We start from the raw sequence: 140369 nt of genomic DNA on the forward strand, positions 1-140369 counted from the left end.
GTCCACAATCCCTCACTATCTAGATGCCAGCAGATATTTGCTTCCCTGCCTACTACTATGTCGCCCTGTGGGCGTTCAGCGGCACATGTGGTCTTCGTGACCCGCACCCACGTGCTGCCGCCATCCTCACACAATAAAGTTTGTGTTCTGCGCTTTCTGGAGGCCTTTGTGGCGTATTATCGGTCAGGTCAGGGCAGCGTCTTCCCCCCACAGACGGGGAATATAGGGATGACCTACCGTACATCACAATGGCCTGATATGTAAAAGGTTAAGCGTGGCAGCCATCTTTACTATGCCCCTTGCGTGCGGGTTCAGGGACCAGGCTCGACGACGGCAGTCAGACCAGCTGATCAGTTTGGGGCCCAGGTGTCGGCCCGCTCACATCGACTATCTTTATAGGTCATCTGGGGCCTAAAAAACCCTACACGTCGAGATAACCGTTTCCCATTTGGATGCTTTGCAGTTCAGGGTTAAGGGTTGGGTACGCTTAACCCATTGTATTCTGTGGTGTAAAGTGATTGCTGGGAACGTCACCTCCGTTATTGGATATTTAGGACGCGTCTGGTGTTATAGGGATAACCCAGTAGCTTTCAGATATGACTACTAGGACCCTGAGGATGGGGGGTCCTGTTCCTGTGTGCGAATGGAGCAGCCGGGGATGGGGTGGGGGCTGACAAGCAGATAGGGGAGGGGGGAGGTGAGCGCTCTGAGATTACTGTGCTGTCTATCTTCAGCTTTTCTCACTTATCAGCCGGTTTAATTGAATTTGGCTGATAAGGGCTGAGATAAGGAGGCCGTTACCTCTGTATGTAATGCAAGCTGACTCAAATCCAGACATGCTATATCAATTTCTACATCAGCTTTATACTGTGGTAATGCATTTACAACCAATCCCTCATTACTGACTACAAACATAGCAGATAGCAAGTGAAACCCTGCCCACCAATGTGCCGAGAAATCCAGGAAGTGCAGAGAGCACAGAACCTGCAGGCGGCAGAACAAGAGTTATGGGTATACCCCTTTAACCAATTGCTTCTCTGTCCTAATACTTGGTGTCTCCTTTTCCCCTCCAGATCGATGAAGTCCCAGAACCCGCAGCAAAGTCCTCTGCTAATAAGTACCAAGTCTTCTTCTTCGGGACACACGAGACGTGAGTATTGTGGGGTGATGACGACATAAAGCGAGGCGGGCCGTGACCCCATCCTAATAATCATTGTCCTACAGGGCATACCTGGGTCCTAAAGACATCTTCCCCTATGAGGAGACCAAGGAGAAGTTTGGCAAAGCGAACAAGAGGAAAGGTTTCAGCGAGGGACTCTGGGAAATTGAGAATAATCCCACAGTAAAAGCTTCAGGATATCAGGTATTGTGCGGGAACCCTTGTACGTCTTCTGTGGTGTTTATCTAATGTCAGTAATAACCTACATACACGTCTTATCCTCCTCAGCCTTCTCGGAAGAGAGGTTCAAAAGGTGCAGGACGCGGAGGCAGTAAAGATGGAGACAAGGTACAGACATGTGCTAGATATACAAGAAATAATTCTCCACTAGGGGGCAGCACTCGTTCTTACAGTCTCCTGCCTTCTCGTTATTAGGCGACACCAAAGAAAAGCTCAGAAGGGGATGCCGCTGCCGAAGAGGAGGAGGAGGAAGATGATGAGGAAGAGGAAGAAAAGCCTGAAGGAGACGGCGAGAAGAAAGGGAACGATGGCAGCAGCGATGAGGAGGGGAAGCTGGTGATCGATGAGCAGTCTAAGGAGAAGGGAGACAAGGCAGCGTCCAAGCGGAAAGCAGAGGATGCCGCAGAGGTGCGTTCTATATAGCTAGCCGTATAGGATCTGTGCTGTGTACAACATATTCAGGACTTTAAAGGGATCCTATCATTAATATCACATTTTTTTTTCTCGATCACACGTAGGAATAGCCTTAAGAAAGGCTATTCTTCTCCTACCTTTAGATGTCTTCTCCGCGTCGCCATTCGGTAGAAATCCCGGTTTTTGTTGGTATGCAAATGAGTACTCTCACAGCACTGGGGGCGTCCCCAATGCTACGAGAGAACTCTCCAACGACACCTCCCTTATCTTCTGGAACGCCCCTCTCCCTGTGTTGTCTTCTGTCCTGGGTTTCAATCTTCTAGGCCTCGGGCAGAGCAGACTGTGCATGCCTGGCCACAAGAAAATGGCTGCTTACACGGTAAGCTGGTGTAAGCGGCCATTTTCTTGTGGCCTGTGGGCATCCGCTGTCAGCTCTGCCTGAGGCTTGTAAGTTTGACCGCCTGCACAGGGAGAGGCCGTTCCTGAAGAAGATGGAGGCGGCGCTGGAGAGTTCTCTCGCAGCATTGTGGACGCCCCCAGTGCTGCGAGAGAACTCATTTGCATACCGGCGAAAACTGGGATTTCTACAGAACGGCAGCGCGGAGAAGACATCTAAAGGTAGGAGAAGAATAGCCTTTCTTAAGATTATTCCTACCTGTGATCGAGAAAAAAATGTGATTTAATGGTAGGATCCCTTTAAAAGGTTGTCTAAGACTAGACCTATCCAGTATGCTTGTCTAGGTTGGCATCCATAGTGTGAGGTGAATGGGACTGAAATGCAAAACCAGTCTCAGCCTATGTACAGCTGTGGATGTTTTCACACATACTCCTATTTATAACCTTGAACATCCCCCTTTTAAAAGGAGTTTTTCAGAACTTCTATATTGACATCCCATCCTAAGGGTAAGTCGTCAGTGTCTGGTCATTGCAATACCAAGTACAGCCACTGTAATATGTGTGGCGACGCGCGTGGTATTCAGTGAAGAAGCCACCGCACACAAAGGCTGCAAACTCTTCAGCTGATCTTACTGCGAATATATTGATAACTCCTGAAAAACCCCTTTAAACATTCGTGGCCTATGTTGGGGTTTGTATAGGACAGGGCTATAGCCATCCATAAAGAGGGGCTCAGCGCTCTCTATAGACTGCACCACTGTAGATCCATGATGGAAGTTCCCTTCTCTCCGCAGAGCTCTCCTAAAAGAGTCAAGGCAGACGAAGAGCAGGAAGATGACAAATCTGAGAACAAGGAGCCTGCGAAAGAGGAGGCCAAGCAGACGCCGGAGGCGAAAAAAGACGACAACAGCGAGCCTGCCGCAACGGAGGATCTAAAAGCAGAGGAGAAAGCGGAGGAGAAATCAGTCATAGAAGAAACCAGTAACAAAGAGACAAGGTAGGAAATAAGTCACGGGATACGGATATAAAGGGAAGATCAGCTCAGAGGTGTAATATCAGGGGTGGCCACTGCTAGAAGGGTGGAGCTGTCTATCTGAAATGGGTCACTATACTCCATTTATATATACTATATACCCTAGGTATACGACTGCTCCTATTCAAGTGACTGTAGTTCCATGTGTCGCTGCTACAATGTACAGGGCTCTATATACAGTGTAGTAGTGACACCTAGAACTGCAGCCCCCTCCCATACAGGGCTGTTTCTGGCCGTATACCAAGTATATGGCTTTTGGTATTGTACCCTGGCCAACCCCTTAAAGGGATTCTACCACTAAAACACTTTTTTTTTTTCTAGTTACCACGTCGGAATAGCCTTTAAAAAGGCTATTCGTCTCTTACCTGTGGAAGTGCTCTCCGCCGCGCCGTTCGTTCAAAATACCGGTTTGTACCGGTATGCTAATTAGTTCTCTCGCAGCGATGGGGGCGTCCCCATTGCAGCTCGAAAACCGACTGCAGCGCCGCCTCTCTGGTCTTCGGTGTCCTCCCCTTGCCTCTTCGGCGTCTGTCGGACGCCTGCGCAGTATGCTCTCTGTTCGGCGAAGATTGCCGAACGTACTGCGCATGCGCAAAATTGCGGTCCCAGCCATAGTGCGGGCACCGCACTTTCGCGCATGCGCAGTACGTTCGGCAATCTTCGCCGAACAGAGAGCATACTGCGCAGGCGTCCGACAGACGCCGAAGAGGCAAGGGGAGGACACCGAAGACCAGAGAGGCGGCGCTGCGGTCTGTTTTCGAGCTGCAATGGGGACGCCCCCATCGCTGCGAGAGAACTAATTAGCATACCGGTACAAACCGGTATTTTGAACGAACGGCGCGGCGGAGAGCACTTCCACAGGTAAGAGACGAATAGCCTTTTTAAAGGCTATTCCGACGTGGTAACTAGAAAAAAAAGTGTTTTAGTGGTAGAATCCCTTTAAGATACTGATGCCCTTAGGACAGGTCATCCATATCTGATCGGTGGCGGTTCCACATCCTGGACCCCCCACTTATCAGTAAAGAATCCGCCACGGCCCCCTCCCATCTGATACGTCTGACCTCTCCTATAGTGCAATCCCGGATCTATACGTTCTATGTAGCTCTTATCCTATATCTTTCTCTTTTGCAGCTAAAATGAGTTTCCCCCTCCCCTCCTGACTGGGCAGAATCCCGACGACCTTTTTCCTATACGGGGTGACGTGGGTGCTTCAAAGAAAAAGAAAAAAAATACTTTGAAAAGAGAGAAAAAAAAAATAAAATATGGGGAACGAACCTTTCACCTTCATCTTCATCATCCGTTTGGTTCCATCTGCAACCCAAGCAAGAAAATGTCATGTGTCCGAGAAGAGATCGGGGGGCTTTGTACGCGGAGGAAAGGGAGATAAACTCTATGGCCGTCTGCTAGCGCTGGATGTGTCCCTGCCCCGAGCCGCCATGACACCCGCCGAGCCCTCCTGGTCTAAGGTTTTATTCTCATTAGGGTTTTTAATGGTATTATTGTGCTGATTTTAACCCTTGCAACCTTCTGGAAGATTCCTCCATAGATAGATAGATGTATATTTTTCCCATTACTCTTCACAAGATCAGATCTAGTGTAATCGTCTTAAAGGGATTTTCTAGGATTTGGTTATTGGTGATCCACCAATGTGTGAGCGTCTGACACCCGGGATACCCATCTGGTGGCTCGGGTCAGCACTGAATATGGTATTGCAGCTCAGTCCCATTGGCTCGAATGGGACTGAGCTGTTGCTATACTATAGAACGACATAGTACTCAAGAGCGCTGCAGTCTATTTAGCCGACGGACCCCCCCCCCCCCCCCCCCCCCCCCCCCCACCTCCTATTGGCCTGTCCTGTCAGTATGTAAGTCCCAAAAATATTCTTTACCTGCCTAGGACCACCATTGGTGGTGTCTTCCACCAGAACAGTCACAGCTCCTTACACCGTGTAGCGGTCACGTGCGGTACTGCAGTAAAGTGAATGATAATGTTGCAGTACCGGTCATTGCCACTATACGATATATGGAGCTGTGGCGGCCCATAGCAGGTATCATTGGATAGGGATAGGTCATGGGTATGACGGCCAATGATCACAGGCGGCCGCTGCTATGTGACTCTTAAAGTCCTGGGAAATCCCTTTAAGTGTTACCCTGCTCCGTTTTCTGTCCCCACATGTCAGCCATCTTTTTGTTTTTGCCCTCCCTCCACTGGCTGCACCAAAGATGTCCCCCCTCCCCCTTCAGTGGTAGCTTGCTTCTGACAATTCATCTAGAGTTATAAATATTATATATACAGGGTGGACCATACCACTATTTTACCCCCCCCTTCCCCCTATTAGAGCCTTTAGATGAGCGGCCCCCAACCTGAAGCTTGGCAGCTGTTGTCTAACTACATATCACAGTATGTCCTCTGTCGGGGCATGCTGGGAGTTGTAGTCCTGCAACAACTATGCCCCCTCCCCCCCCCTACTTTAGCCATCCCGCAGTGTATAAAGGAGACGCTTTTAACCTGTTATGTATTATTTTTTTTTATTTTTTTATCATGTGACCTTTAAAACTGGATATGTGTCTGTTGTGTATCAGTTTTTTTTAATGTCTTCATTTCGGCGCCTCCTCCATCTTCTCGCTTTGCTTCCTGCTGCAAAGTGTCGCAGCTTCGGGAAAGCCTAGGAGACCACATAAAAAACGAAAGTAAAACCTGGACTTGTTTAGTACCCTTTGTATACTCTGTGTGTATATATTTACTTCTCTGTGGGATATATAAAGGAATAGTCTGCTGTAACAGAATGAACACTACGTGTACCGCGCCCCGTACGTTGGAGTAGCTGGTGGCCCCGTGTTCCTATATCGGTCCCTCCAGGACCTCCGATAACTTCTAGGCCTAGTCCGCTTAGGTTCTGGGTCAGCCATGAAGATATTTATGGTGTACCTAGGTCAAAAAAAAGGGGGTCCCCGACCCTTATCCTACCTGAATAGAGAGGGGGGGGGATACGCTGTGCACGGCGCCCTCTATGGTAGGTAACGGAGAGAGTGCCGAACATGCACAGCTACCACATAGGTACGGAGCGTCAGCCATGTTTCACTATTACGGCTGCAACCCCTGTATAGAAGTGCGTTGCGTTGCATCCTCACGTTCCTCACTTCATTTAGACAGCGAGTTAAAAAGCTCCGTTGCAGCGAGTGGCGTCACGTTCCCAATCACTAGCGTTGCCTCTTTGGAGTTCTGGACCATCAGAGGTGACCTACAGAGGCTGAGTTGCAGTTTTCAGGCGGACGTTGCGATGGAGACTCTGGTGCAGGTGGGAACGTGGCTGGAGCGGGACTGAGCCGCAATACCAAGCGAAGCCACTATACAGTGTACGGCGCTGTGCTCGGTAGGACGTGAAGAGGCCACAGTGCTCTTCTGAATGCTGTGATCTCAATGGGTATCTGACCCCGGCCGATCGGATATAGGTGACTCGCGAAGGATCGGTCATCCTGGGAAGAAACCGATAACGTTGCCATTACTGTCTCTGGATAGAACCGGCGTATGGAGATCACTGCTTAGTCTGAGGGTGGGGCTCAACATGTTATATTGTAGCCGAGGCAAAGGGGGAGAAGCTCCTGCTGCAGCCAGGTGACAAGTAAGAGAAGGGAAGACATGGCTCCTCTCCTGAGACCGCCAAGTAGGAGGGAGTGAGGCTTCTATCTTATTAGTGTTCCTTTAACCTTTGTAAGTCAAGACCTGAAACAGCGCCACTTGTGGCCAGATCCAGTATCGCAGCTCAGCCCTAGTCAAGTCCATGTGGCAATGGTGACCCTATTTGTGCAAGAAAGCCGCCACCTCCAATGGAGTAGGAGATATCCAAATTATATGCAGCCCGCTGTTATATTTTACCGGTTCCCCTCTCCCGCTGTCGCAGTGGAAGCGTCTTAACAAAACCACCCAGCCTAAAAACCTATCTGCAGCTCATTCTGCAATGCATTATGGGTCTTGGGTCCTAAAGGGGCTGACGTCAGGTTTTTCAATATTTAGTCACAAGACTGCCTCCCCCCCTCCCCCCACATTCACAGCATCTGTCATCCCATCCTCACTTATAAAGGGTTGCAGCCCAAAACCGGACAGGACCCCTCACATCACGCGGCTACTCGCATTATGGAATGGAAAAGAGAGTAATTTTGTAGCTAATGTTTTTAATAAAAATTTAAAAAAAAATCTCCAAAAAAATACAATTTACCCAGAAGATTCCTTTCTAGTTCATTTTCTAGCTAGTTTTATATTTTGTCCCCTCCCCCTCGCCCACGTCAGTCTCCTCCTCCCCCCTACCCAATCTTGCTATGTGATGTAATCATTAAATTTGTAACATATGCAGAGAATTACTTTCCCTCCATTTTTTTTTTTCTTCCTCCTCCTCCTGGTTTTGCGGTTGTGATGAAAGCGATTGTTAAAATTTTAGCTTTTGGTATAGTTCTGAAAACTGTAGACTGCAGATCTTTTGGACAAACAGATTATTATTAAAAAATAATAAAAAGAAATCTGTCTCGTGGACGTTTTTACTGCGTGACTTTCTTGTGTGGGGGGGTCAACCTCAATTAGAGATGAGGCCGTTTCAAATAGCACGCACCCATAGGAATGAATGGACGTGGCCGGCATGCAGGGGGTTAAGCGGCCAGCCGCCGGCAAAGTCTGCCTGCCGGCCGCTTCCATTCATTCCTATGGGTGCGTGCTATTTGAAACAGCCGTTTTGAATAGTACTCGATCATCTCTAGTCTCAATGGATTATCAATAGCCACATCCACCTTTGTGCAACTTTGTGACCAAACTTTTTTTTTTTTTTTTTTCTTGAAAACATTTGCACCTAAAACTCCTATTCAATCTTACATTCGCACACACAACACCTATAATAAAATAGATTAAAGTGTACACAATTTATATACACCGCAAACCTCAACTACAAGAGCTTGGACTCTCAAAAACACTGATACAGAAGACAAGCAGGATTTTTCTGTTATTCACTAATCTGTTAATCTATATCGCATCTAGCAAACTGTGACACCAAAGTCTAACTTTTTTTGGGATTGAACAGCATACCATATATAAAAACACAACTTAATATTTCATACATACAACCATCTTCATGCAACTTTGCTGCAGAGATTACAAGCATAAATTGTAATTTTCCACTACTTTGAGACCAAGCAATCGCTTTCTGTAAACAAAATGTGCTCTCTAAAAGAAAAAAAAAACAAAACTGCTAGATGTGAGGAATTCATACGCACGCATGTGTATATATATATATATATATATATATATATATATATATATATCCGATAAAGTTGGGGCCGAAATGACTTGGAGGATCGCTTAGTCCAAACCTGAGACGAAACAAATCTTCAGAGGTTCCTCTATCTCCAGTGATTATTTATGTTCTCAATAACCTGAGACCATAAGGCCACGTGCACAGAGGCAGATCTATGATGGAGGAGTCCCCGTCTCCTTGTGGCATCAGACCACAATGGTACAAGCGCCAGGAAATATGGCTGAAATCCAACCTGTATTCACCCATGTGCAGGAGGTCATTATAACTGTGTGACAGGAGCCTGTCTAGCCATCAGCAGTAATTGTGATAGGAGCTTGTGCCCAAGTTCTGATAACTGAGGCTGTGTCTTCTGGAGAGAACAGAGACTTGTCATTCCCAGCCCATCGCAACGAGGTGACCCGACCCCAGTGGAAGAGAAGGCTACATGGTCTCGGCAGTCACCCAGATGGCCAGAAGAGGACACCAGTGGAGCCCAGTAGAGGTCAGGGAAGGTCAGTATAAGTGTTTGGTTCCACGTCTACACTTCTTATACTCTTGGGTCTTGAGAGAGCTGATTTCAGGAGGCCATCTTGGATCAGCTATATAGGAGCACCCTTTGCACTTGCGAGGCCAGAAAAGGATAAAATAGCTGCTTATTCCGTAGTGTTTGGGCATTTTTGATATATGGCCACCCCCTTTAAGTAACCCCATCCCTCACGATGCCCCTTTCTATATGGATCAGGAGCCGCCATGTTTGTCTTGTATCATAGGTCATGGTTTATTACGATACTTGTGGCAGACTTGGTTGTACATGTGGTGGCTCCTACGTAGATGGTATTTCTTCTGGCATCTCTGCGGCTGGTGAAGCGAGGGCACAGCGTGACCCAAGGAGGACGAAGGGGCTTCCTATTGATGTCTGTGGCAGTGGTAATAACAGAGGCGGCCACCTGAAACGGAAAAGATTGATATGTCATCATGGATGTGACCACCAGATTGGCTTGGGCCTTCATGGGTTTCCATAAAGGAAGGTCTTTTAACTATGAGGACCACCACTTGCATTTTTTTGCCACAACATTTTTGGTACTGCCCAAAGTTGACTTATTGGAAATATCAGGTAGAATGTTCTATGGAATGGTTATAGTTGTGCAGATGGGGGGGGGGGGGGGGGGGCTTTATAGGTTGGGCACAAAGTGGAGGTGAGGCCTACTAACATTACAGGGGTGCACTCTTTGGAGAGTCTATGCTCGAAGCCTGTGCAGATCAGATGCAAATCCTTGGAAACCTGGTTGGAGATGTTCCATTTCTCTGCAGCGCCACCACAGGTAAAATGAAGCATTACACCACGTCCTTTAATATCAATGGGTTGTCTATTTAATGGAGGACAGGACTGGACCTCCAGAGAGAAACTTCATTTTGACCAGGAGATGTAGATCCTGAGCAGAATTCTCACCAGCCCCTCCTTAGAATATCCTAATAGGGTGTATAAAAATAATTTTGGAGACTGGACAACCATTAAGCTGGCCTAGAGTGACAGGTTGGGTTTGGTTGACCATCAGGTGGTGGTGACCGGTTCACTATGACATTGTTCTTAAATAGGTGGAGGGGCAGGTCTTATCTTATGAAGCCCATGATGGGACAGTCCTACCTTTCTGCCCGACTTGATGTCCCCGGTGAGCGTGCACCCTCCGCCTGTGATGAAGTTGCCCCCTGGGAGTTTCAGAGCTTTTTGGGGCCACTTGCTTGATGTCCTTGCTATCTTCTGTTTGGGTTGGTGACCTCTCCATGTTGTGGTCACTTTCTCTCTCGTAGGTGCCATGTAGTTCTTCTGTTTTTATCTCCATCTCTCTGAGCATTGTCCTCTGTCTGGCGTTTGTGATGTCTTGGACTTCCTTGTGTAGCGCTAAGTACCATTGTGACATCACAGGATATCATGTGACATCATCACTGAAGACGCAGAATGCACACTTGGACACATTGGCCTGCAGCGGTCATGTTCACGGTCAGAGGAGCGGTCACACTGTAGTTGACATTTTTGGAGGACCCTCTTATGGTTTCATCTTTAATTCTATGACGGGAATCGGTTACTTTTTCTGATCGCAAGGGGCCCTAGGATATCCTACGCAGCATGTTGTCTCTCATGGCAGGGCGGATATGATATTTTTCAGCAGGATAATGCTCGCCCCCACACACAAGGAATCTCTCCGCCATATTACAACACTTTGAAACCTTGTCCTGCCCGGTCACCAGATCAGCTGGGACGCAACTTCGCCAACCTACAAGTGTGCAGGATCTATACAGGCCCGGCTGTAACATCTGTGGTAAATGTACTGCTATATACCATACACAGCCTGTATATACCTCCATGTCCTGCCGTATCTTAATTTTTATCCAGGCTAGAGGTGCCAACAGGGTCTTAGAGCCTGCGCCCAATTGTCCAGGTTTCTCTTTTGGCTGTTATATTATATTCCATCCTCTTTCATAGCAATATACCAACATGGTCTGGCCAGAGGAAGCCCAAAGGACACTTACCCACCTGAATAATGTAACCCTATGGATTTCTGGGCATGTGCAATAGAACCTAAAATACGGCTAGCCCAGGATGTGTCCACAGCGGTGTCAGTAGCCACTGCCACTGAGTTCTATTCTGTATCTTATACAGGAATGGACATTTGTGGGTGGGTGGTGTTTCTGATCACACGATGCAGGGTCAAAACAAGGAACCCTAAAGTACAACAACTAAGACCCTGGAAGAAGCAGGTGTACACTGACTCCCTGGAGGACCCCTTTAAAGGGAGTCTACCATTGAAATGAATTTTATTGGGGATAAGACGTCGGAATAGTCTTTAGAAAGGCTATTCGTCTCTTACCTTTAGATGTGATCTCCGCTGCGCCGTTCCTTAGAAATACCGGTTTTTACCGGTATGCAAATTAGTTCTCTTGCAGCAATGGGGGCGGGCCCCAGTGCTGAAAATGCTATAAGGGCATCCCCACCGCTGCCTGAGAACAGGATCCTGCGCCGCCTCTATCTTCAGCTGGATCCTCTCCTTCTTTCGTCATCTTCCTTCTACGTCACCTCGGACACCTGCGCAGTTGGCTCTGCCAGTGAGACACTAGTAGAGCCGACTGTGCATGCTGACCGGCGGCCATTTTTGGGAGGCCGCTCTTGCTCTTTTAGTTCAATACAGGAGCAGCCTCCCAAAAATGGCCGCCAGCTGGCATGCGCACTCCACTCTGCTGATGTCTCACTGGCAGAGCCAACTGCGCAGGCGTCGGAGGTGACGCAGAAGGAAGACGACGAAAGAAGGGGAGGATCCAACTGAAGATAGAGGCGTTGCAGGATCGTGTTCTCGAGCAGCAGTGGGAACGCCCCCATTGCATTTTCAGCGCTGGGGCCCGCCCCCATTGCTGCCAGAGAACTAATTTGCAAACCAGTATTTCTAAGGAACGGCGCGGCGGAGATCACATCTAAAGGTAAGAGACGAATAGCTTTTCTAAAGGCTATTCCGTCGTGTGATCGCCAAAAAAAATTCATTTCAATGGTAGAATCCCTTTAAGCTGGCCATACATACAAGATAGCCGTTGGCCGAATTCTTGTGTATCCAATAACTATACATTATAGTGACCACCAGATGGCGTCCTGACACAGAACCCTGGCTCCCTTCTAGTAGTATAGAGTCCTTACCTAATGTTTTTTTGCCCTCTAGTTGCCACGTGTTGATTTTGATCCTTTAACCACTTCCTGCGCTCACCATTGTTTGCTTTTGTATTTCATTTTTTTACCCCTTATCTTCCAAAAGCGATATATTTTTATTTTTCCTTTCCCAAACCATATGAGGGCCGACACTGCCAGGCCTGGGCACCATCAGAAGACTCCCCGCTACCATAGAAATTGAATTACTCCTGCCGTCTTGATGTTAAGGATGCTGCCCTCTATAGGGTGGCGTACAGAGTGCACTCTGTTCTCCTAATTCCATCCAAGAGAATGGATTTGCATATTTTTTTACCCAGAATCCCTAGCGGAGCAGGAATGACTTGTAAGTCTCTGTACTGCCTATGTAGGCACACACTCTCCCTGATATGTACGATTATCCCCTGTCCCTGGTCTATAGTCTCTCACTCTGCCAAATCAGTATCCCTACGCTATGCTGAAGAGGCCCAATAGACCGAGACAGTGCTGTCCATAGCTGGGAATCTGTTCCTTTTGGGACAGAAATACTGATTTAGCAATTAAATCCACATTATGATTAAAAGACTTTATAACTGAGTCGTTCATGATGTTAAGGATGCTGCCCTCTATAGGGTGGTGTACAGAGTGCACTCGGTTCTCCTAATTCCATCCAGGAGAATAGATTTGCATATTTTTTTACCTGCCGTCTTATCGCTCAAAATCACCGCTCTGATGCCGTGGTCACATTTGGCAATGGCATCTAAGAGGTTAAATGTCCGTGAGTGTCGTTGTCTCTGATCATAGCGGACCCCCACATGTTACGGCAATGGATCAGCTCCTGGGCTGGTGCCATGTTTAACCCTACAGGGCCAGAGTGCCCCCTATAGGTAGTATGGCCAGCATTCCTTATGTGTCTGTATACATAATGCCAGATAAGTGCCCCCTGTAGATAGTGCCCCCCGGGGGCAATGCCAGCTTAGCATCCCATGTACATTATAGTGCAAGCAGGGGGTGCCTGAGGGGTGCAACGTGAAGCTCCTGGGCCCCTACCTACCTAATGGTATAGTTTTGTAACAGAAGGATCTTCGGACCCTCTGACTATAGCTACAGCCCTGTTATCCCCATAAAGAATGCTGTCATCCTATCCAGGACACCGGGTAGAGCGACCACTACAACGACAGTCACATTCGCAGCCCTACAGACCCCATTAACCATAATGGGATCCATCGAGTGTCTGATCTGTTATACTGACCCCATCCGATGAGAAAGTTGGATTTGCAGGACTTGGTGATTTGGAGCGCATACTACGATGGAGACTCCAGTGCCAATATGTAGCCTTAGTGTCCCCTGTATGCATACCTCCCAACCGTCCCGATTTCCACGGGACATTCATGATTCCGGTGACGTGTCCCGCGGTCCCGGATGGAGGGAGGTATGTCCCGATTTCAACTCAGATCTGCGTCCAGAGGACGCAGATCTGAGTTGAACACATACGCGGCTGAAGCAAGGAGCTGACACAGGTCAGCTCCTTCCTTCGCCGCTGCCGGCTACTGGCTTGTAGACGTGATGTGATGACGTCACATCGCATCTACAACTGTGTCAGCGAGAGAGAGAGAGGCGCGCAGAGAGCGGTGAGGGAGCGAAGGAGAAGGTAAGTGTAATGTGGAGGTGGAACGTGAAACTGGGGGCAGATGAAGGAGAGGACGGCATGACACTGGGGGCAGAGATGTGGAAACATGAATCTGGGGGCAGAGATGTGGAAACATGAATCTGGGGGCAGAGATGTGGAAACATGAATCTGGGGGCAGAGATGTGGGGACATGAATCTGGGGGCAGAGATGTGGAAACATGAATCTGGGGGCAGAGATGTGGAAACATGAATCTGGGGGCAGAGATGTGGAAACATGAATCTGGGGGCAGAGATGTGGGGACATGAATCTGGGGGCAGAGATGGGGACATGAATCTGGGGGCAGAGATGGGGGGACATGAATCTGGGGACAGAGATGGGGACATGAATCTGGGGGCAGAGATGGAGGGGACATGAATCTGGGGGCAGAGATGGAGGGGACATGAATCTGGGGGCAGAGACGGAGAGGACATGAATCTGGGGGCAGAGATGTGGGGACATGAATCTGGGGGCAGAGATGGGGACATGAATCTGGGGCAGAGATGGGGGACATGAATCTGGGGGCAGAGATGGGGGACATGAATCTGGGGACAGAGATGGAGGGGACATGAATCTGGGGGCAGAGACGGAGAGGTCATGAATCTGGGGGCAGAGATGTGGGGACATGAATCTGGGGGCAGAGATGGGGGGACATGAATCTGGGGGCAGAGATGGGGGGACATGAATCTGGGGGCAGAGATGGAGGGACATGAAACTGGGGGAAGAGATGGAGGGGACATGAATCTGGGGGCAGAGATGGAGGGGACATGAATCTGGGGGCAGAGATGGAGAGGACATGGATCTGGGGGCAGAGATGGAGGGGACATGAATCTGGGGGGTAGAGATGGAGGGACATGAAACTGGGGATAGATATAGAGGGAAGGACATGAAACTGGGGGCAGAGATGGAGGGGACATGAATCTGGGGGCAGAGATGGAGGGGACATGAATCTGGGGGCAGAGATGGGGGACATGAATCTGGGGACAGAGATGGAGGGGACATGAATCTGGGGGCAGAGACGGAGAGGTCATGAATCTGGGGGCAGAGATGTGGGGACATGAATCTGGGGGCAGAGATGGGGGGACATGAATCTGGGGGCAGAGATGGGGGGACATGAATCTGGGGGCAGAGATGGAGGGACATGAAACTGGGGGCAGAGATGGAGGGGACATGAATCTGGGGGCAGAGATGGAGGGGACATGAATCTGGGGGCAGAGATGGAGAGGACATGGATCTGGGGGCAGAGATGGAGGGGACATGAATCTGGGGGGTAGAGATGGAGGGACATGAAACTGGGGACAGATATAGAGGGAAGGACATGAAACTGGGGGCAGAGATGGAGGGGACATGAATCTGGGGGCAGAGATGGAGGGGACATGAATCTGGGGGCAGAGATGGAGGGGACATGAATCTGGGGGGTAGAGATGGAGGGACATGAAACTGGGGACAGATATAGAGGGAAGGACATGAAACTGGGGGCAGAGATGGAGGGACATGAAACTGGGGACAGATGAAGGGTGTATATGAAACTGGGGGGAGAGATGGAGGGGGGACATATAATTTACGGGTGACTGTGTGGGGGCACATGAAAAATAAATGAGAATGGGCGGAGTCAACATAAAAGTGGGAGGAGCTAAACTTGCTACCGCGCTGCACGTGCCGCACATTATGTCCCTCTTTCTGCTCTTCAAAAGTTGGGAGGTATGCCTTAAGTACTATCATGGTGTCTATCATAATGATATGTGTATGATAGCGGTGTATGATAGACACCATGATAGGACTTAAGGGTTAAGGACCCGGCATCTGTGCTACATGCATAGCAGATGTAAGGAAAGGGTTAAAGCTAAATGCTTCTTTATTTATCAGGCTTGTTCCCCCCTTATCTGCTCTTGCCCCCCTGTAATGGTGCAGGGTATCATTTTGTAGCTCCTGAATTGAATTTGGTTTCTTAGTTTGCCCTCTAGTGGCGACATGAGTTATTGCACTTATTACAACACTCTCTTTTCTCTTTTTTTAAAAAATTTTCACTGAATTTCTTGATTTCTTGATTTCACTCCTTGGTGGGGGATTCCACGTCGGGTTACAAGATGGCCTCACATGTCCACTTCCGCGTCGGCTTGGAGGTCGGGCGAAGCATTGGACTGTGAAGATGGGCAAGGATGGCATTTGCTGGATTCCGTTGTGTGATCAATAAATGGTTGAAAATATTAAAGCTGTGGCCGATCCCCACATCAACCACACAATTTTGAAGCGTGTTACATTTTAGGTTTAAGAAGTTCGAGAGGTTCCCACGATTTTGGTAAGTGGAATGGTAATATCCATGTAGTAAGTATCCGCTTTAGTGGCCACCCTACAGTAACTGTCCCCTTTACAGACCTCCATATAGTAAGTGCCCACTAGAGTGACATTAGACCACTACGTGCAGGATTACTCTAAGCAGGTAAGGCAACTATTACCATTCCCCCCCTACCTGGCCATGGTCGCCTCCGTTTCTCCTTCAACTTCTAGAGGCCCCCAAGGGCCGGTGCACAGGATCTATGTCCCATACTGGCCCCTGCACACAGTATTATGCCCCATAGTGGCCCCTGCACACAGTATTATGTCCCATACTGGCCCCTGTACACAGTATTATCCCCCATAGCGGCCCCTGCACACAGTATTATGTCCCATAGTGGCTCCTGCACACAGTATTATCCCCCATAGTGGCCTCTGTACTCAGTATTATCCCCCATAGTGGCCCCTGCACACAGTATTATCCCCCATAGTGGCCCCTGTACACAGTATTATCCCCGATAGTGGCCCCTGTACACAGTATTATCCCCCATAGCGGCCCCTGCACACAGTATTATGTCCCCATAGTGGCCCCTGCACACAGTATTATCCCCCATAGTGTCCCCTGCACACAGTATTATGCCCCATAGTGGCCCCTGCACACAGTATTATCCTCCATAGTGGCCCCTGCACACAGTATTATACCCCATAGTGGCCCCTGCACACAGTATTATCCCCCATAGTGGCCTCTGTACTCAGTATTATACCCCATAGTGGCCCCTGCACACAGTATTATGTCCCATAGTGGCCTCTGTACTCAGTATTATCCCCCATAGTGGCCCCTGCACACAGTATTATCCCCCATAGTGGCCCCTGCACACAGTATTATGTCCCATAGTGGCCCCTGCACACAGTATTATGTCCCATAGTGGCCTCTGTACTCAGTATTATGCCCCATAGTGGCCCCTGCACACAGTATAATGCCCCATAGTGGTCCCTGCACACAGTATTATCCCCCATAGTGGTCCCTGCACACAGTATTATGCCCCATAGTGGCCCCTGCACACAGTATTATCCCCCATAGTGGCCCCTGCACACAGTATTATCCCCCATAGTGGCCCCTGCACACAGTATTATCCCCCATAGTGGCCCCTGCACACAGTATTATACCCCATAGTGGCCCCTGCACACAGTATTATACCCCATAGTGGTCCCTGCACACAGTATTATGCCCCATAGTGGCCCCTGTACACAGTATTATCCCCCATAGTGGCCCCTGCACACAGTATTATGCCCCATAGTGGCCCCTGCACACAGTATTATACCCCATAGTGGTCCCTGCACACAGTATTATGTCCCATAGTGGCCCCTGTACACAGTATTATGCCCCATAGTGGCCCCTGCACACAGTATTATGTCCCATAGTGGCCCCTGTACACAGTATTATGTCCCATAGTGGCCCCTGCACACAGTATTATAGCCCATAGTGGCCCCTGCACACAGTATTATGTCCCATAGTGGCCCCTGCACACAGTATTATGCCCCATAGTGGCCCCTGCACACAGTATTATGCCCCATAGTGGCCCCTGCACACAGTATTATGCCCTATAGTTTCCCTTGCACACAGTATTATGCCCCATAGTGGCCCCTGTACACAGTATAATGTCCCATAGTGGACCCTGCACCCAGTATTATCCCCCATAGTGGCCCCTGCACACAGTATTATGCCCCATAGTGGCCCCTGCACACAGTATTATGCCCCATAGTGGCCCCTGCACACAGTATTATGCCCTATAGTTTCCCTTGCACACAGTATTATGCCCCATAGTGGCCCCTGCACACAGTATTATGCCCCATAGTGGCCCCTGCACACAGTATTATATCCCATAGTGGCCCCTGCACACAGTATTATGTCCCATAGTGGCCCCTGCACACAGTATTATGCCCCATAGTGGCCCCTGCACACAGTATTATACCCCATAGTGGTCCCTGCACACAGTATTATGTCCCATAGTGGCCCCTGTACACAGTATTATGCCCCATAGTGGCCCCTGCACACAGTATTATAGCCCATAGTGGCCCCTGCACACAGTATTATGTCCCATAGTGGCCCCTGCACACAGTATTATGCCCCATAGTGGCCCCTGCACACAGTATTATGCCCCATAGTGGCCCCTGCACACAGTATTATCCCCCATAGTGGCCCCTGCACACAGTATTATGCCCCATAGTGGCCCCTGCACACAGTATTATACCCCATAGTGGTCCCTGCACACAGTATTATGTCCCATAGTGGCCCCTGTACACAGTATTATGCCCCATAGTGGCCCCTGCACACAGTATTATAGCCCATAGTGGCCCCTGCACACAGTATTATGTCCCATAGTGGCCCCTGCACACAGTATTATGCCCCATAGTGGCCCCTGCACACAGTATTATGCCCCATAGTGGCCCCTGCACACAGTATTATCCCCCATAGTGGCCCCTGCACACAGTATTATGCCCCATAGTGGCCCCTGCACACAGTATTATGTCCCATAGTGGCCCCTGCACACAGTATTATGCCCCATAGTGGCCCCTGCACACAGTATTATGTCCCATAGTGGCCCCTGCACACAGTATTATGCCCTATAGTTTCCCTTGCACACAGTATTATCCCCCATAGTGGCCCCTGCACACACTATTATGCCCCATAGTGGCCCCTGCACACAGTATTATATCCCACAGTGGCCCCTGCACACAGTATTATGCTCCATTGTGGACACCCATGAAAAATTATTATACTCTGGGGTCTTTTCAGATCCCTGAGTATAATAATCAGAGACCCAAGGGGGGAGATAAAAACATAAAAAACAGTTACTTACCTATCCTTGCACTCTCCACCGCTGTTGGCCATCTACAATGACATCCGGGACGTCATGTTACCAGGGGGCCTGCGTTGCGACGCATATGGACGCAGAGGTCCCGGTCATGTGACATGAGGGATGTCACACAAGTAGTTTTTTTTTATATTCGCTTACCTCTCCTGGGCCTCCAATCATTATACTCGATGGTCTGAAAAGACCCCCGAGTATAATACTGCCAGGATTGTTAAGAAATTAGGGCCCGTTACCTTGTGGAGTAACTCCAGACGGTAACGGCCCATTAGATAATAAAAAAAAAAAACGCAGCGGTAGCGGGTGTTGCTGGGCCCCTAATGTCCCGGTTCCTGTGGCGGCTCCTACCCCGGTAGTTACGCCCCTGGTTTGGGAGAAGGGGAGTGTAAAACGAAAATTGAAAAATTCCTCCGTTGGGGTAATACACAATTCGGGGTGCCCCGTGAGTTGGGCTAGGTGCTGCTGAGCGACTCTCCAGCCACAACGCCCTTGGTACACAATTTGGGATACCCCCATATAGTTGGGGTAGGGCCCGGTCCCAGAGATAGGCCCCACGTCTATTGCATAGCCTGTACATTTTACCATTCTTCCTCTACTAAGCCCCAATAACCGGCCCAGATATAGAAATAGACTGATAAATATAATAAATAACACTGTGAACTTTATTATAAAACATGACTCTTGTTGTTCAGGTGTAATGGGCAGTTATTTGGGTCTTTGTCACCACCTTGTACAGTATAATACGTCTATTACAACCCAATGTCCGTTTAGCGCTTTTGTAAATAAAGTTTGTTCAGAACAGAAGCGCCGGCGCCTCGTAAAACTACAACTCCCATGACGCTTTGCGGCATTGACGACCTTGAAGAAACAGTTGCCGGTATCAAACCCGTAGTATTTGTTGTGTTTCGGTATTGGTTTGGAAGGGGGTGACAGACCAGTGGGGGAGATATACGTTTTTATGGTGGGTACGGGAGTCGGTGTCGGGGGTCAGAGGTCGCAGGGACACGTGCTTCGGTACCGGGGACGCTTCCTGCAGCCGGGGCTGGAGCTGTGCACTGGGGTCTATGAGGAGGAGGAGGTGAGAGCTGGGTGTGGGTCATGTCTGGGGATGGGAACCCCCCTGTGGTCAAGGTCATAGTGCAATGGCGCCCCCTGTATAGGATGTGTATACATACAGAGCACCTATATGATGTATAGTGGTAGTATACAGAATGGCGCCCCCTGTATAGGATGTGTATACATACAGAGCACGTATATAATGTATAGGGGTCGTATACAGAATGGCGCCCCCTGTATAGGATGTGTATACATACAGAGCACGTATATAATGTATAGGGGTCGTATACAGAATGGCGCCCCCTGTATAGGATGTGTATACATACAGAGCACCTATATGATGTATAGGGGTAGTATACAGAATGGCGCCCCCTGTATAGGATGTGTATACATACAGAGCACGTATATAATGTATAGGGGTCGTATACAGAATGGCGCCCCCTGTATAGGATGTGTATACATACAGAGCACGTATATAATGTATAGGGGTCGTATACAGAATGGCGCCCCCTGTATAGGATGTGTATACATACAGAGCACGTATATAATGTATAGGGGTCGTATACAGAATTGCTCCTCCTGTCATACAGTATCATGGGCTGTTCTATGTCTTATAACTCAGAAATTTCTAAATTGGGGTTGGGGTTCGGTTTCTGTCCAAGGTCATATGTTGTGTTCCCTGCACAGTGGCGCCTCCACCTGTCTACTGTGCAGGAAATTGCATTGCAGCTTCAGTCGTTTGGATGCTGGGTGTTGTAGTTCCCCGCACAGAGACGCAAGGGCTCAGTCAGGGGGCGCTACTGTCCTATCTCCACCAATCTGCGTGTCCTAGAGAAATCCTACCTATTATAATAGTCGGAGTACCCCTTTAGTGAGAATTTGTAATATTTCTGCTTGCTGTCAGTGAATATTTACATGCAATGGCCTTAAAATCTGCCCTGGATGTGACTGAATGACATAGCGGAGTGGTTCGTTACAATGTGTCAGTCAGTACAAGTAGCAGCCCCTGAATTCTTGGGGTCCCCTGACCTCTCCACGAAATATTGTCCATAGATTAGCCATATTTTCGGGGTACTCGCAGTCACTGGCTTACCGTAGGACGATTATCCCATTGTGCTGACAGGACAGGACAGTAGTAGTCCCACATACTATGATACGATATGAGTCTGGGTCTCTGGACACAGTGCAGTCCGATCTATGGACTATATTTTCTGGGCGGCGTGAAGGGACCCCAAGTATTAGGGGCTGACCCCTTATCATTTTGGTTTCTTCCAGAAATGCGTCTCACAGCGCTCCTCGCCTTGCCCTCCAAGGTGATCAAGTTACCCAAGGATTACCGCTTTGGTACCAGCCGGCCGTCTACTGTGGCCGCTCAGAGGAAGAACCCTCCCGGAAAGAGGAGATCCAAAATATTTGTGGAGCCCGTTAATAAAGGTGAATGGGCGTACTTCCGAGGAGACACCGTAAGTAACGAGATGTTTGGTTTCCTGTGGTACAGAGATTTGTAAAAATGGGGTGCTGCTGAGATTTTTTATAGCAACGGAGGCGAGGTCTGGCCCCAAATCAAATTTTGACGATAGATAGGTCATCAGTATGCGATCTGTGGGGGGTCTGACACCCGGACCCTTCACGTGTTCCATGGTGACACAAGTACCCAATACAAATCAATGGGTCCATTTTTAATTTCCCACCGCTGGCATTTTTTGATTTTCGTTTTTCGTTTTTGACTCCCCTCCTTCTAAACCCCATAATTTTTTTATTTCTCCGCTCCCAGAGCCATATGAGGTCTTAATCTTTGCGGGACAAATTTTTTTTTCATGATGCCAACATTAATTATTCTGTATAATGTACTGAGAAGCTGGAAAAAAATTCAGAATGGGGTGAATTTGAAGAAAAAAATGCATTTCTGCGACTTTCTTACGGGCTTCGGTTTTACGGCGTTCACTGTGCAACCAAAATGACCTGTCCCCTGTATTCTGTGTTTCGGTACGATTCCGGGGATACCAAATTTATATGGTTTTATTTACATTTTAACCCCTTAAAAAAAATCCAAAACTGTGTTAATTTTTTTTTTTTTCTAAAACTCGCCATATTCCGACAGCCGTAACTTTTTTTATACGTGCGTGTACGGGGATGTACAGGGCGTCTTTTTTTGCAGGGCCTGGTGTACTTTTTAGTTCTATCATTTTTGGGAAATGTTATTGCTTTCATCATTTTTTATTCAAATTTTTATCAGAATCAAAACACTGAAAAAACGGCGGTTTGGCACTTTTTACTATTTTTCCCGCTACGGCGTTTACCGTACAGGAAAAATATTTTTATAGATTTGTAGAGCGGGTGATTTCGGACACGGGGATACCTAACATGTATGTGTTTCACAGTATTTAACTACTTTTATATGTGTTCTAGGGAAAGGGGGTGATTAGAATTTTTAGTACTTTTTAAAAAATTTAATATATTTTTTTTACTTTTAAATTTTTTTTTTTTTTTTTGCATTTATTAGACCCCCTAGGAGTCTTGAATCCCAGGGGGTCTGATCACTAATGCAATGCATTATAATACTAATGCATTGCAAAAAATCATCATTTCTTTTGCAGGCTGCATAGACCAGCCTGCAAAAGCAAATCACTGCAGACAAGCTGGGGAGCCTTTACAAGGCTCCCAGCTGTCATACCAACGTGACGTCGGCCCTGGAGCTTGCTCAAGGTGCCAGCGATCACCGGCAAAATGGCGGCGCCACGATCAAAGGCGCCTTTGGAGTTAATGTCTCCAATTGGTCTGGGGACCGATTGGAGACATAAGCGCCGGTTGTCTACTGCGTAAAGCAGTAGACACCCGGCGGCTGCCCGGCTCCGCCAGTTACACACCCGGCATGCACTGTAATAGTACGGTGGATGTCGGGAAGGGGTTAATGGGACATCAACACAAATTGACGTCTACGTTAATTTTATTAAAGGGGATCTCTTACACTCTTGGACTGGCGGTATTTATAGAAAGCTGACAATGCAATAAATTCAGACCACTGTCGGCCCGGGTGCCGGCGATATCTATGTTGTTAGTTTTGTCACCGATATCCTTTCACTGTCAGAACAGTGGGCCTTACTGCTCGGCGTCATCACTGACTGTGAGGAACGTTCCCCTGACGGTACAAGGCTATGGAAGGATACTGAGCGGTAATGCCCGCCCTTCCCCCAGTGGAGAAATATGGGTGCCGAAATTAACGCCACCGATATCTCTGGAACATACGGACAGTCCTCTTAATTCAAGGTTTTCTATTGGTATATAGAATGACAGGTGCCATCATCATATAATATCACCATTGGATTAGATATCCCTGGTTATGTATCTATTACTACTAGTCCCATTCATTACCATAGAGCGCAGACATAACCCATAGAAAGCCGCCATGTTTTTCGAACCCTGGACAACCCCTTTAAGTGTCGGCGGTGTTTGTTACACTGTGTCTGTGTCGGACTTTATATTGTATCCGCTTTGTTTTCCAGGTTGAAGTCCTGTACGGTAAAGACACCGGCAAACAGGGGAAGGTGTCGCAGGTGATCAGAGCCCGCAACTGGGTGCTGGTGGAGAACCTGAACACGGTGAGACGCCGGACCGAGGGCTCATCAATGAACAAGGCCCAAAAAATCCCTTTAAACAATTATCTACCAAATCAATCTCTTCCTGTTGCAACTTTTTTTTTTTTACCTTTTTAAGTTTTTGTTTCTATTTCTCGCTCCATAATTTTAAGTTTTCTGTTTTTTTTTCTTTTGTTAAGCCCCGCCTATTAGGGGGCCGTTCACGTGTAGGAATTTGACGCTGATTTCGGGGTGGATTCTGTGGGATTCGACATCCCGTTGTGGAATTTTTCTTCATTTCCCACCATGTAAACAGCCACCCCACTTATGTCTAAGTGTTTTCTGCGTCAAAATCAGCATGTGAACATACCCTAAAGCACCCGTAGGCCCCGACGAGACACATGATGGAGTCTTGTCCTGGACGACTTGTTCACAGAAAATCCTATAAATGGGTAAACTCTACATTTGACCTATTTTTGTTCCTCCATGTTTAGCATTACCGCTATATTGGGAAGTCTGGAGATTACCGGGGGACGTACGTGTCCAGTGAAGCTCCTCTCCTGATTAACCAGGTGGCCCTGGTGGACCCCACAGACAGGTGAGCCCCTCTTATTACGGCCCAGCAGTGTTCAGGACATCTAACCTGACAACCTGCGTGATACTGGTCTCATGTGCAGGACTCGCCAAGGCGCTCTGTGTCTGAAATGGTAGCCTCATCACAAACGGACTGGCCCACCAGACTACCAGGGGGTCCTCCGGGTGGCCCAGGCCTTAACACAGTAATGGTCCAGCAGAAGACACCCAAATTTGAAGGCTATTATTTAGGGCCATTTTACAACTTAAATCAAAATTGTGATTAATTAGTCATTTCACCTTGATTACAATTAACGCCAATTATTTAGGTCAAGCCCCTTTCACAGTGTTGGTCGAACTTCGAGTGATTAGTCTCACAAGGTTCGCCCGGCTGGTACAAACCAAAACTTCTATTATTATACTGGAGTATAATGAGCGGAGGCCCGGGGGAGGTGAGCAAAAAAAATGTTACTCACCTCTCCCGGTCTCCGGCATGACTCCCTGCTGTCTGTGGCACTTCTGGCTGACGTCAGGGACCGTTGAGACCTGTGATTGGGTCTCATCGTGATGCATAGACGTAAGCATCGTTACACCATGTGATTGCTGAGGTCTGTGATTAGGCCTCAGCGATCCCTGACTGCAGCCAGAAGTAGGGAGCAGGGAGTCACGCCGGAGCCCAGGTGCCAGCCGTGGATTGAGTAGAATGGAGAACTATAAGAGATTCCTTTGTACTTCCTGAGCAAAATTCACCCCCACTGATAACTGTTTGAAGACACCGTGTGCATAGTGCCATACACCGCGTAGTGACCGCGCTTGGTGGTGCAGATTAGCCCCATTCACTTAAATAGGACAGAGCTTCACTTAGACCATTCGATGATGATCGTGACATCACGAGCAGCTGAACTATTGGGGTCCTGAGTGTTAAGCCCCCCCCACTCTTCAAATATTGATGACTTAGAAGGACTCTGTCACTTGCTACGTATTATATTTCACCCCTTGATAGGCGCCATTGTTCTGGCCTGGCTCCTCGTGTCCTCTCTCCACATTGTGCCTGGGTAGCGGTATGAGAGTTGTCGTACCGTATCCTTCATCCCAGTCTACGTCCTCCTCTGTATTTTACATTGTTTGCTCTCCAGGAAACCGACAGAGGTGGAATGGCGATACACAGAAGAGGGCGAGCGCGTGCGAGTGTCTCTACGAACCGGACGCATCATTCCTAAACCTCTCTTCCAGAGACGAGATGGAATCGTCCCCGAGCAGTGGAAAGGTGAGGACCCCTTACGTCCAGTGGATGTGGTGGGGAGAGTCGGAGCCTTTAGCTGTGTCCGTTGGGTCAGCTCGGTCTTGTGTCCTATTTCTGACATGTCTTCCATGCATTAGATGGTCCTAAGGACACCTCCGCAGAAGATGCTGTGGAGAGGACCTACGTCCCGTCACTGAAAACCTTTCAGGAGGAAATCATGGAGGCGATGGGCATCGTAGAAGACAGACGACACCGGAAATCCTTCTGGTATTAGTGGGCGACAACCCTGGTTCTTCAGGGGTTAGTATGGACTCCTGGACGTTACATTATACAGATTCTGACTTTTTTTGGTATATAATTAGGTTGCTGTATTATATTTCTACATCGCAATAAAATCCATTTATTGTCATTTGTTTCTTGTTTATGATCTGCTTCGAAACTTCTTGGGATGGTGAAACAGATTCCTTGGATCTACCATGTTCTCAGCCTTTCATGCCCTCTGACATGGCACTGAATTTGGTGCAATGACAGCTTTGCCAGTATGTGCCCCTTTGCCAGAGATGTCGGTGCGGTTAGTTTCAGCACCGATATCCCTCCACTGTCAGAAGGGCGGGCCTTACATCTCAGTGCCATCACTTGGCTCTGTGTAAACTTCTTCCCCGCCGACAGTACAAGACTATGGAAGAGTACAGTCATGGGAAGGGGGCGGGGGGAGTCATTCCTCACAGACCAGCGATGACGCTAGACTGTAAGCCCCGCCCTTCTGACAGTGGAGGGATATTGGTGCTGAAACTATCAGGCAAATCAAACCGCTGAATTCGGGTATTTAATACCATCAACTGGTTGAGGGCCCACGTTGCGTAAACGCAGCTTTTATGTTGCAAATTTTGCAGTGTTTTTTTGAGCCAAAGCCAGGTGTGGATTGAGCAAAAGGTAGTTTGCAACAAAAAAAAAGCTGCATTTCTGCAACGTGGTAGTCAATTGGGCATCGGTGGGTCTTGCATGCTGGAGCTTCATTGAGATGGATTAGCCATGGTGAACTTTCTGGCCCCTGTTCTGATGGTTGGGGTCCAGCAGTGATCCGACACTTGTCCCTATCCATAAAACCATAAAACACAAAGACAGAATTTTATATTTTTCTCACTTCACATCACAAATAATTTAGTTTTGGAAAAAAGGCTCCTAATTTAAGGGTGAGGCAACAAGAACAATAAATGTCTGGTTACTTCTATAGGGGTGAACGTCTTTGGCCCATGGTCACTTGTCCTCCATAGGACCTGCGGTGGAGCTCTGCAGTTTGGCAATTTGTCTTCTTGCCTTCATCTCACATGAGAGGATCCTGGACACACCTGATGGGATTCACACACTGGATCCTTGATTTAATGTTCCTGGACCATATAGATGGGAAGACTCGAAAGGTGGAAGTCAAGGAGGCTCTGCCGAGATTCCTCCACCCAAGCACTAACCTAATACATTTTCCGAGAGAATACATCGCCTAAAGAAGTATACAGCCACATCATACATTTGGAAACCCTTGGGTTGGCAAGTTGTGGCTACCCATACAAAAGATGGGTTTCTTATCGGAAACTTGTACCAAAGAATCCTTACTATCATGGACTTAACCCCTCACGACCAGGACTAAAATCCAGGGGTGGAAGGCCATCACTTACTATGTTCTATCCATAATACTGGCATCTTCTTATCTTATAGAAAGGACTTTGGGCCCCCATGAAGTTCCAGGGCCTTGGCTACCTTGGCACCACCAATAGCTACGTCTCTGCATGAATGTGTTCTGACCAAATTAACCTGATGTGAACAAAGTCTACGTGTAGAAGACTCCACACTGGCATGGAGCCTCCTCTGACTCTGACAGACTCTATGACCAAATTGTACATGGGTCTAACTAGCCAGACCCCTACCAAGTCTGTACTTGGCTTCATGAGACCTGTCCCTCAGCCCATAGTACCTTCTTGTTCCAGTGTTAAATATTATATATTTACAATATTCTCTAGCAGACATGGGGTTAACACTCTACTGACATCATAGTCTTATATTTTGGGTGCATGGGTGCGGTTAGAGTAGACCATTTTAGAAATCTCCTTACATAGCTACAAGATGGAAGGTAACACCCACTCTCATGAATATAAATGAGTAAGAAATACACATGTCTGGGTCTGTCTTTGGGAAGACCAGGGGAAGACCAGGAGGTCTGTCTTTGGGAACACCAGGGTGGGTGGTCCAGGCAGATGGACATCCATGGACGTCGTAACCAGCCCAAGTCCACCAACCAGATGACAAGCATGAACCAAGCTGTAACTACAAGATATCCAGATGATTTAACTTCTCTGAAGATGTAAGCTATTGACAATTGACTGATATTTGTGTTATTTTGGACATTTTCCCTGTTCCTGTGTTTTCCTTCAAGATATTAATAAACCTATATTGATATTGCTGTTAGTCTGAAGTTACATTATATTAATTGTTTGACAGATACGATGCTCTTTAAAGGGATTCTACCATTAAAACACATTTTTTTTTTTTCGTTGACACATAGGAATAGCCTTAACAAAGTCTATTCTTCTACCTTTAGATGTCTTCTCCGCGCCGCCATTCTGTAGAAATCCCGGTTTTTGTCAGTATGCAAATGAGTTCTCTCACAGCACTGGGGGCGGGCCCAGCGCCCAAACAGCACTGGGGGCGTCCTCAATGCTGCCAGAGAACTCTCCAGCACCACCTCCATCTTCTTAAAGAACGGGGTCTTCACCGCGTCTTCTTCTCGTGCAGGTGGTCAAACTTATAAGCCTTGGGCAGAGCCAACTGCACATGCCCACAGCCACAAGAAAAATGGCTGCTTACCCAGTAAGTAAGCGACCATTTTCATGTGGCCTGTGGGCATGCATAGTCGACTCTGCCCGAGGCCTACAAGTTTGAAGCCAGCGCCGAAAGAAGACACAGGAAGAGGACGTTCCAGAAGAAGATGGAAGCGGCGCTGGAGAGTTCTCTGGCAGCATTGGTTACGCCCCCAGTGCTGTTTGAGCATATTGTGTTGCTGTTAGAACTAAGGGAAAACAGTACATGCTGGGGTTACTATTCCTAATAATGTCAGGTATTTGGGGTTATTAATATAGTTTGAGTAACCCGTGTGCCTCACGTTAAGAGCAATTAACCCCTTCATATCCCTCACATTAACCCGTCAATTCATTTTTAATGCATAGGTGAGTGAAAACCACATCGGTGCCATTTGTGTTGCTGCTCCTTTAAGGTTGCGGAACACAGCGTTTTTGTTGCAGATTTTTGCTGCGTTTTTTTGAGCCAAAGCCAAAAATGACTACTTTATGTCTCCCTTCTGCTCAATCCATTCTTGGCTTTGGCTCAGAAAAACGCAGCAAAATCTGCAACAACAAAAGTTGCGTTTCTGCAACTTGGGGTCTCAGCATGAGGGTGTTTCTGAGGATTGGCTGATCATGCCAAACACTGACATGGCTGATCTTCATCTAGCTGTAGCGGTATTAAGAGATTACATTAGATTTTGTCTCATTCCTAGCTTTAAGATGACCTTCCACCATTGCTAGTTCTTGACATCTGTTATTATCTCACTGATTCCAGCACAGTTGGATTTTTCTCTCTAGCCCCCACCATTCCCAAGTAACAAGTGCAGGTAGTTTTGGTGCCTGATGTCTTATTTAAGCTCTGTAATGTCAGGTGGGTGGTGTCAGACAGGGGGGCCGGGATTGAGAGCTCCAATCAGATGCCGCCATTGTCAGACCTCAGAATCACACCAGCCTGACACTGCCTACCTAACAGTACACAGACTAAATTGCATATCAGGGACAAAAACTAACAATATTGATTACTCAGGAATGGCGAGGAATAGAGAAAAGAATCCAAAAAAGTAATGATGTAAAGAGCTGGACCTGTTGGAGATGGTGAAAGGTTCTCTCTAAATGAATGGTGCGGAAACTTAGGGTGGCCCCATTTATCCCTATGACACAGTTCCTACATGGAGGAACCTTTCTCTTAACTGTCTTCAGCAAATGTTTCCTAGCTCATCTTGCCTTTGTTGGAGGAGGTGTGGGTTTAGGGTCAGTTCTTAGGTTAGATTGCTGTAGTCAATGCTTAAATTAGGGCGGAACATGCCGGAACTCAATTCAGGTAAAATTAATAAATGTCTTTCAGTGTTTCGGTATAAACTAAGAAATGTGTCTTATGCAGAACATAAAAAATGCTGTTACTTACCTCTCCTGGCTCCGGAAAGCTTCAGGCCTACTTGGTGATGTCCCAGACATCACATGGGCTGGGGCTTGTGTCCTTATGCGTTGCAATGCAAGCCCCTGCTGATGTGACATCCCATACATCATTGGAGATGTCCGACATCTGAAGAGAGTGCGCCGGAGCCAAAGGGATGTAAGTCACAGTGCTTTTATGTTTGTATTCTCCGCTGGGACTCCAATTATTATAGTCTGGGGTCTGAAAAGGGGCCACTATGGAGCATAATACTGTGTGCAGGGGCCACTATGAGGGACAATTCAGTGTGCAGGGGCCACTATGGGGGATAATACTGTGTACAGGGGCCACTATAGGGCATAATACTGTGTGCAGGGGCCACTATGGGGCATAATACTGTGTACAGGGGCCACTATGGGACATAATACTGTGTGCAGGGGCCACTAAGGGACATAATACTGTGTGCAGGGGCCACTAAGGGACATAATACTATGTGCAGGGGCCACTAAGGGACATAATACTATGTGCAGGGGCCACTATGGGGCATAATACTGTGTGCAGGGGCCACTAAGGGACATAATACTATGTGCAGGGGCCACTAAGGGACATAATACTATGTGCAGGGGCCACTATGGGGTATAATACTGTGTGCAGGGGCCACTATGGGGGATAATACTGTGTGCGGGGGCCACTATGGGACATAATACTGTGTACAGGGGCCACTATAGGGCATAATACTGTGTGCAGGGGACACTATGGGACATAATACTGTGTGCAGGGGCCACTATGAAGCATAATACTGTGTGCAGGGGCCACTATGGGACATTATACTAAGTGCAGGGGCCACTATGGGACATAATACTGTGTGCAGGGGCCACTATGAGGGACAATTCAGTGCGAAGGGCCACTATGGGGGATAATACTGTGTTCAGGGGCCACTAAGGGACATAATACTATGTGCAGGGGCCGCTATGGGGGATAATACTGTGTGTAGGGGACACCATGGGGGATAATACTGTGTGCAGGGGCCACTATGGGGGATAATACTGTGTGCAGGGGACACTATGGGGGATATTACTGTGTACTGGGGCCCCTATGGGACATAATACTGTGTATTGGGGACACCATTGGGGATAATACTGTGTGCAGGGGCCACTATGGGGGATAATACTGTGTGCAAGGGCCACTATGGGGGATAATACTGTGTGCAGGGGACACTATGGGGGATAATACTGTGTACTGGGGCCCCTATGGGACATAATACTGTGTGGAGGGGCCACTATGGGGGATAATACTGTGTGCAGGGGCCACTATGGGGGATAATACTGTGTGCAGGGGCCACTATGGGGGATAATACTGTGTGCAAGGGCCACTATGGGGGATAATACTGTGTGCAGGGGACACTATGGGGGATAATACTGTGTATTGGGGCCACTATGGGGGATAATACTGTGTGCAGGGGCCACTATGGGGTATAATACTGTGTGCAGGGGCCACTATGGAGCATAATACTGTGTGCAGGGGCCACTATGGGACATAATACTGTGTGCAGGGGCCACTATGGGGTATAATACTGTGTGCAGGGGCCACTATGGGACATAATACTGTGTGCAGGGGCCACTATGGGGTATAATACTGTGTGCAGGGGCCACTATGGGGGTTAATACTGTGTGTAGAGGACACCATGGGGGATAATACTGTGTGCAGGGGCCACTATGGGGGATAATACTGTGTGCAGGGGCCACTATGGGGGATAATACTGTGTGCAGGGGCCACTATGGGGGATAATACTGTGTGTATCAAAAGATGAATTCCAAGAGTTTGGGCTTTTGGAGAATTGGGCTCAGTTTGTTCTGCAGCAGTTTGTTCCTCTCTACTCCTCAGACTCTATTACTCCTCCTCCTCAGCTGATCAGTGACAAAAAAAAAAAAAAAAAAAGGAATAATTTTGATGGGGCGAGGTCTAACTTCACAACAAGGTCCAAGGTTCTACTTCACCACATCTGCCTTCCAAGTAGAAACAGAAGCTCTGGAAGATTACAAAGAATGGAGACCTCATTCCCTGTTTTTAAGAAGCCAAAGGTAGGAAGCAACGAATATTCCTTGGCAGTATCTCCTGTGGGTGGGGTGAATCTGGCAGAAAGGCCGGTAGCATACAGGAGACTTGCAGAGTAACCTGTTCTACTTTATATCGGAATTATAGATCTATTGTGGCTGCCTGAAAAACGAATTCGTAATATTTAGGTGGAATGTCTATATCTATAAAACAGCGTATTACACTGTCAGGACTATATGCAAGTATCTATACAACATAGTGTATGTCACTGTCAGGGCTCCTATATCTATAATACATAGTGTATGACACTATCAGGGCTCCTATATCTATAATACATAGTGTATGACACTGTCAGGGCTCCTATATCTATAATACATAGTGTATGACGCTGTCGGGGCTCCTATATCTATAATACATAGTGAATGACACTGTCAGGGCTCCTATATCTATAACACATAGTGTATGACACTGTCAGGGCTCCTATATCTATAATACATAGTGTATGTCACTGTCAGGGCTCCTATATCTGTAATACATAGTGTATGTCACTGTCAGGGCTCCTATATCTATACTACATAGTGTATGACACTGTCAGGGCTCCTATATCTATAATACATAGTGTATGTCACTGTCAGGGCTCCTATATCTGTAATACATAGTGTATGTCACTGTCAGGGCTCCTATATCTATAACACATAGTGTATGACACTGTCAGGGCTCCTATATCTATAACACATAGTGTATGTCACTGTCAGGGCTCCTATATCTGTAATACATAGTGTATGTCACTGTCAGGGCTCCTATATCTATAATACATAGTGTATGACACTGTCAGGGCTCCTATATCTATAATACATAGTGTATGACACTATCAGGGCTCCTATATCTATAATACATAGTGTATGACACTATCAGGGCTCCTATATCTATAATACATAGTGTATGACACTATCAGGGCTCCTATATCTATAATACATAGTGTATGACACTGTCAGGGCTCCTATATCTATAATACATAGTGTATGACACTATCAGGGCTCCTATATCTATAATACATAGTGTATGACACTGTCAGGGCTCCTATATCTATAATACATAGTGTATGACACTATCAGGGCTCCTATATCTATAATACATAGTGTATGACACTATCAGGGCTCCTATATCTATAATACATAGTGTATGACACTGTTGGGGCTCCTATATCTATAATACATAGTGTATGTCACTGTCAGGGCTCCTATATCTGTAATACATAGTGTATGTCACTGTCAGGGCTCCTATATCTATAATACATAGTGTATGACACTATCAGGGCTCCTATATCTATAATACATAGTGTATGACACTGTTGGGGCTCCTATATCTATAATACATAGTGTATGTCACTGTCAGGGCTCCTATATCTGTAATACATAGTGTATGTCACTGTCAGGGCTCCTATATCTATAATACATAGTGTATGACACTGTCAGGGCTCCTATATCTATAATACATAGTGTATGACACTGTCGGGGCTCCTAGGAACCTTTCCATCCAATTTCTAGCTTTCTAGGCAAGCATAGTTGGTGTCATAGTGACAGTGACATGTATGTCTATTGGAAAACAGATGGTAAGAAGAGTATACAAAGTAAGAGTTTAACCACAAACTGCACTGACACTATATCTATAATACATAGTGAATGACACTGTCAGGGCTCCTATATCTATAATACATAGTGTATGACACTGTCAGGGCTCCTATATCTATAATACATAGTGTATGACACTGTCAGGGCTCCTATATCTATAATACATAGTGTATGACACTGTCAGGGCTCCTATATCTATAATACATAGTGTATGACACTGTCAGGGCTCCTATATCTATAATACATAGTGTATGACACTGTCGGGGCTCCTATATCTATAATACATAGTGTATGACACTGTCAGGGCTCCTATATCTATAATACATAGTGTATGACACTGTCAGGGCTCCTATATCTATAATACATAGTGTATGACACTGTCAGGGCTCCTATATCTATAATACATAGTGTATGACACTGTCGGGGCTCCTAGGAACCTTTCCATCCAATTTCTAGCTTTCTAGGCAAGCATAGTTGAAGTGGTCTCATAGTGACAGGACAGATGGTAAGCAGAGTATACAAAGTAAGAGTTTGACCACAAACTGCACTGACACTCGTTTTTACATATTAGCATTTAAAACCCTATAAAAATTAACAGATTTTTTGGGATAATGTGCTTGCCCGTTTTTTTTTTTTTTAATTTTTTTATTTTTAACACACATGGCGGTTATATTGCAAAAAAAGAATGCTATTGTCACATATAACAGGGGGTCCTCCACTATGACATCCATAGAGCTTACAGTCATTCATTTCTGCAGGTGGAGCTTCACATCCATCTGGACGCCACGATACGACCCGAAACGGTTTTGCATTTTGCCAAGTAAGTTTTGTGCTTTCCTTCCTTCATTGAATCTTTGGGGTTTCTGTCTCAGCCGATGGCTGTCTTGTCTTTGGGGTTCTGGGCTCTCATTTAGCCATAGAGATACCTGTCACGGCCTTCCTGCCATATTGCACAGATACCTGCTCTGTACGTGCGCCTGGTGCGTGTCAGATGGGGTGGGAAGGGAGCAGGTGATGACCATGTAGGTGGTGCTATGTAAAGCGAAGGACACAGGCCAGCCATTATTGGGGAGATGATTTCATGGTCTGTGGTTTTATTTTTAATCAAGAAAGAAAAACTTGCAGTCGTCGTGGTTTGAAGATCGAGAAGCTTTTCTGAAGTCTGTGGTTTGCAGCAAGCCGGGAAGTCTCACCGAGTTCCTCTCCAAGTTCCATTACTACATGCCGGCGGTGGTGTAAGTTCTGAGATGTGCCCGGGAGAAGTCTTGTATACGAGCGTGGGAGGTTCTGATAATAGAGGATGTAAGTGTTAGGTCATTGAGTGAGCGGAGAACACGGGTTGGGCGGTAGACAGAGATGAGGGAGGAAATGTGTGGAGGTGCGGCATTATGGAGAGCCTTGTGGAGGAGGGGGATAACTTTATATTGTATTCTATAATGAATAGGCAGCCAATGTAGTGACTGGCACAGACCGGAGGCATCGCTGTAGCGTCTAGCCTGATAGATGAGCCTGGCCGCTGCATTCAGACCAAAATATGCCTGCCACGACTGTCGCGGCTTCTGACAGTCGCGGCTTCCCCCTACGGAGTGGGCTCAAATGAATGGGCCTAATCCAGAGGGTGCTGTCGCGAGGCGGAGGCCGAGCTGAATCAGCCGCGGAGGCCGGGCTGAAGAAAGGGCAGCTCACTTCTTTTTCTGTGAGCCGAAACATACCGCTTATGGAAAAAAGGAATCTAGCGGTCTACATAGACCTCCATTGTGAAGGGGCGGGTTATGAGGTGGATTCGGCATCAGAATCCGCCCCTTCTTGCCCCATGTGAAGGAGCCCTAAAATATACACAAAGTGAAATTTGAGGTAACAACCCATGTTCCGTATAGATCTCTAGCCAGTGATTTTAGTCCCTGGTGCAATGATATATTATATGTCTATGTCCAGGCGGTGGCATCTTCTAGCCGTCACTTGGTGGTAATAGTCTGTCCTCCGCTTGTCCTTCCCTCCCCAGCGGTGATCGTGATGCGGTGAAAAGAATTGCTTATGAATTTGTAGAGACGAAAGCTGCGGAAGGAGTGATCTACGTGGAAGTCAGATACAATCCTCATCTCTTCGCCAACTGCAAGGTGGATCCCCTCCAGTTTGGACAGAATGAGTAAGTCATATCTCTGCGTCCCGCCATGTCATCAAAGGGGGGAGAAAATCTTACACCAGGCAAGTACATTAATACATTAATGCCCCTAATGATTGAGCTTGATCAGTGCGGAGTCTCAAGCCGCAGCAGAATCTGCAGCAACAACCAGCACACTTGTTTTCTCCAGGGTTCTGCTCCAATTGTTTTTAATGGGAGGGAGAATGAAGGAGGAATGTGATGCAGATCTGGGGGTGAAATCCGTGCCAAATCCACTATGTGTACAGAGCCTGATACAGTACAATGAATGCTTTCATGTGTGTTAATATAGGTGTTCAATGCAGAAACTGAGTACGCATAGATATGTCCCATAGTATCTAGGGTTGAGCTGACCTTGAGATTTCAGGATCGATTTCAAAATCCGATTTCCAATCTTTTTCCAGCCGCTCCTGATTCCGATAGTGACATTTGCTTGATCGCCGATTGGGATCCGATCTTTACCAATCCCGATTGCTCAACCCTAATAGTAGCCCATCCACACAGTATAATGTCCCCCATAGTGGCCCCTGAACACAGTATAATGTCCTACAATGGCCCCTGCACACAGTATAATGTCCTACAATGGCCCCTGCACACAGTATAATGTCCCATAGGGGCCCCTGCACACAGTATTATGTCCCATAGTGGCCCCTGCACACAGTATTATGTCCCATAGTGGCCCCTGCACACAGTATTATGTCCCATAGTGGCCCCTGCACACAGTATTATACCCCATAGTGGTCCCTGCACACAGTATTATCCCCCATAGTGGCCCCTGCACACAGTATTATCCCCATAGTGGCCCCTGCACACAGTATAATGTCCCATAGTGGCCCCTGCACACAGTATAATGCCCCATAGTGGCCCCTGCACACAGTATAATGTCCCATAGTGGCCCCTGCACACAGTATTGTACCCCATAGTGGCCCCTGCACACAGTATTATGTCCCATACTGGCCCCTGTACACAGTATTATGTCCCATAGTGGCCCCTGCACACAGTATAATGTACCATAGTGGTCCCTGCACACAGTATTATGCCCCATAGTGGCCCCTGCACACAGTATTATGTCCTATAGTGGCCCCTGCACACAGTATAATGTCCCATAGTCGCCCCTGCACACAGTATTGTACCCCATAGTGGCCCCTGCACACAGTATTATGTCCCATACTGGCCCCTGCACACAGTATTATGTCCCTTAGTGGCCCCTGCACACAGTATTATGTCCCATAGTGGCCCCTGCACACAGTATTATGCCCCATAGTGGCCCCTGCACACAGTATAATGTACCATAGTGGTCCCTGCACACAGTATTATCTCCCATAGTGGCCCCTGCACACAGTATTATGTCCCATAGTGGCCCCTCCCCACAGTATTATGTCCCATAGTGGCCCCTCCCCACAGTATAATGTCCCATAGTGGCCCCTGTACACAGTATTATGTCCCATAGTGGCCCCTCCCCACAGTATAATGTCCCATAGTGGCCCCTGTACACAGTATTATGTCCCATAGTGGCCCCTGCACACAGTATTATCCCCCATAGTGGCCCCTGCACACAGTATTATGCCCCATAGTGGCCCCTGCACACAGTATTATGTCCCATAGTGGCCCCTGCACACAGTATTATCCCCCATAGTGTCCCCTGTACACAGTATTATGTCCCATAGTGGCCCCTGCACACAGTATTATCCCCCATAGTGGCCCCTCCCCACAGTATAATGTCCCATAGTGGCCCCTGTACACAGTATTATGTCCCATAGTGGCCCCTGCACACAGTATTATGTCCCATAGTGGCCCCTGCACACAGTATTATCCCCCATAGTGGCCCCTGCACACAGTATTATCCCCCATAGTGGCCCCTGCACACAGTATTATGTCCCATAGTGGCCCCTGCACACAGTATTATCCCCCATAGTGGCCCCCCACACAGTATTATGTCCCATAGAGACCCCTGCACACAGTATAATGTACCATAGCAGTCCCTCCATGATATAATGTCTCATAGTTGCTCTTTGCACACAGTATAATGTCCCATAATGGCCCCTCCATACAGTACAATGACCCATCCTGGCCGTTCACACAGTATTATGTTCCATTATGGCCCCTTTCGTGTTTCTTTCAAATATTGCAAAAATTGAGGTTTGGCAGAACCTGAAATTTTTGGGTTTCACAACCCCTGAGTTAAATGATTGAATATGCAACAGAGTTGAAAAACACAAAAAAAAGTATTACTCACCTCTCCTGGGCTCCGGTGTGACTCCCTGCTCAATCTTTGGCCCTCTTCAATGATGTCACAGATGTGGGTTACGCTGGCATCATTATGCGTTGTGATGCTGGCCTGAGCTGTGTTACATCTGTGACGTCACTGAAGAGGTCCAAAGACAGCAGGGAGTCCTGCCAGAGTCCAAGAGGGGTGAGTAATACTGGTTTTTATGTTTACTTACCTCCATGGGGCCTTTGATCATTATACTTGGGGTTCTGAAGAGACCCCAGAGTATAATAATAGCAGTATCGGTTCAGATGTATTTGGACATATGGTTTGGATGTATTCAGTCCCTGTATTTAATCCCTGCATCGGAACTAACCAGAGTTTCTCTATCTCAACCCATTTTGTATAGGCCTGTGGGGCTGTCCAAAATGGTAGGCAGCGCAAGTGAGCCGCCCAATAATAATGCAATATGTGTGATACCTCCAATCCCCCCTCCTCCCTACCAGACAGCATCACCGAACGGGGTATGCGGTGACGCCTGCCGTTCCAAACAAACTTGAAGACGGATTTTTGAAGGGAGCGCAATTCCAAGTGAGGGACTGCGACCGGAAGAGTTTCAAAAAAGTAGAGGAGCTTCGGGAGGAGGGACATTTTGACCGCATTAATACGGCCTATAAGCGAAATATGGAGAGGACGCCATTTATCCAAGAGGGCTCTCAGTTCATTAAACAGGCTAGGGTAATTAACTGAATAGAAGGTGGAGTAGGAAGGGGAAAGCTGGATCCCAAGATATCGGAGAGAGCGTTCCCGCCACTGAAAATCAAAGTTAGTACAAAACAGTTGTAAGTCAGCAGTAGGGATATTAAGAGGAGGGATTCAGTCTAGGTAGGATTAACTTTATAACCGGACCTTTCATACAAATTTGAATGGAAAGCAACCAAAACATTAGACTTTCCCCAAAATGGTAGACCCCATCCTCATATACGGATTCCCTTTAATCCTCCAAGGCTTCCCCATGAGAGTATTTCTTCGTTCCACTGGGTTTCCGTTTTCAGCTCTGGCGAAAATGGACAGGGGACGGAAACATGACGGTCAGCTTTAAAGGGATTCAGCAATTAAAATTCATTTTTTTCTCCCTAACACGTAGGAATAGCCTTAAGAAAGGCTATGTTTCCCCTAACTATAGATGCCTTCTCCGCGCCGCCGTTCGGTTGAAATCCCGGTTTTCGTCTGTATGCAAATGAGTTCTCTCACAGCACGGTCCCTGATTATGTGTACTGTGTACTTGCCCCTGACTTGGGCTCCTGTACATGTAGTATCGTTGCCCTGGGGCACAACTTTTCCAGTAGATTTCAATCATAGCAATCCAGTAAGGTCACTTAGAAGGTTCTCACCTCCTTAGTACAACACTCAAGAGCACATGAACTATTTGGACCCCACTAACTCAGTAGATACGTACATATGCCGATAATCAACTTCTTATGGCAGGATCGGGACTTGTATGCTGGATTTGGTCTTACAAGTTATACCCGGCTTCATATAGAAACTTTAACAGAAAGTTTTTGTTTTTTTTTCTGAATGAAATGAATAGTGTATTTGATGTTTCTTCTGCAGAGGAGATCTCACACCCGAGGAAGTGGTACAACTTGTTAACCAGGGGCTGAAAGAAGGGGAGAAGGATTTCAATATTAAGGCCAGGTCCATTCTCTGCTGCCTGCGGCACATGCCAGGTAATAGACATTGCCTTCTTTTGTTTTTATCATATATATATATATATATATATATATATATATATTTCTCCTGAATAGAATATAATAGATGTTCAGCCGTACACAAATCACAACAACAGACTCTAGATCTAACCTTAATTCAAATGACCACCTAACCCAAATCCCAAGAACAGGCTCTAGATCTAACCCTAACCTAAATCACAAGAACAGACTCTAGATCTAACCCTATCCTAAATCACAAGAACAGGCTCTAGATCTAACCCTATTCTAAATCATAAGAACAGACTCTAGATCTAACCCTATCCTAAATCACAAGAACAGGCTCTAGATCTAACCCTATCCTAAATCACAAGAACAGACTCTAGATCTAACCCTATCCTAAATCACAAGAACAGGCTCTAGATCTAACCCTATTCTAAATCACAAGAACAGACTCTAGATCTAACCCTAACCTAAATCCCAAGAACAGGCTCTAGATCTAACCCTAACCTAAATCCCAAGAACAGACTCTAGATCTAACCTTAAACTAAATCCCAAGAAAAGACTCTAGATCTAACCCTAACCTAAATCGCAAGAATAGACTCTAGATCTAACTCTAACCTAAATCAAAACAGACTCTAGATCTAACCCTAACCTAAATCCCAAGAAAAGACTCTATATCTAACCCTATCCTAAATCACAACAGACTCTAGATCTAACCCTAACCTAAATCCCAAGAAAAGACTCTAGATCTAACCCTATCCTAAATCAAAACAGACTCTAGCTCTAACCCTAACCTAAATCCCAAGAAAAGACTCTATATCTAACCCTATCCTAAATCACAACAGACTCTAGATCTAACCCTAACCTAAATCCCAAGAAAAGACTCTAGATCTAACCCTATCCTAAATCACAACAGGCTCTAGATCTAACCCTAACCTAAATCACAACAGACTCTATATCTAACCTTAACCCAAATTAACTTCATAGACTCTAGATTTAATCCTAACCTAATACACAGCATGTGTTTGAGTTCATACTTTTTCTTACTAGTCTTAGCCTTCTTTTTAAGTACATTTTCCTGCTACCTATCATGGCCTCTTGGTCTTCTACTATAGACTCCTATGTTTTAGTACACACCCTGCTGCATGTCCTGGCCGCCCACCTTGTGTATAGTGTATACCTCTGTATTCATACTATTCATTTCCTCAGCACGTGCTGATAAGGTTGAGTGACTATATACAGGTATAGTGCTGTGCTATAACTAGTAACATGAATCTCTCCATCCAGGGGCGTAACTACCGCCATAGCAGCGGAGGCAGCTGCAACAGGGCCCGGGACATTAGGGGGCCCGGTGACAGCCGCTACCGCTGTGTTTTTTAATTTTTTTTTTAAAAGGCCGTTACCGTAATTGGCCCTATTTACTTACCGATCCTGGCTGGGCCGGGATCGGAAAGTGACACCGCAGGCCCCACAAACACTATCATTATACTCGGGGGTCTTTTCAGACCCCCAAGTATAATGATCGGAGGCCCAGGAGAGGTAAGAAACATAAAAAACACTGTTACTTACCTCTCCACGATCCGGGCAGGCCTCAGGCCTAGTTGTCTGACGTCTCTGACGTCACATGAACCCGGCCTGCGTCCTGGGTCATGTGATGTTCGACGTCATTGAAGAAGGCCGATAGCGGAGGCCGACAGCGTAGGAGTCAGGGGACAGGTAAGCAACAGTGTTTTTTTTTATGTTTTTATTCCCCCGGGTCTCCGATTATTATACACTATGGGGCATAATACTGTGTGCAGGGGCCACTATGGAGGATAATACTATGTACAGGGGCCACTATGGGGGATAATACCGTGTGCCGGGGCCACTATGGAGGATAATACTATGTACAGGGGCCACTATGGGGGATAATACTGTGTACAGGGGCTACTATGGGGCATAATACTGTGTGCAGGGGCCACTATGGGACATTATACTGTATGCAGGGGCCACTATGGGGCATAATACTGTGTGCAGGGGCCACTATGGGACATAATACTGTGTGCAGGGGCCACTATGGGGCATAATACTGTGTGCAGGGGCCACTATGGGACATAATACTGTGTGCAGGGGCCACTATGGGGGATAATACTGTGTGCAGGGGCCACTATGGGGCATAATACTGTATGCAGGGCCACTATGGGGGATAATACTGTGTGCAGGGGCCACTATGGGGCATAATACTGTGTGCAGGGCCACTATGGGGCATAATACTGTGTGCAGGGGCCACTATGGGGGATAATACTGTGTGCAGGGGCCACTATGGGGCATAATACTGTGTGCAGGGCCACTATGGGACATAATACTGTGTGCAGGGGCCACTGAGGGACATAATACTGTGTGCAGGGGGCACTATGGGATATAATACTGTGTGCAGGGGCCACTATGGGGGATAATACTGTGTGCAGGGGCCACTATGGGGAATAATACTGTGTGCAGGGGCCACTATGGGACATAATACTGTGTGCAGGGGCCACTATGGGGGATAATACTGTGTGCAGGGGCCACTATGGGACATAATACTGTGTACAGGGGCCACTATGGGACATAATACTGTGTGCAGGGGCCACTGAGGGACATAATACTGTGTGCAGGGGCCACTATGGGATATAGTACTGTGTGCAGGGGCCACTATGGGGGATAATAGAGCGCGCAGGATTGCGGAGGAGGGGGTCGGTTGAGGTCTTTGGCGTAAGTATCGGTTGGGGGCCCATGTCAAAAGTTCGCCACGGGGCCCCGACATTCCTATTTTCGCCACTGTCACCATCTATAGCCCTAGAAGACCCTCTAACTCTATAGGTACAATTCTGTGCTATAACTGGTATCATGAGTCTCACCATCTGTAGTCCTGGAAGTCTCTCTCTCTAACACTAGTTGGTTGCTGGGTGACATTTCTAATAATATTGGATGAGTAGCAGTGAACCCACATTTGGAGAGAATTTTCCTGTGATCAGTCAGGATAGGGTTAAACCTGTAAACACTAGTTGATTGAATGTGAATAATTACATGATAAAATTATATTAAGGGCTAGTTCACACGTGAACTGCCCGCGCGGGTTTTGACACAGAGAGAGACGCGGCAAGCCGCGTCTCTCTCTTGTCAAAACCCGCCCGCCGCGACCATCGCTGTCGCGGCTTAACCCTCTGCTGTCGGCTCAAATGAATGAGCCGACATAGGAGGGTGCTGCCGGGGGCGGAAGCCGCGCGGCTGAGCCTGTGCGGCTTCCGCATGAAGAAAGGACATGTCCTTTCTTTTCTCCGCTAGCAGCAGCCCGCCGCTAGCGGAGAAAAGAAGCCCGGCGGTCTCCATAGACCACCATTATAAGGGGAGGTTTTGGACGCGAAATCCGCTGTCAAAAACCTCCCCTTATACTCACGTGTGAACTAGCCCTTAGTTGTTCCCACATTTACTTCTCTCATGTATTTCTATCCATAAGAATGGTCTCCAGAAATTGTTGAGCTCTGTAAGAAGTATCAGAATGACACTGTTGTGGCCATTGACCTGTCTGGAGATGAAGGGTTAAACGGTGGAATCTCTCCTGGACATCTACAGGCTTATGAGGTTTGTACAATGGATAGACATGTTTGCAGAGATAGATAGATAGGAGATAGATAGATAGATAGATAGATAGATAGATAGATAGATAGATACATAGATAGATAGATAGATAGATAGATAGATAGATAGGAAACAGATAGATAGATAGATAGATAGATAGATAGATAGATAGATAGATAGGAGATAGATAGATAGATAGATAGATAGATAGATAGGAGATAGATAGATAGATAGGAGATAGATAGATAGATAGATAGATAGATAGGAGATAGATAGATAGATAGATAGATAGGAGATAGATAGATAGATAGATAGATAGATAGGAGATAGATAGATGATAGATAGGAGATAGATAGATAGATAGATAGATAGATAGATAGATAGATAGATAGATAGATAGATAGGAGATAGATAGATAGATAGGAGATAGAGAGATAGATAGATAGATAGATAGATAGGAAACAGATAGATAGATAGATAGATAGATAGATAGATAGATAGATAGATAGGAAACAGATAGATAGATAGATAGATAGATAGATAGATAGATAGGAGATAGATAGATAGATAGATAGATAGATAGATAGATAGATAGGAGATAGATAGATAGATAGATAGATAGGAGATAGATAGATAGATAGATAGATAGATAGATAGATAGGAGATAGATGGATGGATAGGAGATAGATAGATAGATAGATAGATAGATAGATAGATAGGAGATAGATAGATAGATAGATAGATAGATAGATAGATAGGAGATAGATAGATAGATAGATAGATAGATAGATAGATAGATAGATAGATAGATAGGAGATAGATAGATGATAGATAGGAGATAGATAGATAGATAGATAGATAGATAGATAGATAGATAGGAGATAGATAGATAGATAGGAGATAGATAGATAGATAGGAGATAGATAGATAGATAGATAGATAGATAGATAGATAGATAGATAGATAGATAGATAGGAAACAGATAGATAGATAGATAGATAGGAAACAGATAGATAGATAGATAGATAGATAGGAGATAGATAGATAGATAGATAGATAGATAGATAGGAGATAGATAGATAGATAGATAGATAGGAGATAGATAGATAGATAGATAGATAGATAGATAGATAGGAGATAGATAGATAGATAGATAGATAGATAGGAGATAGATAGATAGATAGATAGATAGGAGATAGATGGATGGATGGATAGATAGATAGATAGATAGATAGATAGATAGATAGGAGATAGATAGATAGATAGATAGATAGATAGGAGATAGATAGATAGATAGATAGATACACTCACCGGCCACTTTATTAGGTACACCTGTCCAACTGCTCGTTAACACTTAATTTCTAATCAGCCAATCACATGGCGGCAACTCAGTGCATTTAGGCATGTAGACATGGTCAAGACAATCTCCTGCAGTTCAAACCGAGCATCAGTATGGGGAAGAAAGGTGATTTGAGTGCCTTTGAACGTGGCATGGTTGTTGGTGCCAGAAGGGCTGGTCTGAGTATTTCAGAAACTGCTGATCTACTGGGATTTTCACGCACAACCATCTCTAGGGTTTACAGAGAATGGTCCGAAAAAGAAAAAACATCCAGTGAGCGGCAGTTCTGTGGGCGGAAATGCGTTGTTGATGCCAGAGGTCAGAGGAGAATGGCCAGACTGGTTCGAGCTGATAGAAAGGCAACAGTGACTCAAATAGCCACCCATTACAACCAAGGTAGCCAGAAGAGCATCTCTGAACGCCGCACAGTACGTCGAACTTTGAGGCAGATGGGCTACAGCAGCAGAAGACCACACCGGGTGCCACTCCTTTCAGCTAAGAACAGGAAACTGAGGCTACAATTTGCACAAGCTCATCGAAATTGGACAATTGAAGATTGGAAAAACGTTGCCTGGTCTGATGAGTCTCGATTTCTGCTGCGACATTCGGATGGTAGGGTCAGAATTTGGCGTCAACAACATGAAAGCATGGATCCATCCTGCCTTGTATCGGTAACGGTTCAGGCTGGTGGTGGTGGTGTCATGGTGTGGGGAATATTTTCTTGGCACTCTTTGGGCCCGTTGGTACCAATTGAGCATCGTTGCAACGCCAAAGCCTACCTGAGTATTGTTGCTGACCATGTCCATCCCTTTATGACCACAATGTACCCAACATCTGATGGCTACTTTCAGCAGGATAATGCAATGCCATGTCATAAAGCTGGAATCATCTCAGACTGGTTTCTTGAACATGACAATGAGTTCACTGTACTCCAATGGCCTCCACAGTCACCAGATCTCAATCCAATAGAGGAGCATCTTTGGGATGTGGTGGAACGGGAGATTCGCATCATGGATGTGCAGCCGACAAATCTGCGACTGCTGTGTGATGCCATCATGTCAATATGGACCAAAATCTCTGAGGAATGCTTCCAGCACCTTGTTGTATCTATGCCACGAAGAATTGAGGCAGTTCTGAAGGCAAAAGGGGGTCCAACCCGTTACTAGCATGGTGTACCTAATAAAGTGGCCGGTGAGTGTAGATAGATAGATAGGAGATAGATAGATAGATAGATAGATAGATAGAAAGAAAGATAGATAGATAGATAGATAGATAGATAGATAGGAGATAGATAGATAGATAGATAGATAGATAGATAGATAGGAGATAGATAGATAGATAGATGGATAGATAGATAGGAGATAGATAGATAGATAGATAGATAGATAGATAGATAGGAGATAGATAGATAGATAGATGGATAGATAGATAGGAGATAGATAGATAGATAGATAGATAGATAGGAGATAGATAGATAGATAGATAGATAGATAGATGATAGATAGATAGATAGATAGATAGATAGGAGATAGATAGATAGATAGATAGGAGATAGATAGATAGATAGATAGATAGATAGATAGATAGAAGATAGATAGATAGATAGATAGATAGATAGATAGGAGATAGATAGATAGATAGATAGATAGGAGATAGATAGATAGATAGATAGATAGATAGATAGATAGATAGATAGACAACATACGACAGATATATAGAATTATCTGATGCTGAATCTTTCTTTGCGCTCACTTCCCTTATAGGAGGCTGTGAGGAGCTGTATACACAGAACGGTACATGCCGGGGAGGCGGGGCCAGCAGCTGTGGTAAAAGAGGTAAGACCAGACCTTAAAGGGGATTTTCAGGAACAAATACATTTTTTCTAAATCTTTTTAAAAGTCTCCTACATTCACTGGCACACGCAGGGTTGGTTTACACGGGGCACCTCTGGACAGGGTAGACTTTGGAACCCAGGAGCTACGTATCCTCTCAGTCTTTGTACCTACCTGCTTACCCTCACAAGAGATGTGTTATGTCCTGGACAACCCCTGGGCTGTGGAAGGAACATGGGGCTATTTATTTATTTTTACTGTAATTATTATTAAAGTGTTCAATATAAAACACAAAGTAAGTCAGTGCAATGGAGCAATCAGACAAAAAGGAGCTTTGGCCCCTGCACACAGTATTATCCCCCATAGTGGCCCCTCTACACAGTATTATCCCCCATAGTGACCCTGCACACAGTATTATGTCCCATAGTGACTCCTGCACACAGTATTATCCCCCATAGTGGCCCCTGCACACAGTATTATCCCCCATAGTGACTCCTGCACACAGTATTATCCCCCATAGTGACTCCTGCACACAGTATTATGTCCCATAGTGGCCCCTGCACACAGTATTATCCCCCATAGTGACCCTGCACACAGTATTATGTCCCATAGTGACTCCTGCACACAGTATTATCCCCCATAGTGGCCCCTGCACACAGTATTATGCCCCATAGTGGCCCCTGCACACAGTATTATGACCCATAGTGGCCCCTGCACACAATATTATGCCCCATAGTGGCCCCTGCACACAGTATTATGTCCCATAGTGGCCCCTGCACACAGTATTATGTCCCATAGTGGCCCCTGCACACAGTATTATGTCCCATAGTGGCCCCTGCACACAGTATTATGCCCCATAGTGGCCCCTGCACACAGTAGTATGCCACATAGTGGCCCCTGCACACAGTATTATCCCCATAGTGGCCCCTGCACACAGTATTATGCCCCATAGTGGCCCCTGCACACAGTATTATGCCCCATAGTGGCCCCTGCACACAGTATTATGCTCCATAGTGGCCCCTGCACAAAGTATTATCCCCCATAGTGGCCCCTGTACACAGTATTATGTCCCATAGTGGCCCCTGTACACAGTATTATGTCCCATAGTGCCCCTGCACACAGTATTATATCCCATAGTGCCCCCTGCACACAGTATTATGTCCCTCAGTGGCCCCTGCACACAGTATTATGTCCCTCAGTGGCCCCTGCACACAGTATTATGCCCCATAGTGGCCCCTACACACAGTATTATGTCCCATAGTGACTCCTGCACACAGTATTATCCCCCATAGTGACCCTGCACACAGTATTATGTCCCATAGTGACTCCTGCACACAGTATTATCCCCCATAGTGGCCCCTGCACACAGTATTATGCCCCATAGTGGCCCCTGCACACAGTATTATGACCCATAGTGGCCCCTGCACACAATATTATGCCCCATAGTGGCCCCTGCACACAGTATTATGTCCCATAGTGGCCCCTGCACACAGTATTATGTCCCATAGTGGCCCCTGCACACAGTATTATGTCCCATAGTGGCCCCTGCACACAGTATTATGCCCCATAGTGGCCCCTGCACACAGTAGTATGCCACATAGTGGCCCCTGCACACAGTATTATGTCCCATAGTGGCCCCTGCACACAGTATTATCCCCATAGTGGCCCCTGCACACAGTATTATGCCCCATAGTGGCCCCTGCACACAGTATTATGCTCCATAGTGGCCCCTGCACAAAGTATTATCCCCCATAGTGGCCCCTGTACACAGTATTATGTCCCATAGTGGCCCCTGTACACAGTATTATGTCCCATAGTGCCCCTGCACACAGTATTATATCCCATAGTGCCCCCTGCACACAGTATTATGTCCCTCAGTGGCCCCTGCACACAGTATTATGTCCCTCAGTGGCCCCTGCACACAGTATTATGCCCCATAGTGGCCCCTACACACAGTATTATGCCCCATAGTGGCCCCTGCACACAGTATCATGTCCCATAGTGGCCCCTGCACACAGTATTATGTCCCATAGTGGCCCCTGCACATAGTATTATGCCGGGGTGGGTGCTGATACCAGTGCGATAAAGGGAGTCTATCATTGGGAAAATAAACTTTAAATTAAGCATAGCTTCAGACAGCCTATATTGGGCATTATCTAAATTTTTCACGTACGGTGTACTTGGGTTAAGGCACATGCTCCGTGCGCCATCTTTATTCTCTCCATGCTCAGTAGTTTAGTAGTCCATACAACTACACATTCACGCTGAGAATAAAGATGGCGCACGGAGCATTTGGATCCTGTACACATCAGAAGCTGATACTGTCACAGCTTAGAAGAGGAGGAGGCCTGATATTACAAGAAGGGGGCATTGATTTATCCAGGCAGAAGTGGCGAAATTTAGATGGCGGCTCACTTACATATCAATAAAACTTGATTAATGAAACGAAATTAGCGCAGGGACGCTAATGGTACTAGGGACAGGACAACAAAGGGCTTGGATTACAGAGCAGAAATAACACATTCCTGATGCTAAAATGGTTTTGTTAACAGCCATAAACGCCACACTGTGTATGAATTGTCTGAACAGATGATAACTCACCAAGGCAAAATATAATGCTGCGGGTCTTTTATGATCATAGATGGTGATACATGAGGGGTGGAAAAGTTTTGAGAAGACTTGTTGTAGTTGCTTCTCTTTTCAGGCTGTAGAACTCCTGAAAGCTGAAAGAATCGGACATGGCTATCATACTGTGGAAGATCCTGCATTGTACAAGAGACTTCTCCAAATGGACATGCACTTTGAGGCAAGTCATCAAAATTGTGATCGCTAGATGGATAGGCACTTTGTCATATCCCTAATAGAGATGAGCGAATAGTATTCCATCAAATACTACTATTCAATCAAATAGTAGTATTCGATCAAAAACCTCCATTTCCATAGTTATTGGTGTACTCAGTCGAATACCACGCGGAAAGGCGGGAATTATTTGTTTCCCCTCCAACCTCCCCTGGCGCCTTTTTTTTTAACACCAATGTCTATGGAGGGGAGGTATTCGATCGCATATACTCGCTCATCTCTAATCCCTAACCCTATCTCTACAACACATTAGCCCTATCCCTAACACTGTCTCTACAACACATTAGCCCTATCCCCATCTGTACAACACAATAGCTCTATCCCTAACCCTATCTCCACAACACATTAGCTCTAACCCTATCTCTACAACACATTAGCCCTATCCCTAACACTGTCTCTCCAACACATTAGCCCTATCCCTATCACTGTCTCTACAACACATTAGCTCTAACCCCATCTCTACAACACATTAGCCCTATCCCCATCTGTACAACACAATAGCTCTATCCCTAACCCTATCTCCACAACACATTAGCTCTAACCCTATCTCTACAACACATTAGCCCTATCCCCATCTGTACAACACATTAGCTCTATCCCTAACTCTATCTCTACAACACATTAGCCCTATCACCATCTGTACAACACATTAGCCCTATCCTTATCACTGTCTCTACAACACATTAGCCCTATCACCATCTGTACAACACATTAGCTCTATCCCTAACCCTATCTCTACAACACATTAGCCCTATCCCTATCTGTACAACACAATAGCTCTATCCCTAACCCTATCTCCACAATACATTAGCTCTAACCCTATCTCTACAACACATTAGCTCTAACCCTATCTGTACAACACAATAGCTCTATCCCTAACCCTATCTCTACAACACATTAGCTCTATCCATAACCCTATCTCTACAACACATTAGCTCTAACCCTATCTGTACAACACAATAGCTCTATCCCTAACCCTATCTCTACAACACATTAGCTCTATCCCTAACCCTATCTCCACAACACATGTAACACGTGTCAGAGTGAGGGCTTCAAAACACAATCCCATTGACTTCAATGGGTTCCATTTAACGCGCGTAACACATTGAAATCAATGGGTTAAAAAGCCATTGATTTCAATGTGTAGTGCGTGTAAGACGGAACCCATTGAAGTCAATGGGATTCTGTTTTGATGCGCTGACTCTGACACGTGTTTATGTGTCAGAATGAACGCCGCGTTACATCGTGGGAACGGGCCCTATCTCTACATCACATTTGTCCTTACCGTGTCTCTACAACACATTAGTCCTAACAATATCTCCACAACTCATTAGCTCTGACCCTGTCTCTACAATACATTATCTCTATTCCTATCCCTATAACACATTAGGCCTAACCCTATTGCTCTCCCAGCACTTCATTCATCAGATCCGGCAATCTACACTGCCCAGAGGAGAAGATCCTTACATGCAATTCAGGTGGGCAAACCTACCCTATACCCCATAATGGCACCACAGCATAGCATGCATCCCTTCACCCGCCTATGTAGGTGAATACAGCACGCAGGGTTCTCTCCTTCCAATTATCATCGGACCCTCTGGCGTGGTGGGTTTCTGTATGTTCCGGAATTAGAGCTGAGCTATTATTTTGTCTTATTTTGTAGATGTGCCCGTGGTCGAGTTACATCACTGGCGCGTGCGATCCCGACTTCACCAAGCATCCTCTCATCCAGTAAGTGGCCTCTGGTGGAAATGACTGATCCCAACCAGGTTTGACAATCTGCTCAGCGTAGAAGACAGGGGCCAAATGAGGATGGATGATATCATAGTACACACAGGGGCAGTCTTTACCAGGATCATTGGCCCTATAAGTGGAATATCTTGGGGCCCCACACAACGATGTTGCAGTAACAAGGGCAACAGTAACAGGTAACGTCAGCCGGCCGGCAGTTGAGAGCCATAGCATACAGTCCAATGGAAGTCAACCTGTGGGGGGCAGTATTCACTCTTCTCTCCTGGGTCTCCAGGTGGGAGGTCCCTTTTATAGGCAAGGATCATCTGTATTTACAGAACTTGGTCTGTCATCAGGTAGTCTCTTACACAGTGGCATAACTAAAGTCTTGTGGGCCCCCAATGCAAATTTTGTCTCCCTCTCCTCACCCCTTGAGACCGCAATACGAATTATGAGCATGCACAGTACGCTACTGTAGTTCAATGGGCATGCTCACGTAAGCAGCCACAAAAGCATGGCCACCGGCATGTACATTCGGCTCTGCCTGTAGCCCGATGGCAGAGTCAACTGCGCAGGTGTACGTGTGACTCCAGCACCGGAAGAAGACGTATGAAGAGGACATTCCAGAAGAAGATGGAGGCAGCACTGGAGAGTTCTCTCACAGCATTGGAGATGCCCCCAGTGCTGTTTGAGCGCTGAGGCCTGCCCCCAGTGCTGCGAGACAACTCATTTGCATACCGATGAAAAATTGAATTGTAACCGAACGGCGGCACGGAGAAGACATCTAAAAGTAGGAGAAGAATAGCCTTTCTTAAGGCTATTCCGACGTGTCAACTAGGAAAAAAAAGTTTTTAATGGTAGAATCCCTTTAAGGAACTGTAAATCCTTCTTCACCCTGCTGCTCACATGGATGTTGTTTTTTATTTCTAGGCTTAAGAAAGATGGCGCCAATTACTCTCTGAATAACGATGGCCCCCTTCCCATGGGCGTGTCTCTAGAAACTGATTATAATATTGCAAAGACTTACATGGGATTTACCGAGGAGGATTTCATGCGAGCGGTAAGAACAGATCCACAATATTATCGGCCACCTTCAAAGGAAGGAGTCACAGAATAGTAAGACTATATAGAGACTGGAGTGTGCGGTCGTAGTCAGGACTGTGCTGTAATAAGATGTAACGTTCTTCTCCCCGCCCCAGAGACGGCCATGTTCCTTCTGCTATGTATGACCTGGCTCCTTTCTTATTCTCCCAGAATCTCAATGCTGCCCGCTCCTGCTTTCTACCCGAAGAAGAGAAGAAGCAGCTCCTTGGTGTATTGTACGAGGCGTACGGCAGGAACGACCTCTAATCCTCTACCCACAACCCTCATCCGTTCCATCCCACTGTAGATCTAGGGCTGGGGTCTGTGGGTTTTCACTGGTAACCCCAATGCAGGTGTGAACGTAGTGCCATCCTAACAAATTGGAAACCCTTCTTAAAGGGGACCTTTCACCGTAGACAAGTCCCGCTCCTTACCTTAGGTAATAGCTCCTGCTCTTCTTGTTCTGGCGCAGTTGGATTTCTTTCTCTAGCCCCTTGTAAGTTTTGGATCCTGATGTGCTATTTAGTTTCTGTACTGTCAGGAGGGCGGGGTCAGACGTGTGATTCTGAGCTCTGACACTGGCTACCTCTGATTGGAGCTCTGAGTCCCGCCTCCCTGTCTGACCCCACTGACCTGACACTACAGAACCTAATTAGCAGACTAGGTACCAAAACTACCTGCACCTTGTTACTCAGGAGTGCTGGGAGCAACAGAGAAAAATCCAACTGTGCTGAAATAGTGGAGCCGGGGCTATTAACAGATGATAAGAAGTTGAAGTGATGGATATTGAGGCAAAATTTGGACATATTTTCATCAGTGGATGTAGTAATAAAGATATTGTCTTCTGACTGGAAAGTCTTATGGTTTGTAATCCTCTAAAGTAGTACACCGGCTTAGTGGTTACAGTCACCAAAAGCTGTATACAGGCTTAGTGGTTACAGTAACAGGAATATGTACACAAGCTTGGTGGTTACAGTCACATGACGGTGTACATAGATTTAGTGGTTTCAATCACAGGAATACATATACTGGTGTAAGTGGTTACAGTCACATGAATTTGTACACAGGGTTAGTCATTACAGTCACTTAAAGTAATACACTGGCAAAGCGGTTATAGTCTCCTGATATTGTACACAGGCTTAGTGGTTACAGTCACATGAAGTTGTACACTGGTTTAGGGATTACAGTCACAGGACTATATACACAGGTTTAGTGGTTACAGTCACCTAAAAGAGTACGGTGGCGTAGTGGTCAGATGACATTGTACACAGGCTTAGTGGTTACAGTCACATGAAGTTGTACACTGGTTTAGGGATTACAGTCACAGGACTATATACACAGGTTTAGTGGTTACAGTCACCTAAAAGAGTACGGTGGCGTAGTGGTCAGATGACATTGTACACAGGCTTAGTGGTTACAGTCACATGAAGTTGTACATAGATTTAGTGGTTTCAATCACAGGAATACATATACTAGTCTAAGTGGTTACAGTCACATGAATTTGTACACAGGGTTAGTCATTACAGTCACCTAAACTAATACACTGGCAAAGCGGTTATAGTCTCCTGATATTGTACACAGGCTTAGTGGTTACAGTCACGTGAAATTGTACACAGGATGAGCGGTTAAAGCAATTTAAAGTTGTACAGGCATAAAGCAATAGAGCAGCTTAGTGGTTGCAGATGCTTGAAGTGGTGCAGACTTAGCATTTACAGTCAGTGGGACCATACCTTATAAAGAGAGCTAAGCATTCTGGAGAGCTCCATGGTACCATTACTGATGAAGAGACCTAAATAGGGTGGAGAGCTCCATGGTACCATTACTGATGAAGAGACCTAAATAGGGTGGAGAGCTCCATGTTACCACGTCTGATGAAGAGACCTAAATAGGGTGGAGAGCTCCATGGTACCATGACTCATGAAGAGACCTAAATAGGGTGGAGAGCTCCATGGTACCATGACTCATGAAGAGACCTATTTAGTCTGGAGGGCTCCACTGTAGCATGCCTGATGAAAAGACATAAGTAGTCTAGAGGGCTTCATGGTACCACGCCTGATGAAGAGGCCTAAGTAGTCTGGAAAGCTCCATGGTATGCCATCTGATGAATACACCTAAGTAGTCTGGAAAGCTCCATGGTATCATGACACATGAAGAGACCAAAGTATTCTGGAGAGCTGCATGGTACCATTACTGATAAGGAGACATAAGTAGGGTGGAGAGCTCCATGGTACCATGACTCATGAAGATACCTACCCTGTTTCCCCGAAAATAAGGCATGTTCTTATAATTAATTATCTAACGAAATATATGACCTTTCTTATTTTTGGGGGATGTTTTATGCAGCGGCTGGAGCGGGGAACAATCGGCAAACAAAGCGGGGAACAATTAGCGGAGTTCCGGCATGACTGCCGGTTGTATGTGATCCAGAAGGTGAAGGGGGGGTGTCTTATTTTCGGGGAAACAGGGTATTTAGTCTGGAGAGCTCCACTGTAGCATGCCTGATGAAGAGACCTAAGTAATCTAGAGGGCTTCATGGTACCACGCCTGATGAAGAGGCATAAGTAGTCTGGAAAGCTCCATGGTATGCCATCTGATGAAGACACCTAAGTAGTCTGGAAAGCTCCATGGTACCATGACACATGAAGAGACTGAAGTATTCTGGAGAGCTGCATGGTACCATGCCTGATGGAGAGACCTGTCTCTCTTATAGAGCGCAATAAGACATTCACATAGTTGTATGTCTGGCATTATGCCTTTTAGACAAATCAGGATTATGAGCTTTGTAGGTTGCACATAAAGCTCACTTTCCTGTCTGTATCTTTAAAGAGGACCTTTCTCCACCTCCAAGTCCAACTATTTAAATCACTTAAAGAGGACCTGTCACCATTTTTCCCAAAGGCAGTGTTATATACTGCCAGAAAGCTGAGTTCAGAGCACTGTCGGCTTTCCCGATCTGTGCCCGGTGTGAAGAGCTTACGATCCGGTACCGTAGCTCTTCTATGGTCAGAAGGGCGTTTCTGACTGTTAGCCAGGAACGTCCTTCTGCCTCGCGGCGCCTATCGCGCTGTGCTGTGGAGCGGGAGGAACGCCCCCTCCCTCTCCTGATAACACTAGTCTATGGACGAGCGCTGTGAGCAGAGGGAGGGGGCGTTCCTCCCGGCTCCACAGCACAGCGCGATTGGCGCCGCGAGGCAGAAGGACGTTCCTGGCTAATGGTCAGAAACGCCCTTCTGACCATAGAAGAGCTACGGTACCGGCACCGTAAGCTCTTCACACCGGGCACAGATTGGGAAAGCCGACAGTGCTCTGAACTCAGCGCACTGTCAGCTTTCTGGCAGTATATAACACTGCCTTTGGGAAAAATGGTGAAAGGTCCTCTTTAATCGCTCCTCTCCACTGATTTTGGCACATTTGGTATTTTCTCTCTCGCCCCCTTTAAAGAGGACCTTTCACCTCCTCCACCAAATCTAGGTCTTAGCATCTGTTAATAGCCCCTGCTCCACTGATTCCAGCAAGTTGGATTTTTCTTTCTAGTCCCCACCATTCCCAAGTAACAAGTGCAGGTAATTTTGGTGCATGATGTGTTATTTAAAGCTCTGTAATGTCAGGTGGGTGGTGTCAAGCAGGGTGTGTTACTCAGAGCCCCAATCAGAGGCAGCCAGTGTCAGAGCTCAGAATCACACCCCCTTGTCTGCTCCTGCCTGACACCGCCCACCTGACAGTACAGCAACTAAATAGCATATCAGGGACCAAAACTAACAGCATTGATTACTTGGGTTTAAATGGGTTATCCAACTTACAAAAATTATCTGCAAATCCATCCCCACTGCTCCCTCGTGCAGCCTTTTCTTGCCTTTATTTTACTTGCTGCTCCTTGTATCCCTGTTATTCACATGTAGTGAGTGTGTGGACAGACTACATTTCCTATGGTTTACAACAGGGGCAAGGCACTCCCCATTCTCAGGATCGATGGGGGTCTTATTGGTTGAATCCCCATTATCCCTATACTCATAACCCCCATCAAAAAATATATAAAAATTCTAATTGCTCCCTTTTCATAAAATGCAAAGAAAAAAAAACATATTAGGCATCCCACATCCAAAAATAGCTATAATTTTTTTTTTTTTAATAAAATCGTGATCAAAGCAACAAACATTCCTCAAAATGGTATAAATTAAAACTACATTTTGTACACAGCGTTGTAAAGTGTCAGCAACAAAATAGTCTTGGTATTTTCTTATTGCATTTAACAAAAGTAAGAAAATGAAGACTCCAATCTAAATTTGTCCATAGGGTTGAAAAAAAAAAAATCAAGATTTTATTTTTTAGTCGACGGACATTACAGGGTGACACTGTTGTACCCTCGGACTGCAGGGCAGCTTGAACTTGTTTGGATGTTAGTCGAGGTTCTTTTTCCACCATCCGCACAATCTTGCGTTGCAATCTCTCGTCAATTTTTCTTTTCCGTCCACATCTAGGGAGGTTAGCCACAGTGCCATGGGCTTTACACTTCTTGGTGACACTGCGCACGGTAGACACAGGAACATTCAGGTCTTTGGAGATGGACTTGTAGCCGTGAGATTGCTCATGCTTCCTCACAATTTTGCTTCTCAAGTCCTCAGACAGTTCTTGGGTCTTCTTTCTTTTCTCCATGCTCAATGTGGTGCACACAAGGACACAGGACAGAGGTTGAGTCAACTTTAATCCATTTCAACTGGCTGCAAGTGTGATTTAGTTATTGCCGCCACCTGTTAGGTGCCTCAGGTAAGTAACAGGTGCTGTTAATTACACAAATTACAGACGCATCACATGATTTTTCAAACAGTGCCAATACTTTTGTCCACCCCCTTTTTTGTGTTTGGTGTGGAATTATATCCAATTTGGCTTTTTGACAATTCTTTTTGTGGTTTTCCATTGAAGACAAATTAAATAAAGATAATACCAAAGAATTTGTGATTGCAATCATTTTCTGGAAGAACATGAGTATTATCTGAAAGAATTGCAGGGGTGCCAATACTTTTGGCCAACACTGTATCTATCTATCTATCTATCTATCTATCTATCTATCTATCATCTTCCTTCAGAAATATATCAAAAATATATAAAAAATATCCTCCTGAAAGTAGTTGACCATAATGGTTTTCCTTGATGTGTGTTCAGTTCCGACTTCCAGGGATGGACTCAAGGTTATCGCAGTTGCGGCCTAGTTATGGAGTCAGGGCGCGGGGTACAGGCAGTTTCTTCTTCTTTACAAAGGGAAACACAGTATATAGTAGACACTAGTCTTCCGGTCAATCTCTTGGTCCAAAATGTACCATAGGTCTAAGCAAACATGGTCAGATTCTATATCCAGTAGATATAATTGTCCAATGTCCAGGTCTGTCGATCATCAAGAGTCGCCAATCTTGACGCATGAATAGATAACCTGTAGAGTATGGAGGATACAGATTGGATACAATGTCATGTTTGAGGCCTTCTACAATGGTCATACTTATAGACCCTACTGACCAAAGGATTGTGGAAACTGGTTCCCAATTATGTGGCTTCTGTCTCACATTTGTTCCTTGACTCAAGGCGTCTATACCAAGAGGATCAACATTAGCCAAGAATGATGTAAGACCAGCCAACCATCTAATGTCTATGTGTTCTGGCCAAATATAGGATCCAAACCTGACGTGAGTGCACATGGGTGTAACTAACCAGACCCCTACCAGGTTTATATTTAACTTCTGAGACATGTCCTCCTTTGAAGTATAGTGTGTGGTATATTGTTACTAAATAACCTACAGTTTTATAGTGAAGTTATATGCTCCCCTCCAGAGCACTGACCTCCTCTCGGTCTCTGTTGCACACAGTGTTTACTGAATTTATCAAGAGGTTTATTGTTCGACCTCCTATTCATACACAGAACTCTGGGCATATTTACTAATAATATCCAACTTTTAGACAGTGCAAACTTAGACAGGACAGTCTGAAAATGTGACAGATTTATCACAGTGTCTAATGCTGGCTGAAAAATCTGGCATATGCTTAGACTGTCTGGACTAACCTTACACCGTGTATTACTTGAATTAGATTATCACAAAATCATAGCACATTTATGGAGCACAGTATTGCAACTTAGGCCACACACTTTGCCCTCAAAGATGCAACCACGTGTTATACAAGTCGTAAATGTGTCTAAAACACTTGATAAATGTGGCACCACTCACGTTAGATAATATTTTGGTGCAGATGCAACCAGAATTCTGGTGCATTTCGTTTAACAAATTTACCCCCATTAAGTGGAGCAGAAAAGCAGAGGAGAGGTCAGTGCTCCAGAGGAGAGCATATAACTTTACAATAACTCTGTCGGTAACTTATTCATTTAGATTATCCTTCACACAGATGGAACGCTACTTTAAGCTAAGATAGTATACTTTCCATTTCTAAAGGTGTGATGTGCCACTGCAAGACCCTCTCGTATGTACAAGACCCCAAGACCTCTCCTCTATTTCTATCTATCACTGCCATCGACAGTAATAAAAAACATTTCCAAAAAGTTGAGCTGTAATACTCACATTTCCAGTTACTATTTGGGATGAAGCTGAAAATAAAAGGGCCGAATGTGAGAAAAGTTCAAGTGTATATAACAAAGATAATATTATATCGTATTCTATCATGTCCTATAAGAGGCAGAAGGTCTGACCTGTAGTATATGGATATATATATATATATATATATATATATATATATATATATATATATATATATATATATGTATAATATATATATATATATATATATATATATATATATATATATATATATATATATATATATAGCAAGTCTATGGGGTCATGAAAACCTTATAAAACACATAAACACTGACCTTGTGGAGAGAAGTTCAGAGTAGTGTAGGAGACGTCATCACCTATGGTGGGATCTGTGGCAGATATAGACATATGAAGACAATAAATCCAACATTCAGTGTCTATAGGCTACAATGGATGGGACTGTTCTCTTCTTCTATGATGTGATCCTATGAGCTTTCTGGACTCTACACAACACTGCCCGAGAGATGCTGCAGCTTCTTACACCGAGTATATAGAGAATTCCTACTAAACTGATATAGCGCCTCTCATGGCATCACATAGGTGTGAACAGTCATCATCTTATGAAAAGTAAGATCTCAAGAAGAAAAATAAAAAAGAAATAGTCATTTGTTTTTGTCCTTTATTATGGGATGTCTCCTGTATATAATGTACATGTGCTGATTATTTTAGGTTTCTTATATATTTATTGGTCTAGTTATTTGTGACAGATCTAATCTCTAGTTACCTTCTTGGTTCTGTCTTATCTCCACATATCTGGTCCCCTCATCTCCAGCAACATTGTCTTCTAGGCTGTGGACTAGCAACATAAAGTGAATAAGGAAATGTAACCCCAGTGAAACTTATTTTCCATTTACAATTATAGTAGTTATATTCTTGTACATAGGAGCAGTATTATAGTAGTTATATTCTTGTACATAGGAGCAGTATTATAGTAGTTATATTCTAGTACATAGGAGCAGTATTATAGTAGTTATATTCTTGTACATAGGAGCAGTATTATAGTAGTTATATTCTTGTACATAGGAGCAGTATTATAGTAGTTATATTCTTGTACATAGGAGCAGTATTATAGTAGTTATATTCTTGTACATAGGAGCAGTATTATAGTAGTTATATTCTTGTACATAGGAGTAGTATTATAGTAGTTATATTCTTGTACATAGGAGCAGTATTATAGTAGTTATATTCTTGTACATAGGAGGTAGTATTATAGTAGTTATATTATTGTACATAGGAGCAGTATTATAGTAGTTATATTCTTGTACATAGGAGGTAGTATTATAGTAGTTATATTCTTGTACATAGGAGCAGTATTATAGTAGTTATATTCTTGTACATAGGAGTAGTATTATAGTAGTTATATTCTTGTACATAGGAGCAGTATTATAGTAGTTATATTCTTGTACATAGGAGGTAGTATTATAGTAGTTATATTATTGTACATAGGAGCAGTATTATAGTAGTTATATTCTTGTACATAGGAGTAGTATTATAGTAGTTATATTCTGGTACATAGGAGCAGTATTATAGTAGTTATATTCTTGTACATAGGAGTAGTATTATAGTAGTTATATTCTTGTACATAGGAGCAGTATTATATTATAGTATTTATATTCTAGTACATAGGGGCAGTATTATAGTAGTTATATTCTTGTACATAGGAGCAGTATTATATTATAGTAGTTATATTCTTGTACATAGGAGCAGTATTATATTATAGTAGTTATATTCTTGTACATAGGAGCAGTATTATATTATAGTAGTTATATTCTAGTACATAGGAGCAGTATTATAGTAGTTACATTCTTGTACATAGGAGTAGTATTATAGTAGTTATATTCTTGTACATAGGAGTAGTATTATAGTAGTTATATTCTTGTACATATGAGCAGTATTATGGTAGTTATATTCTTGTACATAGGAGCAGTATTATAGTAGTTATATTCTTGTACATAGGAGCAGTATTATAGTAGTTATATTCTTGTACATAGGAGCAGTATTATAGTAGTTACATTCTTGTACATAGGAGTAGTATTATAGTAGTTATATTCTTGTACATAGGAGTAGTATTATAGTAGTTATATTCTTGTACATATGAGCAGTATTATGGTAGTTATATTCTTGTACATAGGAGCAGTATTATAATAGTTATATTCTTGTACATAGGAGTAGTATTATAGTAGTTATATTCTTGTACATAGAAGCAGTATTATAGTAGGTATATTCTTATACATAGGAGCAGTATTATAGTAGTTATATTCTTGTACATAGGAGCAGTATTATAGTAGCTATATTCTTGTACATAGGAGCAGTATTATATTATAGTAGTTATATTCTAGTACATAGGAGCAGTATTATAGTAGTTATATTCTTGTACATAGGAGTAGTATTATAGTAGTTATATTCTTGTACATAGGAGCAGTATTATAGTAGTTATATTCTAGTACTTAGGAGCAGTATTATAGTAGTTATATTCTTGTACATAGGAGCAGTATTATAGTAGCTATATTCTTGTACATAGGAGCAGTATTATATTATAGTAGTTATATTCTAGTACATAGGAGCAGTATTATAGTAGTTATATTCTTGTACATAGGAGCAGTATTATAGTAGTTATATTTTTGTATATAGGAGCAGTATTACAGTAGTTATATTCTTGTACATAGAAGCAGTATTATAGTGGTTATATTCTTGTACATAGGAGCAGTATAATAGTAGTTATATTCTTGTACATAGGAGCAGTATTATAGTAGTTATATTCTTGTACATAGGAGGTAGTATTATAGTAGTTATATTCTTGTACATAGGAGTAGTGTTATAGTAGTTATATTCTTGTACATAGGAGTAGTATTATAGTAGTTATATTCTTGTACATAGGAGGTAGTATTATAGTAGTTATATTCTTGTACATAGGGGCAGTATTATAGTAGTTATATTCTTGTACATAGGAGTAGTGTTATAGTAGTTATATTCTTGTACATAGGAGGTAGTATTATAGTAGTTATATTCTTGTACATAGGAGCAGTATTATAGTAGTTATATTCTTGTACATAGGAGGTAGTATTATAGAAGTTATATTCTTGTACATAGGAGCAGTATTATAGTAGTTATATTCTTGTACATAGGAGGTAGTATTATAGTAGTTATATTCTTGTACATAGGAGCAGTATTATAGTAGTTATATTCTTGTACATAGGAGGTAGTATTATAGAAGTTATATTCTTGTACATAGGAGCAGTATTATAGTAGTTATATTCTTGTACATAGGAGGTAGTATTATAGTAGTTATATTCTTGTACATAGGAGCAGTATTATAGTAGTTATATTCTTGTACATAGGAGCAGTATTATAGTAGTTATATTCTTGTACATAGGAGTAGTATTATAGTGGTTATATTCTTGTACATAGGAGCAGTATTATAGTAGTTATATTCTTGTACATAGGAGCAGTATTATAGTAGTTATATTCTTGTACATAGGAGTAGTATTATAGTAGTTATATTCTTGTACATAGGGGCAGTATTATAGTACCGTATATACTCAAGTATAAGCCGACCCGAGTATAAGCCGAACCCCTAATTTTACCACAAAAAAACTGGTAAAACTTATTGACTCAAGTATAAGCCTAGGGGGGAAATGCAGCAGCTACTGGAAAATTTCAAAAATTAAAATGGTCGGAGTTTTTGGGTGCAGTAGTTGCTGGGAAAGGGGAGGGGGTGTTTTGGTTGTCTGTCTGCCCCTTCCCTGAGCTTGAGGACTGTTTTTTCTTCCCCCACTTGGAATTCAGCCTGGCTGAATATAGGGTATCTGCAGTGCTCCTATTAACCCCTTCCCGACGGAACAGGAGCACTGCAGATACCCTATATTCAGTAGACCAGGCTCTTTCAGACACAGGGATACCTAATGAATATGTGTTTCACAGTAATTTTCTACTTTTGTATGTATTCTAGGGAAAGGAGGGATTTAGAACTTTTATTTTTTTTATTAAATCTTCTTTTTTTTTTGCACTATTTTATGGGAGATTCTATACATTAATATGGTGGCTGGTCATAGACTCCCCCTCCTAAAAAAAAAAAAAAAATTTTTTTTTTTTTTTTTGCTGACTCGAGTATAAGCCGAGGAGGGCTTTTTCAGCACAAAAACTGGGCTGAAAAATTCGGCTTATACTCGAGTATATACGGTAGTTATATTCTTGTATATAGCAGTAGTATTATAGTAGTTATATTCTTGTACATAGAAGCAGTATTATAGTGGTTATATTCCTGTACATAGGAGCAGTATTATAGTAGTTATATTCTTGTACATAGGAGCAGTATTATAGTAGTTATATTCTAGTACTTAGGAGCAGTATTATAGTAGTTATATTCTTGTACATAGGAGCAGTATTATAGTAGCTATATTCTTGTACATAGGAGCAGTATTATATTATAGTAGTTATATTCTAGTACATAGGAGCAGTATTATAGTAGTTATATTCTTGTACATAGGAGCAGTATTATAGTAGTTATATTTTTGTATATAGGAGCAGTATTACAGTAGTTATATTCTTGTACATAGAAGCAGTATTATAGTGGTTATATTCTTGTACATAGGAGCAGTATTATAGTAGTTATATTCTTGTACATAGGAGTAGTGTTATAGTAGTTATATTCTTGTACATAGGAGGTAGTATTATAGTAGTTATATTCTTGTACATAGGAGGTAGTATTATAGTAGTTATATTCTTGTACATAGGGGCAGTATTATAGTAGTTATATTCTTGTACATAGGAGTAGTGTTATAGTAGTTATATTCTTGTACATAGGAGCAGTATTATAGTAGTTATATTCTTGTACATAGGGGCAGTATTATATTAGTTATAGTCTTGTATAGAGATGAGTGAACAGTGTTCTATCGAACTCATGTTCGATCGGATATTAGGCTGTTCGGCATGTTCGAATCGAATCGAACACCGCGTGGTAAAGTGCGCCATTACTCGATTCCCCTCCCACCTTCCCTGGCGCCTTTTTTGCTCCAATAACAGCGCAGGGTAGGTGGGACAGGAACTACGACACCGGTGACGTTGAGAAAAGTAGGCAAAACCCATTGGCTGCCGAAAACATGTGACCTCTAATTTAAAAGAACAGCGCCGCCCAGGTTTGCGTCATTCTGAGCTTGCAATTCACCGAGGACGGAGGTTTCCGTCCAGCTAGCTAGGGCTTAGATTCTGGGTAGGCAGGGACAGGCTGGGATAGGAAGGAGAAGACAACCAACAGATCTTATAAGAGCTAAATTCCAGGGAGAAGCTTGTCAGTGTAACGTGGCACTGACGGGCTCAATCGCCGCAACCCAGCTTTCCCCGGATCCTGAATGGAATACAATGACAGTGTATTCCCGTATACCCTATATATACCCCCGATACCCGTTCCAACGGTGTGCCCCCCCACCTTCACCCCAGAAATACACTGCAAGTCCCCTAGCAATAGAATTGGGGCTATATACACCCACTATTTTTGCTACTGCCATATAGTGCCATTGTCTGACTGGGAATTCAAAGAATATATTGGGCTTACATATAACTTCAATTCCAGGGAGAAGCTTGTCAGTGTAACGTGGCACTGACGGGCTCAATCGCCGCAACCCAGCTTTCCCAGGATCCTGAATGGAATACACTGACAGTGTATTCCCGTATACCGCATATATACACCCCAAATCCCCGTTCCAACGGTGTGCCCCCCCACCTTCACCTCAGAAATACCCTGCAAGTCCCCTAGCAATAGAATTGGGACTATATACACCCACAATTTTTGCTACTGGTATATAGTGCCATTGTCTGACTGGGAATTCAAAGAATATATTGGGGTTACGTGCACCCACAATTTTTGCTACTGGTATATAGTGCCATTGTCTGACTGGGAATTCAAAGAATATATTGGGGTTACGTGCACCCACAATTTTTGCTACTGGTATATAGTGCCAGTTTCTGACTGGGAATTCAAAGAATATATTTTGGGTTATGTGCACCCACAATTTTTGCTACTGCTATATAGTGCCAGTTTCTGACTGGGAATTCAAAGAATATATTGGGGTTATGTGCACCCACAATTTTTGCTACTGGTATATAGTGCCATTGTCTGACTGGGAATTCAAAGAATATATTGGGGTTACGTGCACCCACAATTTTTGCTACTGGTATATAGTGCCAGTTTCTGACTGGTAATTCAAAGAATATATTGGGGTTACGTGCACCCATAATTTTTGCTACTGGTATATAGTGCCAGTTTCTGACTGGGAATTCAAAGAATATATTGGGGTTACGTGCACCCACAATTTTTGCTACTGGTATATAGTGCCATTGTCTCACTGGGAATTCAAAGAATATATTGGGGTTACGTGCACCCACAATTTTTGCTACTGGTATATAGTGCCATTGTCTCACTGGGAATTCAAAGAATATATTGGGGTTACAAATACCCTCATTTCTTGCTACTGCCATATAGTGCCAGTTTCTGACTGGTAATTCAAAGAATATATTGGGGTTACGTGCACCCACAATTTTTGCTACTGGTATATAGTGCCATTGTCTGACTGGGAATTCAAAGAATATATTGGGGTTACGTGCACCCACAATTTTTGCTACTGGTATATAGTGCCAGTTTCTGAGTGGAAATTCCCCAAATAATTTGGGGATTCATTCACCCTACATCTCAGGCTCTTGCCATATTCACCCAGGTTGTCAGTGCTGCACCAGCTCATTCCCAGACAGCTCGGCCCGAAAAACACATTACCTATATAGAGGATTTGGACAATGAAGACAACATGTTCTAAATCTAATGTCTGCACCTTCTCCAGAATTAAAATAAAGGCAGCATTTAACTTTCAAATAGCACTGCACAAAGGAAGATCTTATCAGCTTGTCTCATGACATGCTACTAAAAAGTGTCATTTGTGTATCTTAATGTAAATATAGTTGTATAAGCTTTTTGGGTTTTAGGCACTGCCAAGTTATTTATTACCACCCGCTCCCTTATAATGATGATGACGCCAAAGTCACTGTGGGTGTTCAGAGCTCACAGCTTCGGTTGACATTTGTCTTGCTCTCTGTCGGTACCAGCTGTCTTTTTGGATACCGTAAGTTATGTTGACTTTATTAACAGCTATAGAAGCTTTAGCCAGGTTGTGACGGTGTGTAACCCTAACAACACTAAGTGGGATACACATTAATAGTCAGTCTATGTACGCTAAACGTATCACTGAAGTAATTTTTTTTCCCTCTCCCCTAATATAAGAAAGGAACAGACATTAGACCTAGACCGGGGTTCGAGGCTTGTAAAAATCCAGTGTTATTTGTTCTTCATGATGTGAAATATGTGTTGAAAAGCAACCCAAGATGAAGTCAGCCATGTGTGCCAGTGTGTTACTTGGCATGCCTTTGCTGGCCCCAACTGTAAGGGTCACTCTCCATTTCCTCCATTTTCCACTCCCCTTCACACCATTTGTGGTGAAGCAATGGGATGCACTGAAGTGCACCCTCTAGCCTCGTGTGGGACAGGGACATCAGATGCCACTCCAACCCCCTCGTCTTCCTCCGCCAGCCAACGGTGCGAAGATGAGAGGAGTGTGCTCTGAATGTTTTCTGCCTAGCAGAGGCTAGTTCTCACTTACGAAAATGGCCCCACTTTGACCTGTATATCAGGCACAATGGTGTAGGTTTCAAAGAAACGTGGCACCAACAAGTTGAAAAACGTGGGCCATGCGTGGACCGTGTTTGAGTCTTGCAAGCTCCAGATCTGCTACCAGGTTCCAGCCATTATCACAGGCGCAAAAATGCCAGGCCCCAGGTGTAGCAGGGAAAAAAAAAAAGCCATCTCAGCCAGGATGGCATCCCTGACCTCGGAGGCACTGTGCTGTCTGTCCCCCAAGCTGATCAGTTTCAGCACGGCCTGCTGACATCTCCCCACGCCAGTGTTACAGTGTTTGCCGCTAGTAGCTGGGGTGGAGGTTGCAGCATCGTAGGGTTTCAGTCTACTCCTGCCATGAATTTTGGCCTGGGAGAGGAGATAGGCCACCCCAGTTTGCACCCGGGGACCAGACTCCACCACATTCACCCTGCCTGTCATTAAAGATAAGCACTGCAGCATCCCTGACCACAGGCGCTTGTCCATGTGTCGGTGGTCAAGTGGACCTTGCAGCAAAGCGCAGAGCTCTGGGCCCGACTGATGTTATGGGACACATGCAGGCGCAAGGCAGGGACAGCACACCAAGAGAAGTAGTAACGGCTAGGCCCAGCATAGGGAGGTGCCCCAGCTGCCATCTGCTGACGGAAGGCCTGGGTATCCAGAAGCATAAACAAACACCAACATCTCCAGGGCCAGCAGTTTATCGATAAGGCTGTTAAAGGCTTGGGCATGGGGGTGGGTTGTGTTGTACTTCTGCCTGCAATGAAAAGCTTGGGAAATGTGGAGTGGCTGGGAAGAGGCGCATGATGGTGCAGGCCAAAAGGGCGCATGAGGGTGAACTCCCCAATGTGTCAGAGATAGGTGTGTAGGTGTCCTTGCATCATATACTTGCACCATATTTGGCTTTGGAAGTTAATTTTGTGCCAAAAAGTGGTTAAGACAGCGATCCCTCAGCTACTCCCGTTACACTGTCTATTGAAGTTACCATCTGTGGAAGTGGACCACCACTTGTAAGAGCCCAAAGGAAGCAGGCAAGAGATGTGCAGTGCAGAAAAAAAGATGAGAAAATAAGTGTAGGCTGTAGAGCACAGAGGGATCGGAGAGGACAGAGCTGGTGTCGGCCAGGTATTCCCATAACATGCGCCTATACTTGTCCCTCCTGGTGACACTAGGCCCCTGAGTGGCAGTAATTTGTCCAGGGGGGCCATTAACGTGTTCCAGACCTAGGAATAAGTCTTCCAACAGGGTAGAGTTTTGCATGCCTTTGCTTCTACCCACTGTTTTTGCTGCTTAGCTTCCCTCCACATCTACACTGCTTTCACCCCTAAACACCACCCCAGTTTATGCCTTTGCTACTACCCTGTTTTTTGTTGAATTAGCTTCCCTCCACATCTACACTGCTTTCACCCCTAAACATCACCCCAGTTTATGCCTTTGCTTCTACCCAGGTTTTTTGTTGATTTAGCTTCCCTCTACATCTACACTGCTTTAGCCCCTAGACATCACCCCTGTCCATGTGGGGTCGGTGGCCTCGTTATCCACCAACTCCTCTTCCAATTGCGCACTGCCCCCTTACTGCAAACCGCACATGACCACAGCTTGCCCTGATGGCAACTGTGTCTCATGATCCCCACTTAGGTCCAGACAAGTCGGTGGCGGGTCCAAAACCCCAAAATTGGAAGGAAATGGCGGATGCTGCAGTATTTCTAACACCTGTTCCTGGTGCTCGGGCCTGGTCTGTGTTGTACCCTGCACCCTGCTTAACGCAGCTGCCATATCCGAAGTTGTGCTGAGCGCATGCTAATGTTTCGTGTCCAGTGCAATGGATGGGATGGGATTTCACATAAGTCTGCCACCCATGGCCACTCATGGTTGAGCAACTGAGGGAGTTGACTTTGACGAACCCGAGGGTTTTGGAGTTGGAACTACATCAAAGGTCTGTGCTGCTCACACACTCTGCTCAACACATGATATGTTTAGTGCCAGCAGTGTGGAGACGTCGCACAACAGCCGTTGTTCCAGCAGGTACAGGCGTTGTAGGAGTGCATAGAGGCTAGCAGCGGCAACTATAGACTTTAAAAACTATCCGCACAAGCGCCACACTTTCACCAGTAGCTCAGGAACATTGGGGTACCTTTTTAAAATGATTAGCAGCAATGAGTTAAAAACGTGGCCCAGGCATGGAATATGTTGCAGGCTGCCAAGCTACAGAGCCGATCCCAGGTTACGGCCATTATCACACATGACAACATGCCTGGGCCCAGGTGCAGTGGCAAAAACCACATTGCCGTCTCATCGAGGATGGCATGACTCACTTTGTAGGCAGTGTGCTGTCTGGCCCCCAAGCTGATGAGCTTCAGCACGGCCCGCTGACGTCTCCCCACACCAGTGTTGCAGCGTTTCCAGCTCGTAGCTGGGGTCAATTTAACAGCGGAGGAGGGTGGTGTTTCAGCCCTCCTTCCAGGAATGTTGTGTGGGGAGACAAGTCAGTCCACCACATTTTGCGACCCGGTCCACGCCTCAAGTACATTCAACCACTGTGCCAAGATTGAAAGGTAGCGTCCCTGTCCGCATGCACTTGTCCATTCGTAGCTGGTCACGTGGATCTTTTGGGCAAAGCGCTGAACTTAGGGACCGCCTCATGTTTGGGGAAAAGTGCTGGTGTGGACGGCACAGTGAGGTGGCGCAATAGCCAGCAGGCCCAAAAAGGGCAGAGTGTCCACAAGCTGGGACCCCAACATCTCCTGGGCCAGAATTTTTGAGATGAAGCCGTTGAAGCCTTGGGCATGTGGGTGGGTTGTGCTGTACTTTAGCCTGGAATGAAAGGCCTGGGAGATGGGGAGTCGCATTGCAAAGTGTGTAAACCACACTCAGTTTGTCCTCGACCTATACATTTAGAAATTATCTCCCCCAGCGAGGAACGTGGCCTCGATGGGGGAATTTTTCTAAGGAAGCTAGAAAAGAGGGCATCTTGGGCCTTGCTGGCTCAGGTCTAGCTTCTGTCATGCAGCTGTCTTCTGCCTCTGGACATCCCTTTGCCTCTAGCCACCTTTTTCCCTGCTTAGCTTGCCTCCACATCCACACTGCTTTTGCCCCTAGACATCACCCCAGTCCATGCCTTAGCTTGTACCCCCAGTTTTTGCTGCTTAGCTTGCCTCCACATCCACACTGCTTTTGCCCCTAGACATCACCCCAGTCCATGCCTTATCTTGTACCCCCAGTTTTTGCTGCTTAGCTTGCCTCCACATCCACACTGCTTTTGCCCCTAGACATCACCCCAGTCCATGCCTTAGCTTGTACCCCCAGTTTTTGCTGCTTAGCTTGCCTCCACATCCACACTGCTTTTGCCCCTAGACATCATCCCTATCCATGCCTCTGCCCCTAGCCATAACTCTGCCACCCCTGTAAACTCATGGTGCAGAAACTTTGGGAGCTGACTTTGAGGAACCCTTGGGTTTTGTAGATGGAACTCCATCAAAGGTCTGTGCAGCTCACACACCCTGCTCAAGATATGGTATTGTAGGGTTTCAGCGTGTGTGGATGACGGACAACAGCCTGTGTTTGGACAGATGTAGGCCTTGCTAGAGTGTTTTTAGGCTAGCAGCGACTCCTGTATACTTGCAAAAGTGGGCACACAAGTGCCGCATTTTCAACAGTAGCTTCGGTACATTTGGGTATGTTTTCAAAAAACGTTGCACCACTAGGTTAGACGTGGGCCAAACATGGAATGTGTTGGAGGCTGGCAAGCTCCAGAGCCGCTACCAGGTTCCAGCCATTATCACAGGCGTAAAAATGCCAGGCCCCAGGTGTAGCAGGGAAAAAAAAATGCCATCTCAGCCAGGATGGCATCCCTGACCTTGGAGGCACTGTGCTGTCTGTTCCCCAAGCTGATGAGCTTCAGCACCGCCTGCTGACGTCTCCCCACACCAGTGTTTTAGCGTTTGCCGCTAGTAGCTGGGGTGGAGGTTGCAGCGTCGTAGGGTTTCAGTCTACTCCTGCCATGAATTTTGGCCTGGGAGAGGAGATAGGGTACCTCAGTTTGCACCCCGGGACCAGACTCCACCACATTCACCCTGCCTGTCCTTAAAGATAAGCAGCATCCCTGACCACAGGCGCTTGTCCAAGTGTCGGTGGTCAAGTGGACCTTGCAGCAAAGCGCGGAACTAAGGGCCCACCTGATGTTGAGTGACACGTGCTGGTGCAAGGCGGGGACGGCACACCGGGAGAAGTTGTGACGGCTAGGGACGGCATAGTGAGGTGCCACAGTTGCCATCAGGTCCGGGAAGGCGGGAGTTTCAACAAGCCGGGACGCCAACCTCTCCTGGGCCAGCAGTTTAGCGATGTTGGCGTTCTAGGCTTGCGTGGGTGGGTGGTTAGCGGTGTATTTCTGCCGGCGCTCCAATGTCTGAGAGATGGTGGGTTGTTGTAAAGAAGCGCCTGATGGTGCCTTTGATGGTGCAGGAGAAGGAGATAAGACAGAAATAGGGGAGGATGAGGGAAAAGTCAACAAAGTGGCGGAGGCAGATGAAGTGATGTCCTGGCTCGTCCTCTGGAGTGCATCGCCAGCACTGTGAGCAGAGGCAGTGGCATGAACGGCGGGCGACGTTTGTCCTGCCGTTGCTGCCTGCCACTGATTCCATTGCTTGAATTCCAAATGACGGTGCATTGAAGTGGTGGACAGGTTGCTCTTCTCAGGGCCCCTACTTGATTTCGAGAGGCAAATTGTGTAGACGACACTATATCTGTCCTCGGCGCATTCCTTGAAAAAACTGTACACCTTCAAGAAACGTGACCTCGATGGGGGAGTTTTTCTGGGCTGGGTACAAAAGGGAACATCTTCGGACATTCCGGGTCTGGCCTGGCTTCGGCAAAGCAGCTGACCTCTGCCTCTGGACATGTCTCTGCCTCTAGCTACCCTTTTTGGTGCTGCACCTGCCTCAACATCCACACTACTTTCCCAGCTTGACATCTGCCTTGTCCAGGTGGGGTCGGTGTCCTCGTCCACCACCTCCTCTTCCAACTCCTGTCTCGCCTCCTCCTCCTGCACAATGCGCATGTCAACTGGCTGCCCTGACAGCAACTGCGTCTCATTGTCGTCGATGAGGGTGGGTTGCTGGTCATCCGCCACCAAATCGACCGGAGATGGAATGGAGGAGACTCTAGTGTTTGAGCATCTGGACACAGATACTCGTCTGTTAGGTCCGTGGAATCGCGAAATGGAGGGGCAGGTTGCGGTACAGTCAAAGGAAGGGAGAACAGCTCTGGGGAGCAGGGACAGTTGGGGTTATTGTTCTGGGAAGATTAGGAATTTTGGGTGGAAGGAGGACAAGACTGTTGGGTAAGAGGAGGTAGAGGCTGACTGGCTGGTGGACAATGTGCTTTAAGCGTTATCCGACAGCCATTGCAAGACCTGTTCCTGGTTCTCGGGCCTACTAATCTTTGTACCATTCAGCCTAGTTAATGTGGAACTTTTGTGCAAAGCGCAGAACTTAGGGCCCGCCTGATGTTAAGGGACACACGCTGGTACAAGGCTCAACTCACCCTAAGTGCCAAAAACACTGCTGGTGCAAGGCTCTACTCATGCCAAGGGCCTCAATCTCTGCTGGTAGCTCAGCTTAAGGTCCTGTAACTTTGTTTGGAAGGGCTCATGTTAAGGGCTAGAAAAGTGAATTTTGGAAGGTCTTACCACATCACACACACACACACACACACACACACACACACACACACACACACACACACACACACACTCAAAATGACAGTTAAGGGTGAGGGCTTTTGGATTTCCCATTGTCTATTCCATCCGTGGTTGTCATGGGGAACGTGATTTAAAGGGGTGGTTGTTACTGTTTGTTGAGCTTAAATTGGGGTTTGTGTCCATCCATTTGGGGAGTAAAGAAGGTTTCCAGGTATTTTCCCACTTTGATAGAGGTTTTTTTGAATGTGGAAAGTGTGTAGTTGTTAGGCTGTGATGTTGGGGTAATAGAGGGTCTTTGGTGTGTTAGATGCCCCCAGACATGCTTCCCCTGCTGTCCCAGTGTCATTCCAGAGGTGTTGGCATCATTTCCTGGGGTGTCATAGTGGACTTGGTGACCCTCCAGACACGGATTTGGGTTTCCCCCTTAACGAGTATCTGTTCCCCATAGACTATAATGGGGTTCGAAACCCGTTCGAACACACGAACATTGAGCGGCTGTTCGAATCGAATTTCGAACCTCGAACATTTCAGTGTTCGCTCATCTCTAGTCTTGTGCATAGGAGCAGTATTATAGTAGTTATTTTCTTGTACATAGGAGTAGTATTATAGTAGTTATATTCTTGTACATAGGAGGTAGTATTATAGTAGTTATATTCTTGTACATAGGAGTAGTATTATAGTAGTTATATTCTTGTACATAGGAGTAGTATTATAGTAGTTATATTCTTGTACATAGGAGGTAGTATTATAGTAGTTATATTCTTGTACATAGGAGGTAGTATTATATTATAGTAGTTATATTCTTGTACATAGGAGCAGTATTATAGTAGTTATATTCTTGTACATAGGAGTAGTATTATAGTAGTTATATTCTTGTACATAGGAACAGTATTATAGTAGTTATATTCTTGTACATAGGAACAGTATTATAGTAGTTATATTCTTGTACATAAGAGCAGTATTATAGTAGTTATATTCTTGTACATAGGAGTAGTATTATAGTAGTTATATTCTTGTACATAGGAGTAGTATTATAGTAGTTATATTCTTGTACATAGGAGGTAGTATTATAGTAGTTATATTCTTGTACATAGGAGTAGTATTATAGTAGTTATATTCTTGTACATAGGGGCAGTATTGTAGTAGTTATATTCTTGTACATAGGAGTAGTATTATAGCAGTTATATTCTTGTACATAGGAGTAGTATTATAGTAGTTATATTCTTGTACATAGGAGGTAGTATTATAGTAGTTATATTCTTGTACATAGGAGTAGTATTATAGTAGTTATATTCTTGTACATAGGAGTAGTATTATAGTAGTTATATTCTTGTACATAGGAGGTAGTATTATAGTAGTTATATTCTTGTACATAGGAGGTAGTATTATATTATAGTAGTTATATTCTTGTACATAGGAGCAGTATTATAGTAGTTATATTCTTGTACATAGGAGTAGTATTATAGTAGTTATATTCTTGTACATAGGAACAGTATTATAGTAGTTATATTCTTGTACATAGGAACAGTATTATAGTAGTTATATTCTTGTACATAAGAGCAGTATTATAGTAGTTATATTCTTGTACATAGGAGTAGTATTATAGTAGTTATATTCTTGTACATAGGAGTAGTATTATAGTAGTTATATTCTTGTACATAGGAGGTAGTATTATAGTAGTTATATTCTTGTACATAGGAGTAGTATTATAGTAGTTATATTCTTGTACATAGGGGCAGTATTATAGTAGTTATATTCTTGTACATAGGAGTAGTATTATAGCAGTTATATTCTTGTACATAGGAGTAGTATTATAGTAGTTATATTCTTGTACATAGGAGTAGTATTATAGTAGTTATATTCTTGCACATAGGAGTAGTATTATAGTAGTTATATTCTTGTATATAGGAGCAGTATTATAGTAGTTATATTCTTGTACATAGGAGTAGTATTATAGTAGTTATATTCTTGTACATAGGAGGCAGTATTATAGTAGTTATATTCTTGTACATAGGAGCAGTATTATAGTAGTTATATTCTTGTACATAGGGGGCAGTATTATAGTAGTTATATTCTTGTATATAGGAGCAGTATTATAGTAGTTATATTCTTGTACATAGGAGTAGTATTATAGTAGTTATATTCTTGTACATAGGAGTAGTATTATAGTAGTTATATTCTTGTACATAGGGGGCAGTATTATAGTAGTTATATTCTTGTATATTGGAGCAGTATTATAGTAGTTATATTCTTGTACATAGGAGGCAGTATTATAGTAGTTATATTCTTGTACATAGGAGTAGTATTATAGTAGTTATATTCTTGTACATAGGAGTAGTATTATAGTAGTTATATTCTTGTACATAGGAGTAGTATTATAGTAGTTATATTCTTGTACATAGGGGGCAGTATTATAGTAGTTATATTCTTGTATATAGGAGCAGTATTATAGTAGTTATATTCTTGTACATAGGAGTAGTATTATAGTAGTTATATTCTTGTACATAGGAGTAGTATTATAGTAGTTATATTCTTGTACATAGGAGTAGTATTATAGTAGTTATATTCTTGTACATAGGAGGTAGTATTATAGTAGTTATATTCTTGTACATAGGAGCAGTATTATAGTAGTTATATTCTTGTACATAGGAGCAGTATTATAGTAGTTATATTCTTGTATATAGGAGCAGTATTATAGTAGTTATATTCTTGTACATAGGGAGCAGTATTATAGTAGTTATATTCTTGTACATAGGAGCAGTATTATAGTAGTTATATTCTTGTACATATGAGTAGTATTATAGTAGTTATATTCTTGTACATAGGAGGTAGTATTATAGTAGTTATATTCTTGTACATAGGAGTAGTATTATAGTAGTTATATTCTTGTACATAGGAGGTAGTATTATAGTAGTTATATTCTTGTACATAGGAGCAGTATTATAGTAGTTATATTCTTGTACATAGGAGCAGTATTATAGTAGTTATATTCTTGTACATAGGAGCAGTATTATAGTAGTTTTTTACTGTAGAATTGGTTACCTGGTTGGAGATCTCTGGTTCGGTGTCTTTTAGAGAATAATCTGGATATCTGTTGTCTGAAGATCAGAAAAGCTGATGTAATGAAGATGAGGAGCAGAATCGTAGAAACTGTCGGGTACAGGTAGGTGTTATGTCCTTGTCTATTCGCCTCTATAAAAGGAACACATTATTTCATTATTAAGAGATGCCATACCTGTATGACACGATGATACATTATATATACAATTATTAGTATGTCAATATGTTGTGGTGAGACGTTGTTTAGCACTGTTGGAGTGCAGGGCCCTAGATTTGAATCCTACTAAGGGCAATATCTGCATGGAGTTTGCATGTTCTCCCCATGTTTGTGTGGTTTTCCTCCCACATGTCAAAAATATACTGATTGGTAAATTGGCCACTTGTTATACCATTAAACCTTTATGGGTGTTGGGGATGAGTTCCTGCATGGCAACCACCATCTCCCCTACTCCACAATACTCCCTACTCTCTGACTGTTTCTACTTAGAATAGACTGGGTCGGCGCCTCTTTACAAAAAGTCTAAAAATTCTTTGAAACCTGGATTTCCATCATTCAACTGCTACCAGGGTTTAACTGCTTCAGGACCTGTTTTGAATTTTCGTTTTTCCCTACTCCCATTCTAGGAGTCATCATTTTTTCATTTTCCAGTTCACAGAGTCACATGATGGCTTATTGTTTGAGGGACAAATTGTAGTTTGTAATGGTGCCGTTCAATAGCCTGTGCAATGTTCTGGGAAGCTGGGAAAAAAAAATTCAGCAATGGAGGCGTCCTTCTTCTTCATCTGCCTCCTCCCCTTGTCTGTCGTCTTCTTTCTTCGTCATGTCTGACGCCTGCGCAGTCGGCGGCCATATTTCCAAGGCTGCATTTGCGCGCATGCGCAGTACGCTCCTCTTCGCCGAACAGAGTGTACTGCGCATGATCAGTAATGTTCGTACAGCCCTCCGACGCGTGAGTGAACTCATCCAGGCATTGGAGGGCTATATGGACCTTACTGAGCATGCGCAGTACACTTTGTTTGGCGAAGATATGAGGAGCGTACTGTGCATGCGCGCAATTGCATCCTTGGAAATATGGCCGCCGACTGCGCAGGCTTTAGACATGACGAAGAAAGAAGATGACAGACAAGGGGAGGAGGCAGATGAAGAAGAAGGATGCCCCCATTGCTGCCAAGACCTCATTAGCATACTGATACGTACCGGTATTTCTAAGGAACGGCGCGACGGAGACATCATCTAAAGGTAGGAGACAAATAGCCTTTCTTAAGGCTATTCCGACATGGTAATTAGAAAAAAAGTTGCTTTAATGGTAGAATCCCTTTAAAATAAGCCTGGTTCGTTACAGATTTTCCAAAAATTTCAGGTTTGGCTGAATCTTACAGTGGGGAAAAAACATATATAGTCAGTCATCAATTGTTCTGCCACTTAATAAGATGGGGTTGGCCTGTAAGTGACATCATAGATCTGCAATTATCCATTTATTTATTATGCAGTATCCATCTTTATGCATGTTCCATTTATCTATTTGTATATACTCGAGTATTATACGGTAATAATGCTGAATTTGACAGTCCTGGTTATTTGATTTGTGTGTATAATACCTATGGTTACCCCTTTTCTTACACCTTGTTTATTTATGTTTCTATCTTTAGATGGCTATGTATATTTATTTCTCTGTGTTATGTTCATTTTATTTAGTGGCCTGATGAAGACGCCTCATCGGCGTCGAAACGCGTAGCCTTTAATTGTCTATACTGCCATTTGGAACCAATAAACACAGCACTCCCGCCTCAAGAATATTACCTCGTTGTGTGGTCTCCTTACAGTAGCGCTCCGTACTATTGTCCCGGTTTTTATTATTTTTTACTCATTGCACCCACCACCTTGGCTGGTGTCCGGGTAGGAGCTGCAACTGTTACCTCTGGGTCTGAACTTCTGATCCATCTACGGGCGCCAGATATCCTTTTTATCTACTTCTCCTGGGCTCTGTCACTGTCCTCTTTGGGCTTCTTGACCCAACCTTACGTCTCTATTCTTTATGTTCATTACTCACCGTGTATCTGTACCGGTAATTCTTGACTTGTCTTCCAGATTCTGTTGTCTCCAGTTCTCCCTGCACAGGAATAATTCCCAGAATCCTCCAGCTCAGCGGACAGAACATATTTATTAGATGATAGAAATCCCCGGACTTCTTGTCCATCTTTATAGAAAGCAAACTGCAGTTCTGTGGTCTGTCTGTGTGGACTAAGCCTCGTGTCACATGTCAGGGCCATGTTGTCACCTTCTGTAACATTCGATGGGGTCAGTCTTATCTCTGGCCTGGAGAACAGATCTGTAGGTGAAGGGAACAATGGAAATATTAAAATGTATATAAATGTTAAAAGTTTCTTTCATGGGGAGGGGGGTAAAGATTTTAATGAGCACATGATGTTGTGGGTCAGAAAATAAGGAGGCATACGCTGTGTTCCACATTATTATGCAAAAAGTGTTTAGGAGTGATAAGGTAAGAATTTTTTTGTTTGTCAGTTAATCTCATTGATGGTGATGTGTGTCAGGACTCTTTATATCACTGAAAGCAATTGCAGACACTTGTGCGAATTAGATTGGCAGGTGTGTCCAATTAAAGGCAAGACTACTTAAGAAGGCTGTCCCACATTATTAAGCAGCCTACATTTTCTGCCAAAATGGGAAAGAAAAAGGATGTGTCGGCTGCTGAGAAGCAACAAATTGTGGAGTATTTAGGTCAAGGAATGACAACAATCAACATTGCCAAGACACTTCATCGTGATCATCGCACAATCAAGAAGTATGTAGCTGATTCATAGCACACACGTGTGCGTGCAGATAAGGGAAAATTGAGGACTCTTTCCAACAGACAATTACGTCAGGTCAAAAGAGCAGCTGTAAAAATGCCTTGTCATAGCAGCAGACAGGTTTTTGAAGCTGCTGGTGCCTCCAACGTCCCCCGAACAACAAGATGCAGGGTCCTACAGAGGTTTGCAGCTGTGCGTAAGCCATCCTGTCAATCTCTATCCACTACACACAAGCAGAAACGGCTCCCATGGGCCAAACAATACATGAAGACTGACTGCAAAACTGTTTTGTTCACCGATGAGTGCCGTGCAACATTCGATGGTCCAGATGGATGGAGTGGAGGATGGCTGGTTGGTGGACACCCCATGCAAATACGGCTACGGCGCCAACAAGGAGGAGGTGGAGTAATGTTTTGGGCTGGAATCATGGGGAGAGAGATTGTCGGCGCCTTTAGGATCCCTGAAGGGGTAAAGATGAACTCCATAATGTATGTGGAGTTTCTCAAACAGCACTTCCTGCCATGGTTCAAGAAGAAGAACCGCGCAATCCACAGCAAGATCATTTTCATGCATGATAATGCACCAATGTCTCATGCTGCAAATAACACATCTACATCTCTGGCTGCTATGGGCATAAAAGGGGACAAACTTATGGTGTGGCCCCCATGCTCCCCTGACCTCAACCCCATTGAGAACCTCTGGAGCATCATCAAAAGGAGTGTCTATGATGGCGGGAGGCAGCTCACATCTAAGCAACAGCTCTGGGAGGCTATTCAGTCCTCATGCAGAAACCATCCAAAACCTGACAAATTCAATGGACAAGAGAGTTCAGAAGGTCCTCTCAAACAAGGGGTCCTATGCGCAAATGTAACATCACCTAGAAGAAAGCTTTGACTTGAAAACTGTTTGATTTCAGTTTGTAATAACCTGCTAATGCTTATAATTTCACAAATGACCATTTTTTTGTTCTTTATAAAAATAAAAAGGTCGAAAACTCTGCTGTGCATAATAATTTGGAACATGCATTTTGTGTTTTTTTTTTTTTTTTTTTTTTTATTAAAATATACTGTTATCCTAGGCAGTTTGTTTAAAAACCTTTCAATTGTACTCTAATAGTTGGTGACTGGAAAATTACAATGACTGCCATTCATAGATGTCATTTTTGAAAATATGAGAAAATAATATTTGCATAATAATTTGGAACGCAGTGTAGATAGTAGACGGGGTACAAGGCTGGTTGAAAAGAAGGTCTTGTGAGGTCTGGAGAATATACAGCTCTGGAAAAAATTAAGAGACCACTGCAAAATTTTCAGTTTCTCTAATTTTTCCCTTTATTGGTATTTGGGTGACCTTATGCCACTCCTGGCACAAAAATGGAAGCAGTTCTTCTTTGTCTGATGGCTTGTGACTATCCATCTTCCTCTTGGTTACATTCCAGGGGTTTTCAATGGGGTTCAGGTCTGGAGATTGGGCTGCCATGACAGGGTCCTTCATCCACACATTGATTGACCTAGCTGTGTGGCATGGCGCATTGTCCTGCTGGAAAAACCAGTCCTTAGAATTGGGGACATTGCCTGAGCAGAAGGAAGTCTTTCATCAATGAGAAGCAAAGGAGATCCAGGCCGACGTTTGCCAAAGACCATAAGGATTGGACCATAGAGGACTGGAGTAAGGTCATCTTCTCTGAGGAGTCTAATTTTCAGCTTTGCCCAACACCAGGTTATCTAATGGTTAGCCGGAGACCTGGAGAGGTCTACAAGCCACAGTGTCTTGCACCCGCTGTGAAATTTGGTGGAGGATCTGTGATGATCTGGAGATGCTTCAGCAAGGCTGGAATTGGGTAGGTTAATCTTTGTGAATCAAGCCGCATACAAGGTTATCCTGGAAAAACACTTGCTTCCTTCTGCTCAGGCAATGTCCCCCAACTCTGAGGACTGGTTTTTCCAGCAGGACAATGCGCCATACCACACAGCTAGGTCAATCAATGTGTGGATGAAGGACCCTGTCATGGCAAGCCCAATCTCCAGACCTGAACACTGTTGAAAACCTCTGGAATGTAATCAAGAGAAAGATGGATAGTCACAAGCCATCAAACAAAGAAGAACTGCTTACATTAATGTGCCAGGAGTGGCATAAGGTCACCCAAAAGCCAAGACGCATGAAAGCTGGGATTAACAATCCTGGTTATTCCACCAAATATTGATTTCTGATCTTCCTGCGTTATCACATTAGTATTGTTGTTTCTAAATGAATATGATCTTCTTCTCTTTGCATTATTTGAGGTCTGACAGCACTGCCGCTTCTCTTTTCTCATTTGCTGCAAATAAATTTAACATTTTTGGCTGTGGATTTCGGAGACAAGTTGTCAGTAGTTTATAGAATAAAAGAAGAATGTGCATTATACTCCAAAATATACCAATGAAGAGAAAAATCAGAGGAACTGAACATTTTGCAGCCGTCTCTTAATTTTTTCCAGAGCTGTATATGGAGGTGCCAGGAGGTGAGGTCAGAGATATATGGAGGGGACAGGTATATACTCACTGTATATCTGCACATGTAACTCTTCGCTCACTTTCTTCACTCTGTTGTCTTTAGTTCTCCCTGCACAGGAATAATTCCCAGAATCCTCCAGCTCAGCAGACAGAACATATTTATTAGATGATAGAAATCCCCGGACTTCCCGCCCATCTCTGTAGAAAGCAAACTGCAGTTCTGTGGTCTGTCTGTGTGGACTAAGCCTCGTGTCACATGTCAGGGCCATGTTGTCACCTTCTATCACCATGGATGGGGTCAGTCTTATCTCTGGACTGGAGAACAGATCTGTAGGTGAAGGTAAATATGGAAATAGAAATGAATTAATGAGGAGAAAATATAACAACAATATATTATTGAACATGACGGAGCAAGCGGAATCTGGATAAACATATAGCTGGGATGATTTAGGAAAACCTGCACTCGCAGGGGGTTGGACCCGATGGCCCTTGAGGTCCCTTCCAACTCTACCAAAAAAAAAAAAAGGAAATAAAAAGTGGAAAATCGAACAATCTCCTCCATACGTACAAATGTCTCCTCTTAGACTTGGTTCCTCTAGTCACTCCCCATCCTGACGCTTTGGTCACCATTTGCAGATGGCTAATACTGAGCAGATCTGAGGTACTGCCCCAATAAAATGTTAAAAGCCTTCTGACAAAGAGGGAACGATGTGGGGAAGGTTTACTACTAGAGATGAGCGAACGGCGTTTGATCAAATTGGTATTCGATCGAATATCAGGCTGTTTGATACATTCAATTCCAATCGAATACCACGAAGCAAACGCAGTAAAAATTTGATTCCAATCCCACCTTCCCTGGTGTTTTTTTTGCACCAATAACTGCAGGGGAAGTGGGAGAGGAACTACAACGGAGCCATCGAAAAAAAATTGGAAATAGTAAATGGCTGGCGAAATCAGGTGACCTCCAATTTATACGAATGGTGGATTTCAAATTCGGTTCATATGAGACTGTGAACTATGTGACTGAGACAGGGACAGATGTACAGGCAGGGATAGCTAGGGATTACCTTTATTTAGGGGGGAATGTCACTCACACAGCTCTTTGGGGCTCTATCTCGTGGCAGCCCATTATATGCTAGTCAGGATCCCTGTCAGCTTGCGTTATGCGGGAGCTGACTTTTTCTCATAGGAATTCATTGACCAGCATTGATTGGCTGAAGGCCATACAGTGTACAGCATTCGGCCAATCAACGCTGGTTCTGCCAGAGGAGGAGGAGTCTAAGATCGGTCCACAGCAGTCTCCATTGTGGTTTAATCTCAGATGTAGCAGAGCTGACTGTGCGCTAAACCCTGCTACATCTGAGATGCAGCAGGGTTCAGTGCACAGTCAGCTCTGCTGCATCTCAGGTGTAGCAGAGTTCAGCGCACAGCCAGCTCTGCTACATCTGAGATCGGACCACAATGGAGACTGCTGTGGACCGATCTTAGACTCCGCCTCCTCACAGATGAGCCTCCGGCAGAACCAGCAGTGATTGGCCGAATGCTGTAGTTTTAGCACATTGATGCTTTATTCTATGTAATATGATATATGTATATGTGATGTTGTATATGTTTTATGAGAATGGATCGTTTTAATGTGTTTTATGTTTTACTGGGCTTTAGAATAAGGAATATCTCGTACGGATCAATAAAGCTGTTCTGTTCTGTTCTCTTCTAATTCTATTCTGTTCTCATTCTATACTAATTCAGTTCTTAGCCTCTTATTATTCTATCCTATTCTGTTCTTCTTCTATTCCAATTCTGTGTTCTTCCAATTCTCTCTCCTTCCTTCTCCGAGCTACCTTGGTGTGAGCGAGGCCTGACAGTTGGCGTTACTGACAGCCTACCCTACCATCTGGTAGACCAACTAAATGTAGGCCGCCTCTGCAGCACAGAGCAGATGCTAGAGACCCAGAGTAACCTCTGCACATGCAGATAAATTAGAAATGAGGCTAGGGCAGCGGGCTGACAAACCTGTCTCCTTAAATGGAGTAGGGGGTGGTCCCAATTAGTCAACCCAGCTGCCTAAGCTGGGTACTCATTGACTGACACCAATGTCAATCAAAAGACTGACCACGCCCAGCAGCTGCGAAGGAATTAACCCCTGCTAAGCCAGGCTGTAAGAAACAGGGAAAGGGTGACAGCTGGCAAGATGCTACAACAGAGGAACAGGCTGTGACCCGACCCCTTGGCCGCAGCTGCGGCACTGTCCTAACAATCTCCTCCTCTTCCTACTTGTCTTCTCCTCCTCCTCTTCATCTTCTCCTCCTCTTCTTATTCTCATCCTCTTCTTCTCCTCCTCTTCCTTTTCTTCTCCTCCTCCTCTTCTTCTCCTATTCCTCTACTTCTTCTCCTCGTCTTCTCTTCTCTTCGTCTCCGCTTCTTCTTTACTCCTTTTTTTCTCTTCTCCTCTCCTTCTTCTCTTCTTCTTCTCTTCTCCTTTTCTTTTCTTCTTTTCTTCTTCTTCTCCTTTTCTTTTCTTCTTCTTCTCTTCTCCTTTTCTTTTCTTCTTCTTTTCTTCTCCTTCTCTTCTCTTCTTTCTTCTTCTTTTCTACTTCTCTTCTCCTTTTCTTTTCTTCTTCTTCTCCTTTTCTTCTTCTTCATCTTTTCTTTTCTTCTTTTCTTCTTCTTCATCTTCTTCTTCTTCTTCTTCTTCTTCTTCTTCTTCTTCTTCTTCTTCTTCATCTTTTCTTTTCTTCTTCTACTTCTCCTCCTCTTCTTCTTTTCTTTTTCTTCTCTTCTTTCTTCTTCTTTTCTACTTCTCTTCTTCTTCTTCTCTTTTTCTCCTATTCTTCTCTTCTTATCTTCTTCTTCTCCTCTCTTTTTATTCTATTTGAAACTTAACGAAGATGATGGGGGTGAGGAGTGGCTGGATGACTCCTACACATGATGGATATCCTCAGAATACAATGAGGGAATGTTACATGTAGTAAGGTATGTACATTAATATGTAGTCATGCTACTTAATAGCCGTCACCGTACAGACCCGCCTGCTTAACTATTTCTTACTAATTGATTATACCATGCTATACACCCATATTGTGCACAGTGGCGGGGCATGGGCCACTAACATGGCAGTAATAAATAGTTCTATGGCTTTCCATGTAATAATACTTTCTGCTGTGTACAAATGCTGTTGATGGCTGGACGTCGCCTTGGCACACACACCACCATGTGTAGCTTATCATCATGGACATCAGAGTCTCCGGTGGACCATACTTCAGGTTTGCTTTATACAGAAAGGTGACAATTTTCATAAAAGTAATAATTCTCTAAGACTTTAACATGTATTTCCACAATGGCCAGTGACAGCTGTAATCCAGTAAGATGTGCGGTAACATTTTTTACGTCTTACTTCTGATGGAGACTGAGGACAGAGTCGAGACAGCATGAAACGTGTGATTCTCGTGTAGTTTTTTCTCACATCTGTATCTACCAGCCATGTCTGGTTGTCTGAGGTATAATTGTCCATCTTCTGAATGCTGTAGATACTTGTTTTCCTTATAGAACTGTGTCCATTCTACAGAATACTCAGGACGACTGTGACATCTCAGATATAGGATATGTCCATCATATACATGGAGAGGAGCCTGCAGGATGAGCGGGCCTGGAATACAAAGTGTAAGACAATAATAGAATAAGACCAATTCTGGACATACACACCGCCACTTCTTCTCAACATGTTATGTTTGTTTTTAGCTTGTGTTTGCTGGTATGTTATCATGTATAGCATCATAGGCTGTGGCGGGTCACCGCCGTGGCAAGCATTTCATGTATGTTGAGATGAGGTGGAGGGCAATGGGGAGTCAGGGGATCAGTGAATTACTTATTTTTGGTTTTAACCCATTCTGGTACTTTTACAACCATTTCCATGACTCTCCTTCCCCAATGTTCATTCATCAAGCTCCTAAGTATCTAGAAATAAATGAAGTAATTTAAGATATAACATTTATTAGTGTACTTATTAAAAATATGTTATAGATATTTTAACATAATAATGTCCAGCACCATGGAATTAATATAATAATGTACAACACTGAAATTAATATAATAATGTACAGCACCATGGAACTAATATAATAATGTACAGCACTATGGAATTAATATAATAATGAAAAGCACCATGAAATATTATAATAATGTGCAGCACCATGGAATTAATATAATAACATACAGTACCATGGAATTAATATAATAACATACAGCACCATGGAATTAATATAATAATGTAAAGCACCATGGAATTAATATAATAACATACAGTACCATGGAATTAATATAATAATGTCCAGCACCATGGAATTAATATAATAATGTAAAGCACCATGAAATAATATAATAATGTACAGCACCATGGAATTAATATAATAATGTACAACATCATGGGATTAATATAATAACGTACAACACTGAAATTAATATAATAATGTACAGCACTATGGAATTAATATAATAATGAAAAGCACCATGAAATATTATAATAATGTGCAGCACCATGGAATTAATATAATAACGTACAGCACCATGGAATTAATATAATAATGTAAAGCACCATGGAATTAATATAATAATGTGCAGCACCATGGAATTAACCCCTTCCCGCCGATGGCATTTTTTGATTTTCGTTTTTCGATTTTGACTCCCCTCCTTCTAAACCCCATAACTTTTTTATTTCTCCGCTCCCAGAGTCATATGAGGTCTTAATTTTTGCGGGACAATTTTTTCTTCATGATGCTACCATTAATTATTCTATATAATGTACTGGGAAGCAGGAAAAAAATTCAGAATGGGGTGGATTTGAAGAAAAAATGCATTTCTGCGACTTTCTTACAGGGTTTGGTTTTACGGCGTTCACTGTGCAGCCAAAATGACATGTCCCCTGTATTCTGTGTTTCGGTACGGTTCCAGGGATACCAAATTTATATGGTTTTATTTACATTTTGACCCCTAAAAAAAATTCCAAAACGGTGTTAAAATTTTTTTTTTCTAAAAAACTTTTTTATACATAGGTGTACGGGGATGTATAGGGCGTCTTTTTTTGCGGGGCCGGGTGTACTTTTTAGTTCTACCATTTTCGGGAAATGTTATTGCTTTGATCACAATTGATCAGAATTGATCAGAATTAAAACAGTGAAAAAACGGCGGTTTGGCACTTTTGACTATTTTTCCTGCTACGGCGTTTACCGAACAGGAAAAATATTTTTATAGATTTGTAGAGCGGGCGATTTCGGATGCGGGGATACCTAACATGTATATGTTTCACAGTTTTTAACTACTTTTATATCTGTTCTAGGGAAAGGGGGGTGATTTGAACTTTTAATACTTTTTATATTTTTTTATATTTTTTTTTTACTTTTTTTTTACTTTTTTTTTTGCATTTATTAGACCCCCTAGGGGTGTTGAACCCCAGGGGGTCTGATCACTAATGCAATGCATTACAATGCTAATGCATTGCAATGCATTGCAAAAAAGCATCATCTCTTTTGCAGGCTGTATACACCAGCCTGCAAAAGAGAGAATTTGCAGACCGGCTGGGAGCCTTTAACAAGGCTCCCGGCTGTCATGGCAACGGGGGGTCGGCCCTGGAGCATGCTCCAGGAGCCGGCGATCCATGCCAAAATGGCGGCGCCCATGCGCTGCCGGGAAAATGGCGCCTCCGGCGCCTTTGACAGCAGCGCCGGAGGGGTTAATGTCTAAAGCAGTAGACACCCGGCGGCTATGACGGCCGCCCGGCTCCCGGGCGGTCGCCATAGTTACAGACCCGACACGCGCCGTACTATTACGGCGCATGTCGGGAAGGGGTTAATATAATAATGTAAAGCACCATGAAATAATATAATAATGTACAGCACCATGGAAGTAATATAATAATGTACAGCACCATGGAATTAATATAATAATGTACAGCACCATGGAATTAATATAATAATGTACAGAACCATGGGATTAATATAATAATGTACAGCACCATGGAATTAATATAATAATGTACAGCACCATGGAATTAATATAATAATGTGCAGCACCATGGAAGTAATATAATAATGTATAGCACCATGGAACTAATATAATAATGTACAGCACCATGGGATTAATATAATAATGTACAGCACCATGGAATTAATATAATAATGTACAGCACCATGGAATTAATATAATAATGTACAGCACCATGGAACTAATATAATAATGTACAGCACCATGGAACTAATATAATAATGTACAGCACCATGGAACTAATATAATAATGTACAGCACCATGGGATTAATATAATAATGTATAGCACCATGGAATTAATATAATAATGTACAGCACCATGGAAATAATATAAAGAAGAAAAGAAAAAACCCCCGGCACCGAGCCGTTCCTTGTGTAATACCTTTGGTATATGTAATGAAAAGGAAATAAAAAAGGTATGGAAAAAACAATACAGGTGTCCGCTCACCTGGCTAGGTTGTGTAGGACACAACAACCTATAATCGTAGCAATCAGAGAACCAGTGTGTTACTGGCAGGCAGCCGCTGATGGCAGTCACGTAGACGTCAGGACAACAACCAAAATATAGGACCAGCCTCGCGGAGAAAGGCAGAAAATCAGCGCTCACCCGGTTTGGAATAGGAAAGGCAACTTTATTTGGCACCACGCGTTCCGGGCAACAAGCCCTTTTTCAAGTGCAATACAAATCTTTTAAAACAAATATTCATAATTACATTCAGCTAAAACACCCCATAATCTTAAAAAGTATCAGCAAGTAAAAAATAATATATATATATAAATAAATATATGTATATGTGTGTATTCCATTATGGAACTCCATCTTAATAAATAGTTCACAATGTATTCACTAAAATATTCACCAGAGAGTATACAATGTATATACACAAAAGTCCCAGGTTCCAACACCAAACAGACAAACAGGCATGTATGTTCATCTGCTTCAGACCATATTAGAATCTGCTCATCAATAGGACTTATTATAGTCCGGTTTATAACCTCACTTTGTTGCAATTTGTTACAATTACCATGACTTGTGCCAAGCATAATTAACATATAAAATGAAAAAACACACAGAGAGCACACTTACCCCACCACTGTGCACAGGTTGCTTAAAGTGCTCAGGCTCACCACCATTTATAAAGGAATCAGCTATGTGTATGGCAGGAAAGGACATCACGCGCCAAACCGCCGATACACATGCTGTCGGGCGCCGCGTGTTCGCGGCGTCCGGAAGATACTACAGTGCGCATGTGCGAGGTATCTTCCAAACGCATGCGCATTGCCTGCCTGGAGCGCACGTCAATAGAAATGACCTGCGGCTATAGAATTTGGATTGCTCCGTGCACGGAGCGCTTCTTTGGTTAGTGGAGATGTTACCAAAGATTGAATAAGAACATTGTACCTGTCTTATGTTACTACCATGGCCATTAATAAGCCCAGGAGGGGTAACAACATGCAGATGGAAAAAAAATGATTGATGAACTTTTTAAATGATAATAAGTAAATAAATAAATAAATATAAAGATAAATAAGTAATAAATAAATGAAAAAAATGAATAATAAATAATAAAAACTATATGAAAAAATGAAAACAAGAACCATATTAGATGAATTAATGTATGATAGAAAAATAGATAAATAGTTGGAGAATTACTTAAATAAATAAATAAATAGAGGAATATAAAAAAAAAAAAAAAAGAATAAATGATAGGATAAGAAAAAATAGATAAATATACATATCCTTTTGGTGTAACAATACATAGGATTATACCTAAATCATGGTGGCATTCTTATATCCACACATATATATACACACATATATACCTATCCCCTGTATACACACAGCCCATGAATTAATATATATGGGTCTATATTAAAACTACAATTAGAATAAATTAGTTATCTAAAAGGGACATTATATTTAAAAATGGTTTTGTGTCTACCCAGATGGTCCCAAAGGGCCGAAAGTATACCAGGATGCCACTAAATGTCATTGGGTGATGTCCTCCAAGGTCTCATTAAGACCCTTCGGAAACAAGCAATCATATTTGTAAATCCAATAGATTTCTCTCCGTTTCAGGGTCTCAAACCTATTGTGTATATGTGACGAAATTTGATCTATCGGAGTGACCCTAAAACCTTCAAAGGAGCTATTGTGTTTGATGGCTGCATGTCTTGAAACGCTGTGCTTGAGGAAACCATTGACTACATTGGACCTATGTTTATTTAGTCTGACTCTTAAGGGCATAATCGTCCTGCCTATATATTGCAAGCCGCATGGACATTCCAATAAATAGATGATGTATGATGATGAACAGTCCAGATAACTAGTAATTGGAAAAGATTCTTTCGTCACATTGCTTGTGACTTTAATAATTTTGTCCGAAATACATGTACAACATTTACATCTTTTCTTGTTGCAACGATGACTCCCTCTGGAGTTAGAACAACTAGGCCTTGATTGTTTTAATTGCCTTAATCTACTAGGAGCGACCAGGCTTTTCAGGGTCTTCGCCCTCCTAAAGATAAAACCCGGGTTTGAAGGTAAGGTGTCGCAAAGATGAGGATCATTAAGAAGGATGTTCCAGTGTTTTCTCACAATATTTCTTATGGATTGGTGTGCCCCATTGTAGGTGGTAAGGAACCTGCACTGGTAATCCATTTCAGTATTACGTGAGCGGGAAACCAAGCATGCTTGTTGGGTCAAAGATGCTGCTTTTGCATTTGCAGTTGAGATTATAGCCTTTGGGGATTCCTTTTGCTTGAAACCTCCGTGTTAAAATAGCACTTTGGTTTTCATAGTCACTCGCATCTGTACAGTTCCTCCTTATTCTTTTAAATTGGCCAAATGGTACATTCTGTTTCCACCTGCGAAGATGGCAACTTTGATAGTCCAAGAAGGCATTACAATCAACTTTTTTGAAAAAAGTCTTGGTACATATGACACCTTCCTTATACATCAATTGTAAGTCCAGGTATTCAATCTGATTACAGTTAGACTGGCCAACAAATTTCAGCCCCCAGTCGTTCAAATTAAGATGCCCAGTGAAGTTCTCAAATTCTTCCTCTGTGCCATCCCATATAAACAACAGATCGTCAATATACCTACAGTAATAAATGATATTTGATGACCAGTTATGAGCTCCATATATATACACTTTTTCAAATTGACCGACATACAAATTTGCGTAGCTCGGCGCAAATTTCGAGCCCATCGCGGTCCCACATTTCTGGAGATAGATCTTGTCTTTAAACTCGAAGGTGTTATGATTGAGAATATACTCAATTGAGTTCACTATGAATTTCTGTTGTTTGGCTGGCAAGGTGGAATCTACTGCCAGGCTTGTACTAATAGCTTCCAAACCTTTGTTATGCGGTATATTCGTGTACAATGAGGCCACATCTAAAGTGGCCCATCTGTAAGTAGGTTTCCATAATTTCCCCACAATGTTGGATATCAAGTGTGTAGTGTCCTTTAAATAGGAAGGTAAACGTACCACTAAGGGTTGCAATTGTCTATCAACGTACTCTGATAGATTACGTGTTAGTGATTTTAGGCCCGAAATTATGGGTCTCCCTGGAGGCTCGGTCAAATTCTTGTGTATCTTTGGTATATGGTAGTATAATGATAGAGTTGGGTTGTCAATGGTAAGATACTCTCTCTCTTTCTTGTTAAGGATACCTTCATCAAAACCTGCTTTGATCAATTGATGATATGACTGTAAATCTATGGATGTAGGGTCTGCTGGTAGAACCGTATAGAACTCTTCATCGGATAAAAGGCGTGCTGCTTCCTTAAGGTAGTCTTGTCTAGATTGAATGACTATACCCCCCCCTTTATCCGCATTGCGTATTACTATATTCTGATTCTCACCGAGTGACTTGATAGCTCGTAGTTCTTCTTTACTCAGATTTTTCCGGGGGCCTTGGGTACCTACACCAAGGCCCAGGTCTCTGAATTCTGAGGCCACCATAGCGAAAAAAGTTTCTATATGGCAACCCCTATGGTAAACCGGATAGAACTTAGATCTTGGTTTCAGGTCAGTATGTGCAATTTGAACACCATCTATATTTGGTGCTACTGGATCCATTTCTACAGAAGCGGATTGAGCCTCAACCTGTCTGGGTTTGGCACCAGATTCCTTGATATTAAAATGCCTTTTTAAAGTTAATTTTCTAATAAAATCATTCAGATCAATAAATAACTGAAGATCATCTATACGAAGATCAGGACAGAAGGATAGCCCTTTTTGAAGTACCGACTGTTCAGCTTTGGTTAATTGATAATCAGACAAATTAAACACATTCCCTACAATTTGTTTCGTTTGGGGCTTGGGCTCAGTGTCCCCATTAATATTGGTTCGATTTTTGCGTTTACGGGATCCTCCCCTACATCCTCTTCTGGTTCGGTATTTTTTCTCTTTACACGCATGGGACTGTAATAGTCTGAAATCTTTGTGATTCTGGTTAGGAGGGGTAATTCCTGAACATGCACCGCGCTGACCGGAGTCAGCGCGGTGGGAAGCGGTAAAAAAGAACCCGAAAAATTAACTGTGGTGTCTTTGTCCGGGACAGTTATTAAATCTTCAATCTGAGTAGTAGACATTGGAGAGTGGTACAGAGAATCATCCATATCTGAAGGTGAAATAGGCTGGACAGACGCTGTTAGTAAAACTGAAGGTGTATCTGTAGGTGTGCATGGAACAGGAAATCCGGGTGGCTCACACGGTATGGTGGAATTATCACCGCACCCAGTGATATTCGAAGGCCCAAATTTAGTAGGTGGTAATCCTAAATTTATTTATTTACTTATTATCATTTAAAAAGTTCATCAATCATTTTTTTCCATCTGCATGTTGTTACCCCTCCTGGGCTTATTAATGGCCATGGTAGTAACATAAGACAGGTACAATGTTCTTATTCAATCTTTGGTAACATCTCCACTAACCAAAGAAGCGCTCCGTGCACGGAGCAATCCAAATTCTATAGCCGCAGGTCATTTCTATTGACGTGCGCTCCAGGCAGGCAATGCGCATGCGTTTGGAAGATACCTCGCACATGCGCACTGTAGTATCTTCCGGATGCCGCGAACACGCGGCGCCCGACAGCATGTGTATCGGCGGTTTGGCGCGTGATGTCCTTTCCTGCCATACACATAGCTGATTCCTTTATAAATGGTGGTGAGCCTGAGCACTTTAAGCAACCTGTGCACAGTGGTGGGGTAAGTGTGCTCTCTGTGTGTTTTTTCATTTTATATGTTAATTATGCTTGGCACAAGTCATGGTAATTGTAACAAATTGCAACAAAGTGAGGTTATAAACCGGACTATAATAAGTCCTATTGATGAGCAGATTCTAATATGGTCTGAAGCAGATGAACATACATGCCTGTTTGTCTGTTTGGTGTTGGAACCTGGGACTTTTGTGTATATACATTGTATACTCTCTGGTGAATATTTTAGTGAATACATTGTGAACTATTTATTAAGATGAAGTTCCATAATGGAATACACACATATACATATATTTATTTATATATATATTATTTTTTACTTGCTGATACTTTTTAAGATTATGGGGTGTTTTAGCTGAATGTAATTATGAATATTTGTTTTAAAAGATTTGTATTGCACTTGAAAAAGGGCTTGTTGCCCGGAACGCGTGGTGCCAAATAAAGTTGCCTTTCCTATTCCAAACCGGGTGAGCGCTGATTTTCTGCCTTTCTCCGCAAGGCTGGTCCTATATTTTGATGGAAATAATATAATAATGTACAGCACCATGGAATTAATATAATAATGTATAGCACCATGGAATTAATATAATAATGTACAGAACCATGGGAATAATATAATAATGTACAGAACCATGGAATTAATATAATAATGTACAGCACCATGGAAATAATATAATAATGTACAGCACCATGGAATTAATATAATAATGTACAACACCATGGAATTAATATAATAACGTACAGCACCATGGAACTAATATAATAATGTGCAGCACCATGGAAGTAATATAATAATGTATAGCACCATGGAACTAATATAATAATGTACAGCACCATGGGATTAATATAATAATGTACAGCACCATGGGATTAATATAATAATGTACAGCACCATGGAACTAATATAATAATGTGCAGCACCATGGAAATAATATAATAATGTACAGCACCATGAAATAATATAATAATGTACAACATGATGGAATTAATATAATAGTGTGCAGTATGATGGAATTAATGGTGCTATATAAATAATAATAATAATACTAATAATAATAATAATAATAATAATAATAATAATAATAATAATCAGACCAACTATACTGTGTAGCAATGCAAACTATATGCAACTCATATAGTACCCACAGTGATATCAGTCCATTCCAAAAAGACATATAAGACATATATTATATCAGAGACTAGCAGGAGGACCTGGCTTCGCATGGGTATATTTAATTTTTTGTTTGTGTAGTGGCCTCATAAGAATTGCCCAGTTTTGTACTGTGTGTATTTTGTATGCAGTTTTTGTTTGTGTCCATAAGCGTCATGGAACTCTCTGCCCCGGGAAGTGGTGATGGCGGATTCACTGAACAAGTTCAAAGTGGGCCTGGATGCCTTTCTTGGAGAGAAAAATATAATGGGTTATGGTCTCTAGATTTTATGGACACATTGATCCAGGGTTTTATACTGACTGCCAGATTTGGAGTCGGGAAGGAATTTTTTCCCCTGAAATAGGGCAATTGGCATGAGCCTCATGGGGTTTTTTGCCTTCCCCTGGATCAACACTTTAGGGGATTGTAGGGTTATAGGTTGGACTTGATGGACTCATGTCTTTATCCAACCTCATCTACTATGTAACTATATGTAACTATGTAACTATGTGATCATGTGCATCTCACTTTGGATATCAGTGAAAAACCTGCGATCAGTTGTTATGGATACCTGGAGTAAACCTGTGTGTATGTGACCTTACGTAACAGTGTCATCCACGGCGCCTTGCCCCCTTTAAAGCTGACATACAGCAGTGAAGAAAAATGATTGGGTTGTTATGGAAACCTGGAGTATAGCTCTTATGTGTGATACTGTGTGCTGAGCTACGTATCTAATCATCCGACGTGTAATACTGTGTGCTGAGCTGTGTATCTAATCCTCTGACGTGTGATACTGTATGCTGAGCTGTGTATCTAATCCTCTGATGTGTGATACTGTGTGCTGCACTATGTATCTAATCCTCAGACGTGTGATACTGTATGCTGAGCTATGTATCTAATCCTCCGATGTGAGATAATGTGTACTGAGCTGTGTATCTAATCCTCTGACGTGTGATACTGTATGCTGAGCTGTGTACCTAATCCTCTGATGGTGGGATATCAGTGTTAGATATCAGTGTTGAATACACCTGGAGTAATGCTGTGTGCATGTGCAGTGACTGTGTCTGGCATTCGGAATATGAATAAAAGAGTTGGAGGTTTGTATTGGCTAATGTAGGTTATTGTTTTGGGAATACTGTATCTCTGGAACGGTACGTCCGAGAGAGTTTAGGTCCAGTCTAAATCCTTCCCGGACTCCTGATGTATCTGTGTACCAAATTTGGTGAAGATCAATCTGGACCAATAAATAAATTCCTATTTTTTAGCAGCTTTTTGCAACAGGTCATACATTATATTACTATAATAAAGACCCTGGACAACTCACCATCACTGACCTCCAAGATGACCACAGTACTATGACCAGAACTGGTTCTACACTGGTATTTCCCGCTGTCACTTATTTGGGCAGAATCAATATTGATAGACTTCTGATTTTCCGTCAATAAACTATTATCTTTATACCAGGAATATGGCCCATGATGGTTTCCATGACAGGTCATTTTTTATAGACTCTAGTGTGAAGATCTTTTTCCAGTTAGGGTAGAAGGTCACTATGACTGAAGCAACAGCCCCTACAAAACATCACATTCAGATCAGTGAGGCAGATTTACTAATCCTGTCTATAGTTAGACTGTGTTAACTTAGACTAGCCTGTCTTGAAATGCATTAGATTTATCACAATCACTGGTTCTGGATAGCAAATTTGGTTCATCTTTAGATTGCCTGTTTTTTCCATCTCAGGGTTTCTCCTGATCTCCTGTCTCCTCTCCTGTCCGCTTCCTGGTCTTCAGCTCAGGTCAGCAGCATACTCTGTGACGAACAGTGTGATTTGCTGTAAATTGCACAGTATTTACATACAGAGATAACAGAGCAACTGTTCAAATAATGTCCTAGTCCTTATCATGGCTCAGCAACTTAAAGCAATATACAGAGATAGGGAGAGAAGAGAATATATATGGTCAAAATCAGGGACTGAGCCATCAGCCCAACCACTAGATCTAGATAGAAAGGTGGTCTGAAACCTAGGTAATGGGCTGTCAACACTGAGGAGACATGGTTAGCTGTATTTGGCAAATGAAACAAGGTCGATAAAGCAATTTACTGGTTAAAACACTTTGGTTAGTTTAATGTGTACCTCCTATTATAAACAACTTTGCATGGGGATCTATATTCCTCACCACTTTTTAAGCTTCTCTCAGTCTGTTTATTTACACAGAGATCCCTTTCTGTCTCCACTATCACACATACAACTCTATGGAGAGGGAAGGGTGGAGGAGGAGACTGCTGCCAGCTGCTTAATAGATTATTGCCTCATTCTGTGGTGTTATAAAGTCTTATCTTGAAGACAGTGGCGTAACTAATGGCAGGGCCCCGTGGCGAACTTTTGACATGGCCCCCTCCCGACCGACGCTGAAGACCTCGATCGACTGACCTCTAATGCCCCCCCCACAGACCCCAGAGTATAATAATTGGAGACCCAGAGGGATACAAACATAAACTACTGTTACTTACTAGAGATGAGCGAGTAGTACTCGATCGAGTAGGTATTCGATCGAATACTACGTTATTCGAAATACTCGTACTCAATCGAGTACCACTCGCTGTTTGAATGTAAAAGTTCAAAGCGGAACCAGCATTGATTGGTTGAAAAGCTGACCAAGTCTAAAGCCTATAATCTTATGGACACTGGCACAGAGTCTGCACCTGCAGAGTCCTGTAATAGATTATTTTATTATTTATTATTTTATTTTTTATTATTTTATTATTTTATTTATTATTCTAACCTGATAACTTACAAATGTATATATATTTCTTTTGTTTCTATATTGTTATTATTAGATATTACCATATTGTTTTTTAAATTATTATTATTACTATTATTTTATTGGGTTTTATATTATTATTATTAATTATTATTATTATTATTATTATTATTATTAATTTTATTATTATTTTATTGGGTTTTATATTAATTATTATTATTATTTTATTGGGTTTTATATTAATTATTATTATTATTATTATTATTATTATTATTGTTATTATTATTTTATTGGGTTTTATATTATTATTATTATTAATTTATTTATTTTATTGGGTTTTATATTATTATTATTATTATTATTATTATTATTATTATTATTATTATTTTATTGGGTTTTATATTATTATTATTATTATTATTAATTATTATTATTATTATTTTTATTATTATTTTATTGGGTTTTATATTAATTATTATTATTATTATTATTATTATATTATTGGGTTTTATATTATTATTATTATTATTATTATTATTATTATTATTATTATTATTTTATTGGGTTTTATATTATTATTATTATTATTATTATTATTATTATTGTTGTTATTATTATTTTATTGGGTTCTATATTATTATTATTTTATTGGGTTTTATATTATTATTATTATTATTATTATTATTATTATTATTATTATTATTATTATTTTATTGGGTTTTATATTAATTATTATTATTATTATTATTATATTATTGGGTTTTATATTATTATTATTATTATTATTATTATTATTATTTTATTGGGTTTTATATTATTATTATTATTATTATTATTATTGTTATTATTATTTTATTGGGTTCTATATTATTATTATTTTATTGGGTTTTATATTATTATTATTATTATTATTATTATTATTATTATTATTATTATTATTTTATTGGGTTTTATATTATTATTATTATTTTATTGAGTTTTATATTATTATTATTAATATTATTTTATTGGGTTTTATATTATTATTATTATTATATTATTGGGTTTTATATTATTATTATTATTATTATTATTATTATTATTATTATATTGGGTTTTATATTATTATTATTATTATTATTATTTTATTGGGTTTATATTATTATTATTATTATTATTGTTATTATTATTTTATTGGGCTTTATATTATTATTATTATATTATTATTTTATTGGGTTTTATATTATTATTATTATATTATTGGGTTTTGTATTTTTATTATTGTTATTATTATTTTATTGGGTTTTATATTATTATTATTATTATTATTATTATTATTATTGTTATTATGATTTTATTGGGCTTTATATTATTATTATTATTATTATTTTATTGGGTTTTATATTAATTATTATGATTATTATTGTTATTATTATTATATTGGGCTTTATATTATTATTATTATTATTATTATTATTATTATTATTTTATTGGGTTTTATATTATTATTATTATTATTATTATTATTATTATTATTATTATTTTATTGGGTTTTATATTATTATTATTATTATTATTATTTTATTGGGTTTTATATTATTATTATTATTATTATTATTATTATTATTATATTATTGGGTTTTATATTATTATTATTATTATTATTATTATTATTATTATTTTTTTATTGGGTTTTATATTATTATTATTATTGTTATTATTATTTTATTGGGTTCTATATTATTATTATTTTATTGGGTTTTATATTATTATTATTATTATTATTATTATTATTATTATTTTATTGGGTTTTATATTATTATTATTATTATTATTATTATTATTATTATTGTTATTATTATTTTATTGGGTTCTATATTATTATTATTTTATTGGGTTTTATATTATTATTATTATTATTATTATTATTATTATTATTATTTTATTGGGTTTTATATTATTATTATTATTTTATTGAGTTTTATATTATTATTATTATTATTAATATTATTTTATTGGGTTTTATATTATTATTATTATTATATTATTGGGTTTTATATTATTATTATTATTATTATTATTATTATTATTATTATTATTATTATTATATTGGGTTTTATATTATTATTATTATTATTATTATTTTATTGGGTTTATATTATTATTATTATTATTATTATTATTATTATTATTATTGTTATTATTATTTTATTGGGCTTTATATTATTATTATTATATTATTATTTTATTGGGTTTTATATTATTATTATTATATTATTGGGTTTTGTATTTTTATTATTATTGTTATTATTATTTTATTGGGTTTTATATTATTATTATTATTATTATTATTATTGTTGTTATGATTTTATTGGGCTTTATATTATTATTATTATTATTTTATTGGGTTTTATATTAATTATTATGATTATTATTGTTATTATTATTATATTGGGCTTTATATTATTATTATTATTATTATTATTATTTTATTGGGTTTTATATTATTATTATTATTATTATTATTTTATTGGGTTTTATATTATTATTATTATTATTATTTTATTGGGTTTTATATTATTATTATTATTATTATTATTATTATTATTATTATTTTATTGGTTTTTATATTATTATTATTATTATTATTATTATTATTATTATTGAGTTTTATATTATTATTATTATTATTATTATTATTATTATTATTATTATTATTATTATTATTATTATTATTGGGTTTTATATTATTATTATTATTTTATTGGGTTTTATATTATTATTATTATTATTATTATTATTGGGTTTTATATTATTATTATTATTATTATTATTATTAGGGTTTATATTAATAATAATAATAATAATAATAATAATAATAATAATAATAATTATTATTATTATTATTATTATTATTATTATTATTATTATTATTATTATTATTATTATTTTATTGGGTTTTATATTAATTAATTATTAATTATTATTATATTTTGTTATGTTGCATCACCTGTAATATTTTTATATTTCTGTCTCCAAATTTGGGTAAGGGATTTTTGTTGTTGTTGTTGTATTTGAGACAAGTAGTTTCTATTGATACCATTTTGGTGAATTTATAAAATTTTGCTAAATTTTTATTCAATTTTCTTAGAATGGTGAAAAAAACCTGTAATTGGGGTATTTTAATATGTTTGATTTTCACTTGATCGAACCATCTACAGGCTGCTTATTTTTAGGTTTCTATTAAATCCTGGCACTGAAAGTTGAAGTAACATGTCAGATGCCCTGGTCACATTTTACTACGGCGTCTGAGAAATGATTGTCCCTGGTTATTAAAGTCGTCTCTGATCATGGACACAGCGGACGGGTCCTTTCCAATATAGGACATCTTTGCGGATCTGACATCTGCTTTACACGTGCAGTGCCTATGGAGAAGGGATTGATAAACTCACAACAAATGCTACCATATTAGTAGCAGGTCAACCATGTTTTACCTGGAGCAGTGACCTCAGTCTCATCTCTGTATATATTATAACCAGTACTGATGACTTGTCTTGTACACTTGTATACAGCAGTCACATCTAGATGGTCTCTATACAGGAATACAGAGTCAGTGGTAGATGAATGGATTATTTCATTGTCCCTATAAATCTCTATTGTCCCTCTAGTATCCTCAGAGCGGCTGTGACATCTCAGTGCCAGGTCATCTCCTTCATATATATAGGGTGGTGACTGTAGGATGACCCCACCTAAAGAACAAAATATCACAGCTGTAGTCTCTATATGACATATTAGTGTAACTATGAGATTATTTGATTCCCTCTCCCTTATTACAATTACTGTGTACCTACTGCATGGAAACATTACATATTGGTATATTCTATAGTATTTGACAAACTCCATATATATTACATGACTCACCCTCCATAACATAGAGCGTCACCTCCTCACTAATATCCTCCTCACTGGTCCCGCACTGGTAATTCCCATCATGTCTGGACTTGGCAGACTGAATGGTAAAAGTCTTCCCTTGTTGGATCCTTTGGTTGTTCCTGTACCACGTATATGTGACGTCTCCCTGTACAGCGCCGGCCACATCACAGGTCATTGTTATAGGGTCTCCAAATAAGATCTTGTTCCAGGGTGGAGAGAAGGTCACCACAGGTCTGACAGTAGATCCTACAACACATCACAGGTAAGTGAAGACTAGTCTTCATTAAACTCTAAAGGGTCATCCTATCTTCGAGCAAGATATGCCATAAATGTTTGCTAGATGCAGGTCCCATAGAAGTGCGCATGCGCGGTCACCTCTCTATCTCTAGTGAGACCCCCAATCTTAGGCGTTTTGATTTTTTTTTCTGTTACAATGTTGACTATACAGCACATTGGTATAATTTGGGCATTTTTAAACACTGCAATACCCAATATGGTAATTAATTTATGTTATATATTTATTATTTAAATTAATTTAATATGAAAATGGGGGAGGTTTTTTTTTTTTCTTATTATTTATTTTTTTATATATATATTTTTTTTAAAAATCAGTGGCATTTCTGCTAATATATCACTGGTACCCACTGAGCCCAGTGATTAGCTGCAGTGGTCACCTGACACTCTGTACGTCTGGCCCCTGCAGTCCATGGGCAGGAGGGAACCGAGGACCCACTGCCCAAACCAAGGACCGAGGGTAGGTGAGTGTCATTTCTATTTTATTGTACTGCCACCAGTTTGCACAGAAAACAGTGGAGCGAGTTCATGGAAGCCAGTAATTCTTTAAATTGGTAACTCTACCTACAGAAAGCCCTGGCAACATTAAAACAAAGGTGCAGCACAAATAATTTTCTTTATTTTATAAGCTTGGGAAACCCATTCCAAAGACACACACAATAGGATAAAGGTAAAAAAAAATACAACATTAGATGCATGGACATGCTTCGCTTTCAGGTAAGCTTGTATTTTTTTGTAGTTGGGGATCAGACAGTTTGATCCTTGAGATGTTGAACCAACCAGAGTGCTGGCTCAGTGTCCCATCCTGAGCTGAGGCGGGGTATGTATACTCTGCATTGAGGCTACGCAGTGTCTGATATACCGTAGATATGTTTCTGTTCTCAGGACTTATCTGTTTACCTGCTGTATTCCTGATTGCTGACTGGGACTTGCTTTCTTGGTTTTCTGATTTGTTACTGATTTGGTTTTATCTATGAACTCCTGGACTTGACCTTAGCTTGGACCCTGTTATTCTGCTACTGATTTTGACAGCTGATGAAACGCCGTTGCAGGCAAACCATCAATGGCAGCAATTTACTGAATATAGGCGGATCATCGACACCAACAAGATGCAGACGAAGGCAGGGGCTAGTTCCATTATAGCTGAGTCCCTATTGGGTCAATCTCCAGCCCCTATCTCTTCTCTTCTGAATGTTTATCTAGGCTACGAAATAACCTACATCATCTAATTCTTGCTTATTATTTTAATTTATTATATTTTAGACAAACATTCACTTTGTGGATGGATTAAGTCAGTATTAGAAGAGATTGTCATAACATTTGCTTTTTGACTCACCTGCTATTCCTTCACTCATGGCTGTAAGAAAAAAACAAAAAAAATGATGTTATTGATGTTTTTACTTGCATTTAATTCAATGGGAGTTTTAATAAACATTCAGACATTCAGACATTGCAGGCCATGTCCATTGTATTGCACATATTATGTTCAGAGCAGCTCAGCAATCAGTATCACAAATAACATTCCTTCCAACTGTCCCAGATTCAGCGGGACAGTCCCATGTTTTGGGTGCTGACCCAGTCAGCTGAAGGTATGACCCGACTTTGACTCATCTGCGTCAGGAGGAATTGAATATAATGGAAAAGCATGGAGCCTGCCACTCTCTGCTCCACCATTCATCCCCTGTATCTGCTCCTGGAATAATAGGTGTGATGTGTTGACGATGGGAAGAATATGCAAATCTGTCTTCCATGATGTAATTAGGAAGACAGTGCCTCAGTATGTGCACACCAATAGAGGGTGCTAGCTGAGGATGTGCAAGTCCTAATTACATCATGGAAGACAGAACCTCAGCCATGCACCCTATAGGGGGCGCTCCCTTTAACATCCAGAGGCCTTTGACCTTCCAGAGGCCTTGTGTTTGCAATGATGCTGGGATTTTACCAGGTTCAGTATTTCAACCGAGGACGGCCGTTTCGGTGTGTTTGCATCTCTTCAGCCCGGTGTAGAGAGTACTGACCTGGTAGAGGTGAGAGGCTTAGACAGGGTTAGGGGTATATCATCAATTCATAGGGAGAGACCACCATATAGGTGTGTAGAGTCTTATTAAGTCTTTAGCTCTCCACTGTGCATATTCTTCCCATGATCCCTTGCACAGTGGAGAGCTAAAGGCTTAATAAGACTCCACACACCTATATGGTGGTCTCTCCCTATGGAGTCACGATATCCCCCCGGTGTTGACGATGACGTCACATACTTTGTGCCTTCTGGTTTCTAAAATCTACTGCACAAGAGGCAGCAGAGAACAGCAGGGGTTACACACAGGTTTAGGTACACCGACTCTGTGCACAGTATCACATGATAGGTTTAGATACACAGAACAGACTTGTTGCCAATAAACTAGCCATCCACGAAAGCCCATCTGGGTCAGTAGACTGTGTCACACATGATAGATTATAACACATGGATGGCCAAACAGTACTAATCACATGCAGATAACAGAAGATGTGAATTGCAATGATGAGCTGGTTGTTCATCCTGAAACTGACTACAAGCAGAACCACCTTAAGACTGAGGCCCCACGTTGCAGAATTTGTTTTTGCTGCAGATTTTGGAGCCAAAGTCAAGAACGGCTACAAAAGGACTCGGAAATATATATATTTTTTCCTTTCCGCAATGTGGGGTCTCAGCCTCAAACTCAGTATCCTGGTGTTGCTCACCATGGAGTGTGATGGTACTCAGGGTGGGAGCCACAACAGCTAATCCGATCTGTCAACCTCTAACGTCATGTTATGTAGTCGCACCACAAACCAGATTCTCCTTTTATACCGGAACTGGAAGACTTAGCCTCATTGTAGTTAACAAGAAGCGGTATGTAAAATATAGGATATGGCTCACAAAAAAACCAACTGTCTGGACTAGCTCGCATGAGCTAGCACGTATCCCTTCTGTTCTCACAGGTGACACTCCCAGGTACACTCACGGACTACGTCACCGACATCTTGTGATGTAGTAGCTGCTTTCAAGGCCGATGTGGACAAACCAAATTCCTGCACTGCCCATGGGCCCTCCAGCTGTTCTCTATGGAGAAAATGGCTCCATATAGGGATCCCGGTAAAACTAGCGGGAATAAGGGGCCACACGGGGGCTCAGTGCTTAGCACAATTCCGACTTCATCATTTACATATGAGTTCTTAAGTAAAAATAGCAAAAAGTAACAAACTATAGAAACCTAAAACACCATAAGGCCAATAAGTTACAGCGAGGGATTTAGCATGCGCAAAAGATTGGAAGCCTCGTACTCACATCTTACAAAAGTATAAACCTGTTACGTTATATGTTATGTATGAGCAGAATAATGGAGAGACAATGACGTTACTTACAGATGATGAAGATGAGCCCGGCCAGTCTTAGCTGTGATGAGTCTGTAGACAATCCCATGTCTGGTTAGCAGTGTCTGTATCTTGTGAGGACGTTACATGACCTGTGTGACTTACAGATTTACGTCTTTTTCAGGAAGGAAATAAAGTAGCAAAAAAAAAGATTTCAGCCACTGAGCTTAAAGATGTCTTCACGTACAAGACACTATGTCATGTCACCCATCTATTAAGGTGCAGAAAAGTAGCTACAAACCAGCAGCAGCAGCAGCTTGCTAAAGGAAAAGGCAGAGCTACAAAAAGTGCAAAAAGTGTGACGTAAAGAAGGTTTTACAGCTCAATGAGGAAGTTACACTTCTACATAGTCATGTAAGATGGAAAGCAGGACCTCATCTTTACGATTTAAAGGAAGTGTCACCAGATCCCAACATATCACCCCAGCCATGCAGATAGATAGGTTAGTGTCACCAGAACCAACATATCACCCCAGCCCTGCAGATAGATAGGTTACTGTCACCAGAACCAACATATCACCCCAGCCCTGCAGATAGATAGGTTACTGTCACCAGAACCAACATATCACCCCAGCCCTGCAGATAGATAGGTTACTGTCACCAGAACCAGCATATCACCCCAGTCCTGCAGCTATATAGGTTACTGTCACCAGAACCAGCATATCACCCCAGTCCTGCAGATAGATAGGTTAGTGTCACCAGAACCAGCATATCACCCCAGCCCTGCAGATAGATAGGTTAGTGTCACCAGAACCAACATATCACCCCAGCCCTGCAGATAGATAGGTTAGTGTCACCAGAACCAACATATCACCCCAGCCCTGCAGATAGATAGGTTACTGTCACCAGATCCAGCATATCACCCCAGCCCTGCAGATAGATAGGTTACTGTCACCAGAACCAGCATATCACCCCAGTCCTGCAGATAGATAGGTTAGTATCACCAGAACCAGCATATCGCCCCAGCCCTGCAGATAGATAGGTTACTGTCACCAGAACCAGCATATCACCCCAGCCCTGCAGATAGATAGGTTACTGTCACCAGAACCAGGATATCACCCCAGCCCTGCAGCTATATAGGTTACTGTCACCAGAACCAGCATATTTACCCCAGCCCTGCAGATAGATAGGTTACTGTCACCAGACCCAGCATATCACCCCAGCCCTGCAGATAGATAGGTTAGTGTCACCAGAACCCAGCATATCACCCCAGCCCTGCAGATAGATAGGTTAGTGTCACCAGAACCCAGCATATCACCCCAGCCCTGCAGATAGATAAGTTACTGTCACCAGACCCAGCATATCACCCCAGCCCTGCAGATAGATAGGTTAGTGTCACCAGAACCAGCATATCACCCCAGCCCTGCAGATAGATAGGTTAGTGTCAACAGACCCAGCATATCACCCCAGACCTGCAGATGGATAGGTTATTGTCACCAGAACCAGCATATCACCCCAGCCCTGTAGATAGATAGGTTACTGTCACCAGAACCAGCATATCACCCCAGTCCTGCCGATAGATAGGTTACTGTCACCAGGACCAGCATATCACCCCAGCCCTGCAGCTATATAGGTTACTGTCACCAGAACCAGCATATCACCCCAGTCCTGCAGATAGATAGGTTACTGTCACCAGAACCAGCATATCACCCCAGCCCTGCAGCTATATAGGTTACTGTCACCAGAACCAGTATATCACCCCAGCCCTGCAGATAGATAGGTTAGTGTCACCAGACCCAGCATATCACCCCAGACTTGCAGATGGATAGGTTATTGTCACCAGAACCAGCATATCACCCCAGTCCTGCCGATAGATAGGTTACTGTCACCAGAACCAGCATATCACCCCAGCCCTGCAGATAGATAGGTTACTGTCACCAGAACCAGCATATCACCCCAGTCCTGCAGATAGATAGGTTAGTATCACCAGAACCAGCATATCACCCCAGCCCTGCAGATAGATAGGTTAGTGTCACCAGAACCAGTATATCACCTCAGCCCTGCAGCTATATAGGTTACTGTCACCAGAACCAGCATATCACCCCAGCCCTGCAGATAGATAAGTTACTGTCACCAGAACCAGCATATCACCCCAGCCCTGCCGATAGATAGCAAAAAGTTGTAGAGTCCAGCAACCGGGTAAAAATATCAAAAAACTTTAATGTTTACTGTTTAAAAATTATTGACATCCAGCAAAACAACAAACCATACCCCAGCGATATAAGGATAAGCGGTACTGGCTGACGCGTTTCGGAAACTAGCGTTCCTTAGTCATAGCCTGACTACCATGTTGCAAGTATACCCTTATAAAGCACCACCACACATGTGCCTACTTAATTAAATTGAATATACAAAACTTTGTTTAAAACAACATAATGACAATTAAAACAAAAAATATATCCTTATGCAATTCCCACTAATAAAAAACATTAAACAGATGAATTATAACATATCGTAAAGAATACGCAAATAAAGACTAATGAAAGTGAACCTGGTTATCGTGTTATTATTTTTCCTAGATCATTGTTACCAAGAAACTAGATTGCGCGAATCACAACGTAACATAAGTCATCACTCATAAAAGAATCTATTTAAATTTATTAAGAATTACCATCCAAAACACGAAGCTATCACTAGAATATAAAAGTGATTCTTATGAAATCGAGTGGATGTAATCACATGGTGTCAAAACATGGTGGATCCGTAAAATAAAAAAGATCCCATAGATGCCGATAGATAGGTTACTGTCACCAGACCCAGCATATCACCCCAGTCCTGCAGATAGATAGGTTAGTATCACCAGAACCAGCATATCACCCCAGCCCTGCAGATAGATAGGTTACTGTCACCAGAACCCAGCATATCACCCCAGCCCTGCAGATAGATAGGTTACTGTCACCAGAACCCAGCATATCACCCCAGCCCTGCAGATAGATAAGTTACTGTCACCAGAACCAGCATATCACCCCAGCCCTGCAGATAGATAGGTTACTGTCACCAGACCCAGCATATCACCCCAGCCCTGCAGATAGATAGGTTAGTGTCACCAGAACCCAGCATATCACCCCAGCCCTGCAGATAGATAGGTTAGTGTCACCAGAACCAGCATATCACCCCAGTCCTGCAGATAGATAGGTTAGTGTCACCAGAACCAACATATCACCCCAGCCCTGCAGATAGATAGGTTACTGTCACCAGAACCAGCATATCACCCCAGCCCTGCAGATAGATAGGTTACTGTCACCAGAACCAACATATCACCCCAGCCCTGCAGATAGATAGGTTACTGTCACCAGAACCAGCATATCACCCCAGCCCTGCAGATAGATAGGTTACTGTCACCAGAACCAACATATCACCCCAGCCCTGCAGATAGATAGGTTACTGTCACCAGAACCAGCATATCACCCCAGTCCTGCAGATAGATAGGTTAGTATCACCAGAACCAGCATATCGCCCCAGCCCTGCAGATAGATAGGTTACTGTCACCAGAACCAGCATATCACCCCAGCCCTGCAGATAGATAGGTTACTGTCACCAGAACCAGCATATCACCCCAGCCCTGCAGCTATATAGGTTACTGTCACCAGAACCAGCATATTTACCCCAGCCCTGCAGATAGATAGGTTACTGTCACCAGAACCAGCATATCACCCCAGCCCTGCAGATAGATAGGTTAGTGTCACCAGAACCCAGCATATCACCCCAGCCCTGCAGATAGATAAGTTACTGTCACCAGACCCAGCATATCACCCCAGCCCTGCAGCTATATAGGTTACTGTCACCAGAACCAGCATATCACCCCAGCCCTGCAGATAGATAGGTTAGTGTCACCAGAACCAGCATATCACCCCAGTCCTGCCGATAGATAGGTTACTGTCACCAGACCCAGCATATCACCCCAGTCCTGCCGATAGATAGGTTACTGTCACCAGGACCAGCATATCACCCCAGCCCTGCAGCTATATAGGTTACTGTCACCAGAACCAGCATATCACCCCAGTCCTGCAGATAGATAGGTTAGTATCACCAGAACCAGCATATCACCCCAGCCCTGCAGATAGATAGGTTACTGTCACCAGAACCAGCATATCACCCCAGCCCTGCAGATAGATAGATTACTGTCACCAGAACCAGCATATCACCCAGCCCTGCAGCTATATAGGTTACTGTCACCAGAACCAGCATATCACCCCAGCCCTGCAGATAGATAGGTTAGTGTCACCAGACCCAGCATATCACCCCAGACCTGCAGATGGATAGGTTATTGTCACCAGAACCAGCATATCACCCCAGTCCTGCCGATAGATAGGTTACTGTCACCAGACCCAGCATATCACCCCAGCCCTGTAGATAGATAGGTTACTGTCACCAGAACCAGCATATCACCCCAGTCCTGCCGATAGATAGGTTACTGTCACCAGGACCAGCATATCACCCCAGCCCTGCAGCTATATAGGTTACTGTCACCAGAACCAGCATATCACCCCAGTCCTGCAGATAGATAGGTTAGTATCACCAGAACCAGCATATCACCCCAGCCCTGCAGATAGATAGGTTACTGTCACCAGAACCAGCATATCACCCCAGCCCTGCCGATAGGTTACTGTCACCAGAACCAGTATATCACCCCAGCCCTGTAGATAGATAGGTTACTGTCACCAGAACCAGCATATCACCCCAGCCCTGCAGATACATAGGTTACTGTCACCAGAACCAGCATATCACCCCAGCCCTGCAGATAGATAGGTTACTGTCACCAGAACCAGCATATCACCCCAGTCCTGCAGCTATATAGGTTACTGTCACCAGACCCAGCATATCACCCCAGCCCTGTAGATAGATAGGTTACTGTCACCAGAACCAGCATATCACCCCAGTCCTGCCGATAGATAGGTTACTGTCACCAGACCCAGCATATCACCCCAGCCCTGTAGATAGATAGGTTACTGTCACCAGAACCAGCATATCACCCCAGTCCTGCCGATAGATAGGTTACTGTCACCAGGACCAGCATATCACCCCAGCCCTGCAGCTATATAGGTTACTGTCACCAGTACCAGCATATCACCCCAGTCCTGCAGATAGATAGGTTAGTATCACCAGAACCAGCATATCACCCCAGCCCTGCAGATAGATAGGTTACTGTCACCAGAACCAGCATATCACCCCAGCCCTGCCGATAGGTTACTGTCACCAGAACCAGTATATCACCCCAGCCCTGTAGATAGATAGGTTAGTGTCACCAGAACCAGCATATCACCCCAGTCCTGCCGATAGATAGGTTACTGTCACCAGACCCAGCATATCACCCCAGCCCTGTAGATAGATAGGTTACTGTCACCAGAACCAGCATATCACCCCAGTCCTGCCGATAGATAGGTTACTGTCACCAGGACCAGCATATCACCCCAGCCCTGCAGCTATATAGGTTACTGTCACCAGAACCAGCATATTACCCCAGTCCTGCAGATAGATAGGTTAGTATCACCAGAACCAGCATATCACCCCAGCCCTGCAGATAGATAGGTTACTGTCACCAGAACCAGTATATCACCCCAGCCCTGCAGATAGATAGGTTACTGTCACCAGAACCAGCATATCACCCAGCCCTGCAGCTATATAGGTTACTGTCACCAGAACCAGCATATCACCCCAGCCCTGCAGATAGATAGGTTAGTGTCACCAGACCCAGCATATCACCCCAGACCTGCAGATGGATAGGTTATTGTCACCAGAACCAGCATATCACCCCAGTCCTGCCGATAGATAGGTTACTGTCACCAGACCCAGCATATCACCCCAGCTCTGTAGATAGATAGGTTACTGTCACCAGAACCAGCATATCACCCCAGTCCTGCCGATAGATAGGTTACTGTCACCAGGACCAGCATATCACCCCCGCCCTGCAGCTATATAGGTTACTGTCACCAGAACCAGCATATCACCCCAGTCCTGCAGATAGATAGGTTAGTATCACCAGAACCAGCATATCACCCCAGCCCTGCAGATAGATAGGTTACTGTCACCAGAACCAGCATATTACCCCAGCCCTGCAGATAGATAGGTTAGTGTCACCAGAACCCAGCATATCACCCCAGCCCTGCAGATAGATAGGTTACTGTCACCAGAACCAGCATATCACCCCAGTACTGCAGATAGATAGGTTACTGTCACCAGAACCAGCATATCACCCCAGTCCTGCAGATAGATACGTTAGTATCACCAGAACCAGCATATCACCCCAGCCCTGCAGATAGATAGGTTACTGTCACCAGAACCAGCATATTACCCCAGCCCTGCAGATAGATAGGTTAGTGTCACCAGAACCCAGCATATCACCCCAGCCCTGCAGATAGATAGGTTACTGTCACCAGAACCAGCATATCACCCCAGCCCTGCAGATAGATAGGTTACTGTCACCAGAACCAGTATATCACCCCAGCCCTGCAGATAGATAGGTCAGTGTCACCAGAACCAGCATATCACCCCAGCCCTGCAGATAGATAGGTTAGTGTCACCAGAACCCAGCATATCACCCCAGCCCTGCAGATAGATAAGTTACTGTCACCAGAACCAGCATATCACCCCAGCCCTGCAGATAGATAAGTTACTGTCACCAGAACCAGCATATCACCCCAGCCCTGCCGATAGATAGCAAAAAGTTGTAGAGTCCAGCAACCGGGTAAAAATATCAAAAAACTTTAATGTTTACTGTTTAAAAATCATTGACATCCAGCAAAACAACAAACCATACCCCAGCGATATAAGGATAAGCGGTACTGGCTGACGCGTTTCGGAAACTAGCGTTCCTTAGTCATAGCCTGACTACCATGTTGCAAGTATACCCTTATAAAGCACCACCACACATGTGCCTACTTAATTAAATTGAATATACAAAACTTTGTTTAAAACAACATAATGACAATTAAAACAAAAAATATATCCTTATGCAATTCCCACTAATAAAAAACATTAAACAGATGAATTATAACATATCGTAAAGAATACGCAAATAAAGACTAATGAAAGTGAACCTGGTTATCGTGTTATTATTTTTCCTAGATCATTGTTACCAAGAAACTAGATTGCGCGAATCACAACGTAACATAAGTCATCACTCATAAAAGAATCTATTTAAATTTATTAAGAATTACCATCCAAAACACGAAGCTATCACTAGAATATAAAAGTGATTCTTATGAAATCGAGTGGATGTAATCACATGGTGTCAAAACATGGTGGATCCGTAAAATAAAAAAGATCCCATAGATGCCGATAGATAGGTTACTGTCACCAGACCCAGCATATCACCCCAGTCCTGCAGATAGATAGGTTAGTATCACCAGAACCAGCATATCCCCCCAGCCCTGCAGATAGATAGGTTACTGTCACCAGACCCAGCATATCACCCCAGCCCTGCAGATAGATAAGTTACTGTCACCAGAACCAGCATATCACCCCAGCCCTGCAGATAGATAGGTTACTGTCACCAGACCCAGCATATCACCCCAGCCCTGCAGATAGATAAGTTACTGTCACCAGAACCAGCATATCACCCCAGCCCTGCAGATAGATAGGTTACTGTCACCAGACCCAGCATATCACCCCAGCCCTGCAGATAGATAGGTTAGTGTCACCAGAACCCAGCATATCACCCCAGCCCTGCAGATAGATAGGTTACTGTCACCAGACCCAGCATATCACCCCAGCCCTGCAGAAAGATAGGTTAGTGTCACCAGAACCAGCATATCACCCCAGCCCTGCAGATAGATAGGTTAGTGTCACCAGAACCAGCATATCACCCCAGCCCTGCAGATAGATAGGTTACTGTCACCAGATCCCAGTATATCACCCCAGCCCTGCAGATAGATAGGTTACTGTCACCAGACCCAGCATATCACCCCAGCCCTGCAGATAGATAAGTTACTGTCACCAGAACCAGCATATCACCCCAGCCCTGCAGATAAATAGGTTACTGTCACCAGAACCAGCATATCACCCCAGCCCTGCAGATAGATAGGTTACTGTCACCAGACCCAGCATATCACCCCAGAGCTGCAGATGGATAGGTTATTGTCACCAGAACCAGCATATCACCCCAGTCCTGCAGATAGATAGGTTAGTGTCACCAGATCCCAGTATATCACCCCAGCCCTGCAGATAGATAGGTTACTGTCACCAGAATCAGCATATCACCCCAGTCCTGCAGATAGATAGGTTACTGTCACCAGAACCAGCATATCACCCCAGTCCTGCAGATAGATAGGTTACTGTCACCAGAACCAGCATATCACCCCAGCCCTGCAGATAGATAGGTTACTGTCACCAGAACCAGCATATCACCCCAGTCCTACAGATAGATAGGTTAGTGTCACCAGAACCAGCATATCACCCCAGCCCTGCAGATAGATAGGTTACTGTCACCAGACCCAGCATATCACCCCAGCCCTGCAGATAGATAGGTTAGTGTCACCAGTACCAGCATATCACCCCAGCCCTGCAGATAGATAGGTTAGTGTCACCAGATCCCAGTATATCACCCCAGCCCTGCAGATAGATAGGTTACTGTCACCAGAACCAGCATATCACCCCAGCCCTGCAGATAGATAGGTTAGTGTCACCAGAACCAGCATATCACCCCAGCCCTGCAGATAGATAGGTTACTGTCACCAGATCCCAGTATATCACCCCATTCCTGCAGATAGATAGGTTACTGTCACCAGACCCAGCATATCACCCCAGCCCTGCAGATAGATAGGTTAGTGTCACCAGTACCAGCATATCACCCCAGCCCTGCAGATAGATAGGTTAGTGTCACCAGAACCAGCATATCATCCCAGCCCTGCAGATAGGTAGGTTAGTGTCACCAGAACCAGCATATCACCCCAGCCCTGCAGATAGATAGGTTAGTGTCACCAGAACCAGCATATCACCCCAGCCCTGCAGAAAGATAGGTTAGTGTCACCAGAACCAGCATATCACCCCAGCCCTGCAGATAGATAGGTTACTGTCACCAGAACCAGCATATCACCCCAGCCCTGCAGATAGATAGGTTACTGTCACCAGATCCCAGTATATCACCCCAGCCCTGCAGATAGATAGGTTACTGTCACCAGACCCAGCATATCACCCCAGCCCTGCAGATAGATAGGTTAGTGTCACCAGTACCAGCATATCACCCCAGCCCTGCAGATAGATAGGTTAGTGTCACCAGAACCAGCATATCACCCCAGTCCTGCAGATAGATAGGTTACTGTCACCAGACCCAGCATATCACCCCAGCCCTGCAGATAGATAGGTTAGTGTCACCAGTACCAGCATATCACCCCAGCCCTGCAGATACATAGGTTAGTGTCACCAGAACCAGCATATCACCCCAGTCCTGCAGATAGATAGGTTACTGTCACCAGAACCAGCATATCACCCCAGTCCTGCAGATAGATAGGTTAGTGTCACCAGACCCAGCATATCACCCCAGCCCTGCAGATAGATAGGTTACTGTCACCAGAACCAGCATATCACCCCAGTCCTGCAGATAGATAGGTTAGTGTCACCAGACCCAGCATATTATCTGAGCCATATGACTGAAACCGTCTTTTCCGCTTGTGAATTGATGCCTCTATTGTTGAGCTATTTTTGTTAAAATGCAAATGAGCACTTTGCAGCAGTGGCAACACCCCCATTGCTCCAAAGAGCTCATTTGTATATTGACCAAAACAACAATGGAAACAGAAGGGAAAAACTGTTTGATTCAGGTGACCCTTACCTATCTGGGTTGATAGGCTGGGTACTGGCAACAAACTTCCTTGAACTGGTTTAGGCCCAGTAAATTTTGGGCCATCAGGACCAGACACTGTCTTTAGTATGTGTTAGTTAATGGTTATAACTTTTTAGCGTAGAATACTCGAGGTACTTAAAGCATACCTCCAGTTATACAACAACTTGTGAACTTGGCTTCCCCCATATAAAGGTTCTCAGAGGCTACTTTTGGGTAGTGTATCTTTTGGTGAGAGTTTGTTGACTGCTAGTGGTAGAACCAGGGGTGGAATATATTGAAAATTTTGTTAATCTTGATGCTCCTTTCCCTTTAATTCTTGCTTTGTAGAGTGTCTGAACCAAAGGAGCAAGGTCACATTCCAAACCAATGAGCATAAGGCATGTGCACGACACAGACACTTGTTTTATGTGTATCTATCCATTGGAGGATGGGTTAGGTGGGCATAAAACCTCAGTGTATGTCATAATAAACAGCTACAGGTTTGCACTCTGAGTTGCCTTGTACATTTTGGGATGGTGGTGCGCACAACATATGGGCTCTCTTGAGTGACTGACTTGATGTTAGGTGACTTTACCATCTTGCTTTATCCTTTGATCTCAGCATAAACCATCCACTTTGATGCTATTGTCAATAATGATCACAGCGTCTAAGCCATTTATGGGAACCCCCATGATTTAACCAATTGGATCCCTGGCGTTGTCATAATGGGGAGCCCATCAGTTATAATGGCAGCCGGGAGCCTACCGAAACTTCCCAATCCTGCAATGCTAGGAACTCTATTATGTTGCCATTTTAAGTATAAAAAGTAAAAATAAAAAATTGGTGATGTCTGAGATTGCTAGAACTATTGAAATACACACTGTAGCAGAAAAGCCATCGTAATACCCAAATCATCATCTTTCAGTCGCGTCCCTTTCCCCCTTTACCTATTGCTACCCGTCTGTCTCCCATGTCTTAAGGGTGCCTTCACACGGCGTAGCGCGCCGCTCCTTTAGACACGTACACACGTGTCCGAGTGCGGCGCATCAAAACAGAGCCCATTGATTTCAATGGGTGCCGATATAGGCGCGCCACCCATTGAAATCAATAGGTAAAAAAGCCTCCGATTGATTTCAATGGATAGCGCGCATATATCGGCACCCATTGAAATCAATGGGCTCTGTTTTGAAGCGCCTCGCTCGGACACGTGTGTATATGTCTAAAGGAGCGGCGCGCTACGCCGTGTGAAGGCACCCTAAGACTGCGGGAGTTGTCCGATAGGCAACAAGCCTGACGAAGTGCTGTGTGCACGAAACGGACGTAGCTTGGAAGTGTTGCTTCCCCTCTCTTCCTGTGCAATCTGTTTTAAGAAGGATGAAACAAAGGACTATGATTTTTAACAAAGTACCTCGGTGAGTGCCCTGCTTATTCTTTTTGCATATTATTACTTCATACAATATTTAGATATATACAGTTAGGGCCAGAAATATTTGGACAGTGACACAAGTTTTGTTATTTTAGCTGTTTACTAAAACATGTTCAGAAATACAATTATATATATAATATGGGCTGAAAGTGCGCACTCCCAGCTGCAATATGAGAGTTTCCACATCCAAATCGGAGAAAGGGTTTAGGAATCATAACTCTGTAATGCATAGCCTCCTCTTTTTCAAGGGACCAAAAGTAATTGGACAATGGACTCTAAAGGCTGCAATTAACTCTGAAGGTGTCTCCCTCGTAAACCTGTAATCAATGAAGTAGTTAAAAGGTCTGGGGTTGATTCCAGGTGTGTGGTTTTGCATTTGGAAGCTGTTGCTGTGACCAGACAACATGCGGTCAAAGGAACTCTCAATTGAGGTGAAACAGAACATCCTGAGGCTGAAAAAAAAGAAAAAATCCATCAGAGAGATAGCAGACATGCTTGGAGTAGCAAAATCAACAGTCGGGTACATTCTAAGAAAAAAGGAATTGACTGGTGAGCTTGGGAACTCAAAAAGGCCTGGGCGTCCACGGATGACAACAGTGGTGGATGATCGCCGCATACTTTCTTTGGTCAAGAAGAACCCGTTCACAACATCAACTGAAGTCCAGAACACTCTCAGTGAAGTAGGTGTATCTGTCTCTAAGTCAACAGTAAAGAGAAGACTCCATGAAAGTAAATACAAAGGGTTCACATCTAGATGCAAACCATTCATCAATTCCAAAAATAGACAGGCCAGAGTTACATTTGCTGAAAAACACCTCAAGAAGCCAGCTCAGTTCTGGAAAAGTATTCTATGGACAGATGAGACAAAGATCAACCTGTACCAGAATGATGGGAAGAAAAAAGTTTGGAGAAGAAAGGGAACGACACATGATCCAAGGCACACCACATCCTCTGTAAAACATGGTGGAGGCAACGTGATGGCATGGACATGCATGGCTTTCAATGGCACTGGGTCACTTGTGTTTATTGATGACATAACAGCAGACAAGAGTAGCCGGATGAATTCTGAAGTGTACCGGGATATACTTTCAGCCCAGATTCAGCCAAATGCTGCCAAGTTGATCGGACGGCGCTTCATAGTACAGATGGACAATGACCCCAAGCATACAGCCAAAGCTACCCAGGAGTTCATGAGTGCAAAAAAGTGGAACATTCTGCAATGGCCAAGTCACTCACCAGATCTTAACCCAATTGAGCATGCATTTCACTTGCTCAAATCCAGACTTAAGGCGGAAAGACCCACAAACAAGCAAGACCTGAAGGCTGCGGCTGTAAAGGCCTGGCAAAGCATTAAGAAGGAGGAAACCCAGCGTTTGGTGATGTCCATGGGTTCCAGACTTAAGGCAGTGATTGCCTCCAAAGGATTCGCAACAAAATATTGAAAAAAAAAATATTTTGTTTGAGTTATGTTTATTTGTCCAATTACTTTTGAGCTCCTAAAATGTGGAGTGTTTGTAAAGAAATGTCTACAATTCCTACATTTTCTATCAGATATTTTTGTTCAACCCTTCAAATTAAACGTTACAATCTGCACTTGAATTCTGTTGTAGAGGTTTCATTTCAAAACCAATGTGGTGGCATGCAGAGCCCAACTCGCGAAAATTGTGTCACTGTCCAAATATTTCTGGCCCTAACTGTAAATGGAGTCACAGAGTGTAAGTCCCAAACGTTTCAGTCTGGATAACCTTTGTCAATGGATAACTCTTTTGGGGAAGTTAGCTCGGTAGAAGCAGTGGTGTGGATCCAGACAGTCAAGACAGGGACACAAAATGTGCAGAAAACTGGTTTATTTAGAAAAACAGGAAAATAAATAAAGTTTGACTTCAGGCATAAAATAAGCAAAAAATAATTTAAAAAACCCTGCTCGTCTGAGCAAGTAAATAGAACTGATAATCTAACTATACGTGTGGCTTACTACCAGCCACATGAACAAAACAGGCACAATATTGTCTCACTGGACTCAGGGTCACCATGGAATGAAGAAGGAATACAACTTGGAGAATCAGATGGTGCAGATGATAAAGATGTATTTATTGGTACTGTAGATGTGGCCTGAGTATGAGAGAGACCCCCGAGAAGTAGGAGGAGGTTCTAGCTCACATTTTGGGGTGAGACCTCTGTCAATCCTGGGAATGGGGGGTATTTTATCCCCATTGTCAATGTAGCTGCGGTGAACATAAGTGCACTCCTAAGGCTGCTTCCATTCATTTCAATGGGAGCACCTCTCCACCATTCCTGTCAAAGTGAGTGGCAGTGGCGGTGTATTGTGCTCACCGCAGCTACGTTTACAACAGGGACAAAGCATTCCTCGTTCTCAGGATCGATACAATCTTATTCATTGACTCCCCACTATCCCCATAATCATAACCCCCATAAAAAAATATAAAAATTCTACTTGCTCCCTTTCCATAAAATGCATAAAAAAAACATATTAGGCATCCCACGTCCAAAAATAGCTATAAAAAAAAATAATAGTGATCCAAACCAACATTCCCCAAAATGATGAAAATTAAAACTACATTTTGTGCCACAAAAGAACATTATACTGAATATCTATCTATCTATCTATCTATCTATCTAATATCTATCTAATATCTATCTATCTATCTATCTATCTATCTATCTATCTATCTATCTATCTATCTCCTATCTATCTATCTATCTATCTATCTATCTATCTATCTATCTCCTATCTATCTATCTATCTATCTATCTATCTATCTATCTATCTATCTATCTCCTATCTATCTATCTATCTATCTATCTATCTATCTAATATCTATCTATCTATCTCCTATCTATCTTCCTTCAAAAATATATAAAAAAATATCCTCCTGAAAGTAGTTGACCATGATGGTTTTCCTTGATGTGAGTTCAGTTCCTACTCCCAGGGATGGACTCAAGGTTATCACAGTTGCGGCCTAGTTATGGAGTCAGGGCGCGGGGTACAGGCAGTTTCTTCTTCTTTACAAAGGGAAACACAGTATATAGTAGACACTAGTCTTCCGGTCAATCTCTTGGTCCAAAATGTACCATAGGTCTAAGCAAACATGGTCGTATTCTATATCCAGTAGATATAATTGTCCAATGTCCAGGTCTGTTGATCATCAAGAGTCGCCAATCTTGACGGATGAATAGATAACCTGTAGAGTATGGAGGATACAGATTGGATACAATGTCATGTTTGAGGCCTTCTACAATGTTCATACTTATAGACCCTACTGACCAAAGGATTGTGGAAACTGGTTCCCAATTATGTGGCTTCTGTCTCACATTTGTTCCTTGCCTTAAGGCGTCTATACCAAGAGGATCAACATTAGCCAAGCATGATGTAAGACCAGCCAACCATCTAATGTCTATGTGTTCTGGCCAAATATAGGATCCAAACCTGATGTGAGTGCACATGGGTCTAACTAACCAAGCAAGTGAAGAGATCAAGTTCAGCATCAACCGGACAATTAAAATTTAACTTTTTATTCCATATTCAATAAAATCGATTCATGCAACAACCATAGGGCGTCAAATAAGATGTATGAATGTACAACAGCTACGCGTTTCAGAACACAGTTCCTTCTTCACATGTCGTATATACAAGACCCCAAAAACATTTCCAAAAAGTTGAGCTGTAATACTCACGTTTTCAGTTACTATTAGGGATGAAGCTGAAAATATAAAGACCAAACGTGAGAAAAGTTTATATAACAAAGATAATATTGTATTGTATTCTATCATGTCCTATAAGGGGCAGAAGGTCCGACCTGTGGTATATGGATATATAGCAAGTCTATGGGGTCATGAAAACCTTATAAAACACTGACCTTTTGGAGAGAAGTTCAGAGTAGTGTAAGAGACGCCATCAACTATGGTGGGATCTGTGGCAGATATAAAACCAACATTCAGTGTCTATAGGCTACAATGGATGGGACTGTTCTCTTCTTCTATGATGTGATCCTATGAGCTTTCTGGACTCTACACAACACTGCCCGAGAGATGCTGCAGCTTCTTACACCGAGTATATAGAGAATTCCTACTAAACTGATATAGCGCCTCTCATGGCATCACATAGGTGTGAACAGTCATCCGTCTTATGAAAAGTAAGATCTCAAGAAGAAAAATAAAAAAGGAATAGTCATTTGTTTTTGGCCTTTATTATGGGATGTCTCCTGTAAATAATGTACATGTGCTGATTATTTTAGGTTTCTTGTATATTTTTCGGTCTAGTTATTTGTGACAGATCTAATCTCTAGTTATAACAGTCCCAAGAAAAAAATGTCACTATTGCTTAAAATCAAAAAGTTGTAGGTATATATTGCAATTTAGACATCATGCTCATATATACGGTCAAATATAAATCTTCAAGGTGGTGCTCAACATCCCAAAATAGACGGACAATGCCAAAATTGTAGAAGGAAGAAAACAGGGGAACTCACCCATCTGAAGATGTTTCTTAAAACTTTGTATCCTTTATTAGAACATAGTACTTAAAACAAACAGGGAGGAAGAAGTGACATACAATGGCGTGGGCAACAGCCGATTCGCACCAACATAGGCATGTGTCATACTAGGCTTGAGAAAGCGCCTGTGTTGGTGCAAAGCGGCTGTTGCCCATGCCATTGTATGTCGCTTCTTCCTCCCTGTTTGTTTTAATTACTATGTTCTAATAAAAGAAACAAAGTTTTAAGAAACATCTTCAGATGGATGAGTTCCCCCTCTTCTAATCTCTAGTTACCTTCTTGGCTCTGTCTTATCTCCACGTATCTGGTCTCCTCATCTCCAGCAACGTTTTCCTCTTGGCTGTGGTCTAGCAACATAAAGTGAATAAGATTCTGTAACCCCAGTATTATGGTCAGCAGGATTTATTTAAAAATAACTAAATGAACAAAACCCTGCGGAGCCCAACTGGACTCTGAACTGCTGAACACCCTGGTGTGAATACGGGCTGGCTCTTAGTGTCACTGCCAGAAAACTAAAGTAACTGGGTGAGCGCTTGTGTAAGTCACAGAGACCTGTGCAGATCAGAGCAGCCGCTACAACAAACTAAACGGTCTAGCCAGAACTCCTGGACTAAACAGAGACCGACTAACAATGGAATTGCTATCTCAGGTGAAATTACTAGCTAGGCCAACTAAATATTTGTTCAGGCTGGAACCCATGCACACACACCACACATGTCATTTAGGTTTTGAGATTTGATCTTAGAGTGCCGGGCGTCCAGACCAGCCCCCTTAAATAGGGAAAGGGCAGTCCTAAGTAAACAGCCCAGCTGCCCATGCCAAGCGCACATTGGTCGACACCCCAGTCAGTCAGACAGTTGACCACACCCGGCTGCAGCAAAGGGAATTAACCCTATAACTGCTGGACTGCGCAGTGGAACAGGCTGTGACTTTCAGGTTATGGCCACACCTGCTGAACAGTCCTAACACCCAGTGATACCTGGGAAACTTTTTTTTTTTCCATTTGCAATTATAAAAGTTATATTCTTGTACATAGGAGCAATATTATAGCAGTTATATTCTTGTACATAGGGGGCAGTATTATAGTAGTTATATTCTTGTACATAGGAGGTAGTATTATAGTAGTTGTATATATGTGTACATAGGGGGCAGTATTATAGTAGATATATTCTTGTACATAGGAGCAGTATTATAGTAGTTATATTCTTGTACATAGGAGCAGTATTATAGTAGTTATATTCTTGTAAATAGGAGCAGTATTATAGTAGTTATATTCTTGTACATACGAGTAGTATTATAGTAGTTATATTCTTGTACATAGGAGCAGTATTATAGTAGATATATTCTTGTACATAGGAGTAGTATTATAGTAGCTATATTCTTGTACATAGGAGCAGTAGTATAGTAGTTATATTCTTGTACATAGGAGTAGTATTATAGTAGTTATATTCTTGTGCATAAGAGTAGTATTATAGTAGTTTTATGCTTGTACATAGGAGCAGTATTATAGTGGTTATATTCTTGTGCATAGGATTAATATTATAGTAGTTTTATGCCTGTACATAGGAGCAGTATAATAGTATTTATATTCTTGTATATAGGAGGTAGTATTATAGTAGTTATATTCTTGTGCATAGGAGCAGAATTATAGTAGTTATATTCTTGTACATAGGGAGCAGTATTATAGTAGATATATTCTCGTACATAGGAGCAGTATTATAGTAGATATATTCTTGTACATAGGAGCAGTACTACAGTAGCTATATTCTTGTGCATAGGAGTAGTATTATAGTAGTTTTATGCTTGTACATAGGAGCAGTATAATAGTAGTTATATTCTTGTATATAGGGGGCAGTATTTTAGTAGTTATATTCTTGTACATAGGAGCAGTATTATAGTAGTTATATTCTTGTACATAGGAGCAGTATTATGGTAGATATATTCTTGTACATAGGAGCAGTATTTTAGTAGATATATTCTTGTACATAGGAGCAGTATTATGGTAGATATATTCTTGTACATAGGAGCAGTATTTTAGTAGATATATTCTTGTATATAGGAGGTAGTATTATAGTAGTTATATTCTTGTACATAGGAGCAATATTATAGTAGTTATATTCTTGAACATAGGAGCAGTATTATAGTAATTATATTCTTGTACATAGGGAGCAGTATTAGAGTAGATATATTCTTGTACAGAGGAGCAGTATTATAGTAGTTATATTCTTGAACATAGGAGCAGTATTTTAGTAGTTATATTCTTGTACATAGGAGCAATATTATAGTAGTTATATTCTTGTACATAGGGAGAAGTATTATAGTAGATATATTCTTGTACATAGGAGCAGTACTACAGTAGCTATATTCTTGTACATAGGAGCAGTATTATAGTAGTTATATTCTTGTATATAGGAGGTAGTATTATAGTAGTTATATTCTTGTACATAGGAGCAGTATTATAGTAGTTATATTCTTGTACATAGGAGGTAGTATTATATTAGTTATATTCTTGTACACAGGAGCAGTATTCTAGTAGTTATATTCTTGTACATAGGAGGTAGTATTATAGTAGTTATATCCTTGTAAATAGGAGGTAGTATTATAGTAGTTATATTCTTGTACATAGGAGCAGTATTATAGTAGTTATATTCCTTTACATAGGAGGTAGTATTATAGTAGTTATATTCTTGTACATAAGAGGTAGTATTATAGTAGTTATATTCTTGTACATAGGGAGCAGTATTATAGTAGATATATTCTTGTACATAGGAGGTAGTATTATAGTAGTTATATTCTTGTACATAGGAGCAGTATTATAGTAGTTATATTCTTGTACATAGGAGGTAGTATTCTAGTAGTTATATTCTTGTACACAGGAGCAGTATTATAGTAGTTATATTCTTGTACATAGGAGTAGTATTCTAGTAGTTATATTCTTGTACATAGGAGGTAGTATTATAGTAGTTATATTCTTGTACATAGGAGCAGTATTATAGTAGTTATATTCTTGTACATAGGAGCAGTATTATAGTAGCTATATTCTTGTACATAGGAGCAGTAGTATAGTAGTTATATTCTTGAACATAGGAGTAGTATTATAGTAGTTATATTCTTGTGCATAGGAGTAGTATTATAGTAGTTTTATGCTTGTACATAGGAGCAGTATTCTAGTAGTTATATTCTTGTACATAGGAGCAGTATTATAGTAGTTATATTCTTGTACATAGGAGCAGTATTATAGTAGTTATATTCTTGTGCATAGGAGCAGTATTATAGTAGTTATATTCTGGTACATAGGAGCAGTATTATAGTAGCTATATTCTTGTACATAGGAGCAGTAGTATAGTAGTTATATTCTTGAAGCATATAGAAAAGGATAGTAGGATCCGCTCGACCAGGTAAGTTAAAAAATAACTTTTAATCCGACATGGTTAAAAAACACACAAAAGAAAATAGATGTGAAATGAAAAAAAAAGAAGAAAAATGGTGATTAAAACCACATTCTGATAGCTCTAGCTGACGCGTTTCAAGACACAAGGTCTCTTACTCATAGCTTTGTTAACTTACCTGGTTGAGCGGATCCTACTATCCTTTTCTATATGCTTCAACTACAAAGTGCCTTAGTCAGAGGCCAGGATCGTGCACCCAGGAATTATAAGGACTTATCAAGCTAACTGGAGGTGGTGAGCTATATGCTTATTTTTCTTATCTAGTTATATTCTTGTACATAGGAGCAGAATTATAGTAGTTATATTCTTGTACATAGGAGGTAGTATTATAGTAGTTATATTCTTGTACATAGGAGCAGTATTATAGTAGTTATATTCTTGAACATAGGAGTAGTATTATAGTAGTTATATTCTTGTGCATAGGAGTAGTATTATAGTAGTTTTATGCTTGTACATAGGAGCAGTATTATAGTAGTTTTATGCTTGTACATAGGAGCAGTATAATAGTAGTTATATTCTTGAATATAGGGGGCAGTATTATAGTAGTTATATTCTTGTACATAGGAGCAGAATTATAGTAGTTATATTCTTGTACATAGGAGCAGAATTATAGTAGTTATATTCTTGTACATAGGAGCAGTATTATAGTAGTTATATTCTTGTACATAGGGAGCAGTATTATAGTAGATATATTCTTGTACATAGGAGCAGTATTATATTAGATATATTCTTGTACATAGGAGGTAGTATTATAGTAGTTATATTCTTGTACATAGGAGCAGAAATATAGTAGTTATATTCTTGTACATAGGAGCAGTATTATAGTAGCTATATTCTTGTACATAGGAGCAGTAGTACAGTAGTTATATTCTTGAACATAGGAGTAGTATTATAGTAGCTTTATGCTTGTACATAGGAGCAGTATAATAGTAGTTATATTCTTGTATATAGGGGGCAGTATTATAGTAGTTATATTCTTGTACATAGGAGCAGTATTAGGGTGCATGCACATTACGTAACGCCGGGCGTGTATGAGAGCCGTACACGCCGGCATTACGGCAGACTGCCGAACACTTCCCATTCACTTCAATGGGAGCGCTCGTAACAGCGGCGTTTACGAGCGCTCCCATTGAAGTGAATGGGAAGTGTTCGGCAGTCTGCCGTAATGCCGGCGTGTACGGCTCTCATACACGCCCGGCGTTACGTAATGTGCATGCACCCTTATAGTAGTTATATTCTTGTACATAGGAGCAGAAATATAGTAGTTATATTCTTGTACATAGGAGGTAGTATTATAGTAGATATATTCTTGTACATAGGAGCAGAATTATAGTAGTTATATTCTTGTACATAGGAGGTAGTATTATAGTAGTTATATTCTTGTACATAGGAGGTAGTATTATAGTAGTTATATTCTTGTACATAGCAGCAGTATTATAGTAGTTATATTCTTGTGCATAGGATTAGTATTATAGTAGTTTTATGCTTGTACATAGGAGCAGTATAATAGTAGTTATATTCTTGTATATAGGAGGTAGTATTATAGTAGTTATATTCTTGTACACAGGAGCAGTATTATAGTAGTTATATTCTTGTACATAGGAGTAGTATTCTAGTAGTTATATTCTTGTGCATAGGAGTAGTATTATAGTAGTTTTATGCTTGTACATAGGAGCAGTATAATAGTAGTTATATTCTTGAATATAGGGGGCAGTATTATAGTAGTTATATTCTTGTACATAGGAGCAGTATTATAGTAGTTATATTCTTGTACATAGGAGCAGAATTATAGTATTTATATTCTTGTACATAGGAGCAGAATTATAGTAGTTATATTCTTGTACATAGGAGGTAGTATTATATTAGTTATATTCTTGTACATAGGAGCAGAATTATAGTAGTTATATTCTTGTACATAGGAGGTAGTATTATAGTAGTTATATTCTTGTACATAGGAGGTAGTATTATAGTAGTTATATTCTTGTACATAGCAGCAGTATTATAGTAGTTATATTCTTGTACAAAGGAGCAGTATTATAGTAGTTATATTCTTGTACATAGGAGTAGTATTATAGTAGTTATATTATTGTACATAGGAGCAGTATTATAGTAGATATATTCTTGTACATAGGGAGCAGTATTATAGTAGATATATTCTTGTACATAGGAGCAGTATTATAGTGGTTATATTCTTGTACATAGGAGCAGTATTATAGTAGTTATATTCTTGTACATAGGAGCAGTATTATAGTAGTTATATTCTTGTACATAGGGAGCAGTATTATAGTAGATATATTCTTGTACATAGGAGCAGTATTATAGTGGTTATATTCTTGTACATAGGAGCAGTATTATAGTAGTTATATTCTTGTACATAGGAGTAGTATTATAGTAGTTATATTCTTGTGCATAGGATTAGTATTATAGTAGTTTTATGCTTGTACATAGGAGCAGTATAATAGTAGTTATATTCTCGTATATAGGAGGTAGTATTATAGTAGTTATATTCTTGTACATAGGAGCAGTATTATAGTAGTTATATTCTTGTACATAGGAGCAGAAATATAGTAGGTATATTCTTGTACATAGGAGCAGAATTATAGTAGTTATATTCTTGTACATAGGAGGTAGTATTATAGTAGTTATATTCTTGTACATAGCAGCATTATAGTAGTTATATTATTGTACATAGGAGCAGTATTATAGTAGTTATATTCTTGTACATAGGAGCAGTATTATAGTAGTTATATTCTTGTACATAGGAGTAGTATTCTAGTAGTTATATTCTTGTACATAGGAGTAGTATTCTAGTAGTTATAATACTGCTCCTATGTACAAGAATATAGTAGTTATATTCTTGTGCATAGGAGCAGTATTATAGTAGTTATATTCTGGTACATAGGAGCAGTATTATAGTAGCTATATTCTTGTACATAGGAGCAGTAGTATAGTAGTTATATTCTTGAACATAGGAGTAGTATTATAGTAGTTATATTCTTGTGCATAGGAGTAGTATTATAGTAGTTATATTCTTGTGCATAGGAGTAGTATTATAGTAGTTTTATGCTTGTACATAGGAGCAGTATAATAGTAGTTATATTCTTGTATATAGGGGGCAGTATTATAGTAGTTATATTCTTGTACATAGGGAGCAGTATTATAGTAGATATATTCTTGTACATAGGAGGTAGTATTATAGTAGTTATATTCTTGTACATAGGAGCAGTATTATAGTAGTTATATTCTTGTACATAGGAGGTAGTATTCTAGTAGTTATATTCTTGTACACAGGAGCAGTATTATAGTAGTTATATTCTTGTACATAGGAGTAGTATTCTAGTAGTTATATTCTTGTACATAGGAGGTAGTATTATAGCAGTTATATTCTTGTACATAGGAGCAGTATTATAGTAGTTATATTCTTGTACATAGGAGTAGTATTATAGTAGTTATATTCTTGTACATAGGAGTAGTATTCTAGTAGTTATATTCTTGTACATAGGAGCAGTATTATAGTAGTTATATTCTTGTGCATAGGAGCAGTATTATAGTAGTTATATTCTGGTACATAGGAGCAGTATTATAGTAGCTATATTCTTGTACATAGGAGCAGTAGTATAGTAGTTATATTCTTGAACATAGGAGTAGTATTATAGTAGTTATATTCTTGTGCATAGGAGTAGTATTATAGTAGTTTTATGCTTGTACATAGGAGCAGTATAATAGTAGTTATATTCTTGTACATAGGAGGTAGTATTATAGTAGTTATATTCTTGTACATAGGAGCAGAATTAAAGTAGTTATATTCTTGTACATAGGAGGTAGTATTATAGTAGTTATATTCTTGTACATAGGAGGTAGTATTATAGTAGTTATATTCTTGTACATAGGAGCAGTATTATAGTAGTTATAATCTTGTACATAGGAGGTAGTATTATAGTAGTTATATTCTTGAACATAGGAGTAGAATTATAGTAGTTATATTCTTGTACATAGGAGTAGTATTATAGTAGTTATATTCTTGTACAAAGGAGCAGTATTATAGTAGTTATATTCTTGTACATAGGAGTAGTATTATAGTAGTTATATTCTTGTACATTGGAGCAGTATTATAGTAGTTATATTCTTGTACATAGGAGCAGTATTATAGTAGTTATATTCTTGTACATAGGAGCAGTATTATAGTAGTTATATTCTTGTACATAGGAGTAGTATTATAGTAGTTATATTCTTGTGCATAGGAGTAGTATTATAGTAGTTTTATGCTTGTACAAATAGGAGCAGTATAATAGTAGTTATATTCTTGTATATATGGGGCAGAATTATAGTAGTTATATTCTTGTCCATAGGAGCAGTATTATAGTAGTTATATTCTTGTACATAGGAGCAGAATTATAGTAGTTATATTCTTGTACATAGGAGCAGAATTATAGTAGTTATATCCTTGTAAATAGGAGGTAGTATTATAGTAGTTATATTCTTGTACATAGGAGTAGTATTCTAGTAGTTATATTCTTGTACATAGGAGGTAGTATTATAGTAGTTATATTCTTGTACATAGGAGTAGTATTATAGTAGTTATATTCTTGTACATAGGAGCAGTATTATAGTAGTTATATTCTGGTACATAGGAGCAGTATTATAGTGGTTATATTCTTGTACATAGGAGCAGTATTATAGTAGTTATATTCTTGTGCATAGGATTAGTATTATAGTAGTTTTATGCTTGTACATAGGAGCAGTATTATAGTAGTTATATTCTGGTACATAGGAGCAGTATTATAGTAGCTATATTCTTGTACATAGGAGCAGTAGTATAGTAGTTATATTCTTGAACATAGGAGTAGTATTATAGTAGTTATATTCTTGTGCATAGGAGTAGTATTATAGTAGTTTTATGCTTGTACATAGGAGCAGTATAATAGTAGTTATATTCTTGAATATAGGGGGCAGTATTATAGTAGTTATATTCTTGTACATAGGAGCAGTATTATAGTAGTTATATTCTTGTACATAGGAGCAGAATTATAGTATTTATATTCTTGTACATAGGAGCAGAATTATAGTAGTTATATTCTTGTACATAGGAGGTAGTATTATATTAGTTATATTCTTGTACATAGGAGCAGAATTATAGTAGTTATATTCTTGTACATAGGAGGTAGTATTATAGTAGTTATATTCTTGTACATAGGAGGTAGTATTATAGTAGTTATATTCTTGTACATAGCAGCAGTATTATAGTAGTTATATTCTTGTACATAGGAGGTAGTATTATAGTAGTTATATTCTTGTACATAGGAGTAGTATTATAGAAGTTATATTCTTGTACATAGGAGTTGTATTCTAGTAGTTATATTCTTGAACATAGGAGCAATATTATAGTAGGTATATTCTTGTACATAGGAGCAGTATTATAGTAGTTATATTCTTGTACATAGGGAGCAGTATTATAGTAGATATATTCTTGTACATAGGAGCAGTATTATAGTAGATATATTCTTGTACATAGGAGCAGTATTATAGTGGTTATATTCTTGTACATAGGAGCAGTATTATAGTAGTTATATTCTTGTACATAGGAGTAGTATTATAGTAGTTATATTCTTGTGCATAGGATTAGTATTATAGTAGTTTTATGCTTGTACATAGGAGCAGTATAATAGTAGTTATATTCTTGTATATAGGAGGTAGTATTATAGTAGTTATATTCTTGTACATAGGAGCAGTATTATAGTAGTTATATTCTTGTACATAGGAGGTAGTATTATAGTAGTTATATTCTTGTACATAGGAGTAGTATTCTAGTAGTTATATTCTTGTACATAGGAGGTAGTATTATAGTAGTTATATTCTTGTACATAGGGAGCAGTATTATAGTAGATATATTCTTGTACATACGAGCAGTATTATAGTAGATATATTCTTGTACATAGGAGCAGTATTATAGTGGTTATATTCTTGTACATAGGAGCAGTATTATAGTAGTTATATTCTTCTACATAGGAGTAGTATTCTAGTAGTTATATTCTTGTACATAGGAGCAGTATTATAGTAGTTATATTCTTGTGCATAGGAGCAGTATTATAGTAGTTATATTCTTGTACATAGGAGGTAGTATTATAGTAGTTATATTCTTGTACATAGGAGCAGTATTATAGTAGTTATATTCTTGTACATAGGAGCAGAATTATAGTAGTTATATTTTTGTACATAGGAGCAGAATTATAGTAGTTATATTCTTGTACATAGGAGGTAGTATTATAGTAGTTATATTCTTGTACATAGGAGGTAGTATTATAGTAGTTATATTCTGGTACATAGGAGCAGTATTATAGTAGTTATATTCTTGTAAATAGGAGGTAGTATTATAGTAGTTATATTCTTGTACATAGGAGTAGTATTATAGTAGTTATATTCTTGTACAAAGGAGCAGTATTATAGTAGTTATATTCTTGTACATAGGAATAGTATTATAGTAGTTATATTCTTGTACATAGGAGCAGTATTATAGTAGTTATATTCTTGTACATAGGAGTAGTATTATAGAAGTTATATTCTTGTACATAGGAGTTGTATTCTAGTAGTTATATTCTTGTACATAGGAGTAGTACTATAGTAGTTATATTCTTGTACATAGGAGCAGTATTATAGTAGTTATATTCTTGTATATAGGGAGCAGTATTATAGTAGATATATTCTTGTACATACGAGCAGTATTATAGTAGATATATTCTTGTACATAGGAGCAGTATTATAGTGGTTATATTCTTGTACATAGGAGCAGTATTATAGTAGTTATATTCTTCTACATAGGAGTAGTATTATAGTAGTTATATTCTTGTGCATAGGATTAGTATTATAGTAGTTTTATGCTTGTACATAGGAGCAGTATAATAGTAGTTATATTCTTGTATATAGGAGGTAGTATTATAGTAGTTATATTCTTGTACATAGGAGCAGTATTATAGTAGTTATATTCTTGTACATAGGAGGTAGTATTATAGTAGTTATATTCTTGTACATAGGAGGTAGTATTATAGTAGTTATATTCTTGTACATAGGAGCAGTATTATAGTAGTTATATTCTTGTACATAGGAGCAGTATTATAGTAGTTATATTCTTGAATATAGGGGGCAGTATTATAGTAGTTATATTCTTGTACATAGGAGCAGTATTATAGTAGTTATATTCTTGTACATAGGAGCAGAATTATAGTATTTATATTCTTGTACATAGGAGCAGAATTATAGTAGTTATATTCTTGTACATAGGAGGTAGTATTATATTAGTTATATTCTTGTACATAGGAGTAGTATTATAGTAGTTATATTCTTGTACATAGGAGTAGTATTCTAGTAGTTATATTCTTGTACATAGGAGGTAGTATTATAGTAGTTATATTCTTGTACATAGGAGCAGTATTATAGTAGTTATATTCTTGTACATAGGAGGTAGTATTATAGTAGTTATATTCTTGTACATAGGAGCAGTATTATAGTATTTATATTCTTGTACATAGGAGCAGTATTATAGTAGTTATATTCTTGTACATAGGGAGCAGTATTATAGTAGATATATTCTTGTACATAGGAGCAGTATTATAGTAGATATATTCTTGTACATAGGAGCAGTATTATAGTAGCTATATTCTTGTGCATAGGAGCAGTATTATAGTAGCTATATTCTTGTGCATAGGAGTAGTATTATAGTAGTTTTATGCTTGTACATAGGAGCAGTATAATAGTAGTTATATTCTTGTATAAAGGGGGCAGTATTATAGTAGTTATATTCTTGTACATAGGAGCAGAATTATAGTAGTTATATTCTTGTACATAGGAGGTAGTATTATAGTAGTTATATTCTTGTACATAGGAGCAGAATTATAGTAGTTATATTCTTGTACATAGGAGCAGAATTATAGTAGTTATATTCTTGTACATAGGAGGTAGCATTATATTAGTTATATTGTTGTACATAGGAGTAGTATTATAGTAGTTATATTCTTGTACATAGGAGTAGTATTCTAGTAGTTATATTCTTGTACATAGGAGGTAGTATTATAGTAGTTATATTCTTGGACACAGGAGCAGTATTATAGTAGTTATATTCTTGTACATAGGAGTAGTATTCTAGTAGTTATATTCTTGTACATAGGAGGTAGTATTATAGTAGATATATTCTTGTACATAGGAGCAGTATTATAGTAGATATATTCTTGTGCATAGGATTAGTATTATAGTAGTTTTATGCTTGTACATAAGAGCAGTATAATAGTAGTTATATTCTTGTATATAGGAGGTAGTATTATAGTAGTTATATTCTTGTACATAGGAGCAGTATTATAGTAGTTATATTCTTGTACATAGGAGGTAGTATTATAGTAGTTATATTCTTGTACATAGGAGCAGTATTATAGTATTTATATTCTTGTACATAGGAGCAGTATTATAGTAGTTATATTCTTGTGCATAGGAGCAGTATTATAGTAGTTATATTCTTGTACATAGGGAGCAGTATTATAGTAGATATATTCTTGTACATAGGAGCAGTATTATAGTAGATATATTCTTGTACATAGGAGCAGTATTATAGTAGCTATATTCTTGTGCATAGGAGTAGTATTATAGTAGTTTTATGCTTGTACATAGGAGCAGTATAATAGTAGTTATATTCTTGTATAAAGGGGGCAGTATTATAGTAGTTATATTCTTGTACATAGGAGCAGAATTATAGTAGTTATATTCTTGTACATAGGAGGTAGTATTATAGTAGTTATATTCTTGTACATAGGAGCAGAATTATAGTAGTTATATTCTTGTACATATGAGGTAGTATTATAGTAGTTATATTCTTGTACATAGGAGCAGAATTATAGTAGTTATATCCTTGTAAATAGGAGGTAGTATTATAGTAGTTATATTCTTGTACATAGGAGCAGTATTATAGTAGTTATATTCCTTTACATAGGAGGTAGTATTATAGTAGTTATATTCTTGTACATAAGAGGTAGTATTATAGTAGTTATATTCTTGTACATAGGGAGCAGTATTATAGTAGATATATTCTTGTACATAGGAGGTAGTATTATAGTAGTTATATTCTTGTACATAGGAGCAGTATTATAGTAGTTATATTCTTGTACATAGGAGGTAGTATTCTAGTAGTTATATTCTTGTACACAGGAGCAGTATTATAGTAGTTATATTCTTGTACATAGGAGTAGTATTCTAGTAGTTATATTCTTGTACATAGGAGGTAGTATTATAGTAGTTATATTCTTGTACATAGGAGCAGTATTATAGTAGTTATATTCTTGTACATAGGAGCAGTATTATAGTAGCTATATTCTTGTACATAGGAGCAGTAGTATAGTAGTTATATTCTTGAACATAGGAGTAGTATTATAGTAGTTATATTCTTGTGCATAGGAGTAGTATTATAGTAGTTTTATGCTTGTACATAGGAGCAGTATAATAGTAGTTATATTCTTGTATATAGGGGGCAGTATTATAGTAGTTATATTCTTGTACATAGGAGCAGTATTATAGTAGTTATATTCTTGTACATAGGAGCAGAAATATAGTAGTTATATTCTTGTACAAAGGAGCAGTATTATAGTAGTTATATTCTTGTACATAGGAGTAGTATTATAGTAGTTATATTCTTGTACATAGGAGTAGTATTATAGTAGTTATATTCTTGTACATAGGAGCAGTATTATAGTAGTTATATTCTTGTACATAGGAGTAGTATTATAGTAGTTATATTCTTGTACATAGGAGCAGTATTATAGTAGATATATTCTTGTACATAGGAGCAGTATTATAGTAGTTATATTCTTGTACAAGGAGCAGTATTATAGTAGTTATATTCTTGTACATAGGAGTAGTATTATAGTAGTTATATTCTTGTGCATAGGAGTAGTATTATAGTAGTTTTATGCTTGTACATAGGAGCAGTATAATAGTAGTTATATTCTTGTATATAGGGGGCAGAATTATAGTAGTTATATTCTTGTCCATAGGAGCAGTATTATAGTAGTTATATTCTTGTACATAGGAGCAGAATTATAGTAGTTATATTCTTGTACATAGGAGCAGAATTATAGTAGTTATATTCTTGTACATAGGAGGTAGTATTTATAGTAGTTATATTCTTGTACATAGGAGCAGAATTATAGTAGTTATATTCTTGTACATAGGAGGTAGTATTATAGTAGTTATATTCTTGTACATAGGAGCAGAATTATAGTAGTTATATCCTTGTAAATAGGACGGTAGTATTATAGTAGTTATATTCTTGTACATAGGAGTAGTATTCTAGTAGTTATATTTTTGTACATAGGAGGTAGTATTATAGTAGTTATATTCTTGTACATAGCAGTAGTATTCTAGTAGTTATATTCTTGTACATAGGAGCAGTATTATAGTAGTTATATTCTTGTGCATAGGAGCAGTATTATAGTAGTTATATTCTGGTACATAGGAGCAGTATTATAGTAGCTATATTCTTGTACATAGGAGCAGTAGTATAGTAGTTATATTCTTGAACATAGGAGTAGTGTTATAGTAGTTATATTCTTGTGCATAGGAGTAGTATTATAGTAGTTATATTCTTGTACATAGGAGTAGTATTCTAGTAGTTATATTCTTGTACATAGGAGGTAGTATTATAGTAGTTATATTCTTGTACATAGGAGCAGTATAATAGTAGTTATATTCTTGTATATAGGGGGCAGTATTATAGTAGTTTATATTCTTGTGCATAGGAGTAGTATTATAGTAGTTATATTCTTGTACATAGGAGCAGTATTATAGTAGTTATATTCTTGTACAAAGGAGCAGTATTATAGTAGTTATATTCTTGTACATAGTAGTATTATAGTAGTTATATTCTTGTACATAGGAGCAGTATTATAGTAGTTATATTCTTGTACATAGGAGTAGTATTATAGAAGTTATATTCTTGTACATAGGAGTTGTATTCTAGTAGTTAATATTCTTGTACATAGGAGGTAGTATTATAGTAGTTATATTCTTGTACATAGGAGCAGTATTATAGTAGATATATTCTTGTACATAGGGAGCAGTATTATCGTAGATATACTCTTGTACATTAGGAGCAGTATTATAGAAGATATATTCTTGTACATAGGAGCAGTATTATAGTGGTTATATTCTTGTACATAGGAGCAGTATTATAGTAGTTATATTCTTGTACATAGGAGTAGTATTATAGTAGTTATATTCTTGTGCATAGGATTAGTATTATAGTAGTTTTATGCTTGTACATAGGAGCGGTATAATAGTAGTTATATTCTTGTACATAGGAGCAGTATTATAGTATTTATATTCTTGTGTATAGGGCAGTATTATAGTAGTTATATTCTGGTACATAGGAGCAGTATTATAGTAGCTATATTCTTGTACATAGGAGCAGTAGTATAGTAGTTATATTCTTGAACATAGGAGTAGTATTATAGTAGTTATATTCTTGTGCATAGGAGTAGTATTATAGTAGTTTTATGCTTGTACATAGGAGCAGTATAATAGTAGTTATATTCTTGAATATAGGGGGCAGTATTATAGTAGTTATATTCTTGTACATAGGAGCAGTATTATAGTAGTTATATTCTTGTACATAGGAGCAGAATTATAGTATTTATATTCTTGTACATAGGAGCAGAATTATAGTAGTTATATTCTTGTACATAGGAGGTAGTATTATATTAGTTATATTCTTGTACATAGGAGCAGAATTATAGTAGTTATATTCTTGTACATAGGAGGTAGTATTATAGTAGTTATATTCTTGTACATAGGAGGTAGTATTATAGTAGTTATATTCTTGTACATAGCAGCAGTATTATAGTAGTTATATTCTTGTACATAGGAGTAGTATTATAGTAGTTATATTCTTGTACATAGGAGCAGTATTATAGTAGTTATATTCTTGTACATAGGAGCAGAATTATAGTATTTATATTCTTGTACATAGGAGCAGAATTATAGTAGTTATATTCTTGTACATAGGAGGTAGTATTATATTAGTTATATTCTTGTACATAGGAGCAGAATTATAGTAGTTATATTCTTGTACATAGGAGGTAGTATTATAGTAGTTATATTCTTGTACATAGCAGCAGTATTATAGTAGTTATATTCTTGTACATAGGAGTAGTATTATAGTAGTTATATTCTTGTACATAGGAGTAGTATTATAGTAGTTATATTATTGTACATAGGAGCAGTATTATAGTAGTTTTATTCTTGTACATAGGAGTAGTATTATAGAAGTTATATTCTTGTACATAGGAGCAGTATTATAGTAGTTATATTTTTGTACATAGGAGCAGTATTATAGTAGTTATATTCTTGTACATAGGAGCAGAATTATAGTAGTTATATTTTTGTACATAGGAGCAGAATTATAGTAGTTATATTCTTGTACATAGGAGGTAGTATTATAGTAGTTATATTCTTGTACATAGGAGTAGTATTCTAGTAGTTATATTCTTGTACACAGGAGCAGTATTATAGTAGTTATATTCTTGTACATAGGAGTAGTATTCTAGTAGTTATATTCTTGTACATAGGAGGTAGTATTATAGTTTTTATATTCTTGTACATAGGGAGCAGTATTACAGTAGATATATTCTTGTACATACGAGCAGTATTATAGTAGATATATTCTTGTACATAGGAGCAGTATTATAGTGGTTATATTCTTGTACATAGGAGCAGTATTATAGTAGTTATATTCTTCTACATAGGAGTAGTATTCTAGTAGTTATATTCTTGTACATAGGAGCAGTATTATAGTAGTTATATTCTTGTGCATAGGAGCAGTATTATAGTAGTTATATTCTGGTACATAGTAGCAGTATTATAGTAGCTATATTCTTGTACATAGGAGCAGTAGTATAGTAGTTATATTCTTGAACATAGGAGTAGTATTATAGTAGTTATATTCTTGTGCATAGGAGTAGTATTATAGTAGTTTTATGCTTGTACATAGGAGCAGTATAATAGTAGTTATATTCTTGTATATAGGGGGCAGTATTATAGTAGTTATATTCTTGTACATAGGAGCAGTATTATAGTAGTTATATTCTTGTACATAGGAGCAGAATTATAGTAGTTATATTTTTGTACATAGGAGCAGAATTATAGTAGTTATATTCTTGTACATAGGAGGTAGTATTATAGTAGTTATATTCTTGTACATAGGAGGTAGTATTATAGTAGTTATATTCTTGTACATAGGAGGTAGTATTATAGTAGTTATATTCTGGTACATAGGAGCAGTATTATAGTAGTTATATTCTTGTAAATAGGAGGTAGTATTATATTAGTTATATTCTTGTACATAGGAGTAGTATTATAGTAGTTATATTCTTGTACAAAGGAGCAGTATTATAGTAGTTATATTCTTGTACATAGGAATAGTATTATAGTAGTTATATTCTTGTACATAGGAGCAGTATTATAGTAGTTATATTCTTGTACATAGGAGTAGTATTATAGAAGTTATATTCTTGTACATAGGAGTTGTATTCTAGTAGTTATATTCTTGTACATAGGAGTAGTACTATAGTAGTTATATTCTTGTACATAGGAGCAGTATTATAGTAGTTATATTCTTGTATATAGGGAGCAGTATTATAGTAGATATATTCTTGTACATACGAGCAGTATTATAGTAGATATATTCTTGTACATAGGAGCAGTATTATACTGGTTATATTCTTGTACATAGGAGCAGTATTATAGTAGTTATATTCTTCTACATAGGAGTAGTATTATAGTAGTTATATTCTTGTGCATAGGATTAGTATTATAGTAGTTTTATGCTTGTACATATATGAGCAGTATAATAGTAGTTATATTCTTGTATATAGGAGGTAGTATTATAGTAGTTATATTCTTGTACATAGGAGCAGTATTATAGTAGTTATATTCTTGTACATAGGAGGTAGTATTATAGTAGTTATATTCTTGTACATAGGAGGTAGTATTATAGTAGTTATATTCTTGTACATAGGAGCAGTATTATAGTAGTTATATTCTTGTGCATAGGAGCAGTATTATAGTAGTTATATTCTGGTACATAGGAGTAGTATTATAGTAGTTTTATGCTTGTACATAGGAGCAGTATAATAGTAGTTATATTCTTGTATATAGGGGGCAGTATTATAGTAGTTATATTCTTGTCCATAGGAGCAGTATTATAGTAGTTATATTCCTGTACATAGGAGCAGTATTATAGTAGTTATATTCTTGTACATAGGAGCAGAATTATAGTAGTTATATTCTTTGTACATAGGACGGTAGTATTATAGTAGTTATATTCTTGTACATAGGAGCAGAATTATAGTAGTTATATCCTTGTACATAGGAGGTAGTATTATAGTAGTTATATTCTTGTACATAGGAGCAGTATTATAGTAGTTATATTCTTTTACATAGGAGGTAGTATTAGAGTAGTTATATTCTTGTACATAGGAGTAACTATTATAGTAGTTATATTCTTGTACAAAGGAGCAGTATTATAGTAGTTATATTCTTGTACATAGGAGTAGTATTATAGTAGTTATATTCTTGTACATAGGAGCAGTATTATAGTAGTTATATTCTTGTACATAGGAGTAGTTTTCTAGTAGTTATATTCTTGTACATAGGAGGTAGTATTATAGTAGTTATATTCTTGTACATAGGAGCAGTATTATAGTAGTTATATTCTTGTGCATAGGAGCAGTATTATAGTAGTTATATTCTGGTACATAGTAGCAGTATTATAGTAGCTATATTCTTTGTACATAGGAGCAGTAGTATAGTAGTTATATTGTTGAACATAGGAGTAGTATTATAGTAGTTATATTCTTGTGCATAGGAGTAGTATTATAGTAGTTTTATGCTTGTACATAGGAGCAGTATAATAGTAGTTATATTCTTGTATATAGGGGGCAGTATTATAGTAGTTATATTCTTGTACATAGGAGCAGAATTATAGTAGTTATATTCTTGTACATAGGAGGTAGTATTATAGTAGTTATATTCTTGTACATAGGAGGTAGTATTATAGTAGTTATATTCTTGTACATAGGAGCAGAATTATAGTAGTTATATTCTTTGTACATAGGAGGTAGTATTATAGTAGTTATATTCTTGTACATAGGAGGCAGAATTATAGTAGTTATATTCTTGTACATAGGAGCAGAATCATAGTAGTTATATTCTTGTACATAGGAGCAGAATTATAGTAGTTATATTCTTGTACATAGGAGGTAGTATTATAGAGTTATATTCTTGTACATAGGAGGTAGTATTATAGTAGTTATATTCTTGTCCATAGGAAGCAGTATTATAGTAGTTATATTCTTGTACATAGGAGCAGTATTATAGTAGTTATATTCTTGTACATAGGGAGCAGTATTATAGTAGATATATTCTTGTACATAGGAGCAGTATTATAGTAGTTATATCTTGTACATAGGAGTAGTATTATAGTAGTTATATTCTTGTGCATAATATTAGTATTATAGTAGTTTTATGCTTGTACATAGTGAGCAGTATAATAGTAGTTAATATTCTTGTATATAGGAGGTAGTATTATAGTAGTTATATTCTTGTACACAGGAGCAGTATTATAAGTAGTTATATTCTTGTATATAGGAGGTAGTATTATAGTAGTTATATTCTTGTACATAGGAGGTAGTATTATAGTTATATTCTTGTACACAGGAGCAGTATTAATAGTAGTTATATTCTTGTACATAGGAGCAGTATTATAGTAGTTATATTCTTGTATATAGGAGGTAGTATTATAGTAGTTATATTCTTGTACATAGGAGGTAGTATTATAGTAGTTATATTCTTGTACATAGGAGTAGTATTATAGTAGTTATATTTCTTGTACATAGGAATAGTATTATAGTAGTTATATTCTTGTACATAGGAGCAGTATTATAGTAGTTATATTCTTGTACATAGGAGTAGTATTATAGAAGTTTATTCTTGTACATAGGAATAGTATTATAGTAGTTATATTCTTGTACATAGGAGCAGTATTATAGTAGTTATATTCTTGTACATAGGAGCAGTATTATAGTAGTTATATTCTTGTACATAGGAGTAGTATTATAGTAGTTATATTCTTGTACATAGGAGCAGTATTATAGTAGTTATATTCTTGTACATAGGAGTAGTATTCTAGTAGTTATATTCTTTGTACATAGGAGGTAGTATTATAGTAGTTATATTCTTGTACATAGGAGCAGTATTATAGTAGTTATATTCTTGTACATAGGAGTAGTATTATAGTAGTTATATTCTTGTGCATAGGAGTAGTATTATAGTAGTTTTATGCTTGTACATAGGAGCAGTATAATAGTAGTTATATTCTTGTATATAGGGGCAGTATTATAGTAGTTATATTATTGTACATAGGAGCAGTATTATAGTAGTTATATTCTTGTACATAGGAGCAGAATTATAGTAGTTATATTCTTGTACATAGGAGCAGTATATAGTAGTTATATTCTTGTACATAGGAGCAGTATTATAGTGGTTATATTCTTGTACATAGGAGCAGTATTATAGTAGTTATATTCTTGTACATAGGAGCAATATTATAGTAGTTATATTCTTGTACATAGGAGCAGTATTATAGTGGTTATATTCTTGTACATAGGAGCAATATTATAGTAGTTATATTCTTGTACATAGGAGGTAGTATTATAGTAGTTATATTCTTGTACATAGGAGCAGAATTATAGTAGTTATATTCTTGTACATAGGAGCAGTATAATAATAGTTATATTCTTGTACATAGGAGTAGTATTATAGTAGTTATATTCTTGTAAATAGGGGGCAGTATTCTAGTAGTTATATTCTTGTACATAGGAGCAGTATTAGAGTAGATATATTCTTGTACATAGGAGCAGTATTATGGTAGATATATTCTTGTACATAGGAGCAGTATTTTAGTAGTTATATTCTTGTACATAGGCGGTAGTATTATAGTAGTTATATTCTTGTACACAGAAGCAGTATTATAGTAGTTATATTCTTGTATATAGGAGGTAGTATAATAGTAGTTATATTCTTGTATATAGGGGCAGTATTATAGTAGTTATATTCTTGTACATAGGAGCAATATTATAGTAGTTATATTCTTGTACATAGGAGCAATATTATAGTAGTTATATTCTTGTACATAGGGAGCAATATTAGAGTAGATATATTCTTGTACATAGGAGCAGTATTATGGTAGATATATTCTTGTACATAGGAGCAGAATTATAGTAGTTATATTCTTGTACATAGGAGGTAGTATTATAGTAGTTATATTCTTGTACATAGGAGCAGTATAATAATAGTTATATTCTTGTACATAGGAGTAGTATTATAGTAGTTATATTCTTGTAAATAGGGGGCAGTATTTTAGTAGTTATATTCTTGTACATAGGAGCAGTATTCTAGTAGTTATATTCTTGTACATAGGAGCAGTATTATAGTAGTTATATTCTTGTACATAGGGAGCAGTATTAGAGTAGATATATTCTTGTACATAGGAGCAATATTATAGTAGTTATATTCTTGTACATAGGGAGCAATATTAGAGTAGATATATTCTTGTACATAGGAGCAGAATTATAGTAGTTATATTCTTGTACATAGGAGGTAGTATTATAGTAGTTATATTCTTGTACATAGGAGCAGAATTATAGTAGTTATATTCTTGTACATAGGAGGTAGTATTATAGTAGTTATATTCTGGTACACAGGAGCAGTATTATAGTAGTTATATTCTTGTATATAGGAGGTAGTATTATAGTAGTTATATTCTTGTACGTAGGAGGTAGTATTATAGTAGTTATATTCTTGTACATAGGAGCAGTATTATAGTAGTTATATTCTTGTACATAGGAGGTAGTATTATAGTAGTTATAATCTTGTACACAGGAGCAGTATTATAGTAGTTATATTCTTGTACATAGGAGGTAGTATTATAGCAGTTATATTCTTGTACATAGGAGTAGTATTATAGTAGTTATATTCTTGTACAAAGGAGCAGTATTATAGTAGTTATATTCTTGTACATAGTAGTAGTATTATAGTAGTTATATTCTTGTACATAGGAGCAGTATTATAGTAGTTATATTCTTGTGCATAGGAGCAGAATTATAGTAGCTATATTCTTTTACATAGGAGCAGTAGTATAGTAGTTATATTCTTGTGTA

General features: G+C 41.0%; 3 protein-coding genes and 1 pseudogene across 3 annotated transcripts in view; 3 read left to right on the forward strand and 1 right to left on the reverse strand.

The window, feature by feature from the left end:
- The window catches only part of HDGF (heparin binding growth factor), a 15538-nt gene extending 7812 nt beyond the window's left edge, over positions 1-7726 (forward strand). The window contains exons 2-7 of the mRNA XM_075283236.1: positions 1074-1150; positions 1225-1363; positions 1448-1507; positions 1595-1807; positions 3004-3206; positions 4374-7726. Coding sequence (XP_075139337.1) covers positions 1074-1150; positions 1225-1363; positions 1448-1507; positions 1595-1807; positions 3004-3206; positions 4374-4377 — 696 coding nt within the window. The 3' untranslated portion in view covers positions 4378-7726. The remainder of the gene's footprint in view (positions 1-1073; positions 1151-1224; positions 1364-1447; positions 1508-1594; positions 1808-3003; positions 3207-4373) is intronic.
- A 12248-nt stretch (positions 7727-19974) lies between these two features.
- On the forward strand, positions 19975-25830 carry MRPL24 (mitochondrial ribosomal protein L24). Its single transcript, XM_075281182.1, has 6 exons — positions 19975-20079; positions 21333-21520; positions 23561-23656; positions 24127-24230; positions 25342-25472; positions 25586-25830. The coding sequence occupies exons 2-6, from the start codon at positions 21335-21337 to the stop codon at positions 25720-25722; spliced, it is 654 nt and encodes a 217-aa protein (XP_075137283.1). The 5' UTR covers positions 19975-20079; positions 21333-21334; the 3' UTR covers positions 25723-25830.
- A 5779-nt stretch (positions 25831-31609) lies between these two features.
- On the forward strand, positions 31610-52668 carry LOC142213038 (adenosine deaminase-like). Its single transcript, XM_075281184.1, has 11 exons — positions 31610-31753; positions 34117-34178; positions 34468-34593; positions 35361-35504; positions 39343-39458; positions 42916-43040; positions 46140-46211; positions 48913-49014; positions 50731-50798; positions 51729-51858; positions 52053-52668. Exons 1-11 carry the CDS (start codon positions 31718-31720, stop codon positions 52146-52148), a joined length of 1077 nt encoding a protein of 358 aa, XP_075137285.1. The 5' UTR covers positions 31610-31717; the 3' UTR covers positions 52149-52668.
- Positions 52669-57217: 4549 nt separating this feature from the next.
- Positions 57218-119029, reverse strand: LOC142214602 (uncharacterized; annotated as a pseudogene).
- Between the last annotated feature and the right edge of the window lie 21340 nt (positions 119030-140369).

Source organism: Leptodactylus fuscus, chromosome 7 (genome assembly GCF_031893055.1).
Source record: "Leptodactylus fuscus isolate aLepFus1 chromosome 7, aLepFus1.hap2, whole genome shotgun sequence".
Lineage (NCBI taxonomy): Eukaryota > Metazoa > Chordata > Amphibia > Anura > Leptodactylidae > Leptodactylus > Leptodactylus fuscus.

What these genes read in the sequence shown, in the direction of transcription:
- MRPL24 (XM_075281182.1), top strand. Translation starts at nt 21,335, where the DNA reads ATGCGTCTCACAGCGCTCCTCGCCTTGCCCTCCAAGGTGATCAAGTTA. An exon ending in CGTACTTCCGAGGAGACACC is followed by an intron (nt 21,521 to 23,560) that starts GTAAGTAACGAG and finishes TTTGTTTTCCAG; the next exon opens with GTTGAAGTCCTGTACGGTAA. An exon ending in CGTCCCCGAGCAGTGGAAAG is followed by an intron (nt 25,473 to 25,585) that starts GTGAGGACCCCT and finishes TCCATGCATTAG; the next exon opens with ATGGTCCTAAGGACACCTCC.
- LOC142213038 (XM_075281184.1), top strand. Translation starts at nt 31,718, where the DNA reads ATGGAGACCTCATTCCCTGTTTTTAAGAAGCCAAAG. An exon ending in CTGTTTTTAAGAAGCCAAAG is followed by an intron (nt 31,754 to 34,116) that starts GTAGGAAGCAAC and finishes TCATTTCTGCAG; the next exon opens with GTGGAGCTTCACATCCATCT. An exon ending in ACGGTTTTGCATTTTGCCAA is followed by an intron (nt 34,179 to 34,467) that starts GTAAGTTTTGTG and finishes TTTTTAATCAAG; the next exon opens with AAAGAAAAACTTGCAGTCGT.